Source organism: Sus scrofa, chromosome 4 (assembly GCF_000003025.6).
Source record: "Sus scrofa isolate TJ Tabasco breed Duroc chromosome 4, Sscrofa11.1, whole genome shotgun sequence".
In the NCBI taxonomy this organism is placed as follows: domain Eukaryota; kingdom Metazoa; phylum Chordata; class Mammalia; order Artiodactyla; family Suidae; genus Sus; species Sus scrofa.
The window spans coordinates 7,960,886-8,076,068 of NC_010446.5; the positions used below are offsets into that span (position 1 = coordinate 7,960,886).

Here is a 115,183-nt window from a genome sequence, read left to right on the forward strand (position 1 = left end):
GTGCTCTGGCTAAAACAAGGTCTTCCTGGAGTTCCCACTGTGGCGATGCGAAAACAAATCCAACTAGTATCCATGAGAGTGCGGATTCGATCCTGGCCTCGCTCAGTGGGTTAAGGATCTCACGTTGTCCTGAGCTGTGGTGTGGGTCGCACATGAGGCTCAGATCCCGAGTTGCTGTGGCTGTGGTGTAGGCAGGGAGCTGCAGCTCCAATTTGACTCCCAGCCTGGGAACTACCATATGCTGCAGGGTGGCCCTAAAAAGCAAAATAAAATAAAAATAAAATAAGGTCTTTCTTTAAACAGGCGTGATTTTGACCACAAACCCCATCTGCAGAGTCTGCTGTTCAGAGAGGTTGGCCGTAAGAAGTCATGTGTGGCAGCATCCGTTCACCTCTGGATGTAAAAGCCCCAGCAGGGCAAAGATTATGGCACAAAGCAGATTATTTTCTTTGCCGCTGGTACCCAGAGTCCACAGCTGCCAGAGCATGTGGTGGGGGCTCGGCAGATGCTGGTTCAAAGGAGGAAATGAGCACGTGGCCCACCAGTCGGCGCTCAAATTTGTCAAGCATCACCTGGCACGCAGCCAGGCACTCCGGCTCCTCTGGGGCCTGGCTCCATCCACCCTCCCTACATTCTTCCTCTACAACCTCTTCTTCCCCACGTGGACCAGCTGGGAGCTGGATCCCAGAATCTCCGGGGTAGAGGGGCAGGATCTGTGTGTGCTTTAGTAAATCTAATTGTTCATCGCAATTTTTGGTTCACAGGAAAATTCAGTGCAAAGTAGAGATTTCCCACATATCCCCTCCCCCAGACATTCCCAGGCCCCCCCATCATCAGCATCCCCCCATCAGGACGGTTACAATGGGGGAATTTGCACAGATACATCGTTACCACCCATAGGCCTCAAGTGTACATCAGGGTTCACTCTTGGGGCTGGACATTCTATGAGTTTGGACAAATGCATGTGATGGGTGTCCGATCAACAAGGAATCATACGTAGCAGCTTCCTGGCCCTAGAATCTTCTGTGCTCCATCTCTTCATCCCCGCTCCTCGCCAGCACCTGGCAGCCCCTGATCTTTTTACCGCCTCCAGAACTTTGTCCTTTCCAGAACGCCGTGTAATTGGAATCCTGCTGTGTGTCGCCTGTTCAGTTTGACTTCTTCCACTCAGTGGTATGAAGTCAGGTCTCTTCCATGTCTTTTCATGGTTTGATAGCTTATGCCTTTTCTTCTTTCTTTCTTTCTTTCTTTTTTTTTTTTTTTTTTGTCTTTTTGCCTTTTCTAGGGCTGCTCCCGAGGCATATGGAGGTTCCCAGGCTAGGGGTCCAGTTGGAGCTATAGCCGCCGGCCTATGCCAGAGCCACAGCAATGCAGGCTCCGAGCCTCATCTGTGACCTACACCACAGCTCACGGCAACCCTGGATCCTTAACCCACTGAGCAGGGTCAGGGATCGAACTCACAACCTCATGGTTCCTAGTCAGATTCATTAACCACTGCGCTACAACGGGAACTCCCCTTTCTTTCTTTCTTTCTTTCTTTCTTTCTTTCTTTCTTTCTTTCTTTCTTTCTTTCTTTCTTTCTTTCTGCCTGTCTGTCTTCTAAAGGCCACACCTGTGGCAGCGCCAGATCCTTAACCCACTGAGCAAGGCCAGGGATTGAACCTGAGTGTTCAGGGTTACTAGTTGGGTTCATTACCACTGAGCCACCACAGGAGCTTCTGCTAGCTCATTTCTTTTTAGGGCTGAATAGTATTCCACTGTCTAGATGGACCGCAGTTGGTCCACTCACCTACTGATGGCCAGTTGTGTGATCTGTGCTCTAACACACCCTGCCAGTGACTGATGCCACCAGCGTTTGAGAAGCACTTCTCTATGCTAGCGTTGAGTGACACCGTGGTCACTCCATTACTGTGCCCTAAGCCTGGATCACTTTCTTTCCCAGCTCTGCCCATAGCAGTCTAGCTCATATTTGAAGGCACTTAAATGGCCAGCCCTTTCAGAATGCATCCTCGGAACCCCACAGTCTGAAGCAATAATTCCCTGGGGATATCCATGGGGGTGCTTGTCTGATCTGCTGGAATACGAACGAGCTGCAGACTGGAGCTCAACTCTCCAGCTCTTCCTCAAGTCTCCAGCACCTTGCTCCGGGTTGGGTTTACAGTGGTGCACAATAAATGCTGTCAGCTTGAATAATGCAACAGGGCATCAGTCTAGTAAAACCCTAGATACAGAGTCACAAGCAAGAGAGCAAGCTAGCAATGTGGCAGAGTGATTTTTGTCACATTCCCAGGAGCGACATCTTACAAACACATGTCTCTCCAGACCAAAACGCAGTTCTGAAAAAAGCACTGATAAAATTATCTCTTTCTAACGGTGAGGCAAAGAAAAAAATTAACATAAATCAAGCATCGTCCATCTGCCAGCATGTTTTTTTTTTTTTTTCCTTTTTCTAGCTTATTAGTTCTCAGTGCCCAGGTGGATTTGTGAAATTGTTTCAGAAGACAGTGATGCTCAGAGATGGTTAGTAACTTGCTGTAGGTCACACAGCCAGTGCTTTACTGTTGGCCCAGGGATGGTTGACTGGAAGCTCTTCCCTTGTGCCAGTCCACTTAGAGGAAGGACCCAGGGGGGTAAGAGATACATATTTTGCAGAAACAGACTTCTTCCTGCCATCTTTGCCCAATTTCTCTTTTTGTGGCTGTACCCATGGCATATGTTCCCAGGCCAGGGATTGAATCCGAGTTGCAGCTGTAACCTGGGCCACAGCAGCAGCAGCAATGGATCCTTTAACTCACTGCGCCAGGTCAACATTGACCCCACACCTCCACAGCGACTAGAGACGCTGCAGTCCGCTTCTTAACCCACTGTGCCAAGGCGGGAACTCCTGCACCATTTTCAAGAAAAGAGAGGCCACCTCTTTCAGAGGTACCACCTCTCAGACAGGTTCAGCCAACGGGAGGCATGGGCGTGTGGCCTCGGTAGGGACAAGGTGAGACGTTGGTCATTCCACAGGCTGTTGACTGAGTCAGGCCTTATCTGGTTAGATTTCAACTCAGTTTATAAATGGAAGTTGGAAAACAAGTGAAATGCGAGGGGGCAGGCTGCTGCCAGCCTGGCAGAAGCGAAGTCCAGTATAAACAGCGGGGGGGGGGGGGCAGGCAGCGTGGAGAAGGACAGGAACCCAACAAAGTGTGCCCCTGGTCTCCGTGGCTCATGCAAACACCCCACGTGCCTGCCTCGGGCAGGGCGGGCGAGCATAACCGGTCAAGTCTGGTGTGAAAAAAAACCACAGCTAGATTTCTTGCCTGAGCTAGAAATCCGGGGCTTCTTTCATTGTTCTCAACTTCAGTTTGCTTATCTGTGATGCCAGTCATGGGATCTGCCTCTGGGTGGCTGTGAAGATTCAGGGACAGAATGAACGTTGAACTGATAGGGACGCCGTGGGCACAGGTGGTTGCAGAAGTCCCAGTAGAGGGTCATAGAGAGAGAGGGAGGCCTCGGGGGCTTTGGGAGATCACTGTAAGTCAATAACGGCCCAAGAAAGCCTTGGCAGGAGGCAGGCCTGCTGGACTAGTGGAGGCATAAGGATTGCCTCGGGTTGCTGGGTGGGGGACGGGGTGAGGCCTGCATTCAGATTCAAGACCAAGGGCAGGGGTTTGGGGACCACCCTTCTGATTTGAATACCCGCCTTCCCAGATACGAAGGAGGAGCTACTACTCCCAGAAAGGACGAGGTGGGCTTTTCCGACCCCCACCCCCCTGGGAGGATAAAACCCACTGGATCCTGGGGGCAGAGCCTCCTTGCCTGCCCACTCGCTTCTCTCACAAGCGTCCCATCCTAATAAATCTATTCTCGCCTATCCCTTTGTCTCTCGCTGGACTCCTTCTGCACAGAGACATGAAGAGCCTGAACCTCACCAGACACGCGTGAGTGATTCTAATTTAAAACCGTGGGTTCAAGTCCCAATCTGGGTTTAGGATAGGTTCCGGCTGTTAGCTCTGTCAGTTCCAGAACCCCCGGCCCAGTGTCTGCCCTGGGGCGCGCTCTGTGAGTTGCCGTGACTACTCCCCGCCCAGAGTCTGATGGGGCCAGAGCTTTCCCACGGGCTCTTCCAAACCCTCGCAGCAAAACACGGAGGGAGAAGGCAGCATCGGGGTGGAGCTGGGAGGTAAACACATCTCCTGACTTGTGGCCTTAGCGATTTCTCTTCTGGGTTGGGTCTCTCGGCTTGGAAAGGGGTAGGTGGGAGGGGGAGGTGGGAGGTTGGTGTCATTTTCTCCCCTGCAAACAGAAGCCCAAATTGTGAAGCTTCAAGGCAATGGATAGCTGTGCGCCGCTGCCAGGTCCAAGTCCCTATTTAAGATCCAGGTGCCATGTTCTAGAGGAAAGAATGCCAGTCTCCATCCAGCACCTCTCCCGACTCCTCCACCCCCCAGCCCAGGGCAGGGCTGTGTGGAGGTGACACGTGGGGGCATGGTGAGCAGAGCCCAGCACTTGCAAACTTGGATTGAGTAGTTCTTTTTTTTCCTTTTTAGAGCCACACCCGTGGCACATGGAATTTCCCAGGCTAGGGGTTGAGTTAGAGCTGCAGCTGCCGGCCTACGCCACAGCCACGGCCACTCAGGATCCGAGCCGTGTCTGTGACCTAAGCCACTGCTCTCGGTAATGCCACGAGTGTGGCTCTAAAAAGGAAAAAAAAAAAAAGATCCACCGAATCCAAGTTTGCAAGGTTCCCTGTGTAGAAATGGGCTTGCAGATAAGTACTTTTCCTCATGGAGCTGTAGGGAGAATTCAAAAAGTGAAGCCACAGGAGGCTTCCTTGCTGGCCTGGAGGGAAGTGAGCACCCCTTTCCCCAGGGGGCTTCATTACACTGAAGCCTGGAAGAAAATCTGGTGAAATACGTGCAGCTGACATTGTGGTTGGTTTTCTCTGATGAAGCTTTACTGTTGAACTCATACATTTCCTGGCATTTAATGTTTTGAGGAAAAAAGAACAAATTACACTTGCAGTTGGGAAAAGAAATTATGATTATTATTATGATCTTGTCTTTTCTAGGGCTGCATCCGCGGCATATGGAGGTTCCCAGGCTTGGGGTGGAATCGGAGCTACAGACGCCGGCCTACACCACAGCCACAGCAACACCAGATCTGAGCCGCATCTGCAACCTACATCACAGCTCACAGCAACACCAGATCTTTAACCCACTGAGCAGGGCTTGGGATTGAACCCGCAACCTTGTGGTTCCTAGTCAGATTCTTTAACCACTGTGCCACGACGGGAACTCCGAAAAGAAATGATTGATTCCCAAAGAAGGCACCTGCCAATGGCCCCCTAGGAGCAGAAAATGCATCTGTCCACAGCTTGCCCTGGATGTCTCGGCCCAGGCCTGACCTCCGCCCCTCGGGTCCCTGTGCACCGGAATGTCACTGTCCTCATCCCCTGGGGCTGTTCCTTTACAGGGCAGCCCCTCCCAAAGCCCTGGGAGCTTCTAAAGACACGGACAGCGTCTGACTGATGGCTCTGTTTCCCAGGCCTGGTCCAGGCCGTGCACACACTAGGTGCCTGATGAAAATTTGCTGAGTCCTGGATCCTGAAACATTCACCTAGGGCTTATTGGAGGAAGTTCCTTCTCCAGCCTGACAGTAAACACGCTCCCTTCTGACCCCTTAGGAATGCTCTTGGCTCTTATTCCCAGGTCAGGCCTTAAAAATGAACACCGTGTGTTAATGACACAAAAAAACAGTGCATTCTGGACTCAACCTCTGGGCAGCTGACCCTCTGGGCTGCTATGTGGTCAGCCTTTGCCACGGAGCCTGGCCCCTTGGAAGGGACTTCCAGCCCTCCCACCCCTCCCACCCCGGCCTCGGCCTCCTCCACGGCCTCCTGGTGCAGAGGGCTGACTGCCACCTAAGTGAGGGACCCACTTGGCACATTAAAGAGGAAGAGCTGTGGAGTTTCCCGTCGACTAGGAACCATGAGGTCGCGGGTTCAATCCCTGGCCTTGCTCAGTGGGTTAAGGATCCGGCATGGCCGTGAGCTGTGGTGTAGGCCGGCAGCTGTAGCTCCGATTAGACCCCTAGCCTGGGAACCTCCATATGCCATGGGAGCAGCCCTAGAAAAGGCAAAACAAAAGAGGAAAAACTGCCATCTCCACATGTGTGTGTGTGCTGGCCTGCGTGAGCACACACGCGTGTACACCACAAAACAAGACGGAACAAAACCAACAAATTATAAAAGAGGAGTTCCTGTTGTGGCGCAGTGGAAACGAATCCAGTTAGGAGCCGTGAGGTTGAGGGTTTGATCCCTGGCCTCGCTCAGTGGGTTGAGGATCTGTTGTTGCCACGATCTGTGGTGTAGGTTGCAGATGCGGCTCAGATCCTTTGTTGCTGTGGCTGTGGTGTAGGCCGGCAGCTGTGGCTCCAATTCGACCCCTGGCCTAGGAACCTCCATATGCCGTATGTGTGGCGCTAAAAAGCAAAATTTGTAAAAGAGAAAGAAGGGGAAAATGTCCCATTCCTAGATAAACTCTCTGTTGAGTTCTTTTCCTCTCTCATTTTGTTTTTATTTTTTAGCCACACCTGTGGCATATGGAAGGTCCAGGGCCAGGGACCGAACCTGTGCCCCAGCACTGACCCGAGTGGCTATAGAGACAATGCTGGATCCTTAACCCTTTGAGTCACTAGGGAACTCCTTACCTCCCCCTTTAGGAAGACAGATCCTGAGAATCATTCCTCCCTGGTAATAAGCCACCAGAACAGGTATGCTGCTAAGGACACTAACACTTGGCCTGTGGGTACCATTGAGGGCAGTGGGGCTCAGGAGGTTTGGAGAGCCAGCGGCCCATGCAGTGGGGCTGGAGGTCGGGTAGGGGTTGGGTGGGGGCGGGAGGTTGGGGGTCGGGGGGGGGTCATGTTGCTCAAACTCTACTCCAGCCACTGCTGTGCTTCGGGAAATGAACGTGGGGATGCCAGTTTCAGCCTTTTCAGGTAAATCTCTGGGCAGCCAGATTTTTATTTAAAATGTATGGATTTTAAAAGTGCTGTGGAGGAGTTCCCATCGTGGTGCAGCGGAAATGAATCCAACTAGGAGCCATGAGGTTGGGAGTAAGATTCCTGGCCTCAAGGATAACTGTGTGCCATGAGTTGTGGTGTAGGTTGCAGATGCGGCTTGGATCCTGCTTGCTGTGGCTGTGGTGTAGGCAGGCAGCTACAGCTCCATTGGACCCCTAGCCTGGGACTTTCCATATGCTGCAGGTACAGCCCTAAAAAAGCAAAAAAAAAAAAAGAAATAAAAGTGCTGCAGGGGTGGGGTACAAAGAACAGAACAAACCAATATTTGCAGGCCATGTAAAGCCCACAAGTTCACAATTCCCAAAGTTCCTCCCCATTTTGCAGATGAGTAAACTGAGGGGTTGCAGCTGGCTCCAGGTCGCTGGAGTGAGTGTGCGGTCCAGGAGGGGGTTTCTGCTTCCCTGGCCCAGACTCTTCCCTCTGCTCTGCCCTGGAGGCCAAAGGCTGGCACACCCAGAACCCCTCAGGAGAGAGACCAGGCTCTCCTGCCTTCCTGCCCTCCCCAGGCCCACCCCCTCCCCTGTGACCATGTGTGGCCCTGGGCTTGTGCATCGAGCGCTCCATCCTTCCTGTCCCAGGGGCAAAGAACTCTGGCTACTGCATAGATCCAGGGCTAAGGGAGGAGGGGGCGTCTCTGAAACTGGAGGTCAAAGGCAGGGGGACCAGGGTGGAGTGGCCGCTCTTCCCTTTCTCTGCGGAGTGCATGGAAAGTGACAGAACCGCTGTGGGCCTCAGTGTACCCAGGCTGAGAATGGGGGAACACACGAGGCTGTGGGCAGGGTCAATTTAATAGAAATAAGTCCCCAGCGTGCAAGCGGGTGCTCCCTGGTATGAGAATTCTGGGTTGCCAGGTGTGTGTCTTGCCCGAGAAAACAGATGGACGTGCAGTTTTAGGAGATGGATCAGCACATGGTGGCAGGTCAGCACAATGAGGAATCCCACTGTTCATGCAGCAACAATGTCATCAGGACTAGAGCTCGAAAACTCAGCTTCCCTCCCAACCCTGATCCCCCCGCCGCAAATGTGCCAGGGAGGGGAGAAGGGAGCTTGTGGGGAATGGCCTTAGCCCGGTGTGGAAAGGGCATTGACCCAGGAACCAGGTGTCCAGTCCTGTTTCCATCTCAATTAGCTGTGTGACTTTGGGAAAGTCACTCAACCTCTCTGAAATGCGGTTTTCACAACCACCACAGGGAAGTTGGCGTCTCGCAGGCTGGTGGCAGGGAAAACGGAGAAAGTGGTACCTAATGGATGTGACGCCCTAGGCGGACCCAGCTCCCCACACCCCGGGTGCCTGCCTTCATGTTTGCGTCTGAGTAATGCTTCCCAAATGGCAGCCTTGGGCACATTACACTTGTGATTTTTGCCATAATCCAAGCCCATTTTGTAACATTTATTACCTCACGTTAAAAATAAAATGTAATGGCTTCCCTTATACAAATTGAAACCTTAAAAAAATAGAGGAAAACATTGCATCTCTGTTCTAAGTGGAGAAACCGTTTTGCAGGTCGTAAATTGAGATCCTCGGCAGAAATAAACCCCGTCAAAAGCAAATGAGGCATTAAATTCTGGCGAGAGATACAGCTGCCCAGGAAGGTTCTGAGCCCAGAGGCTGCTTTTCTTCTTGTTCCGAGGAGGGAAGAGCATGTGATGGAGAAAAAGCCTAATGGCAGCACCAGACGGAGACCTGCCCCTGAAGTAACCAGGAGCATTTAGGGGATTCATTTGGAAATAGTTTTTTTCTCTTGGCCTTTATTTTTTTTAGGACCACACCCATGGCATATGGAGGTTCCCAGGCTAAGGGTCAAATTGGAGCTGTAGCCACTGGCCTATGCCACAGCCACGGCAACGCAGGATCTGAGCTGTGACTGCGACCTACACCATGGCTCATGGCAATGTCGGATCCTTAACCCACTGAGCGAGGCCAGGGATCGAACCTGCGTCCTCATGGATCCTGGTCAGATTCGTTTCCGCTGTGCCACGATGGGAAGTCCGGGACTAGTTTTCATTCTCTGCAGTTTGATTTAACGCCCTGAATCGGTGCCTCAGGAAGTGAGGGCAGAACTCCCAACCCTGTCTCCACGAGCAGAAGCCTGAGGGCCAAGCAGAGGCTGTTCTCCAGCAAGTCTGTCCTGGGCAGCAGGAAGTGATCCTGTCCCCAGGAGGTCTTTCTCAGAGGCCATGGGAGGGACCATAGCATCCTCAACCCTTGGGGAGTGTCGGGGGATGCTCGTGGGAGGGGCCTTTGAGGACAGCCTATGGCAGGGCCCGTAGTAGCAAGGACAAGAGGGAGAACCTGGGACACATCACGGGAAGAGTGTGTTCAGTCTGAGAAGAACCCGGCGACCTTAATACTGATAATAACCACAGCCCCCACCCCAGGCTTCAACTGGGGGTGATGATAAAATAAAGCCGTGAGAGTCACTAAATTCCCTTTTCCCAGCCGAAAGCCTGTGAAAAGCCTTCCAGGCAGAGGCTTGGTAACTTTTTTTAAAATTGGTATTTTTAAAGTTATAGTGGATTTACAATGTTGTACAATTTCTGTTGTATAGCAAAGCGACGCAGTCATACATATATATACATTTTTCCCCCATATTATCTTCCATCATGTTCTATCATAAGAAATTGGGCGCTGGTCCCTGGGCCCTTCGGTAGGAGCTCATTGTGTATCCATTTAAATGTTAACCGTTTGCATCTACCAACCCCAAACTCCCACTCCCTCCCCTTCTCCCTGGGCAACCACCAATCTGCATTCTGTGTCTGTGAGTCTGTTTTGGTAATTTTTATTTTGCTCGCAAGTGGAATGGAGAGGAGGATAAAATCTCTAACCTCTGTTGGGTGTTGACCATGCCCCGGGCACCGTGCTAAGCGTTTTGCAGGTGTCTAAGTGCCCCCGTCACGCACCCCATGGCTCTTGACAGAAGCCCAAGTGTCCTTCATAACTTCAGTTTCTCACATCCTATACCCAGTCACCTGCCAGCAGGTACTGTCATTTCTGTCTTCAAAACCCACTGCAATCCAGCTGTTGCCCTTGCCTCCTCCAGCCCATCTGGTCCAAGCACCGTGGTCTTTCAGCCAGACTCCTCCGATGGCTCCCTCTTTGCTTCAGCGCTTAACCCCCTTAACTCTAATCACCACGCAGCAGCCAAGGGAATCTTCTTAAAGAGTAAATCCACTATTTTATTCTCAATCCTTTGCTGACCTCATAGCAACTGAGAATTAAGCCTGAAGTCCCTTTCTGGTCCTGCAAGGCTTCCCAAGGTCCTGCCTGTTAGGACTGAAGTATGTCCTTTTCCTCCAAACCCATATGTTGAAGCTCCCAGGACCTCAGAATGTGACTAAATTTGGAGATGGGGTCCTTAGAGAGGTAATTAAGATAAAACAAGGTCATGGTATGGGGGGGGTGTCCTAATCCAATATGACAGGTGTCCTTACAAGGAGAGATTAGGACACAGGCACAAACACACACACACACACACACAGATCTTGTGAAGACACAGAGAGGAGAAAAGGACCCTCTACAAGCCAAGGAGAGAGACCACAGAGGGAACCAGCCTGGCCAGCATATTGATCTTAGACGTCTATCTACCCTCCAGAGAAGACATTCCTATTATTTAAGCCACCCAGTCTGGGGTATGTTGTTATGACAATCCCAGCAGACTAAGTCACTGCCCTATAGCCCTCCTCTTTGCTCTCCACACCTGCCAGTGGCCTCCAAAATCCTCCAAGTTCACTGGCCGTGAACATTCATGCCTCAGGGCCTTTGCACGGACTGAATCACCGCCTGCCTTTCCCTCCACTTATCCTAGAAAGATTAATCTGGAAGCCGGATGTGGGCGCATTAAAAGAGAAAGTTAAACAGATTTAACAAATTCCCTCAGCAGCCAGGCTGCACCAGGCACCGAGCCAGTTCCAGAGCTGCAGAGATAAAAAAAAAAGGCTTTTCATCCACCGAGGAGGGAACCGGATTCCAAGAAGAAAACAGAACGGGCAACAAGAGATAACACGTGGGGCGGGGTAGAGTATTTGCAGAACCAAGACGCAACGAGGCCAAGGTAGCCTCCCAGTCTTGGGGGGTGCTATGGATGGAATGTTGGTGCCCCTCCAAGTTCATGGTGAAGTTCTACCCCCATTGAGGTGGTATTGGCAGTGGGACCTTTGGGAGGATTAGATGAGGTTTTGAGAGTGCGGCCCTCGCGATGGGATTAAAATCCTCATCACAAAGAGTAAAGAGCCAGGAAAGGGCCCCCTCCATCCCGAGAGGACACAGCAGGAAGGTGGCGATCTGCAGACCAGGAAGAGGGCGCTCAAGGAACCAAATCAGCCTTGATCTTGGCCTTGTCCTGCAGAAGTGTGAGAGGTCAGTATTTGCTGTTTAAGCCCCCTGGTCAATGGTACGTTGTGATTGCAGCCTGGGCTAAGACAGGAAGGATGAAGGCCCCGGCTGGGTGTCACGAGGCTGTGTTTGCATCCCTCTTCCGCGAGTGTGACACTAGGCAAGGGGTTCCCTTCTCTGGGCCTCAGTTTCCCCATCTGTCAAGGGGCAGTCCTAACCCCCTAACCCCCCGAAACCTCTGCAGCTAAGAGTTTCTTTTTTTTTTTTTTTTTTGTTTTGCTTTATAGGCCCACACCCATGGCACAGCAACACAGGATCTGAGCCTCATCTGAGATCTATACCACTGCTCACGGCAACGCTGGGTCTTTAAACCCACTGGGCGAGGCCAGGGATCAAACCCGCGTTGTCATGGAGACTAGTCAGATTCATTTCTGTTGTGCCATGATAGGAACTCCAAGAGTTTCTAGACTGATGATAGGAGATGCCCACAGGATGCGGCCTGAACCTTCTGGCCTTGCACCTGCTGGGAAGCATCCCAGCATCCTTGGGGGAGGGGGGAGGGGGAGAGGGGAGGGAAAAGGGCCCTAGGCAGGGTCCTCACTCAGCACCTTTCAGGAGGGCCTGGGGTCAGCACTGGGGCTGGGAAACACAGGACATACTTGTCCCCTCCCTGGTTAAATATTTGCCTCCTTCGGCCCCACCTCTGAGGAGTTGGACCAGTCAGCCCAGCCAGTGCGTTTGTACGTGCGCTTGTGCACATGGGGGCTTATTAGCGCTTAGGCAGCACTTTTGCTGTCCAAAGAAAAAAAAGACACTTGTTCCCTGCTCCCCATATCTCCCACCCCACTGCCTAGCTGATCTAGGCTCCCTCAACACCAAGGTCAACCAGGTATAAGGGACAAAGCCACAGGGCCTCCTGCTGAGCGTGGCTCTGCATCTCTGTCAGTTCCCTTAACCTCTCTGAGCGCAGTCTCCATTCCCAGCTGGTAAAGCGTTTGTGGCTTGGGGCCCTTAGGTCTCAACCCTTCCCCCTCACGCCCCTTTCCCTGCTCTGCCAAATCCTTCTAATGGGCAGACCTCGGAGTTCCCGTCGTGGCGCAGTGGTTAACGAATCTGACTAGGAACCATGAGGTTGCAGGTTCGGTCCCTGCCCTTGCTCAGTGGGTTAACGATCTGGTGTTGCCGTGAGCTGTGGTGTAGGTTGCAGACGTGGCTCAGATCCTGCGTTGCTGTGGCTCTGGCGTAGGCTGGTGGCTACGGCTCCGATTAGACCCCTAGCCTGGGAACCTCCATATGCTGCAAGAGCGGCCCAAGAAATAGCAAAAAAAAAAAAAAAGCCAAAAAGGCAGACCTCCCCTTCTTGGCTTTGGTGTCCCTGCCTCGGCCACACCTGCCCCTGCCTTAGAGGCAGCAATGCCCCAGGGTAGCAGCCTGGCTCAGGAGTGGGCAGCTTCATGGGTGGGTTCAGATCTCATGAGCATCGTGTACTTGTTCAGAAAAGTTGCTGAACCTCTCTCAAGCTTGATACCCCATTTGGGTGATGAGGGACCAGAATCAGGCATTCTCAGGGTTGTTGGGAGGATTAGAGAAGCCACAGTGACATGAGAAGAGCCTCAATAAAGATCAGCATCACCGGAGTTCCCATCGTGGCTCAGCAGTAACCAACCTGACTGGAGCCCATGAGGACATGGGTTCCATCCCTGGCTTCGCTCAGTGGGTTAAGGATCTTGCGTTGCCGTGAGCTGTGGTGCAGGTCACAGACATGGCTCGTGTCTGGCGTTTTTGTGGCTGTGGCATAGGCCAGCAGGTGTAGCTCCGATTTGATGACCCCTAGCCTGGGAACCTCCATGTGCCATGGGTGTGACCATAAAAAGACCAAAAAAAAAAAAAAATATATATATATATATATATCAGCATCACTGTTCATGACAGCATCCCACGCCCCTCTGCCCTGCTCAGTGCCCTCTCTGCCCTTGCCCTTCCCCTTCCTCCCCCTGGTTTGGGTAAGAAGCCACCCTTCACTCCCCTGTGCCATGCTTACCTCTAAAGGCATCGTCCATGCTGGACTTAGTCACTGTGCTGGAGGGGACAGTGAGTGCCTCCAGAGCGGGTTCCGGGTCTCATTTATCTTCCAGTCCTCAGGTCAATAGTCCTTGATCAGAGCCAGGTTCGTGAATGAATGAATCAACAGGGGAACGAATAAATGAAGAGCCAGGGACCTTTCCAGCCCCCGGGGAAACGCGCCTGGTCTTCCGCAATCAATAGCGATCTGTGGCCCACTTTCTAAGTCACACCCTAGGAAGCAATTGATCGCCAGGCTTAAACGCAGGACAGAGTGATTGATGGACCCGGGCAGCCTGGCAGGACAGAGGAAGGAGGCCAGAGAGGTCACGTGGGCCAGGCCCTGGTTCCCAGCTGGCCCCCTAGGGTGGGTGAGGGAATATCACGCATATCTGAACCTTTCATTCAGCTCACCCCCTGGGTGGGTATGGTCCAGGCTGGGTCCAGTCCTTGGAGAGCTTCCCTGGATTGCATCTGCGGGCTGCCCTGGATGAGTTTTTAGGGTACACAGGCCCCATCGTTTGGCTCCGTGAGGAAGGACATGCCCTCTGCCGGGCCCAGACTCTGATGCTACTGCCACGAACCCCCTTTGAAACTCAGCCCCAGGATGAGTCTGCACCCCGTAGTACCACTGAGGCAGACCAGCATTTTCTCAGGGATCTTTTTCTTTCCTTTTATTATTTATTTATTTATTTTTGTTTTGTTTTTTAGGGCCACACCCATGGCATTTGGAGATTCCCAGGCTAGGCGTCCAATCGGAGCTGTAGCTGCCGGCCTACACCACAGTCACAGCAATGCCAGATCTGAGCCACGTCTGCAACCTATACCACAACTCACGGCAATGCCAGATCCTTCGCCCACTGAGCAAGGCCAGGGATCGAACCTGCAACCTCATGCTTCCTAGTTGGATTTTTTTCTGCTGCAAAACCACAGGAACTCCATCTAGGGGATCTTAATAAAAATACTGAGAAAGAACACAAAGAGACGGCATCTCGTTTCCCTTGGCACTGTGCCTGCATTTTCTTTCTTTTTGAAAACAATACAATGATGATTTTTATGACTACTTTTCAAGATTGAATATTGTCCACATTTGACTTTTTTTTTTTGGTCTTTTTGCCTTTTTTCTAGATTTTTTATTTATTTTTATTTTTTGCCTTTTCTAGGGCCACTCCTGTGGCATATGGAGGTTCCCAGGCTAGGGGTCTAATTGGAGTTGTATGTAGCCACCGGCCTACGCCAGAGCCACAGCAACACAGGATCTGAGCCGCGTCTGCGACCTGCACCACAGCTCACAGCAATGCCAGATCCTTCACTCACCGAGCAAGGCCAGGGATCAAACCTGCAACCTCATGGTTCCTAGTCGGATTCTTTAAACACTGAGCCACGACAGGAACTCCCACATTTGACTTTTAATTTTCTTTTATTTGCTGGATCCCTGGAAAGTAAGATGCAGACTACATGATCACTCATCCTTAACTACTTCGAGAAATATCTTCTAAAAATAAGGGCCGGATTTCTGCAGTGGCACACAGGTATTGGTGGTGTCTCTGGAGCACACTAGGACTCAGGTTCAATCCCCAGCCTGGACCAGTGGGTTAGGGAACCATTGTTGCGGCAACTGTGGTGTAGGTTACAACTGCAGCTTGAATCGGATCCTTGCCCCAGGAATTCTGTATGCCGTGGGGCAGCCAAAAAAGAAAAAAATAATGAATAAAAATAAGGGCTTTGTCTCACACAACCACATGCATCATTTCACCCGAGATAATTAAATTCCTAATCTCATTTAATACCAGCTCAGAGTCAAATGTACAGATTTGTTTCCCAAATAGCTTTTCTTTTTTTTTCTTTTTTCTTTTTACAGCCACACCTGTGGCATATGGAAGTTCCCAGGTTAGGGGTCAAATCAGATCTGCAGCTGTCAACCACAGCCACAGCAATGCCAGATCCGAGCTGCATCTGCAACCTATGCCACAGCTCTCAGTAACTCTGGATCCTTAACCCATCGAGCAAGGCCAGGGATTGAACCTGCATCCTCACAGACACTATGTCAGTTTCTTAACCCAATGAGTCACAATGGGAACTCCCCAAATAACTTTAATGATTTTTTTTTCAAATCAAGATTCATAAAGTGCATTTTAACCTTTTTTTGGGGGGGGGTCTTTTTAGGGCCAACCCCACGGCACATGGAAATTCCAAGACTAGGGGTAGAATTGGAGCTGTAGCTGCTGGTGGTCTACACCACAGCCCAGCAACTCGGGATCTGAGGTGCATCTGTGATCTACACCGCAGCTCACGGCAACATTGGATCCTTAACTCACTGAGCAAGGCCAGGATCAACCCCGCATCCTCATGGATACTATCGGGTTGGTTATGGCTGAGCCACAACAGGAACTCCCCATAGTGCATTTTAACTGATGCATCTTAAGTCTCTTTCAACCTGGAGGTGTGGCTTTTGCCCATACCTTTTTTGTTGTGTATTATTTCCCTGCTATGGGCTGCTGGTCAAAAGCAGGCCAGACCTCGTGAAGGATGGCCATGCCCTGGGCTGGCTCACCTCTGTCCATTCACCTACGGTTGGCTTCCAGCTGGGCCTGGATGCCACCCTTTGCAGAGCTAGCTATGGCTGGTGGTGTTAGTGAGGCACTCTTCGTGACCGTCTCAGCAATAAGGGGGTGGCACATGCAGTGGGGACCCAGGGGACCTGAAAGGAAGACGGGCTCTGGGGACGAGACCTCATTGTCACATCAGAGGGAACCCAGAGGACTCGGGCAGGCGGGGACATCTGGGTCACTGCTGACACTTGCTGACCCCTGTCACCTGCCACCCTTTCTCCAGACAACTTCACTGTGTCACTGTCACAGCTCGTCCCTCCCTGTCCCCGTCCCCACTAACTTCCCACCTCAGAAAAAGCCCTGGGCAACCAGAGACTTCCTCTACCCCTGCCCTGGTTCAATGTAAATTCTACATTGACGAAAATGATCAATATCACACAACCAAGTAAGCAAACAAACAAAACAATAGCCAAACCATGGGTACTACGGCACTTCATTGAGGTGAGAGAGAGCCTTCAACGTGACCTCAAAAGCTGAGGTTGTGCAGAGAAAAGGGAATAGATCTGATTGCAGCGATCATTAATCAGAGTAAAGCGCCAAACAAATTCTGGAGAAAATAAAATGAACCATGATAATTAACTTCAGACACGTAATAGTTCAATATGTAAGCTTCAATCTATAGAATTGGTATAAAGAGTAGGGAGTTCCTGTTATGGCGCAGCAGAAACGAATCTAACTAGGAACCATGAGTTTGCAGGTTTGATCCCTGGCCTCACTCAGTGGGTTAAGGATCTGGCATTGCCGTGAGCTGTGGTGTGGGTCGCAGACATGGCTCAGATCTTGCATGGCTCCGGTGTAGGCCAGCAGCTGTAGCTCCCATTAGATCCTTAGCCTGGGAACCTCCATATGCTGCAGGTGCGGTCCTAGAAAGACAAAAGACAAAAAAAAAAAAGAAAAGAAAAGAAAAGAAATAAAGAGTAGGTTTTAGTTTTCTATTGGTGTGTAACAAATTACTGCAAACCAGTGGCTTGAAACAATTGTTTGATTTCTTTGCTGTTGATTCTGTGACTGGACAGGGCTTGGCTGTGCCGACTCCTCTTGGCTCTGCGTGTCTGGTCATCAGCCAGAAGTGGCTGGAATGGGCAGCAGGACCCACTTCTAAAATGACCACTCACCTGGCTGGTGTTGGCAGCCAAGCCAGAGCTGTTGGTTGGAGCCTGTTTTTCTCTGAGAGGCTCATCCATGCCACCGCCTGGGCCTCTGACAGGGTGGGTGTGTCATGAGGGTTGCCCTAGTTCCCTGCCAGCTGGCTTCCAAGCTGGCAAAAGCAGAAGCTGCTAGGCTTTCCAAAAGCTGAGCCCTGAAACGGTCCCAGTGTTACTTCTGCTTTATTCAGTCAGTTGCAGTAAGTCACCCAAGCAGCGCAGGTTCAAGGGGGAGGGGAGCAGAGGCAGGACTACCAGGAGATATGGTTCATTAGAAACCCCAAAGTCATCTTCCACCACCATGAGAAATTTAGCAAAATCTCAAAAAAACTCAATGGATGAGAACAAATAATTCATGTAAGAAAATCGCTAACAAACATATAAAGATATGTTCGGCCGAACCAATAATTAAAGAAATACCCAGTTAAATTTCACCTAATTTTTCCTCACCCCGGAATGGAAACGGGTACTGCCAAAAGCCATACACCACTGTTGGAGTAAAAGATTTTCTGTAAATTTCCCAGAGGGAAATTTTATATGATGTTAAAAAAAAAAATCTCTAAACATAACGAATCTTTTGTTTTAGCAATTCCACATTCAGGATTTTCCAGAACTTTTGGGAACGTTTTTGGTAAGGAAATACTCCAAAAAGCATACAGTGTTATTCAGATAATAAAGGATGGAAAGGAAGGGAGTTCCCGTCGTGGCGCAGCGGAAACCAATCCAACCAGAACCATGAGACTGTGGGTTCGATCCCTGGCCTCGCCCAGTGGGTTAAGGATCTGGCCTTGCTGTGAGCTGTGGTATAGGTCACAGACACGGCTCAGATCCTGCATTGCTGTGGTTGTGGTATAGACCGCCAGCTACAGCTCCGATTGGACTCCTAGCCTGGGAACCTCCATAGGACGCGGGTGTGGCCCTAAAAAGTAAAAAATAAATAAATAAATAAATAAAAAAGAAAGATGGAAAGAAGTTGAGGCTCCATCCGTGGTGGACTAAATACAATGGAACACTGATCCGGGGGACATAATGCAGCAAATGGTATCTTAACAAGTTTGGTGTTTATGCCGCTGCCCCTGGGTTAGAACATTTGCCAGCCCTTCCTGACTCTGGTCAACTAGATCTGACGCTTCAGACATTCACCCGCTCATCCATTTGCTCATTCATTCACTTATTCACGTCCTCATTGTGGCCACGTGAGGAGCAGCAGTTATGCACGATAGAGCCTTTGAAGCGATTTCATGGTCCTTGGAGAAAATGAATAGAAACGCATTGAATTCATTTAATTCACTATTAATTGCTAAGTACAACGCAAGGTCAATAGCAGAGGTGAATACCCGTGGACAACACACCTCTTTCATCCAGAAGTCAGCCAGAAATGAAGAAAATATTACCTGGGCCGCTGAAGACGAAGAGAAAACAGGCCCTACTGATGAGCTCCTTAATCGACATCCAACCCTTGGGTCTGATAGAAACTCGGTTAGATACACTATTACGAATCCATAAAATGGAACCTATGTCATGCTGAATAGAGACTGATCTGTCATCATGATATTGTTATAAAAAATTTTTTTAAGTATTTATTTATTTATTTTTCAGGGCGGCACCTGCGGCATATGGAGGTTCCCAGGCTAGGGGTCCAATCGGAGCTACAGCTGCCGGCCTACACCACAGCTCACAGCCACGCCAGATCCTTAACCCTCTGAGCAAGGCCAGGGATTGAACCCGCAACCTCATGGTTCCTAGTGGGAGTTGTTTCCTCTGCGCCATGACAGGAACTCCCTCACCTTTCATTTTTAGGCGCTGGAGCACTGCTGTGGACTGAAAGATTGTGTCCCTCTGCAGATTCGTATGTTGAAATCCTAACTCCCCAGTGGGCTGGTGTTAGGAGGTGGGCCTTTAAGCGGTCATTACGTCATGAATGTGGACCCCTGGTGGAGGAGATTAGCGCCTTTATAAAAAAAGAGCCCAGGAGAGGTTCCCACTGTGGCTCCCGACTACTATCCATGAGGATGTGGCTTCAATTCCTGGCCTCGCTCAGTGGGTGAAGGATCCAGGGTTGCCATGAGCTGTGGTTGCAGACGTGGCTCGGGTCTGGCATTGATGTGGCTGTGGTGTAGGCCAGCAGTTGCAGATATGATTAGATTCAATTAGACCCCTAGCCTGGGAACCTCCATATGCCACAGGTGAGGCCCTAAAAAGACAAAAGACAAAAGACCAAAAAAAAAAGCCCATGAGTTCCTGTTGTGGCTCAGTTGGTTAAGGACCCGATGTTGTCTTTTTGAGGATGCAGTTTCGATCCCTGGCCTCGCTCATTAGGTTAAGGATCTAGTGTTGCTGCAAGCTACACTGTAGGTTGAAGAGCCTGTGTTGTGCGTCTGTGGTGTAGGCCTCAGCTGCAGCTCCAATTCAACCCCTGGCCTAGGAACTTCCATATGCTGCAGCTGCAGCTGTAAAAAGAAAAATAGACAAGACCGCAGAAGGCTTTCTCACCCTCTCCCACCACCTGGAGACACAGTGAGAAGCTGGTCCCTGATGAACCGGGAAGTGAGCTTCCACCTGCCAGGGCCTTGATCTTGAACTCCACAGCCTCCAGAACTGCAAGAAATAGGTGTTTGTTGTTTTAAACCACCTAGTCTATGGTATTTTTTTTTTTTTGGACCCAGCATGTGTGTTTTACACAAATATTATTATGCTATATTTAAAATGTATCAGTGTTTTCATTACAGTATCTCCCCCACCTGGGGCATGTGGAAGTTCCTGGGCCAGAGACTGAACCCGTGCCATAGCAGTGGCAACACCAGATCCTCAGCCACTAGGCTACCAGGGAACTCCCCTCATTAAAATGTTTACTAGCATACTTTATATTCATGCATGGATTGATCCATTTGTTCACTGATTTATGCAACAATTGGGCAGCAGTCACACAGCAGGTAGGAAGATACAAAGGACAGAACCCTCAGAGTCTAGGGGAGAGCCCACCTGAACAGGCTCCAGGAGGGGTCACAGAGCCCTGTAGGAGGGCTCCAGAGATAGAGACATCCTCAATCAGCCTAGGGCGTGTTGTAGGGGCCACAGAGCAGGCAAGCAGGCGTGAGACGTGCCCTGGGCTTCAAGGGGGAGGGGACACGTGAGGGGGCCTCTGAAGTAAGCGTGAACTTGAGCCAGGTGAGGAAGGCCAGGCAGGAGCCTTGGCATCCGACGGCACAGACAATTAATGTTTGCAACTTAACTGACCTACTTAGCACGAGGGAGAAATTCACAAGCCAGAGGAAAGAGAGAAGCGGGAGAGGCAGCCAGAGCCAGAGAATGTGTGAGGCAGATTATAGCTTATCACAGAAGGGACCACACCTTTTTCTTTTCTTTTCTTTTCTTTTCCTTTCTTTCTTTCTTTCTTTTTTTTTTTTTTGTGCAAGAGAAAAAGAAGCTTCTCTCACCATCCCAGTCACCGTGGTAACCAAAGCCCCTTCTGCTCAGAGTGATGGGCTTTGTGTCTTCTCTCCCAGGAGAGCTCTGGGGGATCATGATGCTGTGACATCCGGGCAGGGCTTCCGTGAGCGCAGTCCAGGCCGTTTCTCAGATGCCGAAACACATTTCAGTGGCACAGTGGCAGGCAGCCAAGGAGTCTGAGAGGGTCTCTCAAATGTCTGCCCATCAGGGTCCCAGTTCATAAGCAGATGTAATCATGGCTTGGTTCCTGGAGGTATGACCTTGAACAAGTCATTTCCTGTCTCGGAAGAATAAATATCCCAGACCAACCAATGCTCAGGATGGGTCCAAAGATTCATGTGACATTGTCCCATCAGGTGTTACCTGTGTAAAACTCATCTTGTATCTCAAATGCCTCAGCTTTGTCCTCTGCACCTCTGAGCAAATGTTCTCTGCTGGGGGACCTGTTGGCAAAGCCACCTCGGGCTTCCCTTCAGTCACTCTGTTCTCTTCTGTCTCCTTAAGCATCTTTCAGCCCCATCTCCTTTTAATGATTCCCAGGACCACAGTTCAGTTTTGTCTCGCCCTTTGCGACAGATCGAAACTCCCTCCCTGCTCTGATGCTTCCACCATAGAACAGGAAACATCAAGCCCCCCCCCCCCCGCTTTTTTCAGGGCCACAGGTGGGGCACATGGAAGTTCCCAGGCTTGGGGTCGAATCAGAGCTGCAGCTGCCGGCTTACGCCACAGCCACAGCAACACTGGATCCGAGCCGAGTCTTCGACCCACACCACAGCTCATGGCAATGCCAGATCCTTAACCCTCTGAGCAAGGCCAGGATCGAAACCGCATCCTCGTGGATACTAGTCTGGTTCATTTCTGCTGAGCCACAGAGGAATCTCCTTTTTTGTTTGTTTCACATCAAGCCCTTGAAAACACAAACTTGACCACATCCCCTCCTGCCAGCCATCCTTCAATGGTTCCCACTGCCCAAAGGTAGTTAGGGAGGGTCTGCATGGGGTGTCCTGGCTGACCCCATGGATCTTTTTTTTTTTTTTTTCCCACTGTACAGCAAGGGGGTCAGGTTATCCTTACATGTATACATTACAATTACATTTTTTCCCCCACCCTTTGTTCTGTTGCCCATGGATCTTTTTGAACACAATTCTAAGTTTTCCAATCCCCATACTCTATGCCCAATACATTTACTCTTAATCAAAATTGAATCATGTCACGTTTTCTTGTGCCTCCCTGCCTTTGCACAGGCTGCTTCACCGCCTGGAACTATGACGCCTTCTTTCTTACTTTTTTTTTTTTCTGTCTTTTGCCCTTTTAGGGCTGCACCCATGGCACATGGAAGTTCCCAGGCTAGGGGTCTAATTGGAGCTGTAGCCACCGGCCTACACCAGAGCCACAGCAACATGGGATCTGAGCCGTGTCTGCGACCTACACCACAGCTCACAGCAACACCGGATCCTCAACCCACTGAGCAAGGCCAGGGATCGAACCCACAGCCTCATGGTTCCTAGTCAGAGTCATTAACCACTGAGCCACAACGGGAACTCCTAATCTTTGTTTTAGTCTAAAAAATGTATCTCAAGTGTGGTGCCTCTTTGGCACCTCCCCTGACACCTGCCCACCTTGTGCTCACTCAGCTTCGGGGGCTACCTCAGTCATCCCGTTAGTACTCAAGCCTGAGCTTCGCTTTCCTCTGCCTCCATCCCTTCACTGACCTGGAGCATCCTGAGGGACCTGGCTCGGGGAAGGTGCTCATCAAAGGAGAGCCGGATGGTCCAGGGCTGCCCCGCTGGGGCAAAGGGAAAGCCTTTTGCTCACAGCTCAGATGCAGGGGGCCTGCCTGGGAGCTTGAGCCACGCGGGGAAATGACTGCCACCGCCTTCCCCTCTGGGAGTCATTTTTCCTTCTGAGGCTATTTCTAGACCCGTGGGAACATTTGGGTTTAGCTTCTGTGAATGAGAAGTGGGCACTGTCCTATCAGTAAACAAAGGATGTTGCAGCCATCAAGCCATCACACTATAGCAGCTGCTGAGCGTGAGCCCCGGGGAGTTCAGGATGCAAAAAGGATGCCTGCCCTCAGGCACTCACTGCAGCCACCCTCAACAGTGCATCCCGAGGGGACTCAGGATGCAAAAGCCCAGGATGCTGATCCCAGAGGGCTGAGGTGCTTGGCCGAGGAATGCTTCCAGTGAGCCAGGACTCCTGCACCTTCCCATACCTAGAAGAGCACTAAGAGTTCCCGCTGTGGCTAGGCAGGTTAAGAACATGACAGAGTATCTATGAGGACACGGGCTTGATCCCTGGCCTTGCTCTGTGGGTTAAGGAACTGCATTGTCTCAAGCTGCAATGTAGGTTGCAGAGGCAGCTCGGGTCCTGCATTGCCATGACTGTGGCGTAGGCCTGCAGCTGCAGCTCTGATTCAACCCCTAGCCCAGGAACTTCCATAAGATGTGGCCATGAAAAGAAGGAAGACGAAAGAAGGAAGAAAGAAAGAAAAGAACTAAATTCATTACCTTGACTTGTCTGGTTTTTATTTATTTATTTATTTTTGATGAACTTTTTTTTTTAATTTTGACGAACTTTTTTTTTAATATAATGATTTTGATTTTCCATTATAGGTGGTTCATTTTTTTTCTGTTTAATAACAGTGATCTTTTAATATTCTGACTACCTGGTCCTTGTTGCAAAAACTCCTCTGTGTCCTGGCTCCTCCTTTAACTCTCAGAGCCAGCTGAGAGGCTGCCTCCAGGGCTTACGCCCTCTTTTCACCTGCAGAATAAAATGTAATTCTCAACCTTTAGGTTGCGCTTTTTTTTTCAGTTAATACTTTTTTTCCATTATTAGAATAGAGATTCTTTTTTCTGAATAAATGTTATTTCCCCTTCCTGTGAACATGTTTAAACTTAAATTAAGCTTATGGGGCTGTTGTGGCCAAAGGACACATCTGGTGGGTTGGGTCCGGTGCCTGCTTGTGGATGGGAAATGGAGGTTAAGCGCCGTGACCTGGGCTGGCAGGGCTGCTGGTGATCAGAGCTGGTCTTGAGCGCTTCCCAGCATGCCTTGCTCTTGGGGGCAGCCTGACCCTCTCCTGTGGCCTCGGCCTCCAGGGAAGCTGCCTCGTGTTCCTGGGGCCCCTTGCAGATCCCCAAACACTCCCCGCTCAGAGATGAGACTATTATTCTTGCTTTTACAAATGAGCGAAGAGAAGCTCAGAGAAGTGCAGTGTCCCGAGATGAGCAGCACAAGGAGACCCAAACTGACGCCTTCTGCCTCCCAGCCAGGCCTCTTGCCCTATAAAAGACAATGATCCACAGCCCGTACCCTGAGAGCAAAAACTTAATTATTTCTAAAGCCTTTTAAGGGCAAAGATGCATGGATATTGCTGTTGTCTTAGAGGCCAGACGAAAGTGCTTCCTAGAGACTGCGGAGGAGTTACTGCAGAAGAGACAAGCAACTTCCCCAAGAGATGTTTACATGCCTGAAATTCCACCCGGACCCTCTACCAAGGCACTTCCTCTTCCCGACCTACTTATTTCCTTGTCCCAGAACTGAAGACTGCATGCTCTCCTTTAAAAGTGGCTATCTGAACAATCTGGAAATCAAAATCGCAGTGTAATCCGTTTGTTAAGTATGATTTTAGAAAATGCCTAAGATGCTCTCACTTTTTTTTTGGGGGGGGGGTCTTTTTAACTCTTCCAGGGCCGATCCGGCGGCATATGGAGGTTCCCTGGCTAGGGGTCGAATCAGAGCTGTAGCCACCAGTCCACACCAAAGCCACAGCAACACGGGATCCGAGCCATGTCTGTGACCTACACCGCAGCTCACGGCAACGCCGGATCCTTAACCCACTGAGCAAGGCCAGGGATCGAACCCGCAACCTCATGGTTCCTAGTTGGACTCGTTAGCCACTGCGCCACAGTGGGAACTCCTGAGATGCTCTTACTTTAACACAAAGGGGGAAAAAGAGGAAAATGTTTTGCAATACCCCGATAGGTATTTCAATGTGCAAATGCGCTGGAAAACTTAAGTCAGACGTTCTACACCTGTAAATAAAACATCATCATGAATAGTTACAAATCAAACCACCCCGGGTGTGTTCTGCTGGTGATGCCAGACCCTTCTAGGGGGAATGCGATTTTCCAAAATGGTGAATAGCTCGCAAGGACTGCAGAGCCAACAAAGCACAAACTTCCTTCACTTTACAAGGCAGCTGCATCCTAGAAAATTCCAGAATGTTAACTCTAGGCAGAAACCCCTTCAAGAGTCTGTGCAAAATGGAAGTAGGTTCTGGGCTTGGATCATTATGAAAAACTCTTCTACTTGTGTGGACGTCCACTGGGAGATTATTATTATTATTGCTTATTAGGGCTGCACCTGTGGCACATGGAGGTTCCCAGGCTAGGGGTCAAAACGGAGCTGCAGCTGCCGGCCTACACCACAGCCACAGCAACACCATATCTGAGCCACCTCTGTTACCTACACCACAACTCATGGCAACGCCAGATCTTTAACCCACTGAGCGAGACCAGGGATCAAACCCATGTCCTCATGGATACTGGCAGGGTTCGTTTCTACTGAGCCATGGCGGGAACTCCCTCCAATGGGAGATTTCTTTTTTTTAATGATTTTTATTTTTTTCCATTACAGTTGGCCCAATGGGAGAATTTTAAGCAGGATGGGTTGTGGGCTAATCTTTGTCGTACCATAAACCATGCAGGGTATGGTTTTTAGGTAACTCACATTAGCCAGACTGTGGCGTGTGGGGGGTAGGTGGGGGGCATGGGAAGGAAGGGGAGAGGTAAATAATGGTAATAAAAGTAATCGTAACCACTTGATCATTTTTACTAGGTGTCAGAGTCTGTTCTAAATTAACTCACTGGAGTTCCCGTCGTGGCGCAGTGGTTAACGAATCCGACTAGGAACCATGAGGTTGCGGGTTCGGTCCCTGCCCTTGCTCAGTGGGTTAACGATCCGGCGTTGCCGTGAGCTGTGGTGTAGGTTGCAGACGCGGCTCGGATCCCACGTTGCTGTGGCTCTGGCGTAGGCCGGTGGCTACAGCTCCGATTCGACCCCTAGCCTGGGAACCTCCATATGCCGCGGGAGCGGCCCAAGAAATAGCAACAACAACAAAAGACAAAAAAAAAAAAAAACAAAAAAAAAAATAAATTAACTCACTGAATCCTTGCAATAGCCCTTTGAGGTGCCAGTATCATGCCCATTTTACAGATGAGGAAACTGAGGCATGGAGAAGTTACCGGGCTTCCTCAAGGTCACACAGGTAAAAGGTGTTCAGTTCAGCACAAAAAATGCCCATGAGCCCCTATTGTATACAAGGAGGCAAGCTAGGCAGTGGAAGCGTGGACATTAATCATGCTCAGGGCCCACAGCAGGGGGAGCTAATATTTCTTGAGCACCTATTATGCGCCACATGCTGGACAGCATACCTGTAACACCTCCAAATTGCACCTTGTCTTTGTCCCTTTCCTCCACGTGCACTGCCCACCCTAGGCTGGGACAGGCATTGTCACCTCTCTCCAGGACAGCTGCAATAGTCTCCCCACTGATGGTGGCATGTCCAGCCCTGGCCCACGCCTGCACACAGCAGTTAAATCATCTCTTGGCTCTCCTGCTGCTGACCCTAGGGGCCTCCCCTCACCCCGAGAGTCACTCCACCGGCCTGGGGGGGTCTCCTCTGAACCTGCCTGGCCCCCCAGCCTGCATTCTAGCCCACCCACTGCCTTCCTTTTCCTCCTTTCCAGAACCTTCCTCTGTTCCACCCCATCTGCACAGGATGCTTCCTATCCTTCAGGTCTTCTCAGCATCTCCTTGTCTCACTGGTGGGGCTCCGGGCCTCCAACCACTCCCCAGCTCTAATTCCCTTCGAGCTTGCTTGGCGCTCCAACCGTCTTATGATACCACCTGCCTCCTCCCGCTGGAATATAAGCTCCACTGGAGCACTCGTTTTCTATGTCACCATTGGAGTTACCGTGCCTGGCACATGGTTAGCCTCAAAGTAAGTGGGCAAAAAAAAAAAAAATGAAGGAATAACTGAAAACCAAATGAATCCCCAAGTTAAATCTCCATACATGTCCTGAGAGGTGAGTGCCACTGTCTCCATTTTTGAGTTAGATGCCCATGGCTGTCCCAGATCAACTCCACGGGACTGGGCCCTGAACCAACCCAGCTTCTGGGGTGGTCTTCCCACTCCCCAGCCCTGAGAAGTGCTGGGGGGGAGCTTTCGTAGGAGGAGGAAGAGGTACCCACACATGCACCATAGGATGCTGGCAGCCAGGCAGGGAGGCTCCTGAGCCTGGAGCCCTTCTTGGAGTAGATTCCCCAAGCTTGACTCATCCCCTCCCTGGGAAAGCTGAGAAACTGCTTCAAAGATGCTGCTAACTCTACCCTGACCTTGGGCAGCAGAGCTGGGCTGCTTTATTGGTGCCTTTGGGAAACAGACCAGGAAGAAGAGAGCCTTCCAGCTTAGCTTTCTGACTTAATAAAACCCCCATGGTTAATCCCTGTGATGCTTCATTAGGCTAAATCTGATTTCTTTGGGGCTATTGTTTTTTGTTTTTTTTTAGGGCCACGCTTGAAGCATATGGAAGTTCCCAGGCTAGGGGTCCAGTCGGAGCTGCAGCTGCCGGCCTATGCCACAGCCATAGCGACAAGGGATCTGAGCCGTGCCTTTGACCTACACCACAGCTCATGGCAATGCCAGATCCTTAAACCTCTGAGCGAGGCCAGGGATCGAACCCCAGTCCTCATGGATACTAGTTGTGTTCATTACTGACGGGAACTCCAGGGGGTGGGGGTGGGGATTGTTTCTTTAGCTAAGACCTGGGGTTTGCCAAATTCCAGCCAGAGGGCAAAGCCCACAAGCCCAGAGTGGAGAGCAAAGCCTTCAGCTGGGCAAGGGCATCTCAAGCTAGGACAGGTGAGGCAGGAAGGTGTGCGGTCAGACAGCCTGGCTCTCATCACCCACCTGCCATGAGCCTTCCCAAGGGCTGCCGGCTCCTTGGACCTCAGTGCACCTTCCCTGAAAATGGAGTGGCCAGGCTGTACCCATCCCTGCCATGTCACTGGATGCTGTGCAATTAAAAGAGAGGCCAACACGAAGCAACCACTCCTCCCTTATTCTAAGTCTTTCCTACATGAGTGAGGCCCTGGAATTTCTCCCCAAAGGGGAACTTTTTTTTGTCTTTTGTCTTTTTGGGGCCACACTTGCAGCACAGGGATCCAATCAGAACTCTAGCTGCCACCCTACACCACAGCCACAGTGACACCAGATCTGAGCCACGTCTGCAACCTACACCACAGCTCACGGCAACGCCGGATCCTTACCCACTGAGCGAGGCCAGGGATTGAACCTGCAACCTCATGGTTCCTAGCTGGATTTGTTTCCGCTGCACCACAATGGGAATTCTGGGGTTGTTTCTTATTCATCAAAGGCGCAAACCTGAACCTGGTTCTACCACTTCTTAGGAAGGCAGCCTGTTAGTCCAGGGCTTGGAAAGCGGCCTTAAATACTCCCTAGAGGTAAGATTACTCTATGGGGCTGGGAAGGAGGTACAGGGGAGGGACGAACGGAAGAAAGCAGGGCCTTGTGAACGCTGCCTGGACCTTACTGTATTCAGAGCGCTTTCACATTCTGAACCTCATTTGTGCCACACCAACAGCTGGCAAGCAAGGTAATATTAAACCTATCAGGTGCTTAAAGACCCAGAGGCACAGAGAGGTGAGGTCACTTACTCCAGGACACACAGCTACCAGGAATCCAACCCGCGTCTTCTAATTCCAATTCCAGGCTGTTTGCTCCTGCTCCAAGTAAGTGCCAAGAGCCTCTGGCATCTTAGCTGGTAGCTGGGGAAGGACAGAGAGCATGGGTTTTGACAATTTGGGACTTGATTTGAATCTTCCCCCTGCTCCATTTCAGATCGTGGTTCAGCCACTCCACCTCCGTGAGCCTCAGCTCCCACCTGGAGAATGGGGTGATGATGCATACTCACGGGTGGATGTGACAATTAAATGACACAAATGTTGCTGCAAAGCTTAGTTTAGCACCACGCCTGACACATACTCAGTGCTCTCTGTACTGAGCAAACGTCTTCCAATCATATTCCAGTCCTCGAATGATGGATAGTTTAGATGGCTCCGCCTTCTCCGGCTGAAACTCACAGGAGAGGTGATTGCATCAGTGATTCATTCCTGGGAGGGGACCTCAGTTTTAGACAAGTCTTATCCAAAAAGCTGTCACTACCCTCCTTTCTCTTCTTTCAAGATGCAGGTGTGCAGTGGAATGAGAATGTCTTATCACAAGGTCACCTGGAGTTAACACATGTCCATTCCCATGAGCAGTGTAATGAATTGGTCCTGTAAGCGAGGGCCAATGGTGGACCGCCTGTTCCTCTCCTGGCCAGCCATGTGATTCAAAGAAAATCCATTTTAAAATTCTATTTAATTTAATTTAATTTTTTGGCCTCACCCACAGCATATGGAATTTCCCGGGCCAGGAACTGAATCCAAGCCACAGCTGTGAGCTATGCATCAGCTGCAGCCATGCCAGATCCTTTAACCGCTGCATGGGACCCAGGATCGAACCCTTGCCTTACAGCAACCCAAGTTGCTGCAGCCAGATTCTTAAACCACTATGCCACAATGAGATCTCCTAGAGAAACTTCCCTAACTTCACTTTCCGTGGTTTAGTCAGCTGTACGGGGGTGGGGGGGCCGGGATCACGATCTGACCTACCTCACAGGGCTGCAGTGAGGATTAGAAATGTGTTTCAGAAGTTCCTGTCGTGGCTTAGTGGTTAACGAATCCGACTAGGAACCATGAGGTTGCAGGTTCGATCCCTGGCCTCGCTCAGTGGGTTAAGGACCCGGCGTTGCCGTGAGCTGTGGTGTAGGTCACAGACGTGCGGCTTCGATCCTGTGTTGCTTTGGCTCTGGTGTAGGCCGGCAGCTACAGCTCTGATTAGACCCCTAGCCTGGGAACCTCCATGCGCCATGGGAGCAGCCCAAGAAAATGGCATAAAGACAAAAAAAAAAAAAAAAAAAAAGAAAAGAAAAAAAAGAAATGTGTTTCATAAAATGATTTTTAGGGAGTTCCCATTGTGGCACAGCAGAAACGAATCAGACTAGTATCCATGAGGATGCAGGTTCGATCCCTGCCCTCACTCAGTGGGTCAGTGTTGCTGCGAGCTGTGGTGCAGGTTGCATATGTGGCTCAGATCCCACGTTGGTGCGGCTTTGATATAGGCCGGCAGGTGAAGAACTGATTTGAACCCTAACCTGGAAACTTCCATATGCTGCAGGTGCAGCCCTAAAAAGCAAACAGTAAAAAAATGTTTTAAAAGTAACTCGATGTTAATTTTAAGTCATCACACCTCCTTTCTCTTCTGCCACCACAACCTTGCAGGCCATATGTTCCCAATGGCACAGGTTCACACAAAGAGACAAGTCTCATTAACAGAGGTCAATGCAAAACTTAAATATTACAGGAAAGGTTGACAATAGCACAGTAAATGAAAATGAAACAACAAATGAAATCTAGCAGGACATCAAAAGAATGGTACACTATGACCAGGTAGAATTTATCCCCAAACTTAAGAATTATGTTAAATATGATAAAAATCTCTTAATATAATGTTTTGCATTGATTGACCTAGGATTAAACATGGTAAGATTAGTTTTATAGAAATGGAAAATCCATTTGACTGCTCCAACAATTTGGATTTTTTTTTTTAAAGAGTAATAAACTAGGAGTGGATGAATAGTTCTTTTTTTTTATTACTCAAATGAATTTATCACATCTCTCATTGTATAATGATCATAAGAATCTAATTTCACAGGATTTCCATCCCACAGCCCGAGCACATCCCCCCACCCCCCAAACTGTCTCCTCCGAAGACCACACATTTTTCAATGTCTGTGAGTCAGCATCTATTCTGCAAAGAAGTTCAGTCTGTCCTTTTTTCAGATTCCACAGGTACTGGGCAAGTAATTACATAATTAACATTTCTAAAAGAGAAAAGAGTAAAACAATGACTCTGAAAAAACAGAGGATTGTATATCTAGAAAACAAAGACATTCAAATGAATTACTACAACAAACATGATGAGGATTCGGTAAAGTAATCAGGCAAAAATTAATATAAAAATAAGCAATTTTTAGAGTTCCTGTTGTGGCTCAGTGGGTTGCGAACATGACTAATATCCATGAGGATTTAGGTTCTATCCCTGGCCTCACTGTCTGGGTTAAGGATCCAGCCTTGCCATGAGCCGTGGTGTAGGTCACAGACTCGGCTTGGATCCTGGGTTGCTGTGGCTGTGGCTTGGTGTGGGCCAGCAGCTGCAGCTCTGATTTGACCCCTAGCCCAGGAACTTCCGTATGCTGCAGGTGTGGCCCTAAAAGGGAAAAAGAAATTTTTGTTTTTACACAGACTTATGTACAGTAAGTAGATACACTTAACAAACAAACAAACAAACAAAAAACCAAAAGCCTTTGCCTCTTAGGTCCCTGCCTCCCTTCTACACTGTTCTGAACTTCTGGGGGCTAGAAGACCAAAAACTACATTTTCCAGCTCCCTTGGCAGCCCCCTTCTGTCAGAGGCAGCAGCAGGAGACTGGAGCTGCAGGGGTGGGAGAGACAGTGCTTGAGCCAGATGCTTGGCAGCAGCTGGGGTGGGGCAGCTGAGAAGTCCAGGCCCCCACTGCAAGGCCCCTCACTGGGGTGTCTAGCAGGGCTGCAGGGCCTCCAGGCCAAGGGGCAGGACGGGTTCTGACCTCTAGCCTCCCCTGATAGCAGCTTCCTGAGCTCAAGATAAAAACCCTTCTCTTTTGTTCCTCAGCACTTCCAGTAGTTTTGAAACTAATTCCCATGTTAAATTCCCTCAAACTAAAATACGTAACAGGATTTCTTTTTCCTGACTGAGTAATCCTGACTCATAAAATACTTACAGCAGAAGAAAAAACCCCAATGAGCAAGCACAATAAAATGATAAAATATCTAGTAATAAACTCAAAAAGCAGCAAGCAAGATCTGCTATGGAGGAAAGTATCAAACTCTCCCCAAGGACACAAAATGGACTTGAACAAATGAAAAGACATACGCTGTCCTTAGCAGGGTAGATTCCCTTTCATGGCAATGGCAAGTCTCTCTAGGTTGATGTCTCATTTTAATGTGATCTTAATAAAAACGCCGAAGTTTTGTTTTAGCTTACAAAATAGACTACATGATTCTGAAGTTGATATTGAAAACAAACAAGGAAAAATCTGAGTAAGAAATATGAACAACGAGGGGGGTCTAATCCTACTAGCTATTAAGATACACTATGAAGCTCAAAAATCCATTAATTTAATTATTCGTAATTACATCACTGCAGCACTGATATATAGTCAGTCCAATTGAACAGGATAGCAAGTTGAGAAGTAGAAACAAATATATTCTGTAACTTAGTATAAGATAAAGGTGACATCTTAAATCAGCAGGGAAAGATCCTGTAAAGGATACTGAGACAACTGAGCATCTTTCTAAACATACTTTACTAGAATAAACTCAGAGTGGATAAAGTACATAAATGTAAAATTTTAATGTCTTTTTTTTTTTTTTTTTTTAAGGCTGCACCCGTGGCATATGGAAGTTCCCAGGCTAAGGGTTGAATCAGAGCTGCAACTGCCAGCCTACACTGCAGCTCACAGCAATGCTAGATCCTTAACCCACTGAGTGAGGCCAGGAATCAAACCTGTGCCCTCATGGATACTAGTCAGGTTCATTACTGATGAGCCACGACGGGAACTCCATAATGTAAAATTTTACACCATAATAGCACCAGGAGAAAGTATGGAGTAAGTGGGCTTATATAACTATGGTTCAAAATCCAATGCTCATAAAATAATCAATTAATAAAAGTTACTATATAAAACCATAAAAAAATGTCTACACAGCAAAATAAAAATTCTCAGCAAAAAACAACCTGGGCAAAATATTTGCAACTCATGTTACAGACTAAGCTTTTAATTTTTCAAAAAAGTAAAGAGTTCTCAGAAACAAATATGAAAAGACCAATAACCTAAAATAGGCAAAACATATGAATAGAAGGTGCAGAGTAAAAAACATAAATGCTTTTAAAAATATAAAAAGATGTAGAGTTTGATACAAAATAAGAGAGAATTAAATTAAAATACTACTGAGATACCATTTTCACCTGTAAGACTTTTTTTAAAATATAAATATTAATAATACATTCTGTTGGGTGGAAACTGGCTCATTGCTGGGGCGGGTATAAATAGGCGCCAACTTTATAGAAGGCAATTGGGCAATACTAGCAAAATTATAAAAGAATATACCCTTTGACCCAGCAATCCCACTTCCAGGCATTTATCTGACTGATAAACTCGCTCAGTTGTTACGTAACATGTATTAGTATAGCATTATTTATAGAAAAATCTGGAAGTGTACCTGAAATCCATCAAGTGAAGACTAATCAAATAATCTAGTAATCCATTTGAGAATTTATGCAATATCAAAGTGAATGAGGATTTTCTTTATGTTTTATAAGGAAAGAGCTTTGGGATATATCGTCACTTGAAATGAGCAAGGTCTAAGGTGATATATACAATATGCGGACTTCTGCCTGGTAGAAATGGAGTGATAAACACATATATTCACATGTGTGTTTTCTCTAGGAAACTCAGGAAAGACATGCACAAAAGGTGTTATTATGGTGGGGGTGGGGGGAACTCAATGATTGGGACAGGAGCAGAATAAGAAATTTTCATTTGCACATGTTCTTTTTTGTCTGTCTTTCTCTCTTTCTCTCCCTCTCTCTCTCTCTCTCTCTTTTTTTTTTTTTTTTTTTTTTTTTTTAGGACCACACCCACTGCATATGCAAGTTTCCAGACTAGGGGTCAATTGAAACCGCAGCTGCCAGCCTACACCACAGCCACAGCAACATGGGATCCAAGCCGTGTCTTTGACCTACACTGCAGCCCACGGCAACATTGGATCCTTAACCCAGTGAGTGAAGCCAGGAATCAAACCCACGTCCTAATGGATACCATTCAGGTTCATTACTGCTGAGCCACAACAGGAACCCCGGTACTTTTCATATTGCCTTTTTTTTTTTTTTTTAAGATATTAACATGATTCCTATTCAAAGTGACTTAACATGAAAACACCGGCAACATTAGCACAAAGATAATACAAAGAAGAAGAGGTATAGGTGAGGGGGGGAGAAGGCACCTGTGTTCCCACTGTGTGCCTGCTTCTGTTCCTGGATTCTTGGCCCTGGGGCGGGGAGCCGGTGAGGAGAACACAGTTGTTAACACTCCCAGTTCTGCTGGAGTAAGCAACTCCAACCATCCAGGCAGCTCTGAGTCAGCATCCGCCCTGCCTCTGCATGCAGAGAAATGACTTTCTAAAAGTGAATCCGTGGAGAACGTGCTTCTGGCCTAAGCCGAATCGTCTGGGACAAAACACGGGCATTTCCCAACCCCTGGAGGAATCAGCCAACTGTCTGGTGAAAGCCAAGGCTGTGTCTGAGAGTCAAAGCCAAACAGAGGCCAGGGAAGTTGCCCGGGTAACTCTGCAAGGGCAGAGGAACAGAAAGCTTCCAAGTGGTCTAGTCGGAGGGTCCTCTCCTTTGCCCCATGGGAACATAATGTGGCTGGATGGAAGATTCCAGCTCTTAATTCAGTACCACTCTGGCAAGTCCAATGCTCAGAAACTCAGTTTCCCATTCCGTAAAATGGGTGTGCTTTTGCTTGGCTGCAGCTTTGTTGGGAGGAGCAGAAACAATGCATGTCAAGTGCTTTGTCTTCTGTGCCAATTCTGGGCAACTTCACACAGAATCCGTGTATCAACGTGTTGTTTCCTTCCAGCTCTGCCTGGAGATCTTCACCACGGGGAGGTCTCTGAGCTACTACCTAGCTATTACCCAGCTTTACAAGTTTTAACCAAATGATAGGAAGGGACTAACCTAGGGATGGCCAATACCCTGACCATGTGTATGTGGTCATACTTCTGCCCTTTGCCCAGGGCAGACATCACTAGTTGTTCTGAAGGGCAGACATCACTAGTCGACACGACAAGGAGAATTCTTCTCCATCAGTGCTTTCCAGGCAGCCGTTGCTCATCCACCACCTTGCAGGAGAGATGAAATCCATTTATCCATTCTGGACAGGTCTCCAAAGTCCCATTCCAATCTTGCTATCTCTGATTTCTCCGATTCTATAAGAACTTAAAGTGTAAAATAATGTCAACTTTAATTAAAACTTAAAATATAGTGCCCCTGCCAAATTACTTGACATTTAATTAACAGCAAACCGTTTCTGATTGGTGCGATGTGACCCAGGGCAGGGAGCAGAGCTTTCCCACCAGGCGCTTCTGCACCTGGAGGGGCTGTCACCTGGCAGGGCTCTGACCCCGTCAGGCTCACCTGTAGTCTCGAGACCATGAGGACGAATGCATGTGCTTCACTATTTTTGCTCTTGCAATAAATTCTGTGTATCGTCTCTTGGCACAAGGCCTCCAATGGACCACGAGCTGGACCCCAAGGTGAGCTGTGTTCTAAGTGCTTCATACAATGGAGCTCACTCAGTCTTCACATCAGCCTCATAGGGGTAGATGTTATTACTCCCCCATTTGACAGATGAGGAAACTGAGACTCTAGAAGCTGAACTAGCTTGTACAAGGTGATCCTTCAGCCAGTACATCTAATCTGTAGCCTGAACTTTGAGTAATTCTCCACGTGCTCTCGCTGATAGATAGGTTTTTTCCACTGGAGACTTGTAATTGTTTCGTTTGCTTGTTTGTCTTTTTTAGGGATGCAGCCATGGCACCTGGAAATTCCCAGGCTGGGGGTCAAATCAGAGCTGCTGCTGCCAGCCTACGCCACAGCCACAGCAACTCAGGATCCAAGCCTCATCAGCCACCTACACCATAGCGTCTGTCAACGCCAGATCCTTAACCCACTGAGCAAGACCAGAGATCAAACCTGCATCCTCATGGATACTAGTTGGGTTTGTTACTTCTGAGCCATGGCAGGAACTCCATGCAATAGTTTAGGTCCAATTCTGAGTAATAGAAAAAACAAACAAATAAACAGGTAACAGTAGTTTAAGCAACTTAGAAGTTTATGTCTCTCTCATGTCCAAGGTGTCCAGGGGACCTGCCCAGGGCTGGTATGGTGCCCCATGGTACCAGTAACCCAGGTTCCTTCTCTCTTGTTTTTTATGTTACATTTCAGTCCTAAGGTCACCTCCTGGTCCACTGTAGCTGCTGGAGTGCCAAACATTACATTTACCTTTTGCCATCATTAAGAAGGAAGCACATTAATTTCTGCATGCTTTCTCTATTTAAGTATATTTCTTAGATTTCAACTACTTCTACTCAAAACTTAGTATTTCTCAAACACATACCAGGGAAACATATTTATTTTGGTTGGTTTTGTGTTAAAATCTGGAGTTCTATCACAGAGGATGACAAGGAGAGTGGATAGTACCCACTCTTTCTGGAGTGATTTGGGGCTTAAACAAAAATATGCACTTGGGCTGGGAATTAATATATTCACTGTTCATTCATTCATTCTTCAAACAAATATGTCCAAAGAGGTACAAAAGGCTTAATCTTTGCTCATTTAGTTCTCTCTCCAGGGGATTCAGGCTGACGGAGACAGACAAGGTCCCTGCCTCTATAGGCTCAGAGCCCAGTTGGGTGCCCCAGCTCTGACTTTTGAACGAGTTTTGTGGCTACAATAAACCACATCCCTTCTCTGATCTTCTATATAGCGTGTCCATCTATAGAGTTATTGAGCGCTGCAGCTCGTATGAACCTCCCTGTTAGTATATTCTCTGATGAAACGTCTCTGAAAGGTAGGACCACAAAGAAACAGGCTTCCACTGTCTCCTCCTTGGGATAGCGATAACTAACCTGCAGGGTTATTGTTTGAGCTGGATGGTTCCTGAGGGAAAGGACCCAGCACGGAGCCTGGTGGAGAGCAGAACATTTCCTTCTGTTTATATGTCCGTTGCTAGGCTACCGGGAAAGAGAGATTCCTTGGCCATGTAAGGAGGTTCCTTTTTGGAGCTTGAGAACTCCCGGGGAATGTGGGATACCAGGGTTTGGACAGGGGCTTGCAGGACACCAACCATTAGCCCCTCTCACCCCCTCCTGGTGGCCCTACTCCCTCCCCGCTCTGGTTATGGGAACTCTGTGGCTCTGTCATCCGCCGTGGTGCATGGCCCACGCATGTGGGTTCTGGAGCTGCCCTTCTGGGTCTAGTTCCTGGCTCTGCCACTGTGGCCCCCAAATTCCTATGGTGAAGCCCTAACCGCCAAGACTTCAACATGGGATTGTGTTTGGAGACTGGGGTCTTTTAAAGAGATAATTAAGTTAAAATGAGGTCACTAGGATGGGCCCTAGTCCAATATGACTGGTGTCCTCAGAAGAGGAGATTAGGATGGGGACAGACACAGAGGGAAGACCATGAGGAGACACAGGGAGAAGACAGCCCTCTACACGCCAAGGAGAGAAGCTTAAGAAACTAGTCCTGGGAGTTCCCATCATGGTTCAGCAGTAACAAGCATGACTAGTATCCATGAGGATGTGGGTTCAATCCCTGGCCTCCCTCAGTGGGTTAAGGATCTGGCATTGCCCTGCGAGCTGTGGTGTAGGTCACAGACACGTCTCAGATCCCGTGTTGCTGACTGTAGTGTTGCTCGGCAGCTGTAGCTCTGATTAGACCCTTAGCCTGGGAACCTCCATATGCCACAGGTGCAGCCCTGAAAAGACACACACACACACACACACACACACACACACACACACACACACACACACACACAAAGCAATCCTGCCACGCCTTGACTTTGGACTGACTTTCTTTCTTTTTTGTGACCTTGGACTTTCAACCTCCAGGACTGAGAAAATACATTTCTGCTGCTTAGGCTGCCCAGCCTGTGTTCCTTTGCCTTCACCGCCCTGTGCCCTGGCAAAATAATACAAGCTGAGTGACATCTTTTCACATACATTCTGTGTCCATTTTCCTCATGTAGAAAGTTGGAATTATAATATGCTCTCCCTCATAAGAGTGTTTTGAGGCTTTGCATACCAAAAATACCTAGAACAGAGCCCGACTCCGAATTAGCGCTGAGTAAATGGAAGCTATAATTATGATAATTATCTGTCTACCTGGCCCACCAGATTTCAGAGGCAGAGGTTCCCTGTCCTTTTCCAATCGCTAGCACTCGGTGGAACATGGTACACTCTGCCCCTAAAAGGGAGTATTGTTGGATAAATGGGTGAATGAATGAATGCTGTTTCAAATGTTTCTTGAAGAAGGCAAGACTAAAATGCCATAAAATTGGTTTCAATCGACACCCCCGCTAATATCTAGATGGAAATGCTTAAAAACAAAGTGAGATGCCCAAGTGTGAAAATGGGGAATTCTCTGTTCGGGGGGAAGGTGAGGCAGTGCCATCCACAGTCCCTCCTGCCCAGCAGGTGACCTTCCCCAGACACACCTGGGCCTGGGCCAGAGGCTTACCTGCATCTTGTGAGGCTGACGCAGCGTGCGTGGGGGACGTGACCGCCAAGCAGGACATGACTGAGCATGCGGGCAGGGTGGGGATAAGACACCGGTGAGACACTGGACTAGCCAGGCTGCCAGTGAGCTCAGCAGGTGGAGAAGGGTCTCTCCACCCCGAATGCCCTGCCCCCAGGGATGCTCCTCCTTCTCTTCTGCCTGTTGAGTTACAACCCTCCCCTTCCGGACGCCCCCAATTTTCTCGTCACTGACCTTTCTGCCCCACTTCTTGTAACCCCAAAGCCAGTTCTGTGAATCTAAGAAAACAAAGCAGAAATCTTGAGTCCCTACAGGGAGCTCTTTGGCCCTTAAATACACGTGATTCTGCCCAGAGGTGGGAGATACAGTTAGCGAAGATTTCCTGGAGATAAGGAAGCTTAAATCCAGTTATCAGGAGTTCCCATTGTGGCCCAGGGGGTTAAGAAGAGAGCATAGCCTCTTTGAGGATGCGGGTTTGACCCTGGCCCCGCTCAGTGGGTTAAGGATCTGGTGTTGCCGCAAGCTGTGGTGTAAGTCACAGATGTGGCTTGGATCCCACATTGCTGTGGCTGCGGGTAGGTCCACAGTTGCAGCTCCAATGTGACCTAGCCTGGGAACTCCTATATGCTGCAGGTGCCTCTCTAAAACAAACAAACAAACAAAAAAAAAAAAAAAAAAAAAACTGTCCCTGGAAAGGGGCGGTGGTCTTCACCTGTTGTCAGGCAGAGTGGGGGAGGTTGTTTCCAGCTACCTGCTGGGGGAGTGTCCAGATCAGCGGTGCCCAGGAGCTCCTCCCGTGATGATGAAAACAGTGCTGGCTGGTGCAGTAGCCTCTGGTCCTGCGGGGCTATTATCGAGCCCTTGAAATGTGGCTCCTCTTTCATTCCATTTCATCGGAATTCATTTTAACATAGCCCTCGTGGCTACTGGCTATGGGATTAGAAAGCGCAAGGCAGGACACAGAGGGAGTGGCCTCATCAGAGCCACATCTGACCTATTTCCTGGTGCGTTTGTCCCCGGGCACCTGGGCACTCTGTCCAGGAGCATCATACCCTGGCGCTCTGTCCCCTGGGGGGTGCGGGAGCCCCTGCTACACACACTCAGGTGCATAGGAAACACCCATTTCCTTATTTTTTTAAGTCAAAGCAAACCTGATCGGCAGCCCCATCTGGCCAGCTCTGGGGGACATCCAGCCCAGTCCTGAGTGGGCGTCTGGTTCCCCACACCCACGACAGGCCAAGGTCCCAGGACTGGGTTGTGGAGCAGCCAGGCGCTGCACAGCCCAAGCTTCGCCTGGGCTTGGACCCCAGGACTCTGGGCGGCGGGGGGCTTGGACCCCAGGACTCTGGGCAGCTCCTCCCCCTCCTGAAGACAAGGAGTCAAGGTCAGGGCTGCTAATAGAACACGCCCCAACCCCAGGCTGAGAGAGCATCCCCTCACCTTCTAGCTTCTTCTTCCCTTAGTGGGTATTCTTGGCACAAAATCTTTCTTGCTTCAGCCTTTACCAAAACAAAAGCCGGCAGAGACTGGGTCTTGCTTGGAGCCGGGTAACCCTAACGCTGGGTTAAGAAGGCTCAATATGGTCAGGCTTTTTTTCCCTAGAACCCTACTAAAAAAATTTAAAAAGAACCCCACTATATAATATTGCAATAAATGATACTGCTTCATAAAACAGTAATGCCCCACTTGGAGAAAAAAGTGAGAGGCCAGGAAAAGACATTCACAGCAAAGGGAACAGCACGTGCAAAGTGACAGAGGCTGTGATGCGCTGCGGTGACCAGATTCCGGCGGAGTGACCTCAGATGAGCTCATCTTAATGGCAGCAGTCCCCTGAGCTTCTGCTCCGCGGTTATTTCTGCCAATCTGTACCACTTAGATGACGCCATCCCATTTCAAAGATGAGGAGACTGAGGTTCCAAGAGGCTAGATGATTTGACCAAGGTCTCCCCAGATATAAACCCAGGTTTCATGGGCTAGAAGCTTCAGTTCCTACAGCCAGCCTGGGAGAGATCATGGGAGCGAGGGGGAGGTGACAGAGCAATTCGCCTTGGGGATGGGGCGTCCCAGAGGTGGGAGGCCCGGCCCCAGCCAGGGGATGCGTCAAGGGAGACAGCCTGGGGTCTGAATCATCCAGGTGATGCCAGAAACCGCTGGGCAGGCCCACCTTCCCCAGCTTCTATTAATAATCAGCCGCAGGAAGCCTCCCACGGTTACTCACCAAATGATTAAACGCAGTATCATTCCTTCTGAGAGCAGAGGGCCAGGCCCAAGTGACATCATCCAGAAACACCCCCTTTCCCTTGCAGAGGAGGTGATGTGTGCTGGGAGCATGGGAAGCCTGGGTTCAGAGTCACAGGACCTGGGACGCGGGGTCCTATGTGTGTTCTCTGACCGTCCAGCCCTCCGCGAGTGCAGAGACCAAGTCGTGGCTCTCGGCATCTCCCCGCCAACATAAAAGGGCTTTTGTAGAGTCCCTCGCTTGTAGAAGGTACTGGTGGCTTAGGAGAAGGAACGTGGGTTTGGGGCTCTTCCTGACGCAGAGCTCAGGGACAGCCTTGGGAACCAGACCGCCCGGGGTTTGAATCCCAGCTCCACCACGTACTCAATGGGCCTTCTTCGGCAAATTACTTAATTTTTTTCTGCCTTGGTGTTCCCATTATTATATTTTATTATTTTTACTTTTTGGCTGCCCCATAGCATTATGGAGTTCCTGAGCCAGGGATCAGATCCTGTGGCAGTTGCAATCGAGGCCAATCCTGAACCCATGGTGCCAGGCCTGGGGGTAGAACCTGTGTCCCAGTGCTTCAGAGACCCCACCCATCCCATTGTTCCACAGCAGGAACGCAGGTGTTTCCATTTATAAAGTAAGGATGAAAAAACAGTACCCTCAGTCTGGAGATTCGGAGAAGATGCTGATGATAACAGGCAGATGGTTTAGGAGGGTCCCCAGTGCCTACGGGCTTAATAGGTCTTGGCTCTTCTTCTTAGCCGTGAATCCTTGGCCCAGGACTGCGGCTTGACCTGTCTATGGCTCAGCCTCTCCATCTGCAAAGTGGAGACATACCCTCTTCCTTGAGATTCGACTACTAATGGCACTAGATGATGCATATCAAAACCCTGATGTAGAATTGATATTTAATCATTGAAAGCCTCTCCCCACCCCCATTTTTTCCTTCTGAGAGCCTCAGGTTAGACACTCTGAGTTTCCATCAGGGTCAGCCTTTTGGACAGGTAGGAAGCAGTCTCTCCACCGGGCTGGATGTGAGTGTGGACCCAACAAGAGTGGCACCGGGCTGGATGTGAGTGTGGACCCAACAAGAGTGGGAGGAGAGAGCCATTCTCCAAGAAAATTCCCAGCCTGAGATATATTATAATATCTCCCAGATACCATTTAACAGTGATTGCTGGGGTTCCTGCCCGTCGTGGCGCAGTGGAAACGAATCTGACCAGCATCCATGAGGACGCGAGTTTGATCCCCGGCCTCGCTCAGGGCATTAAGGATCTGGCATTGCTCTGGCTGTGGTGTAGGCCAGTGGCTAGAGCTCTGATTCAACCCCTCACCTGGGAACTTCGTTATGCCACGGGTACGGCCTGAAAAAGACAAAAAACAAAACAAAACAAAAAAACCCAGTGATGGTTGTCCCATGCATTGGACAGAGTTGTGATGGTGATAGGCCCTCTCTAGGTTCTGGGGAATCAGACAGCCTGATGAGTCTTCCCAGTTGTGGGTCCCCCAGCAAGTTGCCTCTTCTCTCTGGGCCTCCGTTTCCTCATGAACTGGGAATCATAATACTTGCTGTGCAGGTTGTTGTAGAAACTAAAATAAAATGCATAATGTCTAGAGTGGTACCTGGTGTCTAACAGGTGTTCAATGGTAGACTCTAGAAAACCAGAGTTCAAATTCTTTTCCGCTTTGATTATTCTCTCATTTGCTAAGCCTTTGTCACCCGATGAGTATGAAGCTCAGGAAAAGGGGTGGCAGCCTGGTTCCCGCAGCTCCTGGTGAGCAGAGCCAAGGACTTTGCCTAAAGCCATCATACCAAATTTGGCTTCAAGCCCTGGAGCTGAAAAATGGCTCTGGAGGTGGGGTAAGAGAGTAGAGGAGGGAGATGGGATTTTTCTCTCTGAGGGATGAACCTGGAGATGGGACAAGGTCTTTAGAAGATTTGTCTTAATAAATAGGACCTCCCACTGCTAATCCTTGGAGGCCAAGTAAAAATACATAAAATAAATGACATCATTAGGCCTCCATCTGCAAACAAAGACATGCAAATGCGTTGAGACAACAATGAGGTGTCAACTTTCACCTATCAGATGGGCAGAGTCCCAGGGGCAAGGAAGCACCCACACACAGGTGGTGGGACCCAATCCTTCTCACACACCCCTGTTACAAGGCACTTTACAGCAATGCATCCAAAGCCATACATATATATACATACACACGTATTTACATACACACACATATGTATATTTAGAGCCGCTGGTACGGCATATGGAAGGTCTCAGGCTAGGGGTTGAATCAGAGCTGCAGCTGCTGACCTACACCACAGCCACAGCAATGCCAGATCCGAGACACATCTGCAATCTACACCATAGCTTGCAGTGATGCCAGATCCTTAACCCATTGAGTGGTGTCAGGGATCGAACCTACATCTTCATGGATACTAGTTGGGTTCGTTTCTGCTGAGCCACAACAGAAACTCCTGTATGCGAAGGTATATACCTGTTGGCCCAGAGAGTTTGCTCTATAGCTTTACACAAAGATGGATTTGGAGAGGCATACACAGGGATAGTCATCCCAGCAGAAAACTGGAGGCACCCAGAATGTCCATCAATCAAGGGCCTGTTAAATGAACCATGGTCCATCCATGTAATGGAATAAATGCTATGCATCACGAGGAAGGATGTTGCAGCACCCGTGGGATGGCTCTGTTCCCTGTCTTGTGCCAGGTGGGTGCCATATTTTGGGGTGTTCATTTTATAATTATTCTTTATACTGTACACTTATGCTTGATGCATTTTCTGTTTTATAATGTATTTTATAATATAAAGGAAACAAATGCGTGAACAGATATTATTTAAATGCAAAGATGTTCCTCATGTGTGGCATTGTGAAAATGCGGGTTATAAATACATATATACCTTTATATATAATATGTAAAAATATAGTATGATAGCATTTTAAAGTACTCTTCTCAAAATATCTATTTGCAACTAAGTGCGATCATACAATTGTAAATATATATTTACCCACACATCCCCTTAGGAAAATGCATAGAAGGACAAGCCCTAAAAAATTAATAGAGATTATTTCTGGGTGGTGGTTTATTTTAATTTTCCATAATTTATTTTTTTGGTTGTGTATGATGTATTTAGTGCTCATTGGAATTTTCAAATAGTTTTACATGGGGCGTTTGTTTCCAAAACGTTTTTTATTTCTTTATTATGGGAATAAGGCCCATTCTTTGACATTCCCTGGTTCCTAACAGGGTCAAGATTAAGCCATGGTCCACTGGCCCTGGTGCTCACGTGCTGAAGGGGAAGTCAGGACCTACCTGGACAAACATGCATTTGGACTTGATATAAACAAGGGCCTGTTTGTCTGTTGCATGTGGACTGGGTGACTCAGGGTCCACCCCCCGCCCCTACCCTGACCTGGCTCTGTGGGCTCAGTCCTTGGCTTCCCCTGGCAGGTTAGGGGCGCTGGGCAGCCACTTTTTCTCCTCTCCAGACCCTCCCTTCCTTCTTGGAGACAGTCTGCTCAGGTCCCCAGCTCCCTGTCCAGCAACCACGCAGCCCACGGGGCACCAGGGCCACCTTCCCAGACCTGGGCCACGCGGTGGGCTGCTTTGTGATATTGGCCAAGTCTGGGACTCAGTTTCCTCCTCCGTGAAATGGGGCTAAGGGCACCCACATTGCCCATAGAAGAGGTGGACTTCCCACTGATGAGTCTGTGCTTGTAGAAAGAATACTAGGTACAAACTTGTCCATCTGCTCAGGTGAGTTCTTTTGAGCCTGGCTGGGTTTTAAGCAAAGGCTTGTGGGTTTTCCCACCTTATCTCTTCCTTCTAGCTTAGGAACAGGACAGCCATGCCTTGTCTGCCTAGTACCTTGCGAACAACACAACTCCTCCTTCTCCAGCCCGCCCTCCCCTGGACACGCCCATCCTGTCACCTGGTTTCTTGCACCTTGGCTTGGGGGGGCGCGGGGAAGCTGGCGTCATGCGGCCCTGAGGCAGGGGTCCATGGCAGAGCCTCCTGCTCTTGGACATGATTCTGGTGATGGTTAAGGGCACACTTGGCCTGAATGCTTTTCAGTCCCCCTCCAGAAAGAGGGAGCCTAGGGCCCCTGCAGAACCAGGGCTGCACCAAGCTGTGGTTTAGGAGGCGCCCAGCAAGGGTAACTTAAGAAATCATTGCGAGGAGGAAAAAAAAAAAAAAAAAAGGGCAAAACTCCCCTTCCTAATTGTAATAACATTGGGCCCCTGGGGAGGGTAATTTATTGACTGAGATGGAATTTGCCACTAGGTCCAGCAAAGGGGGAGGAGCCTGAGATTTAATTTAACACAAGGAATGTGACGTCATGTGACCTTCCCTCTCTAATCTGGCTGGAAAGTAAATGCTATGGGTGCTACCAAAAAAAAATAATAATCTTGCATTTCTTGAACCTGGTCCCAGGTGATGGCAGGTGGGGAGCTGTCAGCCAGAAGCCAGCAAGGAGACCTAAGAGGTGCCAGTCTAACTTCTCTACCAGCTACGATAATCAATCCAAAGGAATTCCAGAATGTCAGCAAGCACCTGCAGGGATAAAGCCAACGCAGCCTCGGGGGCAAAAAGAGCAGATTAAAGTTTAGGAAATGCCGAAGGACCATCCTATCTCTGAAATCTGGATGCATGATGGTTGTGCTACTAAACACAGCTTCAGCTGGTTGTTGCTCAAAGACTCCAATCCTGGGAGTTCCCACTGTGGCACAGGGTGTGACGAATCCAACTGCAGAGGCTCGGGTCGCTGCAGAAGTGCAGGTTTGATTCCTGGCCCAGGGCAATGGGTTAAAAAGGATCCAGTGTTGGGAGTTCCCACTGTGATGCAGTGGTGAACGAATCTGACTAGGAACCATGAGGTTGCACGTTCGATCTCTGGCCTTGCTCAGTGGGTTAAGGATTCGGCGTTGCCATAAGCTGTGGTATAGGTCAAGGACGCAGCTTAGATCTGACCTTGCTGTGAGCTGTGGTGTAGGCTGGCAGCCGCAACTTTGATTCAGCTCCTAGCCTGGGGACTTCCTTATGCTGTGGGTACAGAAAAAAAAAAAAAAAAAAAATCCAGTACTGAGAGAAAAGCATTGGATAAAAAGAATGACAGCTTGCTTGAGGAAGCCTGCAGTCCTGGGAAGAAGGTAGACTCTTGTCCCCCCCAAAACCAACTGTGCACTTCCCAGGTATTGTTCAGAGATTGTACAGAGAATACACAGAAAGAGCTACGTGCTAAGGAGAGGGCTGCAGTGTGTGTGATCAGCTCGTGAACATTCTTCTGATTGGTTGGTGATGAGATAACCAGGAGTCAACATCATCAACCTTCTAGTTCCAACCTGTCTGGGGTCTACGTGCTTGTGGGCAGCAGATAGTTAACGTCTCCTACCTGGGGGTGGGGGCGCAGTATCTGCAAAACAGCTCAAAGGACAAGGCTCAGAATATCATCTACAGCCCTTAGAGAGGAACGAAAGGTCCTTGTCTTTGTTTAATGGCTAAACCATTATGTTGTCTTGTTTGATGGCTTTCCTTTAATTGTGCATTTTCTCATTTCTCTGATTATAATGATTGTAATTATCCTTTTGGCTAAAGTTTTTCTACAGAATAGAGGCAGGTGGAGGAAAATGGGGGGGAGCAGCAGTGGGGGTGGTGTCCATCCCAGGAACGCCCCATAGAGTCCTGCTCAGTTACCGTAGGTTTAAGTTGTCTGTATAGAAGTTCAAATCTGCTTCCTTCTTCCCTCCTCCCTCCTCCTTCTCTCCATTCAATCAGCAAATATTATTGAAGTCATGCCTGTCCTGAGGAAAGCGGTGTGGTCCCAGTAAAGAAGCCACTGCCTCTGTCTGCAGGGACCTCTGTACAAGCAAAGCCCAGAAGATGAAGCGGCATGACTGGGCGGGGCAGGCAGGCAGGTCAGGCTGGAAAGTGCAGTTGGAAGCGGTGGTGGAGACAGATGTTCAAGCCAGGAAGGTGGGTGGAGAGTGAAGGGCCAGTAACTTCAGGATGAGTGGCTGCCAAACATACAGGCAGGCTCCTCAAAGTTCCCATGACCTCTCAGAGAAAATGGGTGAAGTTTCCCAGAGCTGTGGCCTCCTCAGACTTAAGCTGTTCTCTGACTAACTACCTAAAATTACCTGGCAGCCTTCTGATTTACTCCAGAAGGGACCTGTCTGAGAACAAAGCCAACATGGAGTAAAACTGATCTGGGAGATACTGAGAGCAAGAGAGCGCGATAGAGTGAGAGAGGGAGAGAGAGAGATCTGATGACACTAGGTCCTGGATCCAGCTATGCCTGAAGCTAACTCTCCTCTAGATATGATTGCTACACGAACCTGTAAGTATTCCCCCTTTTATTGCTTAAGCCATTTGAAACTTTATTTATGTCACATAGACACTAAAGAGGTCTAACCAATAACAAGAAAGGAAAACATACAATGCTCTGGAGACAGAAGATGGTAAGTTGTGCTCATCCATGCTTAATCTAATGGCTGACTGCTTCAAATAAATATCCCTTCTTCAGGAGGGCTTTTCCAGAACCTCCAGAATAGCTAAGATCTTGGATCATATAATCTTCTAAGACCCTGTGGTTCGTGGTTTTTTTTTTTTTTTTTTTTTGTCTTTTTAGGGCAGCATATGGAAGTTCCCAGGCTAGGGGTTGAATCAGAACTGTAGCCACTGGCCTACACCACAGCCATAGCAATGCCAGACCCGAGCCACATCTGTGATTTACACAGCTCACAGCAACTCCAGATCCTTAATCCACTGAGCAAGGCCAGGGATTGCTCCTCACGGATCCTAGCCAGATTTGTTTCCGCGACCCTGTGTTCTTAATACTTGAAACAATTCCAATTGTATAGTCATGCCATTTTCACCCCTTTATTCCTGGCACCTCACACAGTGCCTGATAGGTTTCAATGCTCTAAAACTAAGCATCATTTTTTTTAATTAAAATATAGTTGATTTACAATGTCCCATTAGTTTCAGATGTATAGCACAGCGATTCCTATATAATACACACATACATGTATATACCCACATAAATATATACATATCACACATGTATATGCATATTATATATATACATTCTTTTTAAAATCTTTTCTTTTATAGGTTATTACAAAATATTGAGTAGAGTTCCCTGTGCTCTGCAGTACGTCCTTGTTGGTTGTATTAATTTTTTTTTTTTTTTTAGGGCTGCACCCATGGCATATGGAAGTTCCCAGGCTAGGAGTCGAATCAGAGCTGCAGCCACCAGCCTACACCAGAGCCACAGCAATGCCAGATCTGAGCTGTGTCTGCGACCTACACCACAGCTCACGGCAACGCCAGATCCTCAACCCACTGAGTGAGGCCAGGGGTCAAACTGTTGTCCTCATGGATACTAGTCGGGTTCATTATCACTGAGCCACAATGGAACTCCTGTAATGAATTTTTTTTTTTTAATGAATCCAATTTGAGAAGACCAAGAGAGGTTTACTGGAAGAGCTTACATTTGCCATAGCCTTGGAGGACGGTGACCCAGGGTGGGCTATATTGGGCTGCAGAGACAAAGCCCCTCAGAATCCTAGAGGCACGTGGCAGCAGGGTTTCTTGCTTCCTCTTGTCACATGTCCACTTTGATCAGCTGGGGACTCTGCTCTGAGGTTCCTTCTTCCAGGGCCCAGGGTGGGGGAGCTCACACCTGGAGTGGACCATGTGGCAAGAGTAAGAAGAATGATCTGGACAGTGAGGCTGGCTGTTAAAGTCCCCAAGTGGAAGCGACACCAATCCCTTTTGCTCCCCATTCACTGATAGGGTAAGTCCGCTCACCATTGGTTGACAGAGTACGTCACACCAAGCACCTCATTTCAGCGAGGGGGGAGCAAGTGGAAGAGCTGGGGGGGGCGGGGAGGGAACAATCTGATGCCTTTTCAGCTCCCAGGACCTCCCAGATCAGCTCTGCTCCAGTTTGTTCTCCGGCCGGTCCTTTCTAGGTGGCATCGGCGTTTTCCCCGATGAGCGAAATCTCCATTGGTGAAGGGGGTGTGGGTCTCCTTTCGAGAAGGACAACACAGCTTGGCCAAACGTTCAGAGGTGAAGATGGGAGGAGCCTCCTCGAGGGAAGGCGGCGAATGGCTGAAGGAGGGAGGGCAACGTCCAGACGTGGGGCCAAGACCTCTCCTGGGCCACACTGGGTGGGGAGCCTGGCAGGGGGCCAGAGCAATAGAAGGTTGAATTAGGCGGGACCTAACCTATCATTTAGGTTATTCCAGATGACAGCTAAGCATGGGCTGGAGGGAACAGAAGTGGGGTGGCTGGTGGGTAGCCGAGCAAGAGCCATCGGGGATGATCCGGGGGCAGCTTCCTCAGGGCGGCCCAAGCAGGTCAGGAAGTAGGTCTCTCTGCAAATACATGAAAAATATTCGTTAAATCCGTTAACCACCTACTGGGTTGAATTCCATCACCCGCCAAATTCATCTCCACCCAGAACCTCAGAATGTGACTTTATTTGGAAATACGGTCTTTGCCGATGTCAGGAGTTAGGTTCAGATGAGGTCAGCTGGATCAGGGTGGGCCCCCAAGCCCATATGACTGATGGCCTCGTAAGAAGAGGCGCGTTACGGAGCCAGAGACACAGGGAAGAAGGCCATGTGACCGCAGAGACAGAAGAAGCCAGAGCGAAGCAGCTGCAACCAGGGAACACCAAGGACTGCCCGCCAGACCAGGAGCTGGGAGAGGCAGCGAAGGTTTCTTACCTTGGAGGCTTCAGAGGGAGATCAGCCCTGCAGACATTGTGATTCGGGACTCCTGGCCTCTGGAACTGTGAGACGTTATATTTCTGTTGTTTAAAGCCACTCAAGTTTGTGATGTCTGTTATGGCATCCTCCACAAACTACTATAAACCAGAAGCAAAGAGAAACTCTCTCTCTCTCTCTATATATATATATATATATTTTTTTTTTTTTCCTTCAATCAGAATGGCATCTGCTGGCCTGTGCCACAGCCACAGCAATACCAGATCTGAGCCTCATCCTCAACCTAGGCTGCAGCTCTCGGCAATGCTGGATCCTTAACCCACTGAGCAAGGTCAAGGATCCATCCCACAGCCTTATGGATACTAGTCGGGCTCTTCACCCGCTGAGCCGCAATGGGAACTCCAAAACTATTTTTTATAAGCTAAAAGTTCATTCTTTTCTGTTCAAAGTAAAAGACTCATTAGCACCCTGAACGTGGGCTGGCATCTCTCGACACCCAGAATTGTTCTCCTTTCGTAGACTGTCCCCTTGCTCACCACCGGATCTTACAGGTGGGTGATGCCCTCAGGGGACTGGGAGAATTTACCTAGAGCTCCGTCTCTTTGGGCTCCTGAAGCAAATAGAAAGGTCACTTCTACTCCCAACAAAGTCCGAGCAAGGCTGCATCAAGCAGGAGGCGTTCAGAGAGAAACACGTACATTCGCTCACTAATTCAATCAACGTTCCCTGGATGTCTCTAGGCATCAGGCGCTACGAAAGATGCCAGGAAAGATCGGGTGAGATGATGACGGTGATGGTGGTGATGACCATGATGGCACCTGATATTCTACCAAGGGCTTCCTTTCTATGTGCCAGGGGCTGCTCTGGGTCCTTGAGGTGTATTAACTAATTCTTACATCCACCATAGGAGGTAACTGTTATGACGTGTATCTTCTAGATGAAGAGGCTGAGGCAGGAGATTTTCGAACTTGCTCAGGGGTATAGAGCTGGTGATGATGAAGATAAGCTACAAATGGTCTGCAAAGAGATGAAAGTAAAGTGGCTTCTGAGGAGGAGGGGAGGGGAGGACGTGGAGTGGGGGTGGGGAGGGGGTAAAGGCTACTGTGTCTCCCTAACCAGCTCTGGAGAATTATTAAGCCGGGACCAACCCCCCCACCCCGCCCCCCTGGGGGAACTTGACAAATTAAACACTGAAAAGTGAAAGGAAAGGGAGATGAGGAAGTGGAGACTGGATGGATGGGCAACTATTTAGAGAAGTTGTTTTTTTTGTTTTTTTGTTTTTTTGTCTTTTTAGGGCCACACCTGCGGCACATGGAAGTGCCCAGGCTAGGGGTCAAATGGGAGCTACAGCCGCTGGCCTGTGCCAGAGCCACAGCCACACCAGATCCGAGTTGTGTCTGTGACCTACACCACAGCTCACGGCAATGCCGGATCCTCAACCCAATGAGTGATGCCAGGGATCGAACCCGAAACCTCGTGGTTCCTGGTTGGATTCATTAACCACTGAGCCACGACGGAAACTCCTAAAGAAGTTTGAGGAGGAAGAGGGGAGAGGATAGGGCCGAAGTAACTGGAGGGGAACTTGGGGGAAGGGGATTTTTAGGATGGGTCACTGACTGCTGGGAACGTGTACTTGTTGATTCTGGAGGAGCTGGGAGATGGGGGCAGGGAGAGCCCAGTACTAGAGCTGGGAGATGCTGGCTTTTCAGGGACACTTTCTCATCTTGCCTGAAGAGGAAAAATATGCACTCATAAATTGTGATCAGAAGGTCCGAGGACTCCTCTTTCTTAATCCTAACCCGTCTCCTCCATGTTCCTGTGGAGGTGATGGATGCAGAGAGAGGCGGGGGGAACCACTCAAGGTTACACCCAGCTCCTGGGTGTTGAAATCAGGCGTTCTCCCTCTGAACTCCAGCTTTCTCTTGGGTGTCTCTCAACCTGACCACCCATGAACTCCAAGAAAGAAGGTTGGGAATGGATGACTCTCGCAGTCCTTTTCATTAGAATACTCTATGCAAAAATTTAAGATGTTGCAAAAAAAAAAAAAAAATTTAAGATGTTGCTAAATAGAAATTTCCAGGGACATTAGTCGACAAAAATCCAATCTCATCCTGTGATGGATTTGCAGCACATGTGCATTTACTAAAGCAAATCTAACTCTATTGCTGACCAGCGAGAAAGAGAAATAATTTAAACAGTTCAGTACAATGGCCCCTACATTTGGCTCCAAGAGCTTCTGCTGCCTCAGCGGGCCTGGGCTGGGTCGCTCCCAGTTCCCTGGGGCCAGTCCATAGGATAAGCCTCTTCTACTGGTGTGTATGTCCAGGGTTGCCCCAAAGTCAGTCTTTTCTATAGCAAAATGCAAGAAAACAGCTTCGTCCGGTACTCACTGCATTGCAGAAACAACAGTGCATTGCAACATCAGAGGAAAAAGGATGAGAGGGAGTGTGGGGTGCAAAGGACACCTCGCTGAGAGCTCTTCCAAGCAGATGGATTTGGATTCTGCAAGGATCTCGTCTCATCCTGGTTTTAGAACTTTAGAACGCCACCCTTGGAAAACATCCCCCCCGCCCCAGTTCCAGGGTTCCTTAGCCCAAGCCCAGCCTCCTTCTGGGCAAGTCTAGCTGCAGGTCTCGGCTGTTCTGTGTGCTCTGCCCCCAAGTCTTCCTTGAAGAGGAGGAAGTGGCTTCCCCTGGCAAACTGGCCTTCTCCAGCCCGCACACGAAGGCTCCCATTTGTTACTGACGCCTACTCCTCTTTAGAATTCGATCCTCTATATTTCGGCCAGGTAATATACACCACAGGGGAGCAACGCATGTTTGTTGAAAGCCAAAATGGGGGAAGTAAGGGAATAAGAATGTATGTGTGTCAGGTAAAAGAAAGCGGTCCTACAGATGGCTAGATCTGGCAGGTCTTCAGAAGACAGGGGGGCTCTGGAGGGTGCCACGTCCCCAGTGTCTAGAACAGAGACTGGACATAGCAGGTGCTCAATCCAGTTACCCAGTGAATGAACTCAGCTTAAGCTTCTTATGTGGATGGGGAAACTGAGACTTGGGGGTCCTATGGTATGACTCTGAGGGAAAAGACGTTGCCTCTTCAGTCTTTTTTCCAGCAGCTGAGCACAGGACCTGGCTCGCATCAGTGGCTCTGTCCCAATGACAGAACAGGTAAATCTCAGAGCCTAGGGAAGCAAATGGCAAACACAGAGGAAAACCACCTGGACCCCTGCACTGAGCAAAGCAAGGGCTGGTGCTGGGAAGAGGTTAGCATCAGCAAGCAGAGGGATGGTGGGGGCAGGGCGCAGGTGCCTGCAAACACAAGTCTGGGCAAGGGGCCTTTCTTTACCCATAAAATGATGTTTTCCTAATGCGGTGATTCTCGCTCCGGCTGCACACTTGAACCATTCGGGAACCCTTAACATACCTCGATGCCTGGTCTGCAATCCCTGAGATTCTGATCAAACTGTACTGGGGTGGAGCCCTGGCACGTACCTTCCGGGAAAAAAAAAAAAAAAGTTCCGCGGTGGATTCAGATATGCAGAGCGAGTTGAGAACACACAGGCAAAACCAGACAGCAGACAAGGCAAGTAAGCGAGGAAAGGTGCTCAGTACAAGGTCTGGGAATCAGGCGAGGGGAGAGTGAGAAACATCTCTTTCAGCCAGGGTCCTGGGGGCTGGACCCCGCGCATAGGCTATGAACTGAGCGGTGGGTGGGAAGGGGAGTGGGGTGACCAGGCGTTAGGGTGAGCTGAGCAAGACGGTCGTGGTTAAAAGGGAGCGAGGATTTCAGCGGTGAGCTGATGCAACAAGGAAGGGGCCTGAGGTGAGAAGGAGGCCGCCCTGGGAAGGCAGCTAAATGGGTCTCTGAGCTAAGACACGGAGGAAGTGGGGGAGTCTCCGCTAAGGGATGTCGGGGCATGGCCCGATGGGACTCGGAAGAAGACGCTCTGAGATGGAGATGGGGCCACTCGGTCACACAGAGACACACGGAAGTCCACATGCACACGCAGGGGCGCGCACAGGAACACGCACCCGCGCACAAAAGCATCCCCGGTGCACACACGCCCACTGCACACACCGAGGCCCCGGCTTTCCGGGCGAAGGAGGGGACCGCAAAGAGGAACGGCAGCCGGGACTGGGAGGCCCCTCCCCGCCGCACCCCTACTCCGGCTTGCGCAACAGGCGGCGGCTCCAACCGGCGCCCGCCGCGCGCAGCCCCAGCACAGCCCGGCGCGCCGTGGGGAGCGGGAGGAGCGCCTGGGAGGAGGGAGCGGGCGAGGGGTGTGTCCCCGCTGCGCGCTGGGCCCCGGGCGGGAGGGGGCGGGGCGAGGCGCCGGGGGGCGGGGCCGCGGCGCGTATAAAATCGTCCTCCTCCGGGGCATAAACAAACCTCGTCTGGCTCCTCACTCCAGCTCAGCGGCGGCACACGCCCCTGATCGCCACTCGCCTCGCTGCTTCTGGGCGCCGCGCCGCCAGCCTAGCTCCGGCTCCTTTTGCTTCTCTCCCTCCACCCTAGGTAAGCCCGACGCGCTCTTCCCGTCGAGCGGGAAGGGATTGGTCTCCCGCGAGGGCTGCTGCAGCTCCTGGATCGCTCTTTGTGGCCCCCTGGAGCTGCAAGTCCTTGGCCTCCCCGTGGCGCGAGAGCGAACGCGAGGAGGGGCTTTGGGGCCTGGGCACTGCTGGAATGGGGGATTTCGGTTTGACAAGTGGAGGAAAAAAAGGTCGCTGTTCACCTTTTTCCCTAGCTGAGGAAGTGGGATCCTGAGGGTCGGGGTGGGGGGCAGAGAGGTGCGCGGGAAAGGTGCTTCCCAAGGCCTCTCAGATCACAGCTGGCGCCGCGGGCCTTGGGGCGAGCTGGACATGGGAGCAGAAGGGACCAGGAGAGAGAGAGAGAGAGAGAGAGAGAGAGAGAGAGAGAGAGAGAGAGTGAGTGTGTGTGTGTGTGTGTGTGTGTGTGTGTGTGTGTGTGTGTGTGTAGGTGGGGTGGGGTGTGTCCCTGGAGTGAGCTGTCTGAGGAAGGAGGGATTGGGCGCGCGGGTGTAGAAGGGAACTGGGTAGGGGTGATCAGCGCTGGGGATGAGGCTGGAGAAGGGGCCGTGGGTGTGTATGGTTCCCAAAAGGTGCCCAGAACCAGTGTGCGTCCGAGGGGCTGGGCCCGATTCAGCCTGGAAGCCCGGGTGGGGCGCGCGCTCGCTTGTGTGTGTATATGTGTGTGTTGGGGGAGGGTCCGCGGTGTGTCACGGAGCGTGCGACACGAGCGGGAGCGAGTGCGGCTGGGCAGGGCGCGCCCTCCGAGGTGGCCCAGGGTGGGCGCTGTGGCGGCGCCAACGAGGTGGCCTGGGCCAGAGGGGTCGTGTGGGCATCTGGCGGCCCTGCGCTGGCTGGGACTTGGAGTGGCGTCATTTTTGCCTCCGCCCACCCTCCCTCTTGGTCCTTCTCGCCGCTGCCTCCCGGGCCCGCCTCTCCTGCCCTCCCGGGTGGAGAACAGCTGGAAGCTGCTTGGCGGATCCTGGGAGATCCGCCGCCGCGGTCTCTGATTCAGCCTTGGGCAGGGCGTGTGCAACGTGGTGGGCTCCTGGGGAAACGGCGCTGTCACCACCGCTTGGGTCAAATTAGTGGCTGAAGCTGGGATTTAGTGGATCTTTTCCTTACTGCCCACCCCTCCCCCACTCGCCCGTCTGTCGCCTCTGCTGTCAGACAACCCCGTGGGTCTGGGGCAGCATGGGTCTGTGGCTTGGAAGAGGGAGGTGCCTGGCAGCTGGTGGGGGAGGGCCCGGTTATCTTGTGCTGAGGCCATCTCTTCTTTGCAGATATCCTGGGCATTTCAGTTTGTTTGGTTCCTTTGAGTTACTGGGAAAGATTAAAGATTCAAAGTGAGTTCAGCCAGTGGCCACACAGGACGTCTCCTCATAATGTCTATATCACCCATACTTAACCTTCTCCCAATGAACAAAATCTCTAAACACGACTGCTCTTGCTATGAAAAATGCAGTTCCAAGGCCAACCGTCCAGCCTCCTCCCGTATGTATGGAAAGTCTGGAGTCTTTATTGAGTTTCACAAACATGAGTTGAATTAAGCAAGGTGCAGAGTGCAAAGGGCCAGCACTGCCTTCAGAGGGACCACCAACCAGGGGAGACATGAAGGTGAGGTTGCAGATTCCGGCCCTTGGTGGCAGCAGCAGTCAGTGCCTCGCCCTGGGGTGGCGCAGGGTGGGGGTCAGGGGAGTAGGGGAGGGAGAGGTGATCAGGAAGTGACGGGAAACCTGCAAAGGGAAATAAGGAGGGAAAGCTGCCATGTCCCCAAACCAGCGACTTCTTAGCTTTGTGGGACCTTGTCTCCCACTAGAGAGTGAGAAGGTAGGTGCTGTCAGCCTGGTCGGGGTCACCTGGTACCTGCCTCAGGGCCAGGCACTTGGGAGGAGATCACATACCACACTGAATGAACTGAATGGCTTTCCCTTCTGCCCCATTCCCCTGTGATAAGCATCCCAGGAGGCAGCTGACCTTCTGGTAGCATGTGACTGGGCTTTCCAGGGAGACTTTGGAGCATCTGTCGGGGGTCTCCCCTCGTGAGATGCCAGTCCAGGATTACTATCCCTTGGTGTGATAATTTGGAGTAGAATGAAAAACTCACCCAAGTTTTCAGATGTCCCACTTCTTCCCATTTTACAGATGGAAACTGAGGCCCAAAGACAGGGAATGAGCTGAAACTGGCAATTGGCTCTCCAGGACCCTTTGCAGGGGTCTCCTGGCTGGGGTTGAAAGTGGTGAAGGCTGGGGGTGGGGGTGGGGGCATCTCAGGCTTGGGAGATGATTTTATTTTCAGAAGGGCAAAAATCCCGGGCTCTTCGCTGAATTTCGGGTGAGGAAGCTTTCCAGATCGAACGTGGGTGGTGGACTGCTTAACACTTATAAACCCTGTATTCTTTGAGAGATGAGCAGCAGCAGTGTAGTGACAAGGGGTGCAACCTAGATAAAAGGGGGGGCGGTTGTCAAGACATGCTGCCCCCTCCAGGTTGGACCACAGATCTGAACCCAGCTGGGCCCCCCTTCCCCTCCCCTCTCGGCACTGAAATCTCCTGGCCCCAGTTGCCTGGGCAGGGATGGGGAAGAAAGATCGCATTGTGTTTTTCTGATGGCCCGAAGCTGCAGTTCTTCCTTGCGACCCAACCCCAGAGGATCCCATCCAAGGCGTGACTCAAAAGGCCCTGTGCTTCAGAAAGGAAGCCAAGATGATGACTCAGCATCTAAGATTCCAACAGGGAGGGGCCCTGACTCAGGCGAGGGGGCCTGGAGGCTCAGGACCTCTCTCCCCAGATCAGCTGCGGGATGCCCAAACCCCTCCCCATCCTTGCAAGAGCTTTGCCTGGCCTCTGAATGGATGGCTCCACTGAATGGATGGGAAAACTGAGGCCAAGAATGTTTAAGGGGCTGGCCTTGGCCCACGTGACTAAGAGTGGAAGAGCAGGCTTAGAACCCAGAGATGCTGACTCGAATGCCTTTTTTCTTTCCCATGGCAGCATCACTGCAGAAAGGCATGACAAGTACAGGGGAGGCCGGGAGCTCTGGGCCTCGGTTTCCACCCCCCTGAAAAATGAGAACAACAGAGCCTGTTTCATCACGGCATGTAAATATTAATTGAGTTAATCCAGGTAAAGAGATGAGAGCAGTACTCTGCTCGTGAGGACACCGCGTCAATCATTTCTACAAATGACATTCTCCAGGCATGTCCTTGGCCATCAGGGACCTTTGTCCGAAAGATACCCAGGCCAGGAGGAGTGCCCACCACGGCTGGACTCATGTCTTGCTTCTTGAAGTTTTTCCAAAATGCTAGGCTTATACAGATGGCATAAAAATAGAATGGGATCTTTGCTTGAAATGCAGATTTCCAGGCCAAGTGGGTCTGGGAGGGGCCAGGAAGCTGCTGCATTGTTTCCAAGCTCCCTGGGCTGGGTTGGGGGTGGGGTGTACTGAGAGCAGCCAGAGTTGGGGACAGCTGCTCCAGAATGATGGGGGGGGGAAGGAAGGGAAAGGGATGCCATAGTTTGAGAGACAGGAAAGGGGGGTCTCCAGGGTTTGGGGACCCAGCTCTTGGTATGTAGCTCTTATCTGGCTGAAGTGCCCTGTGACTTCAGGGTGTCCCCTCATTCAGTGGCGATAGGAAACATCCTTGTCATTTCTCAGGTTAGAAAACCCAGGCTTGGGCAGGTCACTTGCTGGTCCAGAATCGAGTGATGGGATCCTGTTCCAGGTGAACCACTCTGGACGTTCCCCTGCACCATTGCCCTTGGAAGCTGCCCAGACCCTTTGGACCTGTCTTTGGAGTTTGAACTTGGCTTCTTGGGTTCTTTTCAGGCAGCCCTTCCTGCCTCCCTGATCTCAGTCTGGTCCCAGCCCTTCCCTTCCAACTTGTTCTTTCTCTGAAGGTTCAGAGACAGAGACAGGCGGGTTAGCCATCTCTGCTGCAGAGCCCGCAGTTAGAGGTTCATTCCCTGGACTTTCCCTTGGCCCCCTGCCATGCCAGCCCAGGTTTGTTGGAGGGGGGTGTGCCAGGTGGCAGATTCAGATGGGATGTGCGTGGAGCCCAGATCTTCAGGGTGGGCTCTCCGGGGGGGAGACTGGTTTGATGCTGCAGAGGGACCAGGGTACAGAATTCGGGTCCACACATAGGTATCTCTCGGACCCGGTCTTTGACTTTCATATCTGACATATACTGAAGACCTGGGCTCCATCCCCAGGCGTTTCCAGTCTAGCTGGGGTGTTCCCCCAACCAAGTTAGGAAATGAGACTCTTTAGCAGATGAGGGCCTCATCTTTTATTTTACATATGTTTTTTTTTCCCCTTCCTTAAACCTGTGGAAACCTCTGTGCATAAGTGTTTTTTATACCCCATGTGCAGCTCTGCGTATGGGGACCAGGGCTAGTCTACTTCCTCCGTCTTGACCCTGGGCTCCACCCTCCTGGGGAGGGGCCTGCATCCGCAGCATATGGAGGTTCCCAGGCTAGGGGTCGAATCAGAGCTACAGGGGCATAGCCACAGCAACGTAGGATCCAAGCCACGACTTCGACCTACACCACAGCTCACGGCAATGCCGGATCCTTAACCCACTGAGCGAGGCCAGGGATCAAACCCACATCCTCATGGATACTAGATTCATTTTTGCTGCGCCACAAAGGGAGAACCGTACCCTTTTTCCCTATAGACCTGAGGGCCTGGCACTTAGTAGGCACTCACTTAGTGCGGGTCCAATAGAAACTTCCATTTACGAAGGAAGTAACTTGAACCATTTCTCAGAGCAGAAAACTGAGGCTCGGGCAGGTCACTTGCTTGTCCAGAATCAGGTGATGGGGATCTGTTCCAGGGGAGATTGGAAGGCTACCCAGAGGGTAGAAGCAGCAGGACCACTCTGGGGAAGGACCCTGTCAGCGTGGCAGTCATTCCGTCTCAGGGGCAGCGGGTTTTGTAGGAAGGATCCGAATCCATGCCCTATGCTAACGCTGGCTCCATCCATGTGCTTTCAACATATGACCTCAGAGACCATCCAGTGCTGCACATGCTAGTCCCAAAGAGGCACAGGAAAAAACCTCCAAGCCAACCAGCCTCCTCCTTCGGACCTCCGTTATTCGCTCGTCTCTGCAGAGGGTCAGATCTTCTCTCTGCCAGACAAGTTGCCTGGCTGCCAAAACTCCACTGAGGAGCTACAGGAAAATCTAGGTGTTGCAGGGAAGAGGGTGGGTGAGGACGGGTTGCTGGCCCTTCCCTCTTCCTGCTATTGTGTTCCAGACACGCTCCCTGACCTTCTTGCAAGTTCTGTGCTCTGGCTGAGCTCAGGGAAGTTCCACTGCAGCCCCAGCCTGGTACCCGGGGAACGGATGCCGCTGTGGTGTGCTAGGGATTCCTTTTGTATTCTTTCCATGTCGGACAATTTGTTGAATGCAACTGAGTTTCAGCCTCCATACAAAGCACCAGGGGCCCCGGAGGAATTCTGATTATCTGATTGTCTTTTCCGCAGTAGCGCTGGCTATTTTATGGGCCTTTGAAAGCCCTATTTTCAACTTCCCTTTTCCTCAACTGGGGAATTTTTTTTTTTTTTTTCTTTTTGGTCTTTTTAGGGCCATGCTCAAGGCATATGGAAATTCCCAGGCTAGGGGTTGAATCAGACCTACAGCTGCCGGCCTATACCACAGCCACAGCAATGCTGGATCCTTAACCCACGGAGCAGGGCCAGGAATCGAACCCACCTCCTCATGGATATGTTACCAGGAGCTATGCTGGGGGACCTCCTGGGGAACTTTCTTGAAGGTCCAGGGAGCCCACCCATATTGTTAGCTAGGTTGATTACGTAAGAAAAACATTAAGCCTTAAGGCCATCAGCTTCCTGACCCTCCCCGGAGCCTGGAGTTTCAAAAGGTCCAGAAAACATCAAGAGAACCCATGACACGCCTGGTAGCTTGATGTCAAAATCTCTTTGGCAAAGGAGAGACAGAAGAACACATCCTGGACAAAGCGGGAAGAGGCCACGGCGGACCCCAAGGCTACTTTCCTTGAGGTTCATGCAGGAGTGGCATTGTTCTCTGGAACCCTCTGGATGACTGTATTTGGGGAAGACGGTGCGGCAAACAGCAGCAGCACGCATTGATCGCCCCGCCCCCACTCCCTTTAAATTCTGTTCTATAAAGAGCCCAGTGTGCTGGAAAGAACACTGCTTTCATGTGGCTTGGAGACCAGGCGTGTTCTGGATGGGACAAAATCTGGGCCAGTGGCTGACAGTCACAATCGATGCAATGCGAACGTGTCCACGGTCCCTCCTGGTCCCCTCCTTCTCTGCTTCCCTGGAGGACTCCGGGAGGCTCTGGTCTGCACACCTGTACCCACGTGGAAGGCTGGTGTCTGGCCTTTAGGAAGTCACCTGGGCCTTGGTGTCTGAGCCTCAGGTGACCCATCTGTAAGGTGGGATGATCAGATCCACATTCTCCCTGGGACCTCCTCAAGGGACACGTAGAACAATGCAGCGAACCCTTTTGCAAAGCATTGGGTTTGCCAGGAAGGCACTTTGGGGAAAGCTAAACACAGACGCCCTTCTGGGTATTGTGCAGGGAGAAAGGAAAGGTCTTAAGACGGGGACTCGTGGACTTTGCCCACAGCCTGCGCCTCCTTGTGATGGCTCGGGGGCCTGCTCCCGGTGGAGGGAGAAGCACGTGCATCCCCCAGCAGATCCACGCAGCAGAAGCCTACGAGCACACATGATCCGTAGCACGTCCTACCTGGGCGGTGTGCACAGTACACGTGTCTGTTTCAATGTGTCTGTTTCATGCCAGCTGGTATCGCAGTCGACTGTCTCCTTTAAGGTTGCTTGAAACGGTGCCAGCGTGATGCCTGGGGACTTGGGGTGCGTTTCTTATCTCCTCTGTGCCTCCGTTGCCCTGTCAAATGGTGAATCCGATAGGGCGCACCTCCTGGGGTTGTTGGAAAGCTCAAAGGAAGGATGCAGTTTGGAGCCTTGTTGCTGTGATCATGTGTGTCTGTGCAGGGTTTTGGCCATTCGCTAAGGCAGGTGCAGCCTGGGGCTCCCAGGGCACGTCCTGGATGTTTCGCTGCTTAGGTGCCTCTCTGCCCTCTTCAAGAGAGTTCTAGAGGCCCAGCAGAACTTGCTCAAGAGGGAGGGAAGAAGGGTCTCCCCAGGTGGCTTGTTGGAGGAGTGCCAGCCCTGGCCAGAGAGACTTGGGTCATAACGACAAGGAGGGGTCGAGGCAGGAGGAGGGGAATGTCCTGGTTCCCAGGGCAGCGGATCCAGGAAGAGTTGAGCCGTGTGTGTGAGTGTGTGTGTGTGTGTGTGTGAGTGTGTGTGTTCGGGGCAGGGGGGGGTGCGGTTGGTGGGATGGTAGGACCCCCTTTGGCCTGCCTGCAGCATCTTCCCACCTGGGGTCCCATCTGCCCTGAGCTTTGGGGACCCAGTGATGTCCACAGAATTCACCCCACACATTTTGTAGATGGAAAGCCCAGCCCAGGGCGGTGGGGAATGACTTGGGGGGAGAGTCATGTGGTGAAGTGAGGGGCAGGCTTCCCATGCCCCCACTCCTAGGCAGTGTTCCTGCAGCTCCACCCAGTCTTTTGAGAATCCCAGGCTCTGTGCGTCCCCTCGCTGTCCCTGTGACCGATGATTAACAGCCCTCATGTGGTCTCATTGCCCAAGATGCCTCTGCCCACTGCCTTCCCAGTGCCCCGGGGTCACCTTCTTCCCTCCTCCAGGCAGATCTCTGTCTTGGCCTCCCTGGAACCCACGAAGTCCAGCTCATTGCTGGCCGTCTCCTGGGTCTGCTGAACTGGAAAGGTATTTGCCCATCCCCCGCAGCCCGGGGCTTCGTTACTCATTGACCATTATGGGTGCTGCTGTGGGTGGGACTGCTGGGAACCCACGTGGCCCTTGCTGAATCTTCTGTGTGCGCTCTCCTTGCTGGGCCACTCAGGAGACTAAAGAGGTATAAAACTCAGACTGTGTCCCCACAGGTGTCCCCAGGTCTCTGAGGCAACCAGGAGAGGAAAGTGCACTGATGAATTTGAGCAGCCATTTGCCAGGTTCTCTGTGCCAGCCTTGTCTTTGAGTCTGGCTGCCACTCACTGGGAGCAGGAGTTGTTATACCCATTTCACAGATGAGCAGACTGAGGCGAAGAGGTTAGATCCCAGAGGTAATTAAGGAGGAAGCCCAGGTCGGACCCTCAAGTCTTTTTCCCTCGGGTTCCTGGCTCCCTTTCACTTCTCCGAATTCCCTCTTGGCAGGCAGGTGGGGAAGGAAGAGTGGCACGAACCAGTCTAGCAGCTGGCATGGCTTGGAGCCCTGTTTCTGGCACTGAGTGGGGTTTTAGCAGAAGGAGACCTGTCCTGACCTCATTTCTGGTCTGGAGCAGCTGCCCTTTATGCCGGGACGTGGTTGGTACCACCCCGATCCCCCTGCAGGTGGAGCGGAGGGCTGGGAGTCTGACACGTGGGCTCTGCCTCGTCATGCCCTGTCACCTGTGTCCACTATATGATGGCCTCGGCCCTTGTCGGTCTGACACTCTGTGCTAGGGCTTTCCAGGAGGCAATGGAGAGGGGCAGGGGCGGGCCAAGTGGGGCCTCGGGTCGGTGGTGGGGAGAGACCCCCTGGATGTGGGTTTGGAGCGGTCTCGGGGGGTGGGGACACTGGCCAGAGCCCCCAAACCAGGTCACCTCGATCCATTCCCCCCAATGCTGGGACTGCTTCCTTCAGCGAGCCGTGTGGTCTTGGGATTATGAACCTGAACCCCACAGGACGCACTTGAAGAGTGAGGTGAAGAAGTGAGAGGGTGGGCGCCAGAGGCCTTCCCACCCCCGCCCCTCCCTCTGCGCTGGCCGTGTCATTGCAGGACAGTCACTCAGACCCCCGGGGCAGACTGATGGCAGTGGCGGGGCTGTGTGTGTGTGTGAGGGAGTGTCAGGGTGTATGGTGAGGGGAGCCTGTGTGCACGTGTGTGTGCCCGCGTGCTGGGCTTGATGAGAATTGCATCTGGCCGACGGCTCTGGGCTCCTGCCGTGAGCTGCCCTGGGACCGTGGTTCTCAGCCAGAGGGGACTTTGCCTCCCTGGGCATGGTGAGCGTGCAGCACTGCAGGCCTTTTGGGGTCTCACCGCCCCGGCATGTGCAGCCTGACACCCTGCGATGCAGTCGCAGCCGAGGCCGAAGCCCCCAGGGCTGTGACCCGGGCGGTGGAGAAGCGGCGCCCGCGGGAAGGCATGGCGAGGACCACGTGCCCTGCCCTGGGGGAGGTCACCTCCTGCAGAAACGGGACAGTAGTGACGGGGCCTGATGGGGGAGGGGCTGTGGGGCTGTGGGACCAGGGGGCACCCAGCCCTGTGACGCTGAGCTCTGGCAACAGGACAGTCCTGACATGTCACACAGAAGAGTCCCATCACCAGAGCTGTCATTGGTCGTTTCTCGCTTGGCTCAGTGCCTGGTGCTGAGAACCTAGGCTAGAGGAAGCCACCACCGGTGACAGGGAGCTCAGATGGTCTGAGAGGGCTGGTCTTCCTGAGTCGGGGGTCGGGGAGGGGGGGCATGAGGGGCTGCTGGGAAGTGTCCCCGGCTTCATCCAAAGCATATCAGCTTGCTTTTTCTTTTAATTGTTAATCGAGTTAATTTTTAAGGTATTGAGCTTCCTTATAAATGTATTGAACTTCCTTATAAGGTTTTCTTTAGACAAGCAGCTTTTTCCGAAACATAGTTTGTAAGTTCTTTGGGGGGTGGAGGCAGCAGAGACGGGGAAGGGCTGACACTCAGGTGGCCTAAGTGGCCCAAGAGCCCCAGCTGTGTTCCTGCCCCAGGCAGGTTGACCAGGGAGCTGCGGGAGGGGCGGGGAGGGCGAGGTTCAAGGTACCCCTCTGCAGCTGGTTTGGAGCTCCTTGGTTTTTGCAGGTAGTGCCCTAGACGGAGGTCCTGGCTGAGCTTTCCCCGTGGGGACATTTGCAGTTATCACCTGAGAGCTGCCCCAGGCCTGGGGTCCCCAGGGACAAGGAGTACCAGCTTCCTTTGCTTTATCTGGTCTCCCTGCCGATGGCGGAGCCCCCAAAACCCAAAAACAAAAAAGACAAAACAATAACAACAAAAAACTGTCTCCAGACTTTGCCAAATGTCCCCCTAGGGACAGACCCCCCTCCTCGTTTAGACAAACCCCATTTTAGTTCTCGGTAGGCTCACCTCTGAGCCTCTCCAGGGCCCTGAACACAGGAGGGCCGGGGGTCTGTGAAGCTGCCCCCCCACCAAAGCCGTGATTCTCAAATGCTGATCTTTAACGGACACTGGCCAGTTTTCAGCCCTCTGTCTCATGGGGTCTGGGGAGCTGGGATGGAGGAAGGAAAAGAAGGTATGAGGTCAGGAGCTTTCTCCCAGAGCGTGTTGGGGAAGCTGTAAAGGCTGGAATGGAACTCTTTCCCGTTCTGAAGAGGGTGGAGGGGTGGCCAGAGGCTGACACTCAATGGATCTGAACGCCAGGGAGAACCGACCACCCGGGGCTGAACTGCAGCCTGAGCTGAGCCCCCGTCCGTGTTTTCAAGGTCTTTCACTCTTGTGGTTTAATGATCATGTGAGAGTGGATTTAAATATAGACAGTGGTATGAAGCCCCATAAAACCTGTTCATTGAGTTCCCATGGTGGCTCAGCAGAAACAAACCCGAGTAGGATCCATGAGGATGCAGGTTTGATCCCTGGCCTCGCTCAGTGGGTTAAGGATCCGGCTGTGGCTGTGGCTGTGGCGTAGGCTGGCAGCTGTGGCTCCGATTAGACGCCTAGCTTGGGAACTTCCATATGCCATGGCTACAGCCCTAAAAATCAAACAACAACAACAACCAAAAAAAGCCTGTTCATTTACCTACTCAGCAAGGGCGTGGAGGCCCGACTTTGCACCTGGTTGTGTTGCCAGGAGCCACAGTTTGGGAGGGGAATGAGCCAGGGAGGCTACCTGTCCTGGGGAGCTCACAGGTGGGGCCGAAGGAGGCCACCCAGGGGGTAGCCGCGAACCTCTCTGTCAGCCCTGGCTTCTGAAGGAGCCCCTGTGAAATGTCATGTCCACTCCCTCTCAGCTCAGAGGGTGGTGTTGCCAGAGCCCTGGGCTTCTGGAAGGCTCCCTGGGCTGTGTAGGCGAGGTGTCCCACGGCCAGGGTCTCGGGACCACGAACACGCTGAGTTAGCAAGGCCGACAGACCTTGGCTTCTCATGCCTCCTGCCTCCAAGCTGGCAGCCACCCAGGAATGCTCCCAAACATAAAACCGACTTTGTTTTCGGAATGTTCTGGAGCCTAGACTCCAAGGGCTGCATAAAGGCATTCTTGTGGGGCTGGTTATCTACTGGGGAGAATCATGCTGGGGTCTCAGACCAGAGCACACAGGGGATCTGCCCACAGAATGCCATGTGCGGGCACGGGGCTGGGTGCAGGGTGGCTCTGCTGCCCGCTGAGAGGTGTTTCACAAAGAGAGTTCTTCTGGGTTCGGGGGGCGGGGTCTGCAGAGGAAGTTCAGAGACTTGCGTTCTCCCCCTGGCTGTTAGGTCTGTAGGGCCCTGGGGGAGCCTGGGGTCAGGATCCCCCTCCGGAAGGTAGCAGGGTCAGGGCCAAGGTCAGGCGGGTTTTCGCCACGTGCCTGATCTGGAAGGTCTGGGTCTGTGACCTGGGGGTCGCCGGACTCCTCCTGTCACTTCCTCCTCCCCGTCTTTTCTGCTTCTGCCCGTGCACTTAACCATCTTCTGGGGTTTTTTTTGTCTCACCCCAGTACTGGTGGGCACTTTGTCATCCCAATTTTGTTTTCCTTGGTTTTTTTTGTTTGTTTGTTTGTTTTTTGGCCACACCTGTGACATGGGGAAGTTCCCAGGCCAGGGATCGAACCTGAACCACAGCAGGGACCTGAGCCACAATAGTGACAACACCGGATCCTTGCCTGCTGGGCCGCCAGGGAACTCCCCATTCTCCCATTTGACTTGGATCTGTAAGAAGGAGTGTTCATGCTTCCAGGTCCCTGACGAACCTCCCAGAAGCATGCCCAGTACCTGTCACCGCCCACGCCTTGCTCCCCAGGGAGACAATTTCACTGGCTTTCCACCACCTGAACTCTGCTCAGTCTCTCTCTCCTGGTTCTTCTGCACCTGCCCAGGTGTCAGAGCCAAGGAGGACCTCTTCTGGCCCACCCTGATCGCTGCACCCCACCCCCAGCCCTCCCCGCCTGCTCTCCCACCCCTGCTCTGGCTCATGAAGTGCTTCTTCTTTCAAAATCCTACTGAGTGTTCTGTCCTGTCGGATCCCCTTGGCCGGAGGTTTTGCCTGCCTTCCTGTCTGTCTCCTCTCCAGCCTGGAGCAAAGCACCCTGCACAGAGTGGGCCGCGTGGCCGCCCCTCTGCTGGGGCAAGTTCGAGGAGGAAGGAGGAGGAAGCTTGTGCCGTGGCTGCACTCGGCAGGCCTCTGTGACTGTCTGTCCCCTTTTGATTGTCCACCTGGGGCTGCCTGACCTCGGGATCCGCAATGGGGGTCTCCTAAGACGCAGGGAGGAATGTCCTCCCCGTGGTGGCTGGGCCTGGACTGGAGGTCAGGGCCTGGTCTCGAGCGTAGTTGCGACCATAAACCTCAGTTTCCTGTCCCAGGGACTCTGCTTCCTCAGGGGCGGCAGGGCTGGTGGTTAGGACATTGGAACTGCAGGGCTGAGTGAAGGCTTGTTCCCCGGCCTCAGATTTGCCTGCTCCTTTCTGGAAACATCTCTCAGCGGGAAACGCTGATGTCCTGGCTTTTGTTCCTTTGCAGGCAGGTGACAGCAGGGACATGTCTCGGGAGCTGCAGGACGTGGACCTCGCGGAGGTGAAGCCTTTGGTGGAGAAAGGGGAGGTGAGTGGACATGCCTCTGGCCGCCCCCATCCCCCGCCCCCTGGTACACGGGCGTACATGTGTGCACGGTAGGACCAGGCATCTCAGTACACACGTGCACATCCACCCACGTGGGTGTACACACACACATACACAGGTGTCCACTGCTTCCTTGTTCCCATAGGTCACCTCGTCCAGGAAGGCAAAGGGGCAAGAGGTACCCGTTCAAGTCCTGGCTTGGCCACTGAGTGCCCAGGTGCTGTGGGCCGGGCTCCTCGCCCACCTCGAGCTTTTCTGCCCACGCCTCACTGATCTCATTTGTGAAATAAGGGCATTGAACCTGAGTTCCTCTAAGCGCCTCCCACCTCTGTTATCCTGGTTCTAGAACCTGAAGCATGAAGCCCATTGCCCATCAGCTCCATCTGCCCCGTAGCGTAGAGGTTAAGGCCACTTGCTCTGGGACTAGACTGCCTGGATTCAGATCCTGCCTGTGACGCTGCAGCTCTGTGCCCCTGGCCAGTCCTTGAGCCTCTTCACATTTTAAAGTCATATCCTCTGACTTTAAAACTGTAACACGAGGACTGCCATCGTGGGGCCGGGGTGAGGATAGGGTAGGTCAATTCATGCGGAGCCCTTAGAGACTTGTTTGCCCTGAAGGGGACAAGCTATGCCCACAAGTTCTTATTGCTATAGTTATTACCATCTGTTTGGTCAAACTTTCCATGACCATAAGGCCTCCTTGTTGGAAACAGAAGCCCCTGGCCTACAGTCTAGCCTGGCATGATCCATCCTGTATGCGAAAAGCCTTTTCATTTGCACAGGTGACGATGTATTTTTAAACTATATTTATGTCTCAGTTCTCACTAGGGCACATCACTGCCTATAACGAGACACCTTTTTTAAAAATATAAAGCTCAGATTCCAAAGTAAAGTTACTCTAAGATCAACTAAATGCTTTCGAAGCATGTGAACCATGTGCTAGCTATCTGTCTCTGGGCCAGTCATATTTCCTGGCTTATCTCATGCTAAACCAAAGGATAAGCCTGTGGTTGATTAGAGACTAGGTTTTGTGATGATTCCCATTTTACAGAAGAGGAAGCTGAGTCGCCCCGAGATTCATTTGTTCTCACTTGGTCACATAGTTACAAAATGTGGGGCGTGGAGTCAAACTCAGGCCAGCTGCCTTTGGCGAATGGGCTGTTCATTTAATTCCCTTATGACCCTGCACATGGCTGCTCTGTTTCAGGTCCACTATTTCATGGGCTTTTCATTACAAATAAGGGAGGCAATTATTTCTATTTCCCATTTTACAGATACAGAAACTGGTCTTGATGGGAAGGGAATGGCCCAAGTTCATTAGGTGACACAACTGATATTAGAAGCCAGGCCAGGGGAAGCTGCAGGCGTTACCGTTTCCAGGGTCTGCAGGGCCACGTGGTAAACATCTTCAGCTTTGAGGACAACTGGTCTCTATTGCAACTGCTCAGCTTTACATCAACAGCATGAAAGTAACCCTGGACCATGTATGAGCGAACAGGCCTGCTGTGTTTCAGTAAAACTCTACGTCCAAAAAAAAGGTGGAGGGGAATAGTTTGCCAGCTAGTACTATTCACCATGCATGCTCCAAATCCATTTCCTCTTCTGTCTGGAGCTTGGGCACAGTCTTAGAAAGCAAACAAATAAAAAACCCCTAGGTGATAACAAATACATGTCAGCATAGTCTTGTTTCCCCATTTTGAAAACCATGTGAAACGGGTGACCATACTTTGCTTTATTTATTTGATCACGTGTGTTGGAGATCTTTCCAGCGTCAGTCGGTAGAGCACTTCCTTCTCTCTCCACTGCCTTTATTTGACCCGTGCCCTGTATGTGGTCACCAGGGTCCACGTCACCATTCCTAGCCGTGCTGCAGGGGTTCAAACACTCCGTGGACCTCGCGTGTGCTTCATTTCATACATATGCAGGTGCATCTCCAAGATAAATTCTCCAAGTGTTATTCCTGAGTCTAAGAGTAAATGCATTTTTATTTTATTCTTGTTTTGTTTTTTGCTTTTTAGGGCCACACCTGTGGCATATGGAGGTTCCCAGTCTAGCGGTCAAATTGGAGCTATAGCTGCCGGCCTACACCGCAGCCATGGCAACTCAGGATCCGAGCCGCATCTGCGACCTACACCACAGCTCACGGCAATGCTGGATCCCTGACACCCTGAGTGAGGCCAGGGATCAAACCTACATTCTCATGGGGTTTGTTAACTGCTGAGCTGCAAAGGGAACACTCCGAGTAAATGCATTTTTAAACACAGCATTTATTTATTTTTGGCAGCCTAGTGGTATCCTTGGAAAGTTTTATGTCTGAAACAAACATCTAAGAGATTATCAATTCCAGGTTACAGGAGTTCCTGTTGTGACTCAGTGGAAACAAACCTGACTAGTATCCATGAAAATGCAGGTTTGACCCCTGGCCCTGCTCAGTGGGTTAAGGATCCAGTGTTGCTCTGAGCTGTGGTATAGGTTGCAGATGAATCTCAGATCTGGTATTGCTGTGGCTGTGGTGTAGACCAGCAGCTGCAGCTCCCATTCGATCCCTAACCTGGGAACTTCCATATACTGCAGGTGCAGCCCTAAAAAGCAAAAAAAAAAAAAAAAGCAAAAAAATCCAGGTTACATGTCCTTTTCTTTCAAGGTTTCGATGGAAACAAACCTTTCAGTTCCTTAGGTTGACTCAGCAAAGTTTTTTTAATTAGGTTTGCTATTGGGAAGTTCTTCCTGATGTCTATCCTCAGTCCTAATGACTCCTGCACTCTTATTAGCATTTGATAAGTTAGGGATGTAAGAACTTTTCTGCTCCCTCCTACCAACACACCCACACCCACACCCACACACTGCTGTTGGCCACATTTGCTTCCACTTGAATTTATCAAACTCCCTGATAGTCTTAACCCCCGACTAGGTGGTGTGAAGCTATTTTCATCTCCTTCAGGCGGCTGTTACAATCTTGTCTTCAGCCGCTGGCTGTCCCAAGGGGGTCCCCTTCCCTTTCCTTCACCTCTTTTGCCTTTTGCTCTGCTGAGCTGCCTTCTTTCACAGTGGATGGTGGTCTAGCTGGAGCTCAGCTTTCAGAGGGTGTTTGATCCCCACCTCTGAGCCGGGAGGAAAACATACCAGCCACATCTCTTAGAAATGTTGGCCGAGAGTGACTCCAGCCCCAGCTCTGAGCTGTGCTTTCCCTGCTACCCTGGGGACAAGGGCCCTTTTCCTGTTCTCTGGGCCTGACCTGCCACTGACGGCGCTGGTGAAGATGGACTTTGGGCTGGACACACCGAATTGCTGGATTGAGGGAAAAGCTCAATCTTCCACCCATGAGAGACTGGATTTAATCCAGATGGTTGGCTATCCTGGAAGACATTTAAAGACAGCAACATGCTCAGGTTTGAGCTGTAGAAGTGTAGCCTGTGAATGGAGACAGAGGGACCAGTTAAGAGGCAATTACAGTCCTGTATCTCTCAAGCTTGTGGTCAGCTTAGACCTGCAGATTTTTTTTTTTTTTTCCTACCAAGGCTGTCGTCAAAACTGAATCCAGCTAATATGTCCACTTTTCTGCAGAGCTGCTGTTCTTTGAGATGAAAAGTCTCTCTCCGTAAGGAATTAGGCCCCACAGAGGGCGTGGGGTGGGTTTAATACACTCAGGGCACAGAGAGGCCAGTATGTTCCGACCTTACTTCTCTGGCCTAGGAACCCGATCAAACTGACCCGCGCTCTTGTCTCTCCACAGACCATCACCGGCCTCCTGCAAGAGTTTGACGTGCAGGCAAGTAGCACATGCGGCTTCCCTTCCCCCTCCCCTCCTCTTTCTTCTCCCCTCCCCTCTTCCTTCCATTGGTTTGGAGTAGATGAGGGTTCAGACCTTAGGGCTAAGGGGAGGAAAGGAAGTGGCCTCCAGCTGGCTGCCCACACTCAGCTCTTTCTCCCCAGATAGAAGCAGGTTTGAGTTCTGGCCAAGGAAGCCAGAACCAGTTACCACTGTGAAAGCAGAACAGAGGTCCAGCCCCCTTCGACCCTGCAGAGCTGGGCTGAGCTGTGGGGCAAGTGCCTGGGAAATGTCAAGACCTTGGATGGGCTCGGGACCCTGCGGTGGGAGGAAGTAGGAAGCAAAGGCTCGGTGTTCTTGGCTCTGCCCCGGGGAAAGTGAGACCAGCCTTCTCCGGTTTTCTGGCTCCATCTCTGCTCTGGGTTGGTGGGAGGGCAAGGGGCGGGGGTGGGGGTCGGGGTGGGGATGGTGTCTGAGTGGGTTGGTCGCCCTGGGCCGAGGGGCAGGTCAGAACCTCAGGAACTGTGAATCCCTGTGGTGGGCTGGGCTCCGGGCGTGGGGCTGGAAGCCTGAGCACCTCTCTGCGGGCTTCCTGGAGGAGACGGGACCAGATACAGGCCAGGGGCAGGCTGACATGCTCACCTGGACCTCCACCTGCACAGCACCTGGGCACCCCAGCTTCCAGACCATTCTGAGCCCTGAGTCTTCATTATCATTCCACCTCCTTCCCCCCCGGAAGAGCTCCCTCGTCCTCCTGAATCTCATATTTCAGGGACTGGTCCATCCTCCATCAGAGCCTGGGATCTTGGCCTTGGCCTTGGAAGGAAGAGGGAGAGGGAGAGGGGTCGGAAACATTGGCTGCTGTGAGATCACAGAGGCCAGTGTGTGAACAGCACATGCAAGGCGTGTGGGTCTCGGGGTGCTTGTGCCTCGTCCGGGCTGCACCCTGACCTTGAGCTCCGCGGGGCCCCTGGGGCTTGTCCAAGGTATTGGTGTCTGTCTGGCCATTGGTTCCCTGAGGCCAGCACATCCCACTGTGTCACATCACCTTGTTCAGAACTTGCTTATGACACCACCATAGTGTACCGGGCCCCAGTCACCCAGACAGGCATGTGGCACCTGTCCTCTGTAGGGGACATCCTGCTTCACCCCAGCAGCACTGGGATCGCTGTCCCCATTCTAAAGCTGGGGAAACCACAGGTTCATTGTGGCTGGCGCTTTATCGCACAGGTAGCAGGGTGCCCTGTGCAGTTTGACCTTGACCTGCGTGTATGGCTTCTCAGCGGTGTCTGTGTCAGGGCCAAGAGCAGGAGGCCTGTGCCAGGGTTAGCAGTCACCATGGGCCTTTTCCTTAAGAGGGGCACTGTGGTCTGGCAGGGACTGCCCTTCTAGCCCATGCCCTCGTGACTCCCTCGCCATCAGTCTGGGGCAGGCAAACCAGGACGGTGGGGGCTGGGACAGGTCATCCCGCCCACCCCGGGCTGGGGGTTGCGATTGAGAACAGCTGTGTGTAGAGACACCCTCTCACCCCTGGGAGCAGCTCTGACGCCTCAGCCTGGGTGTGTAACATCACGGCCATCCCAGCCTCTCCGTGCGCCGGCAGCGATGAACTCATGCCAGGGCTGGCATCTCCCCATTTTATGGATGACAAAACTGAGTCACTCAGGCCGTGAGACCCGCCATGGTGAGGCTACAGCTGAGATCAGGCCAACTTGAACAAATGCATCTTCCCCGCCTCCACCCTTTTTGAGTCAGGCCAGCCAGGTTTCATTCTAGCTCTTTCAAAGTGTGTGCCCTTGAACCAGCTACTCAGGACTTCTGCGCCTCCTTTACCCTCCGCCGGTAAAATTAACACAGCGATAAGAACTGATGCTTTTGGGTACCTGCCACGTGCCAGGAACTGTTCTAAGCATGCTGCCTTTAATTTATGTAATTAAATCACTCATTTACTCTTCACCAGAGCCCTGGGTGGTGATGGGGGGGTGGGTATCACCTTGTACAGAGGAGCGGTGCCTCCAGGTCACACACCAGGGAGGTCCCCAGCTCCTGCCGCCTCCCCTGGTGATAACTCAGCCTCCAGCGCTGTTCACAGCGCTGCTTATTACTCAGAAAGCAGAGGCTGCGTGGCGAGAATCCGGATTACAGGCCTGCAGGGATGGGTCAAGGTGACCCTTAGATTCTGGGGTATGGGGGCCTCTGAGCCACCCACAGCCCCCCGCACACGTCCCTGGTTGTAGGAGGAAGGACGCCCATACCTCCAGACACACTTGTCCTCTGGGGTTCCCGCAGGTGGGAGTGTCAGCCTGTGGTCATGGCTGAGTCTGCAGCCTCGTGGGAGGAGCCCAGAGTGATGACATCTGATCCCCTGCTCTGTTTCCCACCCTCAGGAGGACAGAGAGAGCTGGTCACAGGGCCATGGAGCTGTAAAGATGCAGCAGCTGTGGCAGCCGTGGCCCTAGCTATTGCACGGGCTCTGTGGGCTGTGCCCCTCTGCATGGCAGCCCTGGGGGCCGACCGGTCAGTCCGGATAGACTGGGTGGGCCTGGGGCGGGAGCACCAACCTACTTTCTCTGTCACTGAAATGTCAGCTCTGTGTCCCCACGCCTCCCCACCGCCTCCCCGGAAGCAGCCGTCAGCGCTGTGGTTTTGTCTTCCTGTGACAGCCCTGTGATATCTGAACTCCCCCGGGGTCAAGGCCACAGAGGCACCCAGACTTGGCCTTGGAGAGGTGGGTTTGCCCTTTCTTGACTCTTTGACCCAGAGCAAGCTGCTTCACCTCCTTTTAGCCTCAGTTTGCTCATCTATGAAATGGGGACAGGCACTCCAGCCTCATTTGAGCAGCAGGGCAGAGAGAATAGCGATGGGGACCATGATGGGATGTGTCCCAATCAGTGTTGGCTCACTCTGTCTGTGCACTCTATTGTGAATCTTTTCCATTTTTTTTTTTTTGTCTTTTTTATAGCCGCACCCACAGCATATGGAGGTTCCCAGGCTAGGGGTCAAATTGGAGCTGTAGCCACTGGCCTACGCCCCAGCCACAGCAACACCAGATCCGAGCCGTGTCTGTAACCTACACCACAGCTCACAGCAACGCCGGATCCTTAACCCACTGAGCAAGGCCAGGGATCGAACCTGTGTCCTCATGGATGCCAGTCAGATTTGTTTCCTCAGCTGCAACCTGCACCACAGCTCAGCTGAGCCACGATGGGAACTCCATCCAATTTTTTGGGGGGAGGGTGAAATACGTGTAACATAAAATGTACCATCCTCGCCTTCTCCAGGGTGTGAACTTCAGTGGCAGCAAATATTCATCATGTTGTGCAGCCGTCACCACTGTCCATCTCCATGTTGCGAAACCGAAACTCTGCCCTCATGGATACGAGTCGGGTGTGTGACCGTGGAGCCACCACGGGAACTTCCTGTCCTTCCTTTTTAAGGCTGAATAATATTCTGCTATGTTTAGATCAGACTTGGCTTATCCGTTCAGCCATCAGCGGGTACTCGGGTTGCTTCGACCCCTTGGCTGTGCTGACCCTCTGATCACAACTCTGCTTTCAGCCCTTTTGGGTACCTACCCAGAGGTGGCATTGTTGGGTCGTACGATTAGTGTAGATGTCGAAATTTGGGGTCATAGGAGAAACTTAGAAAGCGGAGTGTGTCTGCTCTCTGTGAAGATAATGCCTCACTAGTGCGTCATTCTCGATGGTTTGCAAAGCACGGTCGTGGGTGCCTGTCCCGGGGCACAGGTAGCAGGTAGAGCTGGTGTCAGGATTTGAGAACTGACCTGCCTCAGTGGCAGCCAGCTCGCGTCTGTTCACTTAGTTGGTCTCCATGGCTCACAGAATCGAAGCCCCATCTGGGCAGTTCTCTGGGAGTTGGGTTTTAGGGGGTCTAAGGTGCCTCTCTGTGTTCCCAAAACCAGCCAGTGTTATTTCTTGGGAAGTGTTTGCTTCAGCATTTTGACTAACGCAGGCAGATGCTTTTTCTTTCCCAAAGTGGTCAAGAATTTTTTTCTTTTTCTTTTCTTTTCTTTCTTTTGGCAGGAATCAAACTACACAGCCCCAGGTCCTCAGTGAGAAGCTGCTGGTGCAGGCTGCTCCAGAGCTGCTGTCTTAGGAGACAGCGCAGCTGCCAGAGCAGGTGGCATCTTGGCCTTTTCTCTCCCTGGCTGACATCACTTTAGGCTGGCAGTTCGTTTGGGCCTGGCTGATGTTTTAGGGCAGATGGATGGGTGCACGGCTGGGCATGGAAGGTTCCGCCAGCAGCTCTCGAGACCCTGCTTTGTCCCCCAGGCACCTCCCTCGGAAAGGTTCTGGAGCCCTCAGTGTGGAGCTGGGTGGGCTGCTGGCCTGAGGTGCTGGGGCTGCAGGAAGGAAGTGGTTTCATCTGGCTCTGCAGAGAAGGTTCTGGCATCAGACTAGGCAGTTGTGTTTGCAAATTTGATGAGTGGGGAAAATGGGAGTATTTTGGGTTCTGGTTTATTTTCTTTGGCTAGAATTCTAGAATCCAAGAATATCCAGGCTGGCAGATGCTTTGTGATCCAGCCCTACCACTTCTGCTCCAGGTGGGGAGGCTTTGTTGAAGGCCACTGAGGGGAAGGATGGAGTGGGGAGGGAGGGAATGGCTATTTGTGTGCCCACCCATTGTCACAGGGCCTCCTTGCCAAGGTGGGAAGTGATAATCTCCTTTGCAGATGGGAGACCAGTTTGGAGAGGTGAAGAAACTCGTCCAAGGGTGCTATTGAGATAGTTCCAAATTTTGGCCCATCTGACTGCTGGATATATGATAATTACGGGGAGTTTAAGAGCTGATGTCTCCTGAGCACTAACTCTAGGCCAGAAACTGTGCTGCCCTCTTTTTCTGCATCATCTCATTAAATCCTCAAAACAACCCTTTAAAAGAGGTATCCTTATCATCTTCATTGAGGCCCAGAGAGGGTTTAAGGGATTTGCCCAGTGTCACATGCTGATGAGCTAGATGGCAAAGCCTGACTCTGTCTGGAGCCAAAGTCTGTATCGCTGGTGGGGGTGGGAGGTGTGGGGGCTGCAGAGTGGAGTCCACTGCTCATCACTCCTTGATCAGAGGCTGAATTACTTCCTTTGGCCTCAGGTCGCCTCTCCTTTCCTCTCCTGGTAGACCTGCTGTTCCTTTTCTTTTTTCTTTCTTTCTTTCTTTCTTTTTTTTGCTTTTTAGGGCCGCACCCAAGACATACGGAAGTTCCCAGGCTAGGGGTCTAATTGGAGCCACAGCCATAGCAACAGGGGAGCCGAGCCGCGTCTGTGACCTACACCACAGCTCATGGCAACCCTGGATCCTTAACCCACTGAGCAGGGCCAGGGATCAAACCCTCGTCCCCATGGGTACTAGTTCTTTACCACTGAGCCACAATGGGAACTCCAGATTTTCTCTTTGAATTCCTTCCACCTGGATCTTTAGTTATTCAAACAGTTTGATTTGATTTGGTTTCCATGGGAACCTGTGTTTGTGCGCCCACCAGGGATCTCCGTGCTGTGAGCTGATGTGGCCTGCAGGGCCTCTGGGTGGAGGGGACAGAGGGGGCTGGGGCAGGAGGGGCGGTGGGCTGGAGGGTCTCCTGGGGTCTGGCTCCCACTCTGGAGCTCTGGTGGGGTGGAGCGGGGCCAGAAGATGTCTGATCCCCATTGTGGGGCTGCTGATGTTTTTCCCTTCTCTTGGAAGCAGATCAGCTCCTGGGGAAGATAGAAATGGTGACCTTTCTTTTGCACACAGTTGCTTCTTGTTTTCCTGCCCCCTGACTGAGGTGGGCAGCGCTCAGAGGCTTGGAAATCCTCAACCCACTGTTTCCCATCCCCGCCATCCCCCCGCCTCACTTCCGAGGACACCGTTGGGACTTAGAGAAAACCCCGAGTGACAGATGGCAGTGGCACGCATCTGGGTCAGTGCCAAATGAGGCTTTGCCTCCTCTGCCCTCCTCTGCGGGTTTCCTGGAAATGCCCCCCTGGTGAAGGACAGAGCTCCTCGGTCGCCAGCACCCCCGTGGTGGGGCTCCCATCAGCGCCCCGGGTCTGTCCAGCCCAGGCGGTCAGGCTGACCAAGTGTAGACACCCAGCTCCTGGTGTTGCTGAATAGGTGCAATGGACAGAGGCGGGTTCAGGTCTGCTCTGTCTTCGCTAGTCCTGTGTCCCTGTCCAATCTCCTGACCTCCTGCAGGCTTAGTCTTCTAATCCGTGATAACGGGGGCCGTAGCCCTGACCCGAGGAGTCACGATGGCCACAAAAACACGTGATCAGACTCAGCATTTGAGCCTTCTTTGGCCCCCTCTGCTCTTCCTCTTTTCCGTCATTCCAAACAGACTCTGCTCCCGATTGTTTCTTGCTTGGAGAGCCGTGGTCCTCGGCGTGGCTTCCTGCCATGTCCCCAGGTTCATGCCCTTCCTCCCACTGCACATCATTTTCTAACCGCAGCGTCTTTTCTATTTCTTGGTGTGATGACAGAACTAAAGAAAGCTGAGGCGTTCCCTTCATGGCGCAGTGGAAACGAATCCGCCTAGGAACCATGAGATTGCAGGTTCGATCCCTGGCCTCGCTCAGTGGGTTCAGGATCCGGCGTTGCCGTGAGCTGTGGTGTAGGTCACAGACACGACTCGGATCTGCCATTGCTGTGGCTCTGGCGTAGCTGTAGCTTCGATTAGACCCCTAGCCTGGGAACCTCCATATGCTATGGGTGCAGCTCTAAGAAGACAAAAAAAAAAAAAAAAAAAGAAAGAAAGAAAGATAGCTGAGGGCGTCCCCTTGTGGCTCAGCAGGTTAAGGACCTGACATTGTCTCTGAGGATGCAGGTTGGATTCCTGGTCTTGCTCAGTGGGTTAAGAGTCCGGTATTGCTGAAAACTGCAGTGTAGGCCGGCAACTGGGAACTTCCATATGCTGTGGGTGTGGCCTTAACAAAAGAAAAAGAAAAAAAAGGCGGGGGGGAAGGAAGAAGAAGAAAAATAGAAAGCTGACACATGAAGGGAGTGGGACCTCCTTGAGGTCTTCCCATCTCGGTGTCCCATCAGGCCAGGAGTCAGGACTTGGAGGCCCAAGGGCCCGTGCAGAATCTCCACTCTGTCACCTGCGGCTGTGTCCCCTTGGCTTCTGGACTTCAGCCGGGCTTTGCCATCTGAAATGGCTCTTCTGAGAGCTCAGGGCCCAGACCCGGCTTTCCAGTGTTTGCCCGGTAAGGGGATGTCCATCTATGCAAGTGCTTTTGTGCTCCTGGCCGTATACGCCCCCTCCCCCTCTGGGGGGACATGCTTCCTCATGCCTGCGCTCCTTACTCAATGGGCAGGGTGAGATCTGGAGCGTGCCCAGGCCCCCCCCTTCCCCACCATGGACATGGGAGATGGACCAGGAAGATGGGAGGAATGGTAGGTTATTTCACAAAATGATGGCACTGGGGCAGCCCTTGGCATTTTTCTCCTGAGTCTCTGTTCTTGTGATTCGTCTTTCTTGCCTCAACAAACCTTGAATGCTGCGTCTGATCAGCCAGAATCAGCTTTTCTTTGCCTGTTGTTCCAAAGGGTGCCCTCTGCCCTTGGGCTATGACTTGACCAAAGCTGGCTAGACTGAGTGGGGGGCAGCCCCGTGTGCCAGCTGGCTTAGATAGAGTCTGGGTAAGTGTGTCATCCTATCAGATCCAAAGTGTTCTGAGTCTCCCTGGGGTCTGCTGGGTAGGCAGATTATAGAGGGAGGCGGCAGCGGCTGGTCTCCGAGCTCTCCTCCATCGTCCCTGGTTGACTTAAACCAAGGCAGTTGACCTTCTGGCTTCATCATAATCCTTCACCATAAACCTCTGAGGCGGGGATCTCTGTAACAGCCGATGCGGAGGGAAACGCTGCAATTTTCAAAACGCTTCCCTGTCCCCACGGTGGATTTTGTCTGGGGAGAAGCACCATGAGCAGATGGGTTCGTTACTGACCTCATTTCCCGCAGAGGGAGGGAGTTCTCAGAGAGGTCTGGTAACTTGGCCAAAGTCACATGGTGGGTGTATCATGAGAATTAATATCACCCAACAAGCAGTGCCCCAAACAAGGAATTGTTTGATGTTTTTGTGGACCCAGAAGGCCTAGGACAGCAAACGACGAATGTCACCCAGTCTCAGAGCTTCCTGCTCTGTCATCCTGAACAAGTGGCTCTTGTCCTCATGTTCGTAAGATGGCTGCTGAATCCCCAAACATCCCACCCATGGTCCAGGGAGTAAGCAGGTGGAAGGAGGAAAGGGAAAAATCCAAAGGCCAAGTTTGATTCTTTAAAGCAAAATTATCCTCAAGGCTCCAGCAGTTCTGCTGACATCTCTTCTGGCCACCCTTGAATACAAGAGAGATGGAGGGGGAGAGAATTTTATCAGGCACATTGCTGGGAATTATGTTATAAAGAGGGGAATAATACACGTCTGAGAGGCCCACAGACAGAGCCTGCCATACGTAGTTCACAAGGTTCCCAAGCCAGAGTTGGCAGCCAAAGAGCTGAAATCTTTGAGGACTACTTAGTGGTAGGTGCTGTTTTTAGCACCTGCCAGCTTACAGGCTGTGTAGACGGAAGGCATAGTTGCCATTTCACAGCATACCAGCTTACAGGTGGTGTAGACCGCTTAAACCTCTTCACACCTCCTCCAGGCCAGACCCTGTCTGGGGCAGAGCTAACCTTTCTCTCTGGGGGTCTGCGGTCAAATTGGCAAGTTGGGGAGGCAGGTCATTGGAGTGGATGCTGCAGGAAGATGACAAGGACCATGTGTCCCGCACATAGTGGGTGGCATGAAAGGCCAGCCCCAGGAAGTTAGGTTTTTGTTGAGGCTTTTCTGAGTCTGACGTACCTGCTGTACCTTCCTGCCGTTTGGGGGCAGGTGCATAACCGGGAGGAAGGGAGGAGCAGATATTATTTCTCTGCTCTACGTGCCAGTGTATCTTGTGGTTGCTGGGCGGGGGGTGGTTTCGGTTTTTGAATTTTTTGTCTATGCCTGTGGCATAGGGAAGTTCCCGGGCTGGGGTATCAAATCTGAGCCACAGCTGTAGCCTACACCCCAGCTGCAGCAACACCAGATCCTTATCCCACGGCGCCCTATCAGGAACTCCCGATTGCTGGTTTTTAGAGATGCTGGGAAGATAAAAAGCAATCTAGTCACTTTGGTGGGGACCTGACTTCCTGGTCCATCACACCCGCCTTCCCTCCTCCGCGTGTGGGCTGCTGGCACAGAACTCAGAGGAGGGCTGGTGGGGGCCAACCCCAGCATGAGGGCCCAGTGGGCGCGGGTTGTAATTCCGGTTCACCCTACAAGCTGCGTGCCCTTGGGGAAGTCATCTCAATGTCTTCATCTGGAAAATGGGTTTCTAGGCTCTCCGACTCTTGGTGGGCATTTAGCAAATCGCATCCCTCGCCTGAGCTGACCTGTGTCTAGGAGACCATGCCACACCTGCAGGCCTTCACCAGGGCCCTGCCTTTCTGAGATGGGGTTCTGTATCCTTCCCAACAAGGAGAACCATGGCTGATGGCCCTTCTGACATCAACACAGGCTGACGTGGGTGGTGGTGTGAGGCCACTGGCCATGGGACCCACGTGGTACCTCGTGCAGGTGAAGCAGTAGGGATCTGTGAGGCTTGTACCAATCCTGGGAGATTTCACGCCAGTCCTGGGACTTTCACGGGGCTGAACTTGCCGAGACTCCCGTGGCCCATTAAATGGCAGAGGGGAGCCTGAACCGAAAATAGGTCAGCGGACTTTCTGGGGAATCCATGTTGACCACGATTAGGTGGGTGTCAAGTCTTTCTCCAACAGATCTGAGCTGTGCCGGGGCCTGAGGATATCACAGCAAGCAGGGCAGAGGCAGCCCCTTCCTTCTTGGACAGAGTCAACTCTGGTCCCACGCTTTATTTATTTATGCATTGTTTTTTTCCTTTTTAAATTACTTTTTATTTTATGATTTTTAGTTTTTCCATTATAGTTGAGTTACAGTGTTCTGTTAATTTCTGCTGTACAGCAAAGCGACTCAGTTACACACATAGACATATATTCTTCTTCTCATATTATCTTCCATCATTTTTAAAATTATAGTTTATTGACCATGTTCTCCACATGTTTTAATTTGAAGGTTTTATAATTTCAAGGCCTCCAAAGAGATCGGTCAACATCTGTCACCCATCCCCACCCTGGGGGGCTGCCAGATACATCCTTGGTGCCCGCCAGGGCTGGACATCCCACACCTGCCACCGAGGTGGCACCCAGACACCTGATTCACTTCTGCCACTGTGTACCCAATGACCCCATCCCTCCTGGCGCTGTGTTTCTGACCCAGCTTGTCTCCTCTGCTGAGGAACCCTGGCTGGGGTGGCTCCCTCCTGTCTTAGTGGTGGGGACCCCGGGGCTCAGAGGGGTTGGGGAGGGGGCAGAGCTTGCACTTGAACCCCGATGCCCCAGGCCTGTAGGGACCCTGGTCTGCTGGTCCTATTTTAGAGGGTAGCGTGTAGGTCAGCTGGGGAGACAATAGAGAATGCGGCACCCACAATGAGCCATTGTTCCCACGGTGGCTTCTGGGCCAGGGCAGGGCCCAGCAGATGATCTGTGGCCCCCACAGGGGGCTGGACCTTTGCTTCTTTGGCTGGATTTTTCCAGCGCTTGTGTACACAGGAGCAAACAGGCACTCAGAGGAAGGGAGAGAGAGCCAGGCAGACAGCTGACTCTGGCTCGGGGCAGTCATTTCGCAGGGGTGATAAGTCAGAGGGCCCGGGAGGACCCTCGTGCTGGGGGTGGGCCTGGTCAGCGCCCCCTCCAGTCTATACTGGTTTATATCTGTTCCCATCACCTTAAAACACTCACCCTTCCCCCCGAGGTTCCATTACCCTTCCTGTTTCACAGAAGCAGATGGCAGTGTAGGAGAGGCTACAGTGAGAGCCCGAGCCCCTGCCTCGCTCTGTCAGGGTTGGAGAAGGGAGTGGGTTTTTGTTCAAAGTGCTGATACTGGGAGTTCTCGCTGTGGCTCAGTGGGTTAAGAACCTGAGTAGTATCTATGAGGATGCGGGTTCCATCCCTGGCCTCGCTCAGAGGGTTAAGGACCCAGCATTGCCGTGAGCTGTGGTGTAGGTCTCAGACATGGCTCGGATCCTGAGCTGCTGTGGCTGCGGTGAAGGCCGGCAGGTACAGCTCTGATTCGACCCCTGGCCTGGGAACTTCCATATGCTGTGGGTGAGGCCCTAAAAAGAAAAAAAAAAAAAAAAAAAAAGGCATGGATACTGGGTTTTCCTGCTCTTGAGGTGGAGCCTGAGGATTGGGGTGTATTTCTTTGTTTTTGAGCCAAACTCTCAGATTGACAACCACTGGCCTCCAGGAATGGGGGGCCCTCCCCCGGTCCCCCTTCCACTCATGTCTCTGCCTCTTGGGGTGGCTTCTCTGCTCAGGGAAACCTGCCACCCAGAGCCCAGCGATCCCACCACCAGATGAGACGCTTCCCCAGCCCGCAGGGGGAGGCGTGCTGGGAGTCTGCGGGTCGTCCTTCCAGCCGCACCCTGGCGGCAGCTCCCATGTGACAGGCCCGTCTGTCTGTCTCTCCCCAGGAGCAGGACATCGAGACTTTGCATGGCTCCATTCACGTCACGCTGTGCGGGACCCCCAAGGGAAACCGGCCCGTCATCCTCACCTACCATGACATTGGCATGAACCGTAAGTCCCGAGGAGCCGCGTGGCCTGGGCAAGCCTGTTCCCGCCCAGGTTGGGGGATGAGGACGGCTGGGAAGAGGGGTCCCGGCTTTTTCCCCTTTCCTGACACTTCCAGGAGCTGTTCTGGGAAGACCTCTTGCCACAGACACAGGAGCCTGGGATGCACTGCCTTGGGCATGGGGATGCTGGGGTCTCCGGGACCCTCCACCATTTGTCTGGGTGGCAGTGACATCTTTTAACAAAGGCCTCTGGCGGTCTTCAGCATTTTCACAGGATTGTGCAGCCATCGGCACAATCCGTTTTCAAACTTTCCTTTTCACTCTGCAGAGAACCCTGTCCTCGTCTCCATCGCCCCTCGTCTCTCCTGCCTCCAGCCCTCGTTCACCAGGAGTCTACTTTCTGTCTCTAAGGATCTGCCTAGTCTGGACATTTTTTATCAAGGGCATCACACAGCATGAGGTCTTTTGTGACTGGCTTCTTTCCTAATATTCTCAGCATTGGCATTGATCCATAGCATACTATATATTAATGTTTTACATTCTATTGTATATCTTTTTTTTTTTTTGGCTATGGAAGTGGAAGTTCTCCAGCCAGGGATCGAACCCACGCCACAACAGTGACCTGAGTCACTGCCTTGACAATGCCAGATCCTTAACCCACGGAGCCACAGGAGAAGTCCGATGGTCCATCGTGTGGACACATCACATTTTGCTTATTCTCAGTTGATTTGGATGCCTCCCACCTTTTCACTGTGCCGAGTACTGCTGCTGTGAATGCGGGGTCTGTGATTCCCACGAAGTGTTGCCAAAGGTGGGCTTTCACAGATGGTAGTGGAATAAGAGCTACTTAAGATTACAGTTACACAGAGCAGAAACGATTCTGTGATGATTTACAAGGAATTCACAGCCCTTTCTGGTCCAGTGAGCATTGCAAGCTGGATGCTTGCTTGATTTTTGACAGACTGATTCACATTTTTTTTTTTTTTTCCGTTCAGTTTACGAATACCTCGAGGCTGGGAATGATGTCAGTCCCTGAAAACCCTTTTCCTCCTTCACTCTCACTTCCCTTTTAGCTCTTCTCCTCCTGTATGCCCCCTGGTAACCGTCATGTGCCGGATCCTAGGCTACGTAGCTCAATACGTGCCATCTTGTTCCACTGGACTCATGAGGACATGGAGTTGCGTGTGGTGGTGCTGCTCCCCCATCCTCAGAGTAGAGGAAGGGCTGTATCAAAAAGCCCGAGGGCTCTGTGGCTTACTGAACACAATATGTGTTTCTTTCTCCCTCATCGAACAACTCAGTGGGCATTCTGGGGCAATTCAGGGACCCAGGCTTCTTTGAGCTGTGATTCCACCATCCCCCGGGGCCACTGAGGCTTCTCTTGGCTCATCCACATCTGACAGAGATGAAAGAAAGAGAGAAAAACCTAGAGGAATGGGTGGCAGGCAGGTGTTAAGAGGCAATGGGAGCCTGAACCCAGGCACGTGCCTGCCTCTGACTGCAAGGGAGGCTGGGAAGTGTAGTCCAGCGGTGAGTCTGGGCAGAAAAGGGAAAAGCTTTGGGGACCAGCTGGCTGTCGTTCCCTCATACCCTCAGCAATGAGGAGGCTCCTCCAAGGCCACATAAGCATTTGTTTGAAAACCTCGCATGCCTTGGCCAGTATCCCTGATGGGAAGGCTTAGGAGACCCAGAGAAAAAGGGAGTGTCAGTGGGGCGACCCCACCTCATACTCGGACCATCACGGCCTTATATGTGAGGACAACCCAGCCACGATGGGGGAAGAAGCAGGAGCCCCAGTGGGATCCCTCCCTGGACCAACTGGAAATTCAAGGTCATCCGCCAGTGCAGACAAGCAGGGTTTACCGACCGCCTCCACCTCCACACCCACTCCCCTGCCCCATGACTTATTCTTGCCTTTTATCACCAGAGCAAAGTGGGGGAGAAAAGGCATTCTTTCTTGGAAGTTCCTTCCCCTGCTGAGTAGGCGTAGGCATGAAACAAGCAGCATGAACACACGCCATTCTCTCCTAACTTCTTCCTCCTCCTCGTCTTCTCTTTCCTGCCTGTTCTCCAGACAAGACCTGCTACAACCCCCTCTTCAACTCGGAGGACATGCAGGAGATCACCCAGCACTTTGCCGTCTGCCACGTGGATGCCCCGGGCCAGCAGGACGGTGCTGCCTCCTTCCCCGCGGGGTAAGACGAGGGAGCCTCGCACCCCAGGGGAGGGATCGCAAAGCCGGGCAGGGAGGAAGCAGGTGGTTGGGTGGAGGCATTAGTCTGGCTTTTCACTGTGTGTGTGTGTGTGTGTGTGTGTGTGTGTTTAACTGTGGTAAGATATATATAGTCCAAATCTTACCATTTTAACCATTTAAATTTTTTTTTGCTTTTTAGGGCCACACCCATGGCATACAGAGGTTCCCAGGCTAGGGATCGAGTTGGAGCTACAGCCCCTGGCCTACACCACAGCCACAGCAGCATCAGATCCAAGCCACGTCTGTGACCCACACCACAGCTCATGGCAACACTGGATCCTTAACCCACTGAGGCCAGGGATCAAACCCGTAACCTCATGGTTCCTAGTTGGATTCATTTCTGCTGCACCACGATAGGAACTCCTAAAACCTTCTTAGTACAGCAGCAGTTTAAGACAAAGTTCTGCCAGTATATCCACCTTTGGTTGGAACAGTTGTTTGAAAGACTTAGGTGGGGTGTTCCTGTTGTGGCTCAGCGGTAACGAACCCGACTAGTATCTATGAGGACACAGGTTCAATCCCCGTCCCTGCTCAGTGGGTTAAGGATCTAGTGTTGCTGTGAGCTGTGGTGTAGATTGCAGATGTGGCTCAGATCTGGGGGTTGATGGGTCTGTGATGTAGGCCAGTAGCTGCGGTTCCAGTTCGACCCCCTAGCCTGGGAACTTCCATATGCCGCAGGTGCAGCCCTGAAAAAAAAAGAAAGAAAGAAAAAAAAAGAAAGACTTAGGTTAACCCAGTGCTCTTAGCTCCCCACTGGGAGATTTCAAAAATACTCTGAAGCCTGGGCCCCACGCCCAGGAATTTTTATTCAGTTGACCTGGAGGCCAAGGTGCAGGGTATTTATTCCCCTAAGTTACTCAGTGATTCTGGTGTAGCTGACGGAACCACTGTCTGAGTGGGGCCTGGCTCCCTTCTGCCTCCCATGGTTGGGGGTCTCCTTGGCCCTCCAGGGTGCACTCCCTTCATGCTGAGGCTTGGACAGCAAGGCAGGGCTCAGGGCCCCCGGCTGGGATCCTCCTGGCTTCGGGGTCAGCTTCTAACACATGGGGTCGGGTGAGTATAATCCTGTTGCCTCCTGGCTGTGCACTCGGCCCCCAAGAGCAGTGAGGAAAGAAGCTGTGGGGTTAGGTGGCTACCCCTCTGTCACCCTTTGGGGGCTGCTAGCTTCAGCCTGAGCCATGGCCATTTCAGAAAGAAAGTGGCTCCACTGATGTGTAGCCATGCCAGCCAGGGACTTCCTGGCTCTTTCTCTTTGCACATGCTGATCCCTCCACCTGGAATATGTTCCCTACATTCTGGTCCTCAAGCTCCCCCTACTCATGTCCCCTTCAGTGGCGCTTCTTCCAGGAAGCCCTCCCTGACCACATGAGCAGAACAGGTCTGCCGGTTTCAGCCTCCCCGTCTCAGCACCTCCCTGCCCTCGTGGTCGTCATTGCCCTTGTGACACCCACTTGTCTCTGATGACTCACTGCCTGGCTCCTGCATGGGACTGTGTCTGCTTTGCTCACATGGGCTCCCCGTGGCCTCACCAGGAGCCTGGCATGAAGAAGGGCCGGTAACTCCTTTGTTAGGGGAATCCTTCCTGCCTGCTCTGTTTTCCCCTCCCTGAGTTCAGCACTGTGGAATATGCCTCCCCATCCATGTCAACCCCGCCCCCAGCAGCTAGACCATCATGGGTTTTGCGCGGCTTCTGGGTGTAGACCTGCTTTCGGCCAAAAGGGCCAGGCTCCCTGAGGACAGCCAAGGGCTTGTGAAAGCAGTGAATCCTTGCCTTCTGCCCGGGAAGATGGAAAGAAAATGTGTGGGGACGCTGGCTAGGGTTACTGTCACCTGGCAGGGCAGAGGCTCTTGGGCTCCTTTCTGGACATTCGAGGGAGGTGAATGCATGTTTGCTTCGAGAGGCAGGAGGAACAGCATGTGCAAAGGCCAAGAGGAGTGCCAGCCTCAAAACCATAGAGAACCTGGAAGGAAGAACGTGGTTCAGAGAGACACAGTTGGGGCGGGGGGGTTGGTGGTGGCCGAGAGAAGGAGCCAGCCTGGGAAGTGGCTCCGTGGGGTACCAGGGCTCCGCCATAGGTGTCCCCGTTGGAACAGTGGGCACAGTGGGAACAAGTGACTCTTTCTGGGTCTTGCTGAAGAGTTGGTGACAGGAGACTTTGTCGTCTCCTGCATCCGGCAAAGGGGAAGCCCTCGCCTTTATGTACAGACCCAGGCAGCCTGCAGGCTCCCTGACCACCCAGACATGAGTCCGCACCTCTGTCTCCCTCTCTGCACCTGCTATTAGGGGCCAGTTTAGAGCAGAGGGGAGCTCTGACAGCCCTCGATTAGCAGAAGGTGTGGTCCCAGAGGATGTGCAGATCCAGGCATCCTTGTGCCTTCAAATCCCTCTGGGCATCATTTCCCAGGGCCAATCAGCCCATGCCTCCAGCCAATCGGGGTGGCTGGCCCTCCCAGGCTCCCTGCCAAGCATCTCCTGGTCAAAGGGGATGAGGGAGGGGCTTCCCTAAGGTCATGAGCACTTCACAGGGGGACTGCCAGGAGCCCTCCCTGGGCAGGTGAGTGAGTTCATGGGCCTTAAAATCCTACGAGCACCAAGTCCATGCTTTTCAGGGAAGCCATGTGGCTTGTCTCTTAGCATCAATGATAGTTACAATCTTTATAAGGCAGAAATCATAGCAACCTCTTAGAGTTGTTGCAAAGGTTCGGTGAGCTTATAATGCTCATCACACGCGCTGGGTGGGACCTGGAACAGGTTTGCAAAGGGTCCCTCTGCAAAATAAAAAAGAGGAGCAGTCTGTGTACACTGTGGTTGCTTGGAATGGGGGCCGCTGGGGGGCTGGCCTGGGGAGTCTGGGCGCGCGGGGTGGGTCGTTGCCCGCTCCCTGCCCTGTTTGTATTAATCACCTCCGCCGGGGTCCGGGCTCCCGCTAACTGCCTCTGCATGGCCCCTCCCCAGGTACATGTACCCGTCCATGGACCAGCTGGCTGAAATGCTTCCTGGAGTCCTCCATCAGTTTGGGTAAGAGCGAGGGCTCCTCTCCCCCACCAGCTTGCAGAGAAGGGTGGCCTCCTGCTCCTGCCTCTCCTGGGGCCTCCATCTGGCCCCGCCGCCAAAATGGAGGTTAATGTTTAGCAATCGGGGAAAATCAGCCCGTCACGCTCTGCAAACACTGTTTTTCCCGCAGTCTCTGTGCTCCCATCTGCCTCTTGCACGTCGGGCTTTTCTCCTTGAGTGAATCCATCGCCTCGTGACAACCGCACCACCTGTCCTTTCCTCACCCCTCCTCTTTCATTGCTTTCTCTTTCCCGTGGAATGTTCTGGAATAGGGGTACCTGAGCCCTCAAGGTCTCCTCCCATCAGGCCCTTATCTCTTCAGGGCTCATTTCCTTCTTACTTGAGCCTTTTCATCAGCTGATAACATCCCGAGTCCTTGCCCAATTTATTTCCATTCCAAGTTATAGAATTTAGAATCAAGCTTAGGAGCGGGAGGAAGCAGTTCGGAAAACAGGCCTTCCCGTCAATGACTGGCCGGCTCTCAGAGCCTGGCCGAGGGTGGAGAGGCGTGAGGGAAAGGGGCGGGCGTCTCCAAGGTCATGGTCTCCTGGGGAGCCACAAAGCAGGATGCACTGCAGGTCCTCCAGGCTGTGGCCCCCCTTTGTCCCGCCTGCCGACCACCCGCAGTGATGCCCAGGACAGACCTGGGGGAGATGAAGGTCTCCACGGTGGGGGGGGGGTGTTCAAAATGCTGTGAGGGCTGCCGTGACTCTCTCCTTCTGTGACATGAATTTTTATTTCTGCTTCCAGGCTGAAAAGCATTATTGGCATGGGAACTGGAGCGGGCGCCTACATTCTCACTCGATTTGCTGTGAGTTCTTTGGCATTGTTATTATTGCTATTATAATTATATTATTGCTTTTCAGAGCCACACCCATGGCATATGGAGGTTCCCAGGCTAGGGGTCGAATCAGAGCTGCAGCTGCCAGCCAACACCACAGCCACAGCAACGCCAGATCCTTAACCCACTGAGCGAGGCCAGGGATCGAACCTGCGTCCTCATGGATACTCGTTGGGCTCATTATCGCTGAGCCATGATGGGAACTTCCAGCATTTAAAAAAAAAAAACAAACTTTTTAAATAAAATGAATTCAAGATGAAGGAAGAAAATTGAAAAAATCTGAAAAGGGAGAAAGAAAATAACCCGTAATTCCATTTCCCAAAGGAGAACCACAGTTCGCATTGGGGTGTGTGATCCAGAGTTACGGATGCACCTGGGGTGTGGGGGGGAGGGGGGAGCTCAGGTACTTCCTAGTGGCTCTTTTTCCTTCGCAGAAATGCCACACCAGACATGTCATTTTATCACCGTCTTTGCTCACTTAGCAGTGACCGTGGCCAGGCTCCCATCCCTGAGTATTTCACCAGGCTCTTCTTTGTGAGAGACGCGTCGCTTCTGTAGTCAGGGGACTCTTGGCCCCTGAGTGAGTTTAAACCAATCAGAGACACCTGTGTTAACATGACCGATGTCACTTACATGGCCATGGGTCCAAGTCGCTTGTTCACGGGGTCTTTTGTACCCTCACCGAACATTCGTTTAAAAATGCACTGATGCTCAGTTTATTCAACCATAGATATTTTGCTGGCCTGTTATTTGCTGGCCATTGCTGAGAGGTTAGAAATGCTGATGTGAGGAGTTCCCTGGTGGCTCAGTGGGTTAAGGATTCAGCGTTGTCACTGCTGTGGCTCTGGTTACAGCTGTGGTGCAGGTCTCATTCCTAGTCCGGGAACTTCCACATGCTGCAAGTGTAGCCAAAAAAAAAAAGAAAGAAAGAAAAGAAAAAGAGAAAGAAAGAAAGAAGTGCTGACAGGCATACAAAGTGGTCAAGGCTCTCAGCAGACACAGTAAGGTCTCAGCCATATCTTAGCTCCCAATCTATCTTCTGCAAATAGTGGAAGTCTTAGTGGTGACTGGGGAGCATCTGGGCACCCCATCTGATTTATGAGGTCAGTGGTGTGATGTACCCATTTCACAGCTGGGGAAGCTGAGGGGCCGGGGGCGAAGTGACTTGTCCCAAACAAGTGTGCTTCTACTTTTCCCGCAGTTTCCTCTTTCCACCCTCAGAAACCCAGTTTAGGGTCTGCTGAGCTGGAACGTCAGTTTTGCAAGACGGGGCAGGGCTGTTGAGAGCGGCAGTCTGCTCGGGGAGCCCACACGGGCTGTCTTCTCGTCCTTTTCTGTCTTTGGTTTGACTTTAAAGTCACAGCATCACACGTGGCCGGGTCTTCTCTCTCACGTCGTGTCTTGAATTGCAGCTGAACAACCCCGAGATGGTGGAGGGCCTCGTCCTCATCAACGTGAACCCTTGCGCGGAAGGCTGGATGGACTGGGCCGCCTCCAAGGTGAGACCAGGGGCCTGGGTCGGGTAGGCGGAGGGGCGGGGAGGGGGGTCCCAGCCTGCAGAGGGGCAGGTGTGTCCAACTCCCCCTGGAGGACCATTGAGAGACCTCTCCTGGCCCCTCCCCTCCACCACTGCCAGCAAAGAAACTTCCTCTGCTTGGCTTTGAACAGTGAACGTGACCTCAACCATGTGCCATTCGGAAATCAGTGGGACGTGGCTGTCCCAGCCAGCTTTGAGAAGGACAGGCTGGGTCGAGATGTATCTGCTCGGGACTTAGCATATGCTGGACTTGGCCAAGAGGCTGAGAATAAAAAGAACATTTGAACCAGACAAATGCCTCTCACCCCAGTCACCTGCATAGTGTTTATTTATTTCTTGGATCAGATCTGAGCCGCAGGTGCAACCTAAGCCACAGCTGTGGCAACACAGGATCCCTAAGCCACTGTGCTAGGCTGGGGATCGAACCTGCGTCCCAGCACTCCCAAGACTCCGCTGCTTCTGTTGCCCTACAGCGGGAGCTCCCGTCACCCACGTATTATTATTGAAAAATATATATTTGGTGTTAGCTCCATGCCACATAGTTTTATGACAATGATAATTAGCTAACATGTGTTGGGTGTTTATCAGACGCTGTTTCTCCTCCTCAAGTCATGCCCCTGCCTCCACTTCTCAGCCAGTCCTGGCCACTCTGATGTTTCGTTTCTTTCCAGAACCTTCCACAGGGACACAGGAGCTCTTTCCTCCCACAGGCTTGATATTGAAAAGTGGAACACATTCCCTGTTTTTTATTTTATTTTCCAGCAAAGGCAGTGGCATCTCAATTGGCCACTTAGCTGTTCTGAGCCAGACATGGGGCCCTGGGAAAGCTTTTTTTTTTAATTGCTTGATTAATTTTATTACATTTATAGTTGTGCAATAATCGGCCTGGGAATGTTGACGACAGGTTAACGTGAAGCCTGAGGGCTGTTTGTGGGGTTTCGTACCTGCACTGCAGCCTTCTTTTCCATCCCCAGCCCTGGCACAAGAAGACCTCTCTCAGGGGTCTAGCCTGTGTCAGGCACCAGGGTCAGATCCTCTGACATGTGTGGTTTCCTCATGTAACCCTCACCTTGGCCTTGTGACTCTGAAGTTCCTGGCGCCCTGGTTACAGGATGAGAGGGCTGGGGTCCCCCAGCTCTGCTACCTGCCTAGGACCACATGGCTAGGAGGTGGCAGCCAGGGCAGCCTAGGACCGCAGCTCTAGAGCCTCCCTCTTCTGCCAGTCCCTGCCTGACACTCGAGGTGGTCAACACACATTTATGGAGCTTCTACTGTATGCCTAACATGTACAGAGCTCCCACTGTGTACCTAGCATTTCTGGAGCTTCTGCTGCATATTTAACATTTATGGAGCACCCATGGTAGTAAGCATTTATGGAGCTCCTGTTGTATGCCTAGCATTTATGGACCCCCTGCTGTATACTTAGCATTGGTGGTGGGGACAGGTAGAGAAGGGTACCAGTGTAACCTCAGTATATTCAGAGAGAGGAAACCAGCTTGAGAGGAAAATCTAGAGGGTGACACAGAAAGGATAGCTCGAGGTAGGCAGATTCTAATGTGTGGACAGAGAGAGCTTGATGTGTGTTAGAAGCAGCAGATGGCTCCCTTCACTGAGGACTTGCTGAGCTGTGGTGCAGCCAAAGCTGGGAGCATGTGGGGTCTTTATTCAGACACATTTTGCCCAAATCTCCTGTGCGTGGGGTTCTGAGAGCAACGAAGCCCTTCCAGGTCCTGCCTTGGGGCCCCAGGTCCAGCAGGTACCTGGAGACAGGTAGCGCTGTCCCATCTAGGCGGTGTCCTCAGACCTGATTGCCTGGGATCCCACGCTGCTGCTGCGCCTCCAGGGCAGTGGGGTTTGGCTGACCTTCGCCCCACGCTGCCAGCACCTGTCTCTGACCCCCTTTCTTTCCTCCCAGATCTCCGGATGGACCCAGGCCCTTCCAGACATGGTGGTGTCACACCTCTTCGGGAAGGTGAGTGGCGTGGCCTAGCAGTCCGAGGTTGACACCGAGCCGTCATGCTGCCTGGCACTTAGGCCGCAGAGACCAACAGGCCCGGCGGGCAGGCGGCCCCATCTGACCCTCACCAAATAGTGCGTCGTTATTCATTCCCTGTCGTCAGGTCATTCCTCCTCTCTCGCTCTCCTCTTAGCAGAAGTCTTGTTAACAGCTTTCTGGAAGTACAATTCGCTGCACATGTTGAAAGTGTGAAATCTGACAAATTTGGACCTGTGTATACACCTGTCCAACCATCGCTGAAACCCAGACAATGAACACCACACCTTCACCCCGAGAGCTTCCCTTGGGCAGCTGGATAATCCTTCTCTTCCTCCTCCTCAGGTGACCCCTGATCTGCTTCGGGTCCCTATAGATTTATTTTGCATGTCCTAGATTTTTATGTAAATAGCATTACATAGTGTGTGTTCTTTGATTTCTTAAATCTGGCTTTGTTCACTCAGATAATTATTTTACGGCGCATCTGTGTCCTGAGGCTCAAGAGTTCATCCCTTTTCGGTGCTGAGTGGGAGGGACGTACTGCAGTTTGCTTCTCCATCCACTGTTGATGGACCCTGGGGTTCTTTCCAGTTCTGGGCGCTGACAAAGCCCGCAGCAAACCCAGCTATGGAGTTGGCTGTGTGTTAGCCTCAGTCCTAAGGACTCTGTAACCCGTATGGGATGTACTTCTTATTTATTCCCAGTTATGGATCTATTTGTATTCCCAGGGGAGACCAGAGAGGTCGAGTGACCTGTGTGAGGTCTCACAGTGAGAGAGAGGGCCTGAGATTGGAACCTGAGCCTGGCTCCAATGTGGGTTCTCATAACCACACAGAGCACTGGCCATTTGCACCTCTGCTGGAGCCTGGCTCTCAAACGGGTTGTCCTGCAACTCCCATGTGGGTGCCCCCCCGCCCCCGACCACCTGCCCGCCAGGATGAGCTGAGCCAGACCCCTGTAGCATGCACGTGGTGTGTGGTTCTAGCCCACCAGTGGTCTAGCATAGCCCCCGCCCGGCTCTGTACCTCCTGCCGGGCTGGAGGGTGCACCAGGGGCTTAGATGCAAAGCTGGGGTCTGAAGCACCCCATCTGTTGCCCAGCTCCAGGTGATTCACTCTGTTTATTGCATGTGGCAAAGAGGGTGACCGTGTGCTGCGTGGCATGTGACAGTATGATACCCCGGGAAGCAAATGTTTTGTTGGGGGTGCAGTGCCCTCACTGTGTTTGGTCCTTGTATTCATTTCCTGTGGCTGCTGTGAAGCACTGACTGGCTTCAAACAACAGAAGTATATTCTCTATTCTGGGGGCCAGAACTCTGACCGCAAGTGCCAGCCGGACCACACTCCTCCAGGGCCGCCTGTCTTTGGTCCTTCCGGCCTCTGGCAGCTACAGCATCCTTTGGCTTGTGGTTGCTCTCTCCAGGCTCTGCCTCCACCTTTGCATGGCTTTCTCTGCATCTGTTCAAATCTCTCTCCACCTTTCTCTTCCAAGGACACTTGTCATTGGACTTAGGACCCTGGGATTATCCCAGATGACCTCATCTCTGGATCCCTAACTTAATGATGTCCGCAGAAACCTTTTTTCTGAAATAAGTTAACATTTACCGGTTCTGGGAGTTTGATGTGGACCTATCCTTGGGGTCACCTTTCAAGCCCACTAGGGTCGTTTTTCACTTTTTAGGCTTCGTCGCACAGTTTGCAATGCATTTTCTCCACCCTGAGTGTATAATGTGAGCCTGATGGGAATAGGGAACAATCAGAGGCAATGTCTGTATTTACTTGGAAGAGGGGTGTCAAGTACAGGGTGAGAGTCTGACTGCGCCCCGAGTTACTCAGGGCGTCTTTGGGGCTCCCAAGTTGCTGTAGCTGTGTTTCCTCCTGAACCCCAGCACGATTCCTCAGACTCTTTGTCCTGATTTTTGCGGAATAGCCAGTGGGTCTCTTTGTTGCTTCAATGGCCGTGGATGGTTTTGACACAGCTCGGGGCTGACACTGGCCCCCTTGGCTCCCTCCCACGCCTGATCCGGTTGGCGGTAATCATATCAGGCCATTTCATGAAACCTCCAGCATCCGCCATGGCCCAAATGAGAAACAGAGCACGCTCATAGCTTATCTGTGGGTCCCAAATCACATTCAAAAGGGAGAGGGAAGACGGCGGCCGGCCTTCTGCAAGGGCCTGGGTGACCCTCCTGCCTATTAAGATCGCCCTTCTTTCTGGCAACTTCCTGTTGCATGGGTTGGTTTTGTTTGGCAAACATCAAGAGCTTTTTACCCTCTTCCCATTAAAGAAAAAAAAAAAATGCTCAGTGTTCCTGTTGTGGCTCAGTGGAATCGCACCCGACTAGTGAGGGTGTGGTTCGATCCCTGGCCTCACTCAGTGGGTTAAGGATCCGGTGTTGCCGTGAGCTGTGGGGTAGGTCGCAGACACAGCTCGGATCCTGAGTTGCTGTGGCCATGGTGTAGGCCAGTGGCTGTAGCTCCGATTCGACCCCTAGCCTGGGAACTTCCATATGCTGCAGGTGCGGCCACAAAAAAAAAAAAAAAAAAAAAGAATAAAATAAAATAAAATAGATGCCAACATTTGCATCAGTTTCAGACTTTCCCGAGTGCCCGATCTCTGTTCATCCCTACAATTGGATGACATAGGTAGTAGGTAATGTCATCCCCACGGTTTTTTTTTTTTTTACTTTTATTCACATTTTTTTTTTTTTTTTTTTTTTTTTACGGAATTTACTCCCAGGCCATGAGTTTTTGTTTCTTCATTTTCTTCTGGGACATCTTTGTCTTCTGTGCAACCTCCTCTGCTGGCTTAGGAACCCCCTTCTCCTTTTCAGTAAGGCTCATCTCACTGTGGCAGGGAAAACTCACATTAGGGTTGCTCTGACCACACGCTCAGTAAGTCCTGCACTGCATCTTGGGGGCTTTATTCACCTGGATGTGCTCAATTACCAGAGAATCTGCATCGAAGCCCTTAAATTCAGCATCCCTCCGCATTTTTGAGCATCTGCAATAAAAATTCAGAGCTCTTTTGGGGCCTCCGATCCTGTGCCCAGCCCTGCTGCTTGGGCTGGACACACCCACCAGCTCCACCATTGTACTGCTGGAAGGGCACACATGGCTTCTGTAAAGTGACATCCTTCACATACTTGGTGGTGCATATCCTTAGTGGCCTGGGCAGTTTCACCAGTGTTCTTAAGTGGACACGAAGATTTGAAACCTCTTGGTTTGCATGATTTTGTGGGGTTTTCTGGGTCAAGTGAAAAGGGAACCATTTTTAGAGGTCCTCAGGCCAATTACTGGGGAAAAAACCCTCAGCCACCCCCCCCCTTTTTTTAAGGGCATTGAGGCTCAGAAAAGTAAAACACTTGTCTAACAAAGGGACAGGGCTGGAACAAGTTTCCATCCAGGAGGACTGACTTCAGATCACAACTCCTGAAGTCTGAGCCCGGAAGGGCGTGGTTGCCCCTCAGGGTTGCGTCACCTCTGCTCCCAGCTGATATTCAGACATGAGTCTGCATCTGGGTGTAGCTTCTGCTTTCCCGAAGGTTCCCTCAGGCTCCCTAGCCGGCTTGTGAATTAGGCATCACTACATTCACTTTGTGGTGAGGCTTGTGACCCGCCCAGGGTCATGGGTCCCATGCATGACATTTTGCCCGCTCTCAATGCAGGAGGAGATGCAGAATAACGTGGAGGTGGTGCACACCTACCGACAGCACATCATCAACGACATGAACCCTGGTAACCTGCACCTGTTCATCAACGCCTACAACAGGTACCGAATGCTGCCCAGCCACACAATAGCTGCTTGTCTGGCTCCTTTTGTAGGTCTGGCATGCACATGGGGCAGGAGAAGGGGGATCATAAAATTAACAGAAGATTCAGCCCTGAGCAAAATAGATGATCAGAGGTGCCTGGGGAATCCAGATGCCTTGGGGAGTTTTGAGTGCTTTGCAAGGAGCTGAACTTCCACTCCAGACCACTAGGGGCGCAAGCGAGAGTGGGACCTGGTCACATCTCAATGGGTTTGAATACATGCCTGTGCCATGGCTGACGCCAAGGAAGGTCCAGGTGTGATGCGAGCGGCAGAGGATGTGGGAGGATGGGAGGAATCCAGGGAGGCTGCTGGGAGGCGGAGGAGTCGTTCCAAGGATGAGGAGCACTTTAGCAGGCCTTTGGCAGGGGTGCAGCCCTCTTAAGGATAAGAGGGTCTGGAGTCAACTAGAGGAGGGGATGCTGGGACCGCTGGTGTTGGTCAGAGGTTCTAGAATCTTCAGGGAACTCATCCTGCTGTGCTCCCACAGAGGTGGCAGGAATGAGCCTCCTGGGCTCTGTTTTCCTACATGTTAATAACTTGACTTCATGATGGGCATTAGAGTCCATTTCCTCTGACCCTCCTCCCAGCCTCTCAGTGCAGGAGGAACAGGCGGTACCCCCAGCGTGTAACTGAGGGCATGGAGGCTGAGCTGCTCATTTATTCAGCAAACCCTAAACAAGGCTGGAGTGGGCAGGCTTTCAGTGGGGCCGTGGGCACGAGGAGGAGGCCAGCCACAGCCCTCACAGCCCCACATGCTGCAGGAAGAAACTGATTCCTGTCAAAAACCCCATGAAGAAGTGCTGTCACAGCCATTTCCTGCTAAGGAAACAAAGGCACAGAGAGGCTCAGCCTCCTGCCTGAGGTCACCCAGCTAGGAAGCAGAGGGGTGTGATTTGAATCCAGCCGGGCTGACTCCCATCTGTGACGTGAGAAAGGGCATCTCACGGTGGGAGCCAGCAGGCAGTGTGAGGCTGGTGAGGAGACGGATGGGGCCAGGCTGGACTTTACGGCACAGCAGAAAACCGCAGGAGGGTTGAAAATGAGGGAGTGAATGGGATAAGCCTGAGTTCCAAAATGATGCTTTGGGAGTTCCCATTGTGGCTCAGCTGGTTACGAACCCGAATAGAATCGTACCCATGAGGATGCGGCCCCACTCAGTGGGTTAAATATCTGGCGTTGCCATGGGCTGTGGAGTAGGTCGCAGATGCAGCTTGGATCCCTCGATGGTTGCTGTGACTGTGGGGCAGCTCCGATTCTACCCCCAGCCTGGGAACTTCCTTATGCCGCAGGTGCGGCCCTAAAAAACACAAAACAAAACAAAACAAAACAAAATGATGCGGTTACTATACAGAGGACTCAGAATTTGGGTGGGACTGAGGCTCAGACCAAGTGGAGGCTGGACACCATCTGAGACATGCAGGCTCCGACTAGGGCCACGGGAGGCAGGGACCTTCTGTAGAGGAGGGTGTGACGTGTCCTCCTAACAAAAGAAGGAAACCTGGGGGCGCCATGGGGAATGCGTGAGTCCTGAAACGTCTGTGGATCCCAAGAGGCCGGGGAGTGACCTTGCACGGGTTGGGATGTGGGTGTTTGCCAGAGTGGATGGTGCAGGACCTCCAGGGATCAGCTCAGGGGGAGGGGGCTTCCTCCAGGGGAGGGTCTGCTATGCTGGCGTAATGGGGCATTTGTCTGTGTCTGTCTGTAGCCGGCGGGACCTGGAGATTGAGCGGCCGATGCCCGGAGCCCACACGGTCACCCTGCAGTGAGTTGCTCTTTCTTCCTGCTGTCTCCTTAGCTTTACTCACAGTTGCCCGCTGTGCCTTCCTTCTGAGTCCGGCAGGACTGGCCCCTGCCCCATGCTAGGACTGGGTGGGTTCTGTCCAGGGATTGGGCATGGCCCAGCCTCACTTGTCTTCTCCTTGGGCAAGGGCTTGGTTCATAGAGTGTCCCTGAGACTAACAGGGAGGCTTAGATCTCAGATGAGAAATGCTGTCCACACCAGACAGGATTTACGAAGCATCTGTTTTGCCCCCATACTGTGTGAGGCTTTGCTTCACTGAGCCTTGGGGTGAACAAGACATAGGACCCACCCTGAAGAGCCCTATAAAACTGGAAGGAAAAGACACTCATGGATACAACCAGCTGGATTCCACCAGTAGTGACTGTTGGTTTTTTTATAACCTCATCACCCCCATGAACCATATTATTTGACACTTAAACTTGGCACATGCTTTGTCACATCCTTTGCCAGGCATGTCCTTTTTGTCTCTGATCTCGATTGCTAGCAAAGTCCTATTTATCCTTCCTTGAGGAGAGGAAATAAAACATCAGGGCATGGAAATTCTCTGGCTGAAATTCAGACTAAGGTGTAAATGACTACTAACTCATGTTATTCTAAGAGTAAAGCAGAGGATAGAGAAAGAAGGCAGTTAAAAAAGAGCAAAGGGTAATGGGAAAAAACAAAATAATTTTTTTTTTTTAGCATTTTCATCCCAGCCTGGCAGGCCTGGGAGTGTAAGGCTCTTTAAATGAACTTCAGCTCCTCCTTCTCTCTCTGCCCCCAGGTGTCCTGCTTTGTTGGTGGTTGGGGACAATTCTCCTGCTGTGGACGCTGTGGTATGTAGAAACCAACCCCTGGCTTCTGCACTTAATTCAACAGTCCAAAGTTATATGGAGGCTCCTTGCCCACCACCTTCCCCTCCTCTGCCTTCATCAGGGCAAGTGACACCTTCTAGATGTCATATTGGCCTTTGGGCAGAGGACTCAGGCACCAGCTCCTTCCCTGGTGACTGCCAGTCCTAGTTGCTCAGCCGCGGGCCCTCTGTCTCATCTCCCAGGCCCCTCACCTGCTGATCCACCTCCCATTGGTTTATATAGGCATGTTGCCACTTGGCTTCCTGGCCAAGAGACTCTCTGCCCATCTGGGAATCAGGTGGCAGCTTCAGACGTGGTTGGAGCCTGGTCCTCTGGCAAGGCGGAGAGGCACCTGGGTAGCAGGACTTAGGCAAAGCTTTCTGGCTCATTTCACCCCCTAATTTCCACCTGTGATGTTGTGGAGGCAAAACAAGGATTATCTTTCCAACATCCCCATAGCTGGGGACATGGGAGACTTGGGGGCTATTGGGCAGAATCCTAGAGTGGTGACATGCCTTGAGCAGTAGGCCGAGCAGAGTCTGCAAGTGCTCACTTAGTAAAGACCTGGGGTGTCTGATTGAACCATGAATTTCTTGTCATCTAGTCCACTGGACATAATTATAGGATGCATCAGTAAAGATATATTGTTTATATTAAGGGAGATGATAGTTCTACTGTAGACACTTTAAACATTACAGGTTACAAGGGGGTATTTTGGCCACTTCTGGATGCACTTTTAAGAGGATCACGGACAAACTGAAAAAAGAAACCATCCTGGTGGATGTGATTTCATTTGAAAAATATTTGCCGAGACTGGGGATGTTGAGTCTGTAGAATCACTGGCAGCAGCTGGTTAAAGAAGGCCATTCATTTAGCACTGTTTTTGGAGCACCTTCTACGTTTTAGCTCATTTTCATAACAACCTTCTGAAAAAGATAGTATCCCCATTTTATTGATGAGGAAACTGAGGCTCCAAGAAGTTAAGTAACTTGCCCAAGGTCACAGCTGGAAATGTCAGGGCCACATATATTTAATCCCAAAGCCCACGTTCCTTAATCCATGCCAGTAGGAGTATTTTACTTTCAGATGGTGGCAGAGTGACAGGCAAGGAAGAAAGCTTATGACTTTGGCTCCAGGTAGAAAATTAGCAAATTTCTTTTCCCTCTCCCTGTCCAGGTGGAGTGCAACTCAAAACTGGACCCAACGAAGACCACTCTTCTCAAGGTACAGAGACAATGATGGGTGGGGGGTGTTCTTTCTTAGAAACTCCTAAGTTTTCAGCAGAATTGAGTTGTGCCTGATACAGCAAAACTAGTGGTCAGAAACCCCAGAAATGATTATGTAATGTATTTGTTCACAGGCATCTAGGGTGCTGACTGGTAACCCAAGGCTGCAGAGATGAGGGGATCCCTGTCTAGGTCCCCCGGAGTTTAGGGGCTGTGGGTCATGGCTCAGGAATTTATGGGCGGGGCTGGCTGCGTTCCCATGGGGCTGAGGACTGCCCCAGGTTAGCTGACCTTGAGGCTTGCCCTTGGGATTCAGTCTTGAGATGCTAGCCCGGAGGATGGTCACCGCCTCACCCACCCTCCCCAGGACCTTCCAATCCAGTTTCCCCAGCCCCACTCTGCTGCCCAAGTGCTCCAGTGCCCTGGGCTCTGGTTAAATATTCACACATGCAAAACAGTGATGGCTTTGAGTGATGTACCAGGAACTCCGGAAGTTATAGCATTTACCAAGGGTGGCCAACCAGGAGCCCCATCAGGCCCGAAGCTTTGAATGGTGCAGTCTCATTCTGAGGGGTCATCAAAGAGATTGTCTGTGCAGGGCCTCGTGCAATGAACGCTTTCTAGTCAGACAGACCTTGGCTGGAACTTTGTAAGCTCTCCAAGTTCTCCCTGGCCCAGTTTCTACCTCTAAAGTGGCACAGTGGTACCTTCCAGGGTCCTTGGGGAGCAGAGTGAAATTAACGACAGGGCCTAGCACAGCGCCTGGCCCATCATAGGCTGCGAGCAGCGGTTACCAAGACGACAGAGTGTAATGCTGAGAGGCATGGTAACCACAGCAGCCTTGCCAGGTGGGCTGGGTGCTCCCCCACCTGTAATATGCCCAGACGCCCCTCAGCAGGGCAGGCCCAGGGCAGGACAGCGGGCAGAATGGGTGCCTATTTGGAGCCGGTCCGCAGAGCCGGGATCTCCTCCACTGAGGTGTTCGATACTCACCGGCTTCTCTCTCCCCCAGATGGCGGATTGTGGCGGCCTCCCCCAGATCTCCCAGGTGAGTCACACCTGTCCCCACTCCCCAGGTGGAGGGCATGTGCCTCTGTGACCTGTTACCCTCTTTGTGCTCACTGTCTGCTCAGCATCTCCCACCCCTATTATAAATCTGATGACACATTGTGGACCCGCTGCCCTTCATCAAAGGTGCTTACAGGAGTTCCCGTTGTGATTCAGTGGAAACTAACCTGACTAGTTTCCATAAGGATATGGGTTTGATCTCTGGCCTCGCTCAGTGGGTTAAGGATCCAGCGTTGCCGTGAGCTGCAGTGTAGATCTCAGATGCGGCTCAGATCCTGCCTTGCTGTAGCTGTGGCCTTGGCCAGCAGCTGTAGCTCTGATTCAGCCCCTATCCTGGGAACTTCCATATACTGCAGGTACAGCCCTAAAAAGCAAAAAAAAAAAAAAAAAGGAATAGTTTCTGCTTTGGGGGCTGTCTTTTTCACATAACTGTGCCCTGCTTCTCTTTCTTCCTCCAGTCCTGAAAGGACTTTCTAGCTACGGGTGCCCCTCCAGCCCTTACAAGCCCCCCTGAGCCCCCTGGGGACCCCCCTTGCAGCAGCGAGCAGGCACTGGGGGTCCCTGCCACCCGTCCTAGTGTTGTTGGGTGGTGATTCCATCCTCTCACAGATGCCACATCACCCCAGGCCTCCCTCCTCCCCGTTAGCATGTCCCCAGCAGGTGCATCTCACCCCCGAGCTCATGCTTTCCTTGTCCATCTGTCCATCCACCCGTTCATCTATCCTTATTCCCATTTCTTTCCTTCGATGCACACATCCCTTCTTCTGCATGTCCATCCATCCTTTCTTTTCATTCATCCACCCATCTTTTTTCATGTCTTCCTTTTCCATCCATCTTCTTTTTCATTGTCATCTATCCATTTGTCCACCATCCTTTTATCCAGCCACGCAGCCTGCTATTAACGCACAGAGTAAAGTGCTATGGGGCGTGGAGAGCCCTGCGCTGACATGCAGGACCACTGACTAATCCTAAAACCTTGGGCGGATTATTTATCTGTCCGAGTCTGTTGAGCTGGGGAATGTGGATGGCAGTGGTACTGCCCGCCTGAGTTGGATGTTGGGAGAAAGTGAGGTGATGTTGCAAAGCCCTTAGCGTGACGAGGGGCCCTTACATTCTCGACGCGGAGTTGGACCCATCAGTTTATCTAAGGCGGTCTTCACAGAAACCCTCAGAAGTAGCTGTGGCACCCCGCCCATACCTTCCAGGTGAGGGAACTGGCTCAGACAGGTCAGGTCATTTGACCGAGCTCCCCCACCTGTGACGTGACCTTGAACTTTTTCTTCCTGGCCAAGGCCAGTCTTGGTCTCCGTGATTATACACCATAGTCTTTTCTCGTGTGTTTTGTCCTATCCACACGTGCTGGCCTTCCATCTCGGGTCAAGGTCTTTAATGAAGGTGACCACGGGCAACGGCTCCCCGCGCCCTGTAATTTCGGGACCTCCGGCACTGACCCCACTCTCCCTTGTTTCTCTTGCAGCCGGCCAAGCTGGCCGAAGCCTTCAAGTACTTCGTGCAGGGCATGGGATACAGTGAGTATGGCCTTTCCTGGCAGGCGGTGGGTTGAGGGGCAGGTGTGGGAGGCAGGGCCAGGCTGAGCTGCATATTCTCTGTCCCCTTGGCTGGGCTGGGCTTTCCGCAGACAGAGCAAGTCGAGGAAGAAGTATTAAGGTGCCTGGAGGATGGGCAGCCGTGCAGAGGTTCTAGTGTCTCTTCAGACCATAGCAGTTCATTCTCCCTTGTTGAATGGAAGCTGGTTCCAACCAGGAAATTTTTTTAAGCACCAAGAAGACAGCAGACAATGAAACCACGAAAATCTTTTTAAATTTTGATTACCTGCTTTCCAAAGGACTTTGAGTTGTAGTGATGATGGTGGTGATGGCGGTAATGGTGATGGTGATCGTGATGATGGTGGTGATGATGGTGGTGGTGGTGATCGTGATGGTAGGAATGATGGTGGTGATAGTGATGATCGTGATGATGGTGGTGATGGTGGTGACGATGATGGTGATGATGGTGGTGATAGTGATCATGATGATGGTGGTGATGGTGGTGATAGTGATGATCGCGATGGTGGTGGTGATCATGATGATGGTGGCTTTGGTGGTGGTGATCATGATGATGGTGGTGATAATGGTGATGATGATGGTGGTGATGATGTTGGTGATAGTGATGATCACGATGGTGGTGGTGATCATGATGATGGTGATGGTGGTGATGATGGTGATGATGGTGGTGATGGTGGTGGTGATGGTGGTGATGATGATGGTGATGATGGTGGTGATGATGATGAGGTGGTGGTGGTGATGATCATGATGATGGTGGTGATAGTGATGATCGCAATGGTGGTGGTGATCATGATGATGGTGATGATGATGGTGGTGGTGATAGTGATGATCGAGATGATGGTCCCCATCATGATGATGGTGGTGATGATGGTGGTAATGATGGTGGTGGTGATAGTGATGATCGTGGTGATAGTGATGATGGTGATGATGGTGGTGAGAGTGATGATCGTGATGATCACGATGGTGGTGGTGATCATGGTGATGGTGATGATGATGGTGGTAATGATGGTGGTGGTGATAGTGATGATCGAGATGATGGTGGTGACGATGATGATGGTGGTGATGGTGGTGATGATGATGGTGATGATGGTGGTGATAGTGATGATAGTGATGATCGAGATGGTGGTGGTGATCATGATGATGGTGATGATGGTGGTGATGATGGTGATGATGGTGATGATGGTGGTGATAGTGATGATAGTGATGATCGAGATGGTGGTGGTGATCATGATGATGGTGATGATGGTGGTGATGATGGTGATGATGGTGGTGATAGTGATGATAGTGATGATCGAGATGGTGGTGGTGATCATGATGATGGTGATGATGGTGGTGATGATGGTGATGATGGTGGTGATGGTGGTGATAGTGATGATCGCAATGGTGGTGGTGATCATGATGATGCTGATGATGATGGTGGTGGTGATAGTGATGATCGAGATGATGGTGGTGACGATGATGATGGTGGTGATGGTGGTGATGATGATGGTGATGATGGTGGTGATAGTGATGATAGTGATGATCGAGATGGTGGTGGTGATCAGGAGGATGGTGATGATGAAGGTGGTGGTGGTGATAGTGATGAAAGATTAAGAAAACCTTTATTTTTTTCCTCATGTAATCATCACAGTAATCCTATGTGATTACTTATTCTCATTTTATAAATGATGAATCTGAGGCTTTGAGGAGTTCACACTGTGGCTCAGCAGAAATTAATCTGACTAGGATCCATGCTGTGACATAGGCTGGCAGGTACAGCTCCAATTTGACCCCTAGCCTGGGAACTCCCATATGCCTCAGGTATGGCCCTAAAAAAAAGAAAAGAAAGAAAAAAGGAAAGTGAGGCTTTGGGAGATCAAACCAGGAGCAGAGTGGGGATCTGTGGCATTCCTGGAAAACTATAAACTCTGGAGCAAGTGGGTAATAAAATCACATTTTTAAGACACTCTTTGCTAAATCATTAGGTTTGAGAATTGAAGGATAAAGAGAAACACAGTTAAGAATTTGCAGATGGAGTTCCTGCTGTGGCTCAGTGGTTAACGAACCCGACTAGTATCCATGAGGCTGTGGGTTCGATCCCTGGCCTTGCTCAGTGGGTTAAGGATCTGGCGTTGTCATGAGCTGTGGTGTAGGTCACAGACGCGGCTCAGATCCAGCATTTCTGTAGCTGTGGTCTAGGCTGGCAGCTATGGCTCCAATTCGACCCCTAGTCTGGGAACCTCCATGTAAAGACAAAAGACAAAAAAAAAAAAGGAATTTGCAGCTTTTTGCAGTATGGTTATAGTTTATTCATAGACACATGTAGCCCTTTCTCAGGAATACAGGCCCCTGCTCAGGACGGACAACACCAAGTTTAAGTACACCATTGGGCAGCAGCCTCGGTTGGTCCAAGTGAGTGTGTTGGCCACGGTTTTGGCCCTGATGTGGTTCTCTGGCTCTTTCAGCCTGCTGCCAGGAATTATCATCCATGTGCCCATCTAAACGAGGAAGTCTGAGCGTCTCATCACTTCCATTTTTTCCTGTGAGACTTAAACGGTTTGCTTGTTTAGAATAGTGATGTTATGTTTGGTAAACGGCCGCGGTCCTTAAGATTGGCCTCAGCCGTGTCTAGTTTCTAGTGTGGCTGAGAGCGGGCCAGCCTGATTTACATGCTTTGGGCAGGATGCCTGTCCCAAAGTGCCCTCTCGCAGCAGAAAACATCTGCCTGTGGGTCCTGCCTCTCCGGCCTCCTTCCTTCTGGAAAAGTGTGCAGGCGGAGGCGGTGCCTGGAGAAAGCCTGCGTTTACCTCCAGGGCATGAATTGCCACTTGTCCTCTAGGACCTGCCTGGGGTTTGGATTTCTGCTTTGGAAGTGCATTCTGGGGAGACAGGGAATGAAAGGCAGGCTTTGTTTTTCCCCACAGCAGCTTCTATTTCCAGAAAGCCGAGGCATCCTGCAGTCATAGGGAAAGACAACAGAAAGATCTAGAAGCATCCGCCAAAGACAAGGAGAGGGATTGTTTGTTTATGCAGGGCCTGCTCACGGTGACTGGTCAGCATCATCCATGACACCCTGCCCGAGTCACCTGAGCCCTGCAAGGTCAAGAAAAGCCCAGATCTGAGGTCGAGAAATAGAGGCTCAGAGAAAGCATGTGAGCAACAGATGTGGGATTGATCCCCATTTTTTCTGGGTTTGACAACTAGCTCTTTCAGAAAGATTCAGGAGTTCCTGCTGTGGTGCAGTGAGTTAATGATCCAGCTTGTTTCTGTGGTGTTGCCGGTTTGATCCCCAGCTGGGAGCGGTGGGTTAAGGATCCAGCATTGCCACAGCTGGTGTAGGATTTGATCCCTGGCCCAGGAACTTCTTTATGACAAAGATGCAGTCAAAAAAAAAAAAAAAAAAAAGAAGAAGAAAGAAAAAGAAAGACAAAGGAAAAGATAAGGATTCAGTACAGCAAGAATGAAAATGAATTCAGCTTGTGGGTGTTTGCCATGGAAAATACATGTGCCTGTTGAGCGAACAGTGTAAGCCCTAATTGCATGTGTCCATATCAGCCACCTCACTGTTTGATGTCCATCATTCACTGTGGCCTTGGCAATGATGCTTTAGTCAATGGTGCTGTACTTTCCCACGGCTGCCGTAACAAATCCCTACCAACTGGGTGGCTTAAAACACCAGATACTTATTCTCTCACAGTCCTACAGTTCTAGAGGCTGGGAGATCAGAATCAGCATGCCGGCAGGGTCATGCTCCCTCCCAAGATTCTAGGAAGAATCCTTTGTTGCCCCATCCCAGCTTCCGGTGGTTGCCGGGAGTCCTTGGCTTGCCGCTGCATCCCTCTGACCTCTGCCCTGTCTGCACGTGGCCTCTCCCAGGTGTGCATGTGTCTCCTCTCCTGTGAGGAGACCAGCCTTTGCAGGAGAGTTCACCCTAACCTAGCGTGACCTCATCTTAACGAAACAGACCTGCAAAGTCCCTCTTTACAAATAAGGTTACAGTCTGAGGTTCCGATGGACTCGAATTTGAGGGGGATGCTATTCCAACCCAGCACAGGTGGAGGGATTTTGTTGTCTTCATTCCACCTTATCAGCTACCTGCTGGGTTCAAGTGCACTTGTGAGCCCTTTGGAAAGGACGGTGCCATTGCTAATTCCTGGGAGCTCATGGGCTTCTTCAGGGGAGAGACGATGGCTCTGAGTGGCCTTGATTTCTAGTCTGGCTGACCTCGAATATTCCCGCTCTAGTGATCCTTGACCATATGGGGTGGTAGGCACACATGCAGGCACTGATACCAGGGGATCAGTGTTAGTATCATTTTACAGGCGGGGCTGGGGCTCAGAGGGGGACACTCCCCAAATCCCACAGCTGGTGAACATGTAGCAGGACTGGGATTTGGACCCAGCTCTGTGTTCGAACTACTGTGGGATCACAGCTGGTGCTTGCCTGGCTCTCCCCCTCTGGGAGCGGATGCAGGAACAATGGGGAGCCTAGAGACTGGCTGGCTGCCAGGATGGATAGGAGCAAAGGTGCCCGGCCAGGTGGGGCAGACACATCACGCCTCCGCTCAGTGGGCACTCTCCTCTCTCCGCAGTGCCCTCCGCCAGCATGACCCGCCTGATGCGGTCCCGCACAGCCTCGGGCTCCAGTGTCACCTCCCTGGAGGGCGCCCGCAGCCGCTCCCACACCAGCGAGGGTGTCCGCAGCCGCTCCCACACCAGCGAGGGCGCCCGCCTGGACATCATCCCCAACTCGGGTGGCACCAGGAACAGCGCCGGACCCAACTCTGCGGAGGTGTCCTGCTAAGCGACCTGCAGGGACCACCGCCCCTGGACTCTGGGCTCCATCGCTGTAGCCGCCCCTCCTCCGGCCCCTCCCCGCCCCTGCCTGCCAACCACGCGTAACTCGGTATTAATCCAAAGCTTGTTTTGTACGAGTGAGCTCTGGCGACAAAGCTAGATTGGGTTTGTGGAGGGCGCCCTTTCCGCCGAGGGCAGGGCGGGGTGGACCAGCGGACAGGAGCCCCTGTTTCCACCACCCAGTGGCCTGGTGGCCACGCACCCTGCCCGAGAGACGCCAGGCTGCCAGGAACAAGACGCGCAGCGGTAAACACTTCATAAATCCAAGCCTAGGCTGACCCGAGCATCCTGGCTGCAAAGGACGTTTTGTTGGACGCCCCGCCCACCTACGTCCTGTTTCCTCTCCAACTCAAGCAAAAACAGGCCTGTTTCTGGAAACCAACCCCTTTGCGATTTGGGGAGGGGGGAGCAGCCAAGCGTGGGTCGTTCTTTTAACACGGCCAGACAGGAGGCCAGGAAGGGGGGGCAGTGTGTGGGGAGGCTCTGAAGCGTTTGGAAAAGCAAATCTGGGTAATTAACGAGAAGAAGTCGATTTTTAAAGTTTGTGCATTTGTACGCTTTTTATTGCTGAAGCCTACAGGCCTGTTTTCCTGGCATTTTTTTTAATAGGCAACAAAAGCAGGCGACAGAGTCTCTCGGTTTTTCGAAGAAACTCTTGGCAAACATTGGGTATCATGGTGGGTTGAAGGCTTTGGCTTTGCTGCCTGTCTGCCTCCTCCTCTGCCCCTACTTCCCGCCTCACAGACGTGAACGCGTGGTTATTTTGTTCATGGGGAAGGTCATTTAGACGTGCAGTCGCTTCCTCTGAAATGGAGGGAACGATTGAAAAGAGCTGTGCCCGGCTGTGACAAAGCGTCATTGCCATGCAGTGGGGGGGCAGGGCTGCGGGGGTGGGGGGATTTGGGTTACATTAGATGTAAGGGATTCCTTGTGGTTGCCATAGACTCTAGCGCAGTTGTAATTTCAGTTGATCCCATCTGGTTCCCAGGAAATCACGTGTGATTGAGTTAAATCCAGCCTCCAATCTTTGATAACCGGAGTTGAATCTGAACTTGACCGCCAAACGTTTCCCACCTGGTGACCTTCCAGAATCTTCAGATAGAAGCCTTTGCTCTTGTAGGGGGTGGGGAGTCACGTGGGGAGTGGTGGCCCAGAAGATGTAAGGATTCTGGGATGTGTATTCCCTGGCGGTTCCTTCTCTCCTGCCTTCCCCTCTCCCTGCCCCTCTAACCTTTTGCTGAAGGGGGTGGCACCACTGACATCTCTGGGCAATGTCAGCATAGCTGTCAAGTTCCTATACTACTGCCTTTTGATTTGCATTTTGGCTAACCATGGATCTTCTTATAGGACGTTTGATCAGAGTGAACGGAACATTGTGAATCAGCCGCCAGGGCCTGGTGGGGAGTGGAGGGAAGTCATCAAGCCTTCTAGGTAGCTTGAGGGGCCATGACTCAGTTTACCTGCCACCTACCACCTGGGAGGCAGGGGTGGCTGATTCAGAACAAGAAACTGTTGTGTATAAGTCTTTCCAGAGGAGTTTCTTAATGAGATATTTGTATTTATTTCCAGACCAATAAATTTGTAACTTTGCAGTGGTCTGTGTCTTCTTCCTCTCCCTGGGAAGTCCTACCCTGGGACAGGACTTTCCCCACCTAGGGTCTCCCGGCACATACCCTTCACCTTTGGAATTCTTTGCTTTAGAGCATTGCATCCAATAAAAACGCAATGCAAGCCACAGATGGAACTTTAACTTTTCAAGTGGCCACGTCAAAAAAAAAAAAAAAAAAACACAAAGAAACAAGTGAAATTAATTTTAACAATACATTTAACCCAAAGTATCCAAATCATTACCATTACGACCTGGGGTCAGTATGACAATTATTAACATCGTAAGCATTCTTCCTACTAAGAAATCCAGTATGTCCCAGTGCAGACCAGCTCCGCTTGAGGTGCTTACTAGCTGAATAATACAGTGACCAAGAGATCAAGTCTTTCAGCCTCTGATTAGGAAGAAACCTCTCTTTTTTTGGACACTCTGTTTTTATTATAGAAAAGCATGTGGAAAGACCAGCCCATGGCCCTCACTGAAAGGCTTCTCGCTCTTGTGTTTTAAAAAGATGTGAACACAACAGGTTTCCATATAACCTCCCATTTTTAGTTTAAACTGTACAAAACAGTTGCAAAGATAAGACAGAGAGTTTCCACATACCCCACCCCCCGTTTCCTGTTAGTATTGGCCTCTTGTCTTATTCTGGCACCTTTGTCACAACTAAGAGATCAGCACTGACATGTGACTGTTAGGTAAGCTCCATGCTTTCTTGGGATTTTACTAGTTTTCCCTGTTGGCTTTTTTTTTTTTTTTTCTAGTTTTGGGCTGCACCCACGGCATATGGAAGTTCCCAGGCTAGGGGTCTAATCAGCTGTAGCCGCCGCCTACCCCACAGCCACGGCAATGCCGGATCTGAGCCGCGTCTGTGACCTGCACCACAGCTCACAGCAACACGGAATCCTTAACCCCTGAGCAAGGCCAGGCATCGAAGGTGGATCCTCATGGATACTAGTTGGGTTTGCAACCTGCTGCCCCACAACGGGGACTCCCTCCTGTGGTCCTTGTTTGTCCCAGGATCCCCCCACCACCCAGATGCCACGCTCCATGGAGTCATCATGCCTCTTTCGCTTCCTCTGCCCTGTGACAGTTTCTCATACTTCCCTCGCGTTTGATGACCTTGACAGTTTGGAGCAGCCCTGGTGGGACATTTTGGAGAAGGGCCCTGTGTTGTGGTTTGTGTGGATGGTTTTCTCACGGTCCAGATGAGCTTCTGAGTTTTCTGGAATGAGGACCACAGGGGCTCAGTGCCTTCTCATCGCCTTGTGTTGTCAGTGTGATGGGTCATCGTGGTTTATCTCAGAGGAGGCTGACCTTGATCACCTGGCTGAGGGCGTGTTTGCCCGGTGTCTCCACTGTCAAGTTCCTTTTGCTGTTTCTCTATAGTCATTCTAGAGGCAACCCACACTTAAGACCCTCCTCCTTTTTAAACAGCTCTCATGCTGTTTATTTGTTTTTTTCATGCTGTTTATTGATACTGGTTTTACTTCACTCCTCGAGGGGTTTCCTAGCATGTATATTTAGCTGCAGACACTTCTGCAGCCTGTGCCATCCTGCAGCCAGTGACTGGGCAGAGGAGGATGAGGTGGGTGCCTCTGTGTGGGCACAGCCGGAAGGGAGGCAGGAAGAATTCTAAAGGCATAAAATACAACACATAATATTACAAAGGAAACCACTTAGAGTGAACTGTAATTCCCCAAATGTTCCAATTGCGTGACAAGAGAACATATGTCTCTTTATTAATAAGTGACATAGTGACATGGAGGCAGGGCTCTGGATAATGTCTAGATAATGATGAGCATAGCAGCATCTCAAGGTCATGGCCACAAGTGTGATAAGAAAAATACATGCAATTTTAACTGGTGATATTAGGGTCTGTGGTCCACATGCAGGTAGGAGGAAATACTCAGTCGCAATTAGAGGTTGGTAAAAACCCGAAGATGCACTTCCCCTCATCCAAGCACATGACCCCTGGACCAAGGACCCGAGGTTAAAGAGCCCTGAGTTAGATGCAGGAGGAGGAGGAGTATGAGGCGCATCCTTATTCTCCATTCACGGTAAGTGCCTTTTCGGTGTGAGAGTCAGGAACGAGGAGGGGCAGGCATAGAAGAGGCATAGAAGAGCCAGCAGCGGTAGCGATGCATCGCAGCAATGGGTGTGTCCACGGCACAGAGACCCCCTTGAACCTGCCAGGCTCAGCAACTTGGGGCTCAGGCTTCCACCAAGGGGAATGAACTGTGACCAGTGTTTGCAGGTTTCAGATGCTATTGAGAGAGGGTGGCCTGGAGGCTGTTTTGCAGCTGAGGATCTATTTCTGTTCTCTTACTTTTTGTTTTGGTTTCAATTCCCTGGACTCTTGGGTTCAGCAGCTGAACCTGGCGGGCAACGGGGGCCTCCATCTGCCACCTGCCTCTTTCCCCCTCCTCAGACACACCTCACTGCAGGTCATCGGATGGGCCCCTAGAGGCAGCCTAAATCCACCTTAGGCTTTTCAGACTGCAGGGAACCCTTTCGACTGTGTCCCACCTGGAATCCAAGGGCAGAAGGGGAAGGAAGCTTGGCCTCATGGAGGCTGAGTTGGGACTAGGCAGGGGGCATGTGAGCAGATCAGCCTTCTGTTCGAAGATCAGATTTTCTGCACCTCTCAAGCATGAAACGTGGTCCTAACCCAAGGGCTACTTGACCTTCTGGTTCATAGACCCGGAACCAAGTGGGTCTTTGTGTCTCTTAAGAGGAAAGATCGAATTGGTCCAGCTTGACCCAGTTGTCCAGGCGCTGTCCAATCAACTGTGAGCATAATAGCATCTCGAGATAAGAGCCACTGTTGAGATAAGAAAAACAGATGTGGTTTTAACTGGTGACATTGGGGTGGGTGGCCCACCTTTAGGTAGGAGGAAATGCCACATTGCAATTAGAGGTTAGCCCACCCTTCTTCCACCCTGCTCCCCCACCCCCACAGGGCGGGGATTTCGAATAATTCCTGTAGTTGTAGCAGTGGAAACGCTATGTCCTTTGCAATGAACTCCATTGACAACCAAATTCACTCTTGCAGGAAAGGCCCTTCCTCATTCCTGCTTTGAGAAGTGTTCCCTAAAAGCCGCACCCTCCCTAGGGAGCAGTGACTCTGTGACCTTGTGACAAGAGCACCCTAAAGAGATGGCATCACTACTAATAGTAATATTTAACATATACTTCCTTTTCCCCTTTTCTCTTATCTGTGAGGATGAGTTATCCTTGCTTCACAGATGAGAACGTCAAGGCTCATTGGATGGCTCCCTGGTCCAGCCCTTTCTAAAAGGGATGACGTGCCTCGCGCCTTTTCAAACAATTGTTGGGGCACATGACTAATGCAGCCACCTATTGACGTCTTGGGATGGTAGAGCCTCAGGTAGTCCCTGGACCTAACAGCCAGGGGACCGGAAGTCTTATCCTCTTGGGGACTTTTTCTCTTTCCTTAAATAGTTCCGCCCAGCCGGGGGCTTTTCTGAAGTCTCTTATCTGGTCCTAATGCTTCCGTCTCCTCCTTCGCTGGCAGGCTGACATGCTTCTCATCGCTGTCAATAAGCCAGCTTTTAGCAGCTTCCTTTTCCTACCTCTGGGCTGGACTAAGAAACCGACTTTTGCTAATGTTGTGTGAAGAATAAGATTGAGTGGGGAGCTCTGCTACCATTCTTTGCAGACTATAGGATATACAGAACCCTACATGGGCTTGGTGCCATGTTTTTTTTTTTTTTTTTTTTTGCTTTTGTCTTTTTAGGGCCGCACCCTCAGCATGTGGAGGTTCCCAGGCTAGGGGTCTAATCGGAGCTATAGCTGCCAGCCTATGCCAGAGACACAGCCACGCCAGATCCGAGCCATGTCTGTGACCTACACCCCGACACCACAGCTCACGGCAACGCTGGATCCTGAACCCACTGAGCGAGGCCAGGGATCAAACCTGCAGCTTCATGGTTCCTAGTAGAATTCGTTTTCGCTGCGCAATGATGGGAATTCCGCTGGGCCATGACGGGAATTCCGGCACCAGGTTCTCTGCTCAGTTCTATATTGGAAAGAACCCAGGTTCAGCCTGGAACTTAGACTTCTGAAGACATAGGATCCTTTGGCATTTTCATTTTATCAGTTGGAATGAAATAGAACACTGGCTTCTCTGCTGTACTTTTTAACCTTCATGTTACAATGCTCTGGCCATTTTCTCTGAATCCCATTTTCCCCAAACCTGCTTTTTTCTTTCTTTCTTTCTTTCTTTCTTTCTTTCTTTCTTTCTTTCTTTCTTTCTTTCTTTCTTTCTTTCTTTCTTTCTTCCTTTCTTTCTTCCTTTCTTCCTTCCTTCCTTCCTTCCTTCCTTCCTTCCTTCCTTCCTTTCTTTCCTTTCTTTTTTCTTTTCTTTTTTTTTGCTTTTAAGGGCTGCACCTTCAGCATACGGAAGTTCCCAGGATAAGGGTCAAATTAGAGCGACAGCTGCTGGTCACAGCCACAGCCACAGCAATACCAGATCCGAGCTGCATCTGTGACTTCCACCACAGCTCATGGCAACGCCGGATCCTTAACCCGCTGAGCGAAGCTAGAGATTGAACCCAAGTCCTCAAAGATACTAGTTGGATTTGTTTCCACTGTGCCATGAGGGAAACTCCTTTTTTCTTTTCATTTTAGGGCCGCATCTGTAGCATATGGAAGTTCCCAGGCTAGGGGTCAAATTTGAACTGTAGCTATAGGCCTACAACAGCCACTGCAATGCCAGATCCGAGCTGCATCTGTGAACTACACCACAGCTTGTAGCAATGCTGGATCCTTAACCCACTGAGCAAGGCCAGGGATTGAACCTGCGTCCTCACGGACACTAGTCAGATTCTCTCTCTCTTTTTTTTTTTTTTTTTTGTTTGTCTTTTTTTGTCTTTTCTAGGGCCGCACCTGCGGCATATGGAGGTTCCCAGGCTAGGGGTCCAATTGGAGCTGCAGCCGCCGGCCTACACCACAGCCACAGCAACTCAGGATTCAAGCCTCAGATGCAACCTACACCACAGCTCACAGCAATGCTGGGTGCTTAATCCACTGAGCAAGGCCAGGGATCGCACCCTCAACCTCATGGTTCCTAGTCAGATTCATTAACCACTGCGCCACGACGGGAACTCCATTAGTCGGATTCTTAACCTGCTAAGCCATAACAGGATCTCCCTGTTTCCCCCAAATTTTAACCACCTGATACTGTTAGAAGTTCCTCCCAAAGTCTACACATTCATCTTAATCAGAGGCATCCCCCTCAGCTCTACGATCTAACTTCTAATTTTGAAAAAATGCTTCAGGATAGAGGTATTCTTGGAGGTAATTCATGTGGCAATTATTTTTATATTGGAATCGATTTTCCCCTAGAGTTTATTATAATAGTATAATCTGTTGAGAGGGGGGTTGGCTAGAGAGGGAGGGTTGGCTAGTATAATGTGTTGAGAGGGAGATTTGGCTAGAAAGTATCAAATGTGTCATTCACTTCATTTACTCAGCTGTCTGCACATCTGTTCAAAGAGCTGAGCAGGTGCCATACACTGAGCTGGTTTGGGAGGCACCTTCCTGCCTTAAAGAATCTGGATGTTTCCTCTAATTAGAGCATAAAGGGAAGCCCTCAAGATAAAAAGCGAAAGGAGACGCATATGACTAAACTTAAAAAGCATTCAACTGCATACTGGTGGCACTTTTTCTTCATATTTGCTATGGGACTAAATAAATCCAATAGGCAGGCACAAACACTGACTTCAATTCTTACGGTGGCCTTGTGGCTCATTCCCAGTTCATGAGGAAACTGAGACTCAGCTAATAACGGACATGTTTGCTAAGTGCTTACCGTGTACCAAGCTCTATTTGAAACTTTGCATGCATTTTGCTTTTTAGCCATCCTATCATCTCCCCCACCAGGAAGGTATTATCTTTTTTTTTTTTTTTTTTTTTTTTGCATTTCCCAGCACAGATGGGTTAAGTGAGGAATTTCAGTACAGAATATAGTATATAAAGATCAGTTGACTCTCAAAGTCAGAACTGGTTCCATTGTATCATGCAACTTCCCCTTATTTTACCCCCCTTGGTTACCAAGGCAGCCAGCAGGGGACTGTCATCCATCCACCCCCATCCATCTAACCTCCACTGCGCGGTCCTGACTGAGCTAGGCTCGGAGGATGCCATCATGGTCCCCGATCTCCAGGTAGCCACAGGGTAACTGGGGATATAAAAAGGCATTGAATAAGTGAGTAAGTGAATGCATGCATGCATGCATGCATGCATGCATAGATGAATACAAAAATATTCCTTTTATATTTATGGGAGATCTCCAGCCTGGATACATTTGTACCCTCGGTCTTTTCTGCAGGACAGAATTCCTATTTCTCAGTACATTTCCAAACCTTTGGCTATTTTTATTGCCACGTATAAAATATCTGGGACCTAATTTCCACCATGTGCACAGTTACTGAACGTGTTCGATATTCCATCATTGTCTCATACGAACTGAACAGACTCGAAAACTCATCAAATCCAGTAAGTCCTTTACTGATGATTTATTGCTTTAGGGCAAAAAGCTATAAACATGGAATTTGAGCAATGAAAATGCTTTGCATGGGATAAACACGTTCCGTGCTACACAAATCATGAGAAAAATGAGGAATGCTGTAAAACATGACAGATTGCCCAAGTGCTATTTTTCCCTCTATTGGGAAATTCCAAGACATTTCTTACAA

The 115,183-nt window shown here is 51.2% G+C and overlaps 1 protein-coding gene and 1 pseudogene across 1 annotated transcript; one reads left to right on the forward strand and one right to left on the reverse strand.

Annotated features, from left to right (window-relative positions):
* On the forward strand, positions 53,560 to 108,450 carry NDRG1 (N-myc downstream regulated 1). Its single transcript, XM_021088875.1, has 16 exons — positions 53,560 to 53,727; positions 66,506 to 66,586; positions 70,338 to 70,373; positions 81,936 to 82,041; positions 84,112 to 84,232; positions 87,248 to 87,310; positions 88,097 to 88,157; positions 89,600 to 89,686; positions 91,640 to 91,696; positions 95,385 to 95,488; positions 97,236 to 97,292; positions 98,095 to 98,146; positions 99,341 to 99,388; positions 100,403 to 100,438; positions 101,936 to 101,987; positions 106,594 to 108,450. The coding sequence occupies exons 2-16, from the start codon at positions 66,524 to 66,526 to the stop codon at positions 106,803 to 106,805; spliced, it is 1,155 nt and encodes a 384-aa protein (XP_020944534.1). The 5' UTR covers positions 53,560 to 53,727; positions 66,506 to 66,523; the 3' UTR covers positions 106,806 to 108,450.
* On the reverse strand, positions 94,429 to 94,988 carry LOC106509942 (annotated as a pseudogene).

Bases quoted from the DNA above. Each gene is read 5' to 3' on its own strand.
- NDRG1 (XM_021088875.1), top strand. From the start codon at position 66,524: ATGTCTCGGGAGCTGCAGGACGTGGACCTCGCGGAGGTGAAGCCTTTG. The intron at 97,293-98,094 runs GTGAGTTGCTCT...CTCTGCCCCCAG, and splicing joins GCCCACACGGTCACCCTGCA to GTGTCCTGCTTTGTTGGTGG. The intron at 100,439-101,935 runs GTGAGTCACACC...TTTCTCTTGCAG, and splicing joins GCCTCCCCCAGATCTCCCAG to CCGGCCAAGCTGGCCGAAGC.